This window comes from Callospermophilus lateralis, chromosome 8, assembly GCF_048772815.1.
Source record: "Callospermophilus lateralis isolate mCalLat2 chromosome 8, mCalLat2.hap1, whole genome shotgun sequence".
Classification (NCBI taxonomy): domain Eukaryota; kingdom Metazoa; phylum Chordata; class Mammalia; order Rodentia; family Sciuridae; genus Callospermophilus; species Callospermophilus lateralis.
In genome coordinates, this window is record NC_135312.1 from 6628577 (window position 1) to 6772755 (window position 144179).

General features: G+C 45.5%; 2 protein-coding genes across 3 annotated transcripts; both read right to left on the minus strand.

The window, feature by feature from the left end:
- Positions 1-12451: 12451 nt before the first annotated feature.
- Positions 12452-29837, minus strand: Znf518b (zinc finger protein 518B). Of its 2 annotated transcripts, none has more exons than XM_076864206.2 (2): positions 29728-29837; positions 12452-19115 (listed from the first exon to the last, which is right to left on the minus strand). In XM_076864206.2, the coding sequence occupies exon 2, from the start codon at positions 18930-18932 to the stop codon at positions 15690-15692; it is 3243 nt and encodes a 1080-aa protein (XP_076720321.2). In that variant the 5' UTR covers positions 18933-19115; positions 29728-29837; the 3' UTR covers positions 12452-15689. The 2 variants fall into 2 exon arrangements, with proteins under 2 accessions (XP_076720321.2, XP_076720322.2); XM_076864207.2 differs by having other exon boundaries at positions 29759-29806.
- A 15969-nt stretch (positions 29838-45806) lies between these two features.
- Positions 45807-106353, minus strand: Clnk (cytokine dependent hematopoietic cell linker). The gene is made up of 14 exons (XM_077110201.1): positions 106347-106353; positions 104043-104080; positions 99000-99141; positions 97159-97265; positions 78516-78541; positions 77590-77703; positions 72214-72241; positions 68557-68575; positions 66458-66539; positions 64178-64218; positions 57898-58031; positions 54514-54591; positions 50799-50954; positions 45807-45953 (listed from the first exon to the last, which is right to left on the minus strand). Exons 1-14 carry the CDS (start codon positions 106351-106353, stop codon positions 45807-45809), a joined length of 1119 nt encoding a protein of 372 aa, XP_076966316.1.
- Positions 106354-144179: the final 37826 nt, after the last annotated feature.

Genomic DNA, 144179 nt, shown 5'->3' on the forward strand with positions numbered 1-144179 from the left:
TGATATTTTGCTGGCATTCAGTCAAAACCATAACTTTTCAAAGCTGACCAAATTTAATTATTGTGTACATGTCTAAGTTATTGTTGATACGCTGGCAGTGTTTAGGTGAGTAATGAAATATATACATGACAGATTCTTAAGTAATATTTTATGCAGTCTATTTTTCTTGCCTTTGGCTTGACTAAATGCTATATGCTTTTACAATGAATTTTCAGTCTGTGTTCTGACAGATGACTGAAATGCATCAAAGAGATGTAAGATGTTTTAAAAATAATGTATTTTCAAATAGTTAAAATACTAACAATTATCTGAAAATAAAAATACGATGTTTGTAATTATAAAATTTTTAATTTAAAAATATTTAAAATGCATACAACTAGAAAAATTTTAATATTTAAATGACAGAAAAAAATTATAATTGAATCATATTGATTTTTCTAATTGAATTTAAGATTCGTAGTTATTTTAAATTTTCAATGTCCATCCAGTTGCCTATTGGTATCAGGCTTCATACACATTACATGTAGATCCACATGTATCACAAAAGTTCATGTTGGGAAACGCTTCTCAGTCACTACATGTAACTATAAAAGCCACGGTAACGTGTGAATACCTCTGGGACCATACGCACAATGAAAAGCAATAATTGCTCTGTGCTGCTGGGAAATGGCTGTTATGGGAAATATTGTTATGCAAAAATATATCGTATTCATGCTTTATGAACAGAAGGGTTTGACATACTATTCTTCCTCCTATCTAAGCACGCCACAGCTCAGCTCCTCTGCAGCCTCTGAAGTGGCCTGAGCAGTGCAGCCCACAAACTTTCCTTTGAATTGGGAGGCATATATTTTGTTTTGTCAAGTGGGCAATGTACAGAAGAGCTCCTGTACATCTGGGTGGCACTGGGGGTAAGAGTGTGCATTTGAGGTATGGATTTCATTTCACTGGCTTTGAGCCTCAGATCCCAAGGACTGATGTGCCAGGTGCTTATTAAATAAATGGACATGCATTTTGTTTGTGATATTTCAATCTTGCGTGGTTTTGAAGGTGGCCCTGGTGGGCTTGGAGGACATGTGAACTGGCAGGAGAGGAACCCGGTGAGTGGTTGTTGCTTGCAGTCACCCAGAGGGGAGACCCGAGGCCCTAACCAAGGATTATGAGAGAACAGGAAGAGTTCTCAAGGCACCAGTGAAAGGCCACTTGATCCATCGGAATTCATGTCTCTGTGGAACCTCAAGCAAGCCCATCTGCTGTGCTTGCACCTGGCTTTTCTCTGTCGTTCAGGACCCATTACAACGGAGGCCAGCTGCTACTTTCATCCGTGCTTGGAGGGTGAGGAGATAATTCTGTCTTTGTGGGCAACATCTTTGAGCCCTGCTCTTCCTCTAGAGCAGGACTTGGCATTTGGTATTCCTGTTCCTTATAGGTGCTGCCTCAGCTCCAGCCTGCATGACAAGAGCTGACAGCTATAGGTCATTTTTGTGGCAAGGGGTTTGTGTCCTGAACCACATTTGGATGTTTGTCCCTCCAGAGCTCATGTTGAAACCTAATCCCCACAGCAGCGGTGTTGAGGGGTGGGGCCTTCAGGAAGCAATTCTGCCTCAAGAGAGCTGTCTTTGAGATTGGGATTAAGGCTTCACAGAAGGGCTTTGGGGAGTTCACACCTTCTCTCTCTTCAGCTATGTGAGGACACAACTCTTGTCTCATCTGGAAGATGCAGCACAGGGGTGCCATTTTGGAAGCAGAGAGTAACCCTCATCAGAGGCTGCTGCAGCCTTGGACTTCTACCCTCAGAACTAAGAGAAATGAATTCCTGTTCTTCATAAATTACTCAGTCTCAGGTATATTTTGCTAAAGTAGCCGAAATGGATTAAGATAGTGATAAACTTTATACACAACGGACTTTCTATCCTTTCAAATTTTCTACCACTATCATCCATCTGATGTCATCTTGCTCCACATTGAATCTTCCACTCCCCAGCTTCACCGCACAAGCTAGCTCAGGCCCTGCCCCTCGTCTTCCCTGGGCTGCTACAGCCTCTTCTGTGTAGAGCAAGTTGTATTTCCTTGGTCTCCAGTTCGTACCCTCAGTTATCACCCTGCCCAGCAGACACAAGATTTGCCCTATGATGTACTGTCTTTAGAAGATAAGGTCTGGATAAACAAGGAGGGGTTCAGCTAAACTTTGCAAGATATTTGTATCATGGTTGAGGTGAATTCTCAATTCTGCCCTCTTCTGCCTGCTACAGACTGCAGGCAACAAAGCCAGAGCAGGAGACTTGGGAAACCTGATTTCCCAGCTTGGTTTTGGCTTCTTATGCACAGGAGGAGGATACTCGGTGAACAGAATATGTGTATCCAGTCTGCTTTGTCCAAGTCCTCCTCTTCCTGCCCACAAGTGTTCTGGAGTTTGTAATTCATGATGACGTCTAGACACCTTCAGGGGTCAGACCATGTGTGTTCAGAAAAAGCAACTGAGTAAGATCTCAACTTTTGCTTTCAAGCTAATTCTCTCCTGATCCTCAGTCCTGCATTCATGGAGAGGTACAGGCAAGGAAAAGCATTCTGCTGGCTAGAGATGAAGGCACAAGACTTTTATATGAGATGCTACCATCTCTCTAGCCAGTTAGTGACAGTAGCTAAATTCAATTCTTTAGCAACTGGTTTGAAATATACATCAATATCAATGTCATATCAGATTCTTAAATGATCTATAAATAAGTACATATACTCTAACATGATGCAGATCGGTAGGAAATCATCTTTGGCTGGTACAGGGCAGATTTTTTATCTCAATGTGCTCCAAATCTTCTGTCATTTTCTACCACTGGGCATTCTCCATTGCTGCTCCATCTACCTGGAATGTCCTCCGCAGAGAACATTCTGCCTTTTGCTAGTACCGTCTCGACTCTTCCTTCTCATTCCTAGTGAAATTCTTTGTTTATTCCTTCATTCAACCAAAGGTAAAATGAGGGTGGATTCTTTCGCAGTGCCCTTTGGTGAGTAGCTATCCCTGTACCTGGCCTGAATGTTAAAATTCCAGTCTCCAGTTGCCGTCTATAGAACCTTGCATAGGTGTTCTAGAATCCACAAAAATTAACTGTCAACAAAGGAGTCCCCAAAGGGGAAACAGTGGATTAATATTTGTAGAGTGAATAAATAAATCCTTACATTCTGCCACCAGTTTTGCATGGTCGTTGTCCCCCTTGTAGAGGACAGATCATTTGGCTCTCGGCCAACTGACTCAATTGGAGCCGCTCTGGTGCTAACTGACCAGGTGATGGTTCAGTTACTCAGTCCTTGAGTGGCCACAGAATTACAGCATAAACCCAAGTCTGGGTGATGAAGAAAAGTGAAAGAGGAACAAGTGTTAATGAGTTGGAAATGCTTAATGAGGTATCAGAGGAATAACACAGAGGATGGTTTTACTTAGCACTGCCCTCAACGCTTTGAGGATAATTACAAAGTACTTGGGTGCCTGTGAATTTGCTCATCACTGTAAATTTAAACATCAATTGGAACAAAATCATGATACCCAGAGAACTGGGAAGAGGCCGCCAACTTGCTCAATGCCACCACATTTGAAAAATGCAAGCTGATGAAATTATGAAGTATAAATAGAGATTAAGAGGGAGTAAGTCACAGTGAGGGCCTTGGAGATGAACTCACCTAGCCCCTCCTGGTCCAGATGTTACCTTGGAGGGTAAAGATGGAAAGGGTCTCGGAGTCATGCAGCTGGTGGCTTCAGAGATGGGATGAAGCTCAGCATGGTGGGTAAGCCAAGAAGACACAATTCTCTCAAGCTGAGCTCCCTGTGGGCACAAAGGCAGTCCAAGGAGCCCAAGTAATAATGACTCGTGCAATTAGCACAATATGGAGGGTGGAAGTGGAGATCCTCTAGTGGAACACTGAGCTTCCAGGCCTTGTTAGTTCACCTGACCCACAGGTAGTGAGACTGCAGCAGAGTGAGGACTGAGTGGCCCCTGGGGCAGGCCTGGCCCTCCAGCCTGGTCAAAAATCCAGAGGGGGAGGAAGAGGACAACTGGGGACTTTTGTAACAGTGCCAGAAAGGAGACAAGTAGCATCTTTTGCATCCTTAAGTTCCTTAATAAACAAGCCACTGATGTCTCTGAAAAATTTAGTGTCCCTGCTTATAGCCAGAGCAATGATGACTGAGTGCTGACAAGTGCCCAGGAAATGATGGAGTGGACAGAAGAAAACCTTCCGTTTCCATCGTCATTAGTGAAATCGGTCCACGTAGCTTCCTGTCTCCTGGTGCAGTTCCCACCCCTCTGGAAGGTGGTGTGCAGCAGTGACGAAGGTGCTTTGTGACAGGACCTCAAGGTTACTGGAACGGAGAGCCCAAGGCCAATCCTCTGTTAAATGTGTCTTCTTGCAGGGAGAATCACAGAACACAGAGGAGCCAGCTGTTCCCTGCTAGGGATGCTCTGACTCCAATACCTGCACACCTCATCCACTTGCTTTTCTTCAGCCGCCTGCTCAAAGGTCACCCCTGCCAACACCGTGTATGAAATCAGTCACCATTCCCTCTTGGTCACTCTGCAAACATTTCCTGGTTCTAATCTCATGCAAAAATCTGCTTTGAAAAAGGACTGATGCTGGGCTGGGGATGTGGCTCAAGCGGTAGCGCGCTCGTCTGGCTTGTGTGCAGCCTGGGTTCGATCCTCAGCACCACATACAAACAAACAAAGATGTTGTGTCTGCCGAAAACTAAAATAAATAAATAAATAAATATTAAAGATTCTCTTTCTCTTAAAAAAAAAAAGAAAAAGGACTAATGCTTTAAATTGGTATAAAATGCTTTGTTGTCTCTATTAATATTTGAGCTTCATGAAGGCAGAGCTCCTCTTTTTGTCTTGGCCACTGCATCCTTAATGCTCAGCAATGCTTGAGATGATGTAGGTATTCAAAAAACTTGAAGAAACATGAGAATGAACGAGTGAAAACGGATCTGTTTGTTGAACTTAGAGACAAATAGCTATCTTGAAGGTCATTTCTCAGTTCCCTACGTGCCTATTCTTGTCTTTGTTTCTAATTTCTCTGATACATTGGTCACTGTTCAAAATTTGGATAAACTTCTACTCTACAGAACTAGTTCTGCCCTGGTTGTGATATTGAAAGAAACATCGATAGTCCTAAGGGAGCCTTGTGATGAGGAGGTGGGACTAATGTATGCCCAACCTCTTTCTCTGCCATCCTCTGATCTCCAAACCAAATGGCAGCCAGCGTGGAAGGGGGATCCTAAGTATTTCAGTCCTTGGGGTGTCATGAAGCAGGGATATGCCCCCAAGGGCCCTCCCCAAGAACAGCACTGGACCACTACCTGAGCCCAGCGCCACTTGCTCCTCCCCACTGAAATGGATGGACTCATGCAGAGGGACTGAGCATAGAGGCATTGGTACCTTCCAGGTTCCCTGTGGAGAGGGTCCTCTGCGGCCGTGTATCCTGCAGTTATCCAGTTGTGCCAGTGGACTGACCATGTCTGCTTATCGGTAGCTGACATAGCAGAGAGCAGATTTGAGAATGAGAGGGACTGAAATAAGGTCCCTTCATGCTTGATGACGGTGATAGCAATAACAGCATTTCAATATAGTCCAATCCATACATTTTACAGGTTAAATTTTTACTTGCTTTTAAAATAATTGTTTCATTAAAATATTATGGTTAAGCTTTCCCAAATCTCATGATTAGCTTTCTCAAATATCAGCTCTTATTGTATCTGAACAGGTAGATAAATTCTTTGAATTACTGGCACATAGACCATTTTTTTTTATTTGAGAAATTTGATTTCTTAATCATTTCCTTTGAGGGATTTCTTTGTGAAGCTTCTACCAAAATGAATGAAGACTGAAAAGAACTCCCTTCTCCCACTAAATGAAACACACAGTCCTTTACAAGACCAGGATCTGTGTAATGTTGAGGCGGAAGAACTAAAGTAACTTGAGTGGCTCCATGATTTCTAAAGCAAAGAGTAAAGATTAAATTAGAAGTTTCCCAAAGGGGACAATTGCTTCTGCTCTTCAGAACTCTTGGAAACAAAAGTGACAGCAGCAGCTACCGGCTGCTGATCAGGACTCTTCTGGCTGTGGAATGGAGGACTCCAGGGCCACCTGCTGAGCCCTGAAGCACCTGCCCAGACTCCTTGGAGGTTTTCAGCGTCCTGGGACCATGTTAGAGACCTCGTGGGCCCAACAGTCTTAATGGCTGCTGCTAGGAGTTTGTTAGAAATCAGTGTTCGAAACCCCTAGTTGATGTACATCTAAGTTTCAAATTACCTTATTAGGAGCCTCAAGGACCAAAATCCTCAGGGGTGACCCTGGAGGAGGGGCTTGAGAGGTGTGAACTGAAGACATCTTGGGTGGGAGCAGCCCTGTCACCTCGTTGAGATGTCCTGCAGGCTGATCTGAAACCCAATCCACTACTCGCCCAGGACTGGAGAGTTTAGGGTTGGGTGGATTGTGTCCTAAAGGGTACATTGCAAAGTTGAGGATACGATTGACTTATGTTAGTTCATAGAAATAAGTGAATAGCTCAGCTCTAAACTCTTCTGTTTTTCTAGAAAAGGACTAAGATTTCGAAATGTCCCTGGAACAGCAGCGTGGGCATCATCAGACAGTGAATTGGAATCTGGAATCTGCGTTTTTGAAATCCTCAGTGATTTGTGTTCACAGCAAAGGGTGCTTCTCCACCTTCACTGAAGTCCTGGGCTTCCTGTGCTGCTGGCCCTGAGAAGGCTTGCTCCCAGTCCCAGTGACAAGCCAACTGGCAATGTAAGGACAAGCAGATGTCCAGCTCCGCTGTGATCAGGGCTGACAGACTTTTCACTGAGGTTGGTGGCAGTGGCATCTTGTCCTTCCGTTTCCACCTTCCCCTCCGGCCCCACACCTCTGGTTCATATTGCTATTAATCATTGCCTGTGGTTCTCATACACTGCTTACTTTAATAACAAAGTAGACCTCTTCCCCAGCTGGTTTGGGAGTGCATTTTCCCCTTTCATTTTCCAAGAGCAAGAGCAAGAGCAAGGCCATGGGAACACTTAATCCCTAACCTGGAGATGGGGGCTGGGGAGGGATCCCTGAGGCATCAGGAGCAGGTGTTCTTGAGAAAGAAAACAAAGAATTTACTAGATGAAGGGAGAGAAGAGGGAGCAGCCAGCACATCTCAAATTCTCATCTGCAATACACCTGGGAGCTGCAAATGGGGATCCAGGAGGTCAGGATGGAGCCAGAGAATCTAGTTCTTACAAGATACACCAGGTGATACTGACCTGATTGGCCCAAGGACCACACTTTGAGTAGCGAATCCTAGGCAACCCGAGGACCTGTTCTATTCAGTCCTATACCAAGATGGCATGCACCTGCCCCAGAGAAGATGTGAATAGGTTTGTAAATGTTCACTGAACTTAACACTATCTGATAGACTGTGGTGAGTGCTTGAATTCGTATCATAGTTCTGCAAGATAGAAAATGTTTTGACTGTAAAAGTGGGGTTAATGCTTTATGCACAGAGAGGCTAAGTTACTTGCTCAAGGCTATCCAGTTAATGTGGCAAGTTGCTGTTCTCTAAACATACCACGTGTTCCCCTACACCTCTCTAGCCTCCTCTGAAGTTACTTAAAGCTGTTGAACTCATTCCAGGCAATGGCCTGCTGGGGATATGGCATGTCCCTCTTCTGGCTGAGGCAATTAGGAGCCTCCAGCTCTCTTTGTATTCTGCCATCTGAAACACGTGGGCCCCAAGGTGAGGTTGGCAGGGATGCTGTTCTGCAGACTTTACATCTTGCTCTATTTAAACCACTTCAGGTTTTAGCTTTGTTGGATTATTTTGACTAGTCTAGGCTCATTATTGATATCAGAGTTCTTTGTGTAACTGGCTTTTTATCTGGGGCCCTCAGGCCCCTAAATGGGTGCATATGCCCAGTGCAGCCTAGATTAGTCAGGCTGCCAGTGGGCTGAGCCCAGATAATGCTGGGCCAGCGCTGAGAAACATCTCAACAGCTCACAGCTTTGACAAGAGAGCAGTGGCCAGCATTGCTTGCTTTCTAGCTCTGTTCTTTATCTCGAACAACTTTCAAGCATTGTTAGGTGAAGAAAACCATGTTTTAGAGATAACAAACTGAATATGTTTAGAACACTATTAATGAACATTTACTCAAATAACTTTTCTACCTTGATTGAGTCCACACCCACTGGCTGCTTAGATCTGAGTGGGCACCTGACACCTACTCCTAATGGCACTTCTGGAAGGTGATTAGATCCTGAGGTGATTAAGTGGAGTCCTCAAGAATGGGATGCCTTTGTAAAAGAGGCCCCAGACAACTAGCTTGCCCTTCCCACCTTGGGGACCTGGCGAGAAAGCATTTCCTGTGATCTGGGAATTGGACCCTCAATAAGCACCGAACTTTACGGCAGCTTGACCTTGACTTTCCAGCTTGCAGAACTGTGAGAATACCATGGACTGGGTGCTGATAAACAGCAGGAGTCTGTATGTGATAGCAGCCTGAGCTCGGGCACATGGATGTGTATCCCACAAAAGATTGCAGGTGCATTATCTCACTTGGTTTATGTCAAAAGAGTATAAACACGGTGTTTCTAGGTATATTGAACAAATAGAAAAACTGACTCCAGAAAAAAATAGAAAACTTTTTTAAAAGGCTCATTATAGAGACCAAATAAATATTTGAGACTTTCCGACATCAACCTCCCGTATGCCCCATCCATGTTTCTCGCTCTTGGCTAAAGACACCTCTCCAGTGTTTTAATGGTGAGATAAGTGACTTACTGATTCAATAGCTGATACCTATTCTCTGAAACAATTTGTATCAAACAGAAATAGGAAAAGTGACCTACTTTATTCTATGAGAGTAGTATAATCTCAATAATAAAACAGTATAAGGACAGCACTTAAAGAGGAGATTACAGACCAGTATCACTTACTTAAAAGATTCTTCGATCTGTAAACTCAGCAGTATATACATATAAATGGTTCATGACAAAGTAGGGTTCATGCCAGGAATAAACTCAACATGAGAAAAATCTATTTAAGTGATACACTACATTAGGATTTTTAAAGAAAGAAAAAGCAATTCTAAGTTATATAAACTGAATAAATGTAGCTATAAAGACTCAAAGAATTTATGAAAGAGCAGGAATTGCCTTAAGCCAGGTGTCTTCCAAAAACTTATGACAAAAATAGGTTTTTGAAATGGTGAAACTCAACTCTTTCCCCATGTTGATTTCTTTTAAATGCTAATCTTTTCTCTGCATAGAAAATAAAATGCACCCATTTTAATTTCAATTTCATATCACAGTGGTCAGGACTTTCCTGAAGCCCTTGAGCAGAAGAGGTGGTGGAGCGTTTCCCTGGAGCGCTCTCCGTCCTGCTGCCAGGGGAGTCACTCAATTGTCTAAAATACTGAATTTGTGTGTGAACCAAATTGTGCTGAACCCGCTTGCATACTGCAGATATGACCTTTCCCACCTTCTTCTGAGCTTTGATTATGAGACCTGTAGTTTTCATTATAGTTATTGCAAACCAAGTATTTTTCCCCAAATAAAGGGAACCAATTATAAAATATTACAGGTCTGGAACAACTTTACATCTTCAAACACATTAACAGAATGAACAGGAACACCATGCTTCCAGTAATGCCAGTTTTCTGCAAATGCATCCAGAATTTCAATTTCTTCCAATGAAAATCTCAATAGGGTTTGACCATCTGACTTGAAAATGCATATGAAAGAGCCAACAGCCAAGAATAGACAAGGCCGTGGATGTACCTTTATGAGACCTGCTGTGGAGATGTCTCCACTTTGTGTACATCTGTGTCAACAGTAAACTACCATCTGAATTAACTTGAAGCATCACAGCACAGTGAAATGTAGTGGCACAGAGACCCTGCCATAGGATCCCCAAAATATGAAACCTAGGTGTTTGGGGTCGAGTTAGGGCAGGGAGGAGCCTGGACACCCAGGCAATAGGTATTGGGCCAGCAAGGTGACGACCTGCCTGGAGCTTACTTGTGAGACTGTGGCTCCAATACAAAGAAGGCATTTTTTTTTTTCACATAGAGAAATATCTGGACCTAGAGCCTTTTGCAAAAGATTTCAACAGGTGTAGAGCTGATGGCTTATATGTTAATATGCCTACTGTCAAGTCAAAAAATTATGTTTTTAATATTGAATTTAATATGAAAGAGTTAGGGAAGGATTTCTGAAATAAAACACAAACACAAAACCAAAAGGAAATTTTCTTTATGGGTTCTTAAGAGTCTATATTTCTTTCCTAAAGTTTAAAAACAAATTTAATAGGAGACTAGATGAAGAATATCAGCAGGTTATTCACAGGAAATCCAAATATCCAATAAACACTTGTAAAGGTACACTACTTCATTAGTAATCCAGGAACTGCAAATGAGCATAATCAAGTACTTCTTCAAGTTTGGCACTTTCAAAGATGAAATTCCTCCTTCTCCATATCTTCAACAATGCTTCTCAGAATGTTCAGTTTCACAGCTCTCAGGTGGCAAGTTGCTTTCTGTGTGGACAACTACCATTTATACTTCTCCAACGTGTGTGCTGGGCATCATCCCTGCTGCTGCTCCTCTGTATACTCTTATGGGGGCGCCGAGTAGCCCCTTCCAGAGACTGTGATTGGGATTGGGCGTCTGTGCGTTGCTTCTTAGCTGTGCAGGGTCCTCTCCTCTTGCTCGTCTTAGTGACGGAGATGCTCAAGTGGTCCAGATGGTGCAGTTACAAGAAGGGACCCTCTATAAGCCCAGGTCCCTGACAGATGAGGGGAGCTGAGTCCCCTCATCCATCTGTGTTGGACATATAGTGTGAATGAGAAATAAGAATCTGTTTGACGAAGTAGGATTGGAAAATAAACAATACTCTTAAAGTCCGCTGAACAACATCAGTTCTCTAGGGCAAGGACCTAGAAATAGGGCTGCTGGGGCACTAATACAGAAAGCTGGCAGAGAACTGGCATTTCTTGCACGTTACTCAAACCCAGCCTAGCACACCCTAGCTTCAGATTTATAAATAAAGTCCAGTGTTTCCTGTCAAGATGCTCAGACAAGTGCCCTGGTATTTACAGTTTGCTTCCCCTTCTCCTGTGCGGTTTAGCATGGCAGCCATCAGGAATGTGGACACTCAAAATTGGCTGGGGTTACAGAGAAACTAGATCTTAGTTTTAAAATTAAAGCAATGTAAAATATCTTCCTATTAAACACTTGATTTAACCAAGGATTGTTGTAGGATTGCTTTTTATTGTAATTGAAAGATTTAACATTAAAACTGAAACACGTCAGGGTAAAATGCATGCCAGGTTTTATATTGCTAAAAAAAAAAGTGTATTGGGCCAAATCAGTCTTACTAAAGTGCACACCTGTTCTTTTTGGTGTATGGCAGGTGGCACAGACTGGCTTGCTCTGTGTACCTATTGGACAGGGCTGCTCTGCACCAAGTCTACATTCCTTGGCATGGAGTCTCATGCCAGTAAGGTTCCTGGGGCCGGCACCTTAAGGCAATGGTGGCAAGTGGAGCTGTGACCATAAAGAGCTCTGCACATAGCAAACAGGGCCTTGTGGATGTGAGAGGCAACACAGTGCTCTTGCCCAGCACTGCCCTAGGTGTCTCTTCCTCCATCCCCAAGGAAAGCTGATGAATTGGAGCTATTCTGAATCCTCCCGAGATGAGGCTTTCTTGGTCACTGCACTTCTTAGCTGTCCTGCCTCTCAGTCCTTTCTGCCCGTTCTCTGTTCTGTTCACCACAATGAGCCTGCCTGATAGTCCAAGCCTAAACAGACCCCTCTCTAGGCTGCCAAAGCCTCATGCGATCTCTACACTCTTCCCCAGAACCCTTGTCAAAGGCGACAACACCATGGCGGAGTCCTAGAGGACCCAGGATGACGACTCATTTCAACTCACACAGACACCACTGGACCAGATTGCTGAGGTGAAGCAAAGCAGCCCTCCTCTCCTCCTCAGGCTCTGCTGACATTTCCTGTCCCTTGACCGGGACCTGGGAGTAAGACAGGAACATTAAGAACACTCTTCAAATATCCTAATTGCCCTTCTTCCCAAGTATGTGTGGATTCAGGTTCAGGGGTCAGGTATGTCTGGACAGGTGACTCAACCGTGCAGACACTCCCAGGGCCAGTGGGCTCAGGGACCTTCCACCCGTGCCCCTTGACTTGAGAGGCCAGTCATGTGAGGGGGTGAAGTGTGCAGCTTCCTTCTCTGCCAATCCACTGGGCATGGTAGGAAAACTGCCTCTCCCCTCCCACCACCATCCAAACCACATCACTTGGAATTTAAGACAAAACACAACAAAGTCACCAGCTTCACCTCAGGGTATGCACGAATAACCAGCAGTGCCTGATTCCAAGCACTCGGGTGGAATTCAAAGCTCTTGGGCTGTACAGATTGATTCTTTCACCTCATGTAATCCAGACAGGCATCATAGACAGGCTGTGCAATGGCCGCCTTGCTTAACATGTGAAATCAAGGGCAGAGAAAACGGTACAGTTGCTTTATTTAACAAAACTTACTCCGACTTCTCTATCTATATACAAATGTGTTTCAAAACCACAGCAGCACACAAACTGTTAACCCAGGAATTATAATAATGCTTAACTTGTTATACAAAGTTTTGTTTTCCGATCAAATAGACATTCACGGATTCAAAAGGTGGAGCAGCATCACGTCTTTATTTTTTGGGATGGCTTAGAGAAGTCCTAAAGAAAGAGCGATGGGGCTTTCGAGGCTTAGTACCTTGTGTTCAGTTCAGCTCTGTGTAAGGGCTCACCAAATGTTTTAGACTGGGGATAAAAATTTGAATAAAATATAATCTGTTAGCATATTTAGTGTTTTTGTTTTGTTTTTTACATTTTTACTCTATTTGCCTATAACAAATATAATAAGTTTGCCTATTTCTGGTCCCCAAAAGTAAGAAAGCCTACTTTAAAAAATAAGTTTAAAATAATTTTATTAGTACTATTAATAAAATGTAGTGACTGGAGACCCTTCAAAATCAAGGGAAAGAGTATCCAACACTGTTCTGCCCACTCCCTCCAATTTTGTTAGAAACTTGTTTATCTCATGACATTTACCTACATGTTAATAAGCTATTTTCTAAAGCTATTTAGGGAAGACAGCCACTTTTGTTTCCCCTTTTCTATGAATTCTAGGAACACTTTGAACTCCTTAAGTATGTAGTTCCAAATGTCCCCAGAATGTCTGCTACATATTCTACTCACAAAATTCAACTCCACACAAGTACTCGACTTGTGGCTTAGATAATACTTGAACAACAGTCAGTGCTGTCAAAGGTCAATATTTCACATGGACACTTAACACTCTGAGCAGATAGATCCAGGGCTAGCTCTTAGATGGCCCTTTCAGGAAGAAGCTACTGAGTGGTGAGGTATCGAAGATAAAAGTAAAAGTCACAGCATTTTCTTCCCTTCTCTCCACATTTTAGGTTTCTTTTACGCTAGAGGGGTGTACGGTGTAACATGGATAAGGTTTTAGAATGCTCTTATGTGATGCTGGTTCACATAAGTCACTTACCACAAAGCACCAAATAAAAAAAGACTAAGAACTAAATGTCATAATAAAATGATTCACAGGGGTGTCTACTCCCGTTTGTTCATATAAATTAGATCCTATCACATACTGTGCTTTCATTCTCTAAAAATGAGATCAAACCATTATAAAAATGTACTTCCAAAATAAATTATTTCTAGAATATAAAAATGTTTTACATTTTCCCAGCCCACATATCATTATAAAATAGGAAATCAGAAAATTAGCTATTGCAACTTCCATGTGGTAAAAAATATTTATATGTGTACACACATATATACACATATATAAAAAATGCAAGTTTTAAATTCCAATAAAAATTAGCCAATTAATCAACTTAATGATCATGTATTGAATTATACCTAAGAAATGCTGATTATCTATGAGAACAAACTTCAGAGGAGCACAATCCCACATATGAGACTTTCCCAGGTGGGAAGTCTCCACTGACAACCTGGGAAGTCAGAAATCCCTGGTGTCCTTTCCAGATGTACTGCCCCAGTTCCACTCTGCACTGTTAACCCCCAGAGGCAGGCCCTTCCTGAAGGGGAAGGGTCATTACTGCACCATCTGTGTCCTGCCTGAAGGTTAGCTCTCCGCCTGGGCATGAGAGGACTAAAATCCAGCCATGGGGGATGTTTACAGCTGTCCATCTGCCTGGAAGCCAGGCTTATGCAAGGGCAGGGCTGCTCCTAATGTGTGCGAAGGTGCTTTGTAGCTCAGGCACAGTGCAGGCATCTGTGGGTAGAAGGACTGATCTCCCAGGAGAGGTGAGCAAGAGAACACGTGTGGAGAAGACAGATGGGGGCAGATTGTTGCAGTGAAAACCAGGGAGTGTCTGCTACCACCTTGACAAACACAGTGTGTAATGGGGGGGGGGGGTCTCTTCCATTTTGGTGATTCCTGACAGCTTCTACCAAGTTTCATGAGGAAAAATTGTGCCTCTTCAGAAAAAAATGGCCAAAGAGAGTAAGGTCTGACCTTGGAGAGGTGTCCCTGACTCCAGTGATCCAGGACAGCAGGCAGCATGCACCCTGTCTCAGGACGAGTTCCCAAGTGAACACTTGGCCCCTTCCCCAGGTACTTCCCCAGTCACCCTGAGCTGTCATCCCAGGGTCCACCTCTGCTTTAAGAAGCCACTCCCTTCACCTTTGAACTGGTCACTTAATTTATGCTTGTGGGAGTTTTAAGGGGACTGGACTTTAGATCTTTTCCTTCATAAAATTTTTCCGTCCCCCAGAGAAGGCACATTCCCTATCCAATTGTTACAATTCAGGATTTTTAAAAGAAAGCAAAAGCTAACACTTGGAAATATTTGCTTTTGTTTCGTAATGCCTGTTGTTGAAATAGTAAATGCAGGCAAACCCTTGGAACTATTCTTTAAAATAGACAACATGAGAACAACTCCACAATACATACACACTCGAGAGTACGACAGAGTGGGGAGGGGTTCAAAAGAATCCCATTCCCCCCATCCTTTTTTTTTTTTTTTTTCTGCAGTGCTGAGGATGGAAGCCAGGGTCTTGTGCACCACTGAGCTATACTCCCAGCCCCAATATGTCAATTTTTTAAAAAATAAATTTAAAACAACTAATACAGTAGAAAATATAATTCTCATTATGTACCAAATATTCAGGAGAGGAGTTAAAGCAGAAACAAAGTGGAAATGCACACCGAAACACAGATTTAATTCTTCAGTAGCATTTATATAAGGAGCAGGTGTAAATTATTCTAAACTTGCCTCTCCTAACTGGAATATGAAAGATTCGTATCTACTCAGAAAAATGAATACTAAATAAAGAGAGGTCTTAGATCCCACTGAAAATCTGTTGAGAACTTCACATCCTTTCTCCAGAAAAATGCATGTACATCCATTTGTGCGCACACAATTTCAGGGGCTTTAAATACCTCCCAGAGTCCAGACATGTCCTGGGGAAGAATCAACATTTCCACAGGGATCTGAAGAATCCACAACCCTCATCCCCCCCGTCTGCATTTCTCCTATTGAATCTGGGGGAATCATCCCCCAAACAGAAAAATTAAAAAGAGAAGCAAATCACTTCAAAGACCACTCTTTCCTCATTTGCCCTTGGAAGAAAGAACATCCCAGTCTCTAGTTGCCTCTATCAAATGCCGCTGGCCGTGACTCATCCACTCTTCCTGGTCCTCATACAGCCGCCCACAAAACCAGCACTTGAATATACACTGGGACGAATCATCGGGCAAGGAGTCCACCACCTGGTAGTTGTTTTTATGAACCTTTTTCAGTTTCATTTTCAACATCATTTGCCTTTTGAGCAGATTGGCATCCTCCACGTTCTGGTAGGTCAGTCGCATGTGCTGCCGTCGAATGCCAAGCTGACACCTTGTCCTTTCTGATAAAACCACCTTGAGGACGTTGCCCTTGTACTTATTGATCACCTTCATCACATTGGTCACTTCTGGTGAGTCCACATCGGGATGATTTAGCACAATGACTGGCTGGTTCCGACGGGGGCATTTAATCAACTGATCTGGTTTGGCGGCCATCAGTCGGAGCTGTCTGGCAACCTGAAAAACGGAAGGATCCTTGAGGCAGCGGTTGGCATTGGCCTGAAGTTTGCTTTTCTTCTTGGATGAATTCACTTGCCTGGTTTTATTCCTACTCATTGGAAGACTCCTGGACAGCAGTCTCCCTGGCCTCCTCAGGTCACTACAGCCATGCTGTCCAGGCCCAGGGCCAGTTTTCTTAGGGATGGTGCTACACATAGCATCCTCTTTTCTTGGTTTAGGCCGAAGAGCTGTCTCGAGACCTGGGGACATGTGGACTGGCCCACTGTCACTGGTCAAAGGCTGCAGGTCTGAGTCTCTCTGTTTCATGGGGCAGTAAGGAGCTGGTTTTGGTAACTGTGCTTTGCTGCAAGGTATGCCGACAGGTGCGTCGCAGGTAGCCTCTATGATGTGGGCATCCTCAGAGGAGTTGAGAACCCTCAACACGGCCCCTTTGGGGATCAGCACTGGAGTGGCAACATGAGCCTTCCTGGTCCCTCTGCTTTCAGGGTTCCCATCACTGTCATTAGCAAACTGTGGATAGACCTGCTGAGGAGCAAGCTGTCCACTGCCAGTAACATCATCTTCGTTCTGAGGTGTCTGGAGAGGACCTGTGGAAGTGCCTGGGCCAGGAAGTGACATGTTCATGTCCTGAATGCCTTCAGGTGTTGCTTTGGAGGTTCCCTTTGACGTGGACCGACCTCGTGCACTATTTGCAGACAGAGACGAAGGCTTGCCACAGGACTCAATCAGCTGGGCGATCTTTCTGCGCAAGAGTTCAATGGACTTTATTTTGGATGTTGAACTATTCCACTTAATGCCCTCTGGGACATTTTCAGACCCAGAGCTCAGAGAAAATACTGATGAGATGACAGGGCCCTCGGAAGTCTCACCGGTCCTTTCAGAATTCTTCAATTCCCCAGGGTGGCTTCCAGGCTCAGATCTAGTTCCGTCTTCCCCTCTGGTCATATCTGGGCATAAATACTCACTCTCCTGTGAAGGGGAAGTCTGGCTTAGATCTGAAGCTGCCTTGTCCTCTGCCTGGTCACCTTCCAGCTTCCCAGGAGAGGAAGCCATTTTGGCAGGAACACTGCTCTGACTTCCAGGTCCCAAGTCACTCTGACTGACTGTAGGCAGTAAGCCCTTTTCTCCAGAGAAGGAAGTGGCTGGAGGTGTCAGAGCCAGAGGAAATAACGGCTGAGAGTCACCATGCACATTCCTTCCATCTTTTGCGAAAGAATCAGCAGCTTTAGAAGGAAAAGGGTCTGAAGCAGCTCCGAGACCACACAGGGCACCACTTTTCATGACAGAGTCTGGAGAGTGACCTTTTAAGGAGGTAAAAGGAAGAGCGGTCCTATGTGAATACAAATCATTCCTTGGCTGCAAACCCTTGACCCCATCAGAACTGAGAAGGGGTTCCCTGTGATCGTGCACACGGGAGCCAGACACAAGATCACAAGACCTCACCCACTTCACATCTTTCAGCTGTCTCTGAACTGAAGACCGAAGGTCGTCTACACCTACAAGTCTTCCAGTGTTCCCTTCTATTGCTAGTGACTTTATATTTTCTGCAGAAAATACATTTTCTGGCTCCTTTGGACACTTCTCTTTAGTCACATGCCCTGGGTCGCCTCCATCGCCACTGCCAGCTTCCAGGTGACGCTTTTCCTCCAGTGGAAACAGTTTGAGAAGGAGCTGCTGTGTGCCGTTGACAACCTTCACGTCCATCAACTGGGCTAAACAGTTTGCAGGGACAACCAGCTCCGCCGGGGCCACGACCGTCAGAGGCACACCGGGCTGAACGGGCTCCTTTGAAGGAGACAACACTTCCACCTCGACGCTTTTGTTCTCAAACAGACCACCTTCATTTGGCTCGGGTAAGGCCATTTGATTGGGAATACACACAACATCTTTCTGATATTCCTTTGATTCAGGTAGCAATAGGATATTGTGAATCTTGTCTTTATCAGCATGAAGAGAGAACCTTGAGAGTTGATCCGACAACCTGTTCTGAAACGCGGTCCTTAGGCCAGGGGCCTTTAAGAGCTCTGTGTTCTGTCTGGAAATGCTAGTTCTTTTGGGGTCCAGTTTGGTGGCAGTTTTGAGAGGTTTCTTAGCACCAGGCCTCTCGTGGACTCTCTTCCTGTGCTTGACAATGTAGTCATTTCTAATAGCACCATAGTCACAGTACTCACACTGATAAGGGAATATGCCCGTGTGCTTCACCAGGTGCCTCTGAAACTCCCCCTTCGTGTAGGAGACGTAGCTGCAGTGGGAGCAGATGAATCTGATCTCCTCGTGCTGCAGCGTGTGCTTCCTGTGCTGCAGCGGGTCCTTGGTGGAAAACCGACACTTATCACAGTAGTATTTGCCTGGCTTAAAGTTCCTCACCTTGAATTTGTTATTGATGGGACTCGAGATGGCTTCGGTTTTGTTTCCGACATGAGTGGCCCTGGGATCCCCGTTCATGAAGTGAAAATGGGGAGGAGCCGTCTGAAGGCTGCATGGGAGGCAGACATATCCGTCTTCCGCTTGGCCTTGCCCGGGACCCTTCTTCAAATCTTGAAGAGGGACTTTGTGAACACTTCTGCACTTTGCACATGTTGCAATGGTCATCATGGCAGCCTCCGCCTCCGAGCCCTGATACAAAAGGGCCTGTGCTTCCTGTCTATCTGGCCGAGTTGCTCTGTTAGAATTAGGGTGTTTGGGTGACAGGGTCAAGGAGTTATGTGTGCCATTCATTGGGGTAGCGTACGAAGGCTCTCCAATATCCTTCATCTTCTTTATCTGCATTTCTAGAAAGAGCGGACTGAAATTCAGAAAGAGTTCACATGACAAAATCCTTCAGAGGCACCCTGCAGCACACTGTGCTTGGTGGCGGGTAGGTACTTCACAACCTTTCTTTGGTACACTGCCAACTGTAGGAGCATGCTCCAAAATATGACTGCAGTCAATCTTCTGACATTCCAGGCAACACTACAGGAAAACAAAAATCACAAAGCATGATCAATATAAGAATTCAAGGTTTGCCTAAGCCATTATCAAAGTTACTCTACATTTTAATGGCCTTGGGAATCTGATGGTAAATCTCAACATGTGATCTTACATGTGTGTTAAAGTAACACTCCACACAACAGAGCTGGCAGCCGAGTTGATATTGAACACATTTTCAAACTAGGCCCCCACAAATCACCACATTAGGCTATGAATGCAGGACACTTGCAGGAAGGACTTTATAGCAGCCATTAGAAGAGCCTTTGATCAGTGAAACTGATTTTTAAGTGTTATTAAGCACATCGAAGCAGTTTTTCAGGTTTAATGTCATATTAGCCTCCCCAAATCTTCATCCTGGACCTTTTCAGTTTGATTTTTGAATATATGAGTCATCCAGGTGGACCCAGGGCTCCTCTCAGTCCTCATCAGTTTGGACGCCAGCTCTCGCTCACACACCCAACCTGCCAGTGACACAGACAACATTGTGAAGACAAAAATTACTCCTTCAACATCTTACTGAGCATCTGTCAAGGGCCAGGCATTATTCTGAGTGCTGCAGGGCAGTGGACCGAGGCGGACTGGTCCCTATGCTCAGGTGTGCAACGACAGAGGACAAGCCAAGCCTGTACTCATTGTCAAGCAGAAGGGGAAGAACTGGGTAAGAAACACGGTAAGCCAAGGCGAGGAAAGACCTGGCCTTGGGATGAGTGACCTAGGTGTAGAGTAGAGACCTAGGTGACTGGGGTGTGACCCCTACGTGTGTCCTGGAAAAGTCTCCACAGAAAAGACAAAGGTCACTGGAAAGTGGGCATGGTGCACTTGCGGAAGGAGGGAGGAGTGGGCAGCTGCCAACATGGTCAGAGGGACAGGGAGACTGGCTGAGGAAAGCTGTATGACCGGTTTCACAAGACAGGGGCTTTTCCTCTGCCTGAGATGGAGGACCAGGTGAGGCCTGGAGCAGCGGCATGACATCTGATTTATGCTCCAACAGTCTCTAGCCGCCAGGAGGCCAAGAGTCTACAGGAGACAAGACGATGGCAGTGAGGAGACATGGACGGCTTGGGCTGGGCAGCAGGAGTGGCCGGTGTTTCCCAGAGCACCGATCCTTCGACACTCATATTCTACATGTTACTCAAAGGCTAATTTTCAACTCATCTTTAATGGCACTTATTTTTTTCAAAGTATACAGAGCCAGGAGCTTGATAGAAACCATTCTTGCCAGAAGCCTTTCTTTTATGATCTTAGAAAACCACTTAAATCTCTGGAGTTCAAATTGTCATCTGGTTATTAGAATTAAGAACACCGACCTAGTATCACCCACAGAGCTGCTGTGATATCTGAGACACTAAAGCCTTTCTCCAAGTGCCAGGAGGCACAGAGGCCCTCAGGTCTCTTCCATGGTGGGCAATAGGAGTGTCGGCCAGCAGCACAGGGCCATTAGGCCAAGATCCACACAAAGGTAGTGGGAAAGTGCTTTCTGTAGGGTGGGAAGAAGCAACTGCTACGCATTCAGACCTGGTATGAAACTTGCCTTTCGAAAACAGCTTTGAAAAGCAACAGAAGAACGTACAGTGTACAATAATAAGCCCTATTTTCTCCTGCAGTGTTCTCTCCCTGTTCTTCTGTGAAAGATAGTTACCTTCTTTCAAAAGCAATTTCCAGAGTGCAGTCAAACCCTGATGGCATCTAGAGACTCCAGCCCTGTCCAGCCTGCGTGCACATGGCATCCAGGCAGCTAGTGGACAGAGGCCTGGGGCTGTAAGATGCTGTCCCTCTTCTTCACCTACAGTAGGGCACCATTGCTTGGGAGGAGACACATGAATGCCCTGAGCTGGCAACACATGACACAGGGAGGGACACATACCTTCAAGTCTACTGCACTCTTGGTGCAGACCACAGGCTCCTCTTCAGGAGTCACTAGAGATGAGTGCACTTTATTTTCCCGATCTATAAACTAGGTTCAGTGAAGGGAGTTAGAAGGGACACAATAAACTTCTGCTAGGTGGCCTCAGGTGAATTACCCATCTGTAGCTGCTCGTTCATTTATACAACATAAGGCTGGGCCCCATGTGATTTCTAAGACCAGTCTGATATCGCTGACCCTTGAAATCTGACTTGACCACACAAGAACCCTACCTCTGTATGTTCATGCCGACATTCTTAGCCAGCTAAACCAAGCGCCACAGCTGCACTTAGAACCTCAGCGAACCACAGGCCCAAAGGATGCAGAGGCTGAAGTCAGGTGATAGAAGGATGAGGTCCCGAGGTTTCTGCATTCTGAAGGAGCCTTAGAATCACAGCAAAGACACTCTCCTGGGCTGCAACCGTTGGCTAGGGAATCCCAGGCTCTGGGGAGAGGGCAGGGGAAGAGGCACCTGGGTGTGGAAAGCCATTTCAGGTAAAGATGATGTGAAGCCCATATTGGAAATCACCAGCTAAAGTGTCCAGGGACACTTCACCTTAAAACTTCCCCACCACTGACCACGCGTCAAGCTCCTCCTTCGTTAGGCAGCGGATTTTGCTTTTCACCTAGTTTTCACTGTTAACAATTTACTCCTAAATGAAACAGGAACTGGCTTCCCTGTAACTTTCTTCCATCTTGACACTGGAGCTGCAAAAAAAACCAACTTAATCACTCTTACTAGACCAGCTAATAATCTGAACATCTCTTATCTAGTAGTCCTTGATTCTTAATTCTGTCCCAAAGGTTTGAATACCAATCAATACGTAAAATCTCTTCTGTCATCTACCAGCCTCATAATCCAGAGAGAGACTAAATTACTTCACCTAGCACAACTTGCTCATCAACTGTTTCAACATATAATTCTCAAAAGTCACATGCCAACATTCCTTTTTTTTTTTTTTGAAGAATTGTTCAACCCAGGATTACATTTATACATTTCCAGTTTTTCAGCGTCTTTCTCAGCCTCCACGATTTTTAAAAAATCAAGAAACGCTGTTTTGCCACTTTTCTCTCCAATCTTTTAAAAACTTAGAGGGTGTTAGTCTTCCTCAAACTTGAGATCAGAGTGGACTGCAAGATCATGACCATCAGCAAGAAGTGGACAATAACTGGAAAGAAGTCCCCAGAGAATCAGGCTGGTTCTGATGCCTGAGAAACACACACTTTTTTTGAGGCACCTCTGCAAAAATATCTAAGCAGCTGTGTGTGCGCCTCAACTTATGGTAGGGCTATATCCCAATAAACCCACTGTAAATCGAAAATATTCTAAATGAAAAATGCATTTAATCCGCCTAACCTACTGCATGTCAGAGCTTAGCCTAACCTGTCTTCAATGTGTTCAGAACCATTACCTAGGTCTACAGTTGGCAAACCATCCAGCACAAAGACTATCAGGTATTCGTGCATTGAACACCTCATGTTATTTATTGACTACAGTGGCTATCGAATATGGTGTTGATTATTACACTTGCGGCTACATGGCCTATAGGGAGTTCACTGCCTCTGCCCTGCATCATAATACTGTTGTATTGCACATCACTAGCCTGGGAAGAGAACAAAATTCAAAATTAGGAGCATAATTTCTACTGAGTGCATGTTGCTTTTATAACAAAATCATGAGTAGAACCATCATAGGTTAAACACCATCTGTACTCTGAACTGAGAATCCATAGGAGCAACTGATAATATGAAGCACGAATCTATGACCTGCAGTTTCATGGGGGAAGCAGGGAATCTGGCCATGAGTGCACTGCCAACTGTTTGACAGCATCTTTCTTGGCTTCTAAACTATTTTCAAAATAAATTAGTACTTTGCCATTTTCCTCATTCTTGGTGGAAAAGATGGGAGGTTCCTTCGATACAAAATTCCTTTTGGCCTTTGCAAATCTGTGGCTAGTTGCAGCAGGGTGTGGCCCATGGAATAGCTCAAATGTAATACTTCAAGATAAAGGTAAATGCACAGAGCAGCAGGGAACCACAAAGTGGCCAAAATATTGGTATTTGCATATGAATACTCCTGAGAGCTCCCAAGCCCCAGTTCTTTGCATACAAAGTCCTCTATCCAAATACAACCACCAGAGAGGCTGAGTCTTCTGGATAAGTAATTGCTCAGTGGGCTGATAACAGAGGATTATATAAACACAGTAGATAAAGATTTGTGCTTGGGTGCACTGGATGCTGAGGGCACTCAAGAAAACACCACACTAAATCAGTGTCGGAGTTCACAGATCTTCCCAACTCACCCAGCCTTACAGAAGCCCTGCACTTGACTTCCTGGGACTAGAAACATACTTTTATTTTTCTTTCATATAATTTAGAAGTGCTCTCAAAAACACAGAAATAATAGTCTTGTTATCATTATGGCACAAAATGTCCCTACCATTTAGATGCCTGTTTGGTATAAGCTATTCAAGCAGCAGACGTGAGCTTTTCAATATAGAATTACCTACAGCAAAACCCCGCATGACAGCCATGCAGGAGAAGCAGCCCTCTGCCTAAGAAGCCTGCTGTCCCCACTGTCTTGTCCTCCTCAAAGGAAAGGCCTGGGAGGAGGCCTAACACTCTCTTGCACTGTGTGTGTGTGTGTGTGTGTGTGTGTGTGTGTGTGTGTGTGTGTGGAGGAGGTTCCTCTTCTTCATTTTTGAGCTTACTCGTCCTGATTTCCAAAATACTTATTATGGGGACACGAGGGAAAAATTGCTGAGTTTGGAAGAAACCAGTTAAGTGATACTAAGGATTATAAAATGTGCAAGATTGTATAAGTTCTTACTAAAGATGAAGCATCTGACTTCTAAATGCTGGAAGTGACTCATGCTCAACAGAATTAGCAGAGAAATAAGTGGTAAAATCATGTTTAAAGCTATAGATTCTGGAAAGAGACTACAGGGTTTAAAATCATAGGCCAGGATTTCCTAGATGTGAGGCCTGGGCAAACTGATTCCTTACCAGGAGAGCAGACATCAGCAGGACCCCCACCCCCAGGGCTGTCATGAGGACCCAGGGTGAGGTGGTGAGGGAAAGTGCCTGGATAAGTTATGGGCACACTTTAAGTTGTTAAATCTATTACTTTCTATTGTTTTAATGAAGAAATTTTGCCAATCATAAGAGGGGCTAAATTACAGGCTTCTTAGCTGCCTAACAATTGCTCTTTCCAGAATATACACTGAATTTCATTTTATAATTTTAATCACAATTGTTTGGTTGTACAGATTAAAATAGGTTTACCTCTAGGGCAAGACCTCCTGTTAGTTTTAGTGGCAAAGGCTACCAGCTGCATACAATCTCTACAGAACTCGCACTCACAGAGCTTTGGGTGTGAGCTGGTTACTGACCTGCCTTCCCTAGCCTGCCCCTTGAAGTACAGCCACACCGTGAGAGCCCTGTAGCAGGAAGGTACCTCTGAGCTGGACGTTAGCGTGAAAAAGAAGAAGAGTGGCAGGCCTATTATATCACCTACATTTTCGTGTACGAAGGGTGTCCAACAAACTCAGAGCTAGTAGGCTGGCTGCTGGCATCCTCTGTGGATGAGAAGCCAATGGAAGCAACTCTTTTCAGGCATTCTGACTTAGAAACTCTGTCTCACTGTGGCTCCCACCACATCCCTCACTGGGGCAGGGGTACAGCTGATATGCCCATGAAAAGCACAGGAATGGGGCTGGAAGGTCTAGGGTTCAAACTCTGGTCCTGTCCTGTATTTGCTGGGTGTCTAGACAAGTGATTCCTCTATTTGTTGCAAGGAAACAGCTTTACCACCCTTAAACTTAAAGGGCTATTAGGAGTAGATACTGGTAAGGTATGTAAAGTCCCCAGCCCAATGGCACAGCCACTCAAAAACTGTACCTGTGTGTTCCTTTGTCTCTTTGGCTAATAAAAAGGCTCATCTTACTAGTTTTTCCCAGTGACCCAAATTTTAACACAATTTTACCCTAAGTGCCCAGAAGCATGTAGAAGAGCGACAGCGGATAAGGGTAAAAAAGAAAGAAATCCGACATTTGCCATGTTAACTGGACATACTTCCTCAGTAGGATATTTAGGAAGAAACTGTTGCCTCAGCAAGAGCTTTTTCTGACCATTACAACAAATCAGAATTGAATTGAATGGATAAATAGATCTCAACAGGAAAAAATAACAATTAAGCATTGCAATCTTTATGCCAAACTACCTCACACTTGGAAATGACTGAACTGCAAACTGGGTGCCATCCTGATGGCCAAAAATTACTTCTAGAGGTTACCAACAAACATGCCTCCCTCAGGACCTGACATTTCCTCCTGAAACTGTAGTGCATGGACAACAGACCGGGAGGAAGGCTGCAGGAGACGGTTCCTCTGTTCTCCAGATGAATGCAGCTTGGTGTAACCCCGGAAAGCGTAATGACCCCGGAGAGCAGGACAAAGTCCCAAACCTAGGTCTTGACACTAGTTGTGATTTCATACTGGTTAAGCTGGGCCTGGGTACTCTCACTTGTAAACTGGAAGGAAGAAATGCCTAACTGTCATGGTGCTGCCAGGTACATGCAGGTAGCTTTATGCTGGGCAGAGACATTTCATCAATAAAATAAGTCAACGTATATTTGTTAAGGTTCTTTCCACCATAGGAGAAGGCAGTAAGATACAGAGAAACAGAGATTAGGAAGCTTAACAAATGAGCCTAATGGAACAAAGGTCCACACCCACCCAAGGTAGGATCCTCAATCCTGTCTGCAGGAACTCTGTAGAGTTCTTTGGGGATGACTTGGCCCAGCTAGGTACATCAACTGAGTCAATATTAGGAAACAGAGGGATTTTAAGGCTTCTCCCCGCTCAACAATTTGAGAGAAAAACCTTTCAAAAGAAAGTGACCAATGCTAATGTCCATGAAGTTTAAGGCTTATTGTTTTATATATGAAAAAAAATGCTAAGGAGTAAATCTATATTAGCATTAAGTATATATAGAAGATAAGGAAAAGGAGTACTGCAAGCAATATCACAAGATTCCACATTAAAGAAGATTCCAAGTGACTCTGGATGCTCTTAATGATGCTAAAAATGTACACACAGATTTTTGGTTATTTCCATTTTTTTTTTTTTTTGCCTCTGGAAAAATACCAAAAATTTTGCAGAAAAAAATGAGTTAGGAGTTTAATTAAAAGTATAATCAAACAGAGACAAAATCTCCTCCTCCATTAGTGGTTCTTACCTTGGCTACGTAAAGGTGAACCTTGTCAGGACATGCCCAGGATGCTTAAGGAGGTCCCTGGAACAGTGGGTCACCTATTGCACACTGGAGTTACCTGGGGGCTTTAACAAGGATGCCTGGGCCCTAACCCCCCAAGACTCCAGTTTAATTGGAAGGGGCTGAGGGCAAGGGGCAGTTCAGACACTAAGGTCTGTAAAGCTTCCCAGATGATTCCAATATGCAGCTGAGGTTGAGAACCACCTGGCCCTCCAGGGGCAGGTGCACAGAGAAGTGCATGGAATAATGACACCCTGGATAGTACTTTATACTGGAGGCAAGGCTAAGCCATTGCCTTGGGACTGTAATGGAGTGACTAGACAGGAGGTCTCAGGGTTCTACCCCTGCCTCGCCATGTGACCTTGGTATGTCACTGATTTTAAGGTGGGTAATGCCAGAATCTACCTTGCAGGTTCTCAGAAACTTGAGTGTTTCTAGTAGTGCCTGGCATGGTATGACAATAATGAGCACAGAGCAGATGATCTGATCCCAACACCCACCATGGGCTGCTGTGCCTAAGGAATGTGACAGAAGATGGGAGAAGAAGATGGGTAGTTTCAGTGAGGATCCCTATATCAGGGATCTGAACAGGTGTGCTCAGTGGCTGGCTGCTTGTCAATCCTGGAGCACCATGACTCAGGTGAGGTAGAAGAGGTGCCTGCAGAAGCATGTTCATGTTACCTGGGTACTCTTCAAAGCAAGCCTTCACGTACCTGCTTCTTCCAAGAGCAAAGGTCTGCAGAGAGTATGTGGCTTTGCTAAGGCCACAGGGTTGAGATCAACTGCTGCCAAAGGGTGTCAAATCTAAACTGCTTTCCATTACCCTGCGTGTCAAGCTGTAAACTGAAGTCGCAGCCAGGATCTCCTGCCACTTGAGTACTGTTCTTACTTCCTGCCTGGAGCTACAGACAACAGTCAAAATGTTGCAAGACTCAAGGGCTCTTCCTTCCCTTTCAGGCGTCCTTCTCTTCTCAAGCACCGAGGGCCACTGGTCTCAAAGCTTCCGGCCCTGAGTAGGCGTCTACGCTTAGGCTCAGAACCCTGGGTTCCACAGCTGCCTGCAACAGAAGCCAGACACTTGGATTTATGTCCTGGAGCTGCAAATCCTTGGTTTCTTGGGCACTTTTCTCCTAGAAAATAGCAGGAATGAGCTCCAGAAGTGCCTCTCAGACACTGGTGTGTGTAGCAGTCACTTTGGGAGCTCAAATAAAGAGAGGAGTCCCAAGATTCATGTGACCTAATGAATCAGATGGCTCTTTTCCTAGGGTGGGGCCCAGGCATGGGGTTTAAAATTCTTCCCAGGTGATTTTTAAGCTACCCTACCCCCTTCCCATGATGGGAGAGTCTGAATTAAATGATCCAGCTGCTTTTACTTTAAGAATGAATCCTGGAAATTATAGTGGGTTGGGTTCACAAATGTGAACCAAAAATACAGTAGATGACAGGCAATGTGAGAACAATTGAAGACTGGGAAAATCCTCACTGGTGAGGCCCCTTTACCATAACCAACATCAGTGGGTCGGCCATAGAAGGCACTCAATACAACCGGATGAAAGAACGAGGGAATGAATGAAAGCAACTGAAAGCAACGCCTTCCTAGTGACAATCATAAAATGTTCTTTGTTCTTCCTCTCGCACAAACACTAGCCCAGATCCTCTTACTTAAAGGCAAATAGAGCAGGAGAGACAGAAGTGTGATTTTTTTTTTTTTTTTAATGGTTGTTACTGGGTTTTTAAAATCTACATTAGTTTAGGGTAACATGTTGGGGAGGAGTCCCAATAAAAGAATGCTCGCCTTTGTTATTTTCAAAGCACACTTGTAATGAATGTTACAGCATAATGAAACTGGATACATGCAAAAGTGTCATTTTTCAAGGTTACTATATTAGACTCAAAATAGAAAGTAAGCAAAAAATTCATCCTTGGTTAAAAATATCACAATTTAAAAATTGGAATGCTCTATTTGTATTCTACTTAAAGAAACCATATAACATTGGTTTCTAAACCATATTTTCTGACTTGCAATAATACCCTGGGCCTGTATCTGTCATGGTGTACAATCATGGGTTGGGTTGAACTTTGCACATGTGACTCAGAAGGACTGGGAGACATTCCCATGCTCCTTCATTGCTCTTCTATAGTCAGGTACTGCAAGTTTCTGGAGGCCACAATTTTCTTCCAAGGTGATTTCAATTCTAAACTTGCAGGACAATGTTCTAAGGACTCCAACACAATATTACAGTTTAACAGGTAGGCTTCTATTTTTAAAGAGAACAAAGTACTTGGTATTTCACTTTTTATTTTGTAATGTTACTCTGACAAATCATTCATTATCCTAGTTTTAAAAACCAGGGGCATTTTAAGGGGATATCTTAAATACCAGCCTACATGCAGGGGTTAAATGTCCTCTTCTAAGGCTTTCTTTTCTTGGTTACCAAATGTTCATTCTTTCGCATCCTTCTCTTGGCCTTTTTAAACTGACCCCAAACCCCAAGCCAACAAGGGGGGGAAAAAGGCGGGCTGGGATGCAGAGGGCCCACAGAATGACACCAGGTTTTGGGGACAATTCAAAGCTTCCTCCGGCGTAGACCCCTCAGCTCTGCTCCCCCACCTCATGCATGGGTCCTCCACCGACAGGGCCTTTCCGACAGGACACCCTCTCCGACCCTCCAAGGAAAGACAATGAGGTCTGGTTCTCAAGTTTATTGTTGGCACGCTCACACCGACGGCACCCTTATCCGAGGCCAGTCCACGTTGCACAGCGTGGCGCGAAGAAGGGAGGCGCGGGGACAGAGAGACTCCCTCGTCCTGTACCAGGGCCCTCCCGGGTCCCCTCGAGGGGTCACCGGGCGATCTTCTAGCTACTGAAGACCAAAGAACGTCAACGCCGGCCTCCGAGGCCCGCAGGAGGCTTTAAAAATGGCCTCTTACACACTTCCTGCTCGAGCGACCGGTAGGGATCCTCGCAGGCTGCATCATTTAAAACCTGGGGGCGGGGACCCGCGGCCCGGCGGCCACACCGCCGCCAGCTCCGTTCTCCGCGCGGGTCCCCACCCGCCGGCCCGCGGGCGGCGGCACAAAGGCGGGCGGAGGGCCAGGGAGGGGGCGCGACCCCCGGCGCGCTTTGACCCAGGTCCCCGCCGCCGTCCCCGCCCCGGTCGCGGCCTGTCACTCGCTGGCGGGAGCCCTGGCTGCGCCCCCTGACCCCGGCCCCCGCGGGGTGCATGCGGGGGTGGGGAGGGCGCTGGGCCACGGTGCAGGCCGGGGGTGGGGACTCCCTCCCCGGGGGCCGCGGGCCTCCACCCGCAGGCGCCCGCCGGGTCCTCGTCAGGCCCCCGCCCCGCGCTGCCCCGAGTCCGGGTCCGCGCCTGCCCCGCGTACCTGGCCGGCGCCCTTCCCTCCCGGTCAGCCACTCACCCGGCGGCCAGTCCAGGGTCCGGGTCCTTACCCAGGGGTGTCTACACCGCCAGCGTCCGGCGCTGCTGCTGCTGCCGCCGCACCCGCTGTAGGTTCCTACCCGGGGGGGCGGAGCCGGGACATCGCGCGTGCGCAGTGCGGTGGCTGCGGTGGCGAGGCCAGCACCAGAGGTCCCAAAGTCTGCGCCGCCCCTTGGCTTTGAGATGCCCAGGGCCTGAGCTCTCCACCCCGCCTCGGTGGCTTCTGGGCCCTGCTTTGGACTTAACACCGAACCCGGGGCATTGGCATCCACAGCGCGCAATGTCCACACTGAGGGCGCACATCAGCAGCTTCCTCTGCGAAAGGAGAACTCCTTTCACCTCCTCTGGTAGCCCAGCAGACAGACGTTGGTGAGGGCCTGCGGGTCCTGGGTCCTGAGGAGTGGAGCTGGGCCCCTGCCCGCACGGAGCGTTTAGTCCTGCCACAGGTGAGCAAAAGCGAGACACAGGAGCTCAGGTCCTCAGCCCCCAGCTTCTACCTCCCTGCAGAGAAGAGAAGATATGGAGGAGAATGTCACAGGCAGCAGTGAAGGGGATGGCCCTGGAGTCCTGGATTCGAATGCCACGCCTGTTATCCTAGCTATTGGACCTTGGACCTGGAGGTCCCATGACTTCTCTTAAGTCTCGTGGTTTTCGTTTCTGTTGCGAGGCTCAGAGTAGATCACGACTGTGGGAGAGACTGCAGATGGTGTGAGCTCATTTAGCGCCAACAATTTTTCCCTCTCCTCCTAGACTACAGTACGCTTTTCAGGGAACCAGCTACTCCTCACATAACGTATGCATCTAGGGTCTTCAGGAAGAAAGATGTATCCTCTCTGAGTAAAGAAAGGAACCATATGGACAGGGCACCCTAATCAGTGATCCCAATGGAGCTCCCCTCAAAATAAAACTGCTCTCCAGAAAATAAAACTGCCCCCCCTAGCAAGGGAAGATTGTGGCAGGGTGGCATCCTCACTGGGAAAGTGTGTTTCCAAGTCCTGGTAGGATGAAGGGCAAGGCCCGTGTCCAGCCCCTATCTATTGGCTGCGGAGGTCAGAGTGCCTGGACCTGGGCAGTATACTGCACAGAAGACTTGCAGGGTTGCAATATTTCCCAGGATTCCCAGCACACAGAAGTGGAGTTCAGGAAGAAAGCGCCAGCCAAGAGGCCAAGACCTTCTACCCTGAAACAACAGAAACCTGGCAGAAAGAATGTTGATCCTAGAGGTGGTGCTCCCCTCCCCTGAGAAGTATCCTCTTGAACTGCTCTGATCAGGGAGCTACTAGACTCCTGTGCTGTGTCTCCTAGGGCTTAAAGAAGCAAATGGACCCCTTCTTAGACAAATACATTGAGGTGTAGAGTTCAAAGTCTCCCCCAAGAGGAGGATAGGTTAAGAAGGACATTGAGAATAACAACTGTCCACTGTCTGAGAAGCTCAGCTGTCAGAAGGAGGCAAATTAGAAAAACTAGTTAGTTCTATGGATTGCAGAATCAATCAGAAGTCTTAAGATTTAGAGAAAAAATTCCTTAACTGTTAGCCCAAATTGTCTGTCCTTGTAACTTCCATTCTGTTTTCTTTAGTCACATGGAATTGATGAAAGGTCACCTGTGGTTTCTTCACATTTCTCTGGAGTCAGAGCTGTTATAAAGCCCAGCTTTGGTGGTTGGAAGCTGCAAGTCTGCTCCCTAACCTGGCTGAACCTCAGTTTCTCAGTCAACAGTAGACCTTTCTTATAGTAGGGTCGAACAGCTGGACCTTCCTCACACCAGGTTGCCAATGTTTAGTGAGAGAGAAGGCAGGTAAGGGCTCATCACAGTCTCCTGCAGATAAGATGTGACTAAAAACTAACATATTTTTCAGAAGCCCAGATATAGTGAGATAAAATGGTTTGCAAAGGGTCTGGGAACTGGATGTTCACAGCCTGTAAAACAAGCAGGGAAAGAAAACACTCCTGCAGAAACCTTTAAGGTTGACGTGTCGTGCCCCAAAAGTCTTTTGATGGAAAGGCAGTTCATCCAGAAATGTGAACCTCTGCACACTGCCCTCCTTCCCCATTCTCTAGTATAGTTTGCCTAAGTTCTTTTTCAGTGTTCTCTGGTCATTTCTGACATGGATTGAATAATGTTCCCCAGAAAGATATGTTAAAGTCCCGAGCCCATGAGTATGACCTGTTGTGGGGAGGGTGTTGGGGGAGAAAGAAAGAAAACAAATATATTTGCAGATGTAATCAAGTTAAGAGGCCATTAGGGTGGGGTCCTTACCCAATATAAACAGGGTCCTTATAAAAAGAGACGAGATGGAGGAGACTGCCACATGAAGACAGAGAGGAAGGGCAGCACTGAAGACAGAGGTGGACACTGGAGTTGCACAGCCACAGAGCAAGAAACACAGAGGTGATTAGAAGCTGGGCAACCAGTCTGGATTCGCCCATGACTTTTGGAGGGCGTATGACCATGATGACTCCTCAATTTCAGCTTTCTGGCCTTGGAAATGCAGGACAATAGATATCTGTTAATTATGACAAGACTAAGAATCCTCCTAGTTACAACTGCCTAAGATGCAGGAGAAAAGAGAGAAGATGTGAAAGCAACAGTCATGTAGTGGAAGGACTGGGAGCTGCCGTTCATTTTCTTGTGCATCTAAACTCATTGCTTTTGAGCACCTATGCAGTCAGGCACAGGCTGGGGATTAAGGGTGGAGTGAGGAACAGGATAATGCCAGCCCTCAGGGAGCATTCATTTTATTGGCGAGTGTTTAGATCACAGACCTGTGAGGGGATATTTGATCAATATTCAGGAGTGCTACATGCCAGGGAGAAGATAAAACGGGGTAGTGTGATGTGGAAGGGAGAGAAACACAGATGGTGGAAGGCTCCCTCAAGGGTTCTTGGAGATGAGATCACACAGATGGAAAGGAGCTTTCTGCAAGGGGTGGGGCAAGTCCACAGGCCTAGAGACCAGCAGAATTTGGCATGCTGGCAGAGGAGAAGGAAGGACTGGATTTAGGTCACCCTAGGCACTCAAGCACTGTGTGATCTTTAGGAGTCCTTTGTTGAATTCTGCTAGAAGAAACTTGTGGCTTGGAGGAAGGAAGGTCTCCATGAATCTTCTAAGATGGTCCTTTCTCTGCACCTCCCTCCACACCACACCACCCTGTTTTGTTTTTCCTATTGGCCTCAAGCACTGACCAACATTAATTATATTACTTGACCAGAACCCCACCGGCTCTTGGAAAAGGGTCAGGTCTCTTATACCAGGCCAGGATTCTTGCACTAGCATTGGGAGGTACAGACTGTAATTCTCAGACATTTTATTTATGAACAGAAGACCCGAGAAAGTAACATTTTTTCCTTTAAAGAATTTTTCAGAAATTTCCAGTAACTTCCTCGAGCCTGAATTTACTCATCTGTGTAAGAGGGATTACCGCCCCTTTGCCCAGGGTCCCCAAAGTGGTATACGACGGACGGTCTGGTTACTCAAACAGCCCTCCTTGAAGTACTAGGGCGCAGGGAGTGAAGGCTGTAGAGTCCGAATTTCCTTACTCATCTTGCCCAGCTGTGTGACCTTTAGCAAGTTACTGCCTTCTCTGAGATGCTTTTCTCAAGTGTAAAACAGGAGTAACCAGAGCAGCCTTTCGGGGAGGTCGCCAGGGCGCAGGTGCATGGACCATTCCCCAGGACACACGCTCCCCCGACTGCGCTGTCTCTTTGCTGGTGCCTTTCTGCGGGCGCCCTGCACCACGCCGCAAAGAGCTTGGTGGGTCTGGTTCCAAGCTACAAACCATTCACTGGGCATGCGCGGCTGGTAGAGCCTCGAATGCAAGAGCGCTGCGGTGCTCCGGGCGGCCGGTGGCGTCGCTGCGGGCGGGGCCTCTGCAGGGTGTGTAGATCTCTACCGGCTCCGACCGCGGGGCGCCGGCTCCTGGGGCGCCTGCTCGTCTGGCCGCTGGCCGCCACTGTCGCCGCCCCTAGCCACCCGCTTTCGTTTTGCTTATGCATGGGGAGCGAAGCATCAGTCGGGGACTAGACTCTGGGCTTGCAAAATAACCTAGGACTCCGCAGGGTGCTGTGCACGCCTGGTGAGCGCCCTGATGCTCTCCTGACCTAGGTTGCCCTGGGGCTGAAGGGCTCCAGGCGAGATCACGATCCCCCCACCCTCCAGTTTCTCAGACACAAATAAACACTCTTTGCCGCCTCTGGGGTGCAAGCTCCACCAAGGATCTGTTTTGTTCATCTTGGAGACCTTGGGGGTCTAGCGCAGTGCCTGGTACCGAAAGGGCCAGCTCCCAGCCCACTCTTGGGCCACCGCCCAGCCGCCAGCATCCCTGCCTAGACCGGGGCTGTGCAAAGTGTGGTGGGAACTGCAGCCATTCCCAGCTCGACTCAGGAGGGGAGGGGACACAAAGGCTGAGTGCGCATTTAGAAACTCACAGTAGAGGAATTCGGCGGGGCAGAGTCAAACTCGGGGTGGCAGCTTCTGGCTAGAGTCGCACAGATGCATGTAGGGCCAAAAATGACTGGAGTTGGGGAAAACCTGGTCCTTCCTTAGGTGGCTCTAGGATGCACCCCCGCCCCGGCAACCTGTGGTCTTCTCTTGCTGCACTATTCTCCTCTCACCTTCTCTTCTCCTCTCATCCATACTACTGAAGCCAGATTTAAAGATAGGTTGTTAGTGTAGTTAGGTAAATCGGGTCTAGTCTAGAGTAAGATAAGGGAAATGGAGGCCATTATAGAGAATGGAGTCCAGGAGACCCGAGCAGCACTTGGGGGAATTGGGCCGTTAATGTATGCCAGGCCAGGAACCAATCCTAAGAAACTGTTATAGAAGCAGCTCCCAGTAAACTGTGCTAATCAAAAAACCGCCCCAGGCCCTTCCTGCCCAGATTACTCCTCCAGCCCACCCGTCTCCCACCTTCTGGCCTTCCCACCTGTATTCTATCACTGCAAGATAAAAGGAAACAAAGAAAGAAGACTTTAGCTATAAAAAAAAAGGGAAGACCTCCCCTTTCCACGGATTCCGCCTTTCGGTCCCCTTCTTCCTCCTGGGAGAAGTCTTTTCTGCTGTCCTTTAATAAAGCTTCAACTTTCCACTCTACACTTGCGTGCTTCTCTGGTGCTATACTTCAGCATCAGGCAAGCAAGGACTAGTCCCCGGTAAATAGCAGTAACACTACAGCACCCAGGGCAGACCCTCCACAGAGCGAATGGGATGCCAGTCCCCTGCTCGCCAGTCCTCTAGGATCCTTCACTTCCACCAGCTAATATGTCACCAGCTGCCAAGGCAGAGGGGAGAAGAGCTTGGCTTTCAATTTGAAGCCATGGATAACTTCCGCTCACACTTAATTGGCCAAAGCCAGTCACATGATCCTGCCAAACTGAAAGAGGCAGAGTAGCACCATCTTACCCTTTCCCTGGAGAACTGGAACTGTTTCCTAGACTCTAACAGATATTGTTACTCATTTTCAGTTTCCTTTCTAGTATACTGTGAGGTCTCTCCTCCCACGAATGACAAAACTCCAGGAAGGCATAAACATTCAGCACGGATTTTTGTTCTTGCTCTTGGCTACATCCCAACACTTGCTGTATTTCTAAGGGATGCATTGGCAACTGTTCTCTTGGGGTTGACTTGTTCTCTCTTCACAAAATCTAGATGAAACTAGATAGTGCATGGTCATGAACTAGATGTTCCTGAGAACAAAAATTGTGTTCCTCTTGCTCAACTATTGTATTCTGAGCTCCTGATACAGTGGCTGACACGTTGCTTATAGAATCATTGATGATCTGGCAAATATATTTTATGGTATTAGTATAGGAACAATAGCCCTCAGAAACTCTTTCCTGTTTATTCAGGAACTCTGTAAAGACAAAATTGGAAAACTCATTTATTTAATCAAGAAAGTTAAGCAAGATGGGAACATTGTTACTTTAACAATGGTCAGGAAAATTATCCCCTCCCCCCAGAGAAAAACTGTCATTTTTAAGGAAAATGAAATTCCAGACTTTGACTTGGGGACCTCGCTTTACATACCTAAGCAGAGAGTCAACTCCTTGTGCAGAAGAGCTTAGTTCCCCAAAATGTGAGGTTTGGAAAACTTGAGAGAAAAGGTCAGAGGGAGGGGTGGAGCTTGGGGAATGCACCCTGAGGTGAAGGATGTTCTGGGATCCTTTGCCAGAGGTTGGGAGTTGTGGACTTTTAACTCAGCTATTCTTAAGGAAAAAGTCACAGGACTTAGTGTTTTATGTTAGAAGCTGCCAGGTCTCCCCCACTTCCTACTCTCCCCTTCTTCCTTAGTAGTACCCCCTCTCCCCACCCCTCTAGTAGTTGGCATTGAACCCAGGGCATCCCACATGCTAAACAAGTGCCCTAACTCTGAGCTGTGCCTCCAGCCCAACGGAATTCTCAGGTGAGTTCATTTTCTTACACAGTGCCAGAGTATGTTTTATTTGTGTGTGATCTTTTCCCTTTTTGTCTATCGCAAAACCATCCCTCCTTTCTCAAATGTGTTCCCATACCACCTCTAACAAATATTAACAAGCTAGTATATTATTTTTTAAAAAATTACATACATTTGAGGTTTACAACATGATGTTATTGGATATATATATAGGTAGTAAAATCGTCACTATAGTGAAACAGATTAGCATTTATCATTTTACATACTTTTTTGTTATAAGAGCAACTAAAATAATCTTATTTAACAAAAATTCCTAATACAATTTAACTGTGATCCTTACACTGTGTATTCAATCTCTAGATTTTTCCTTTGACCTACCTGCTACTTTGTATCATTTGACTTCTTTTATTTCTTCTACCATGATGTCCACAGTAACCATTATTTTGTTTTCTATCTCTTCTATATATTTGACTTTTAAAAATATTTATACATATGAGTGGGATTGTGCAATTGTATAGATTTTTCTTTCTATGTCTGGTTTATTGTACTTAGCATAATGTCCTCCAGCTCAGACATGTTGTGGCAAAAGGCAAAATCTGAATAATATTCTGGGGTGTGTGTGTGTGTGTCCACTGATGAGCAGTTGGGGATTTCCATATTTTGGCTATTGTAAGTAATGCTGTAATGAACGTTGATGGCACACATCTTTATGAAGTTACCCAAAAGAGGGATTGCTGGGCCATGTGGTAGTTCTATTTTTAATTTCTTTAAGAAACTCCACAGTGCTTTCCACATTGGTGGCCCCAGTCTGTGTTCTCATCATCCAAGTACTAGGCTTCCCTTTCCCACCCACCCATCACTGACATTTGCTATCTCTTATGTTTGTAATAATATCCATTCTAGGGAGTGTGAGGTTATATCTCAGTGTGGTTTGACTTTGCATTTCCCTGATGATGGGAAGTATTGGTACCTCTTCATGATTCCTGATGGAATCTTGGATGTCTTCTTTGGAGAAATGTGTTGGGTTATTTGTTGTTGTTATTGTTTGTTTGTTTTGTTACTGAACTGCATGAGTTCTTTATACCCTTTATTAGGTATATGTTTTTCAAATATATTTTTCCCAGTCCATCCATTTCCTGTTTGTTTTGCTAATTGTTTCCTTTTCTATGCAGAAGCTTGATATATCCCTGATTACTTATTTTTGCTTTGGTAGCATGAGCTTTTGGTATGGTATTAAAAAAATATATATTGTCAAGGCCAGTGTCAGGGAGCTTTTACCCTGTGTTGTCTTCTAAGAGTTTTGTGACTTCAGTTCTTACATTTGGTTGTCTTAACCATTTTGAGTTGACTTTTTTGTGACTGCTCATCTAGTATATTCTTATGTAACTCTGCTGTAAAAAAAAAAAAAAAAAATTAGCCAAACGCACATTCAGCTCTTTTTATATACAGAATAATTCTACACTCATTTGTCCTAAGGTGATTTTTTTCACTGAACATAATAATCCCAGTTGGAAAATTGGTGCAGTGCTGAAGCATCGCATAATATCATAAAACATGATATTCCACAGCAAGGATAGATATCCATCCTTTTATTAAAAATTTTCTTTTGAGTTTTTCTCTTTTCACTTGGAAGACAATGCTTCCATAAACATCCTTTATCTGTATACTTTCTCTTAGTAAATAGGTTTTAAATTTTATAGGAATTCATTCTTCAGGATAAATTGCAGAGCTAGAAATGATGAGTAAATGAAACATATATGCTAATGTTAACAGAGTTTGCCAGATTAATTTCATAACTATCGCAGTAATTCCAGTGTCTACTGTTGTGCAGACGCTATGGGGTCACCCATCCCACCTGCCCCTCACCCTCCTCTTGCATTGGGTGTGAGGACTGTGAACTTTCCTTCGCCTGTTGGGTGAACCACGGTACCTGTTGTCACTTTAGTTGGTGCTCCCCTGGTAATGGTGAGGTGGAGCTTCTCTCATGTTCTATGAGCATCAGGATTTCCTCTCATATAAAATGACTATTTTTATCCTTTAAGGATTTCTCACCTGGACTCTTTGTTCTTATTGTATCAGTTTACAGAAATCACTTTTGTGTCCTATAAAAGAGCCGTTTATCTGACATTCAAATTTCAAATACTTTCCGCAGCTCATTTTTTATCTTCCGACTTTGCTTATTGTGTTACATGTTGAATTTTCAGTGTTTACATAATCCAGTGTTCTTCACTTCCCTTGGTTTCTGAGTTTCCTGTCTGGTTCAGAAGTCTGCAGCACGCCCATCGCTGCTATGAGTGCCAGAGGCATCCAACATTTTCCTAGGTTTTCTTCTGTGTTGCTCATGTTGTATTTTACCTTTAAATGTGTAATTTTTCATGTAAATGACTTTTGTATGGGAGAAAGGAACACTCTCTTCCTTCTCACACCTTTGATACTCAGTTGTTCTGAAAATGTTTAGTTAAATAAACTACCCTTCTCTCGTTAACTTGTATCACTGCCTTTATTAGATCTTCAATTTTATATTTGTGGATTTTCTAGTATTTTTTAGTTACAATGGCTCCCCTGCTCACACATTTTTTAATTGGTGCAGTATAGTTGTACATTCTGATGGGAATTGTTGTTACATATTCTAACTGCGCACAATACACAATGTAACAAGTTGGTCTTATCACTCCCTGGACTTCCCTTCCTCCCACCTTCTGTCCCTTGGTCTCTCTGTGTTTCCTGGCTACACTTCGCTTGTTTGGTCTGACACTGACAGTTTTGAGGAAGAATGATCAGGCATTTTGGGGAACATCCCTGTCCCTCACGTTGCATCTGTCTGATGTCGTTCTCATGACCAGAGGGTGGTCGTGGGTGTTTGGGGGAGGCTGCGTGGAGGGTGTCCTGCTCACGTGTTGTATCAAGGGTGCATGCCCTCAACACGACTTGCTGCCAGGGATCTAAGCTCGATCACCTGGTTCAGGTGCTGTCTGCTGGGTGCTGTCTGGGGCATCATTGCTTCTAACCTCTCCAAATGCACAGAGCTTTGAAATGTGTGCCCACTAATGTGTATACACACTGCTGGGGTTAGGATGCTTCCTCCAAAATTCAGGGGTTGCCAATGAGATAGTATTAAGAGGAGTGGTGATTAGGCCTCTAGGACTCCTCCGTGAGAATGGGATTGTAGCTCTTATAAAAGAGGGATGCACACATTCTTCAGGCCTTCTGCCACTCTGCCTTCTACCAACTGAGTACACAGCATTCCACCCTTCAGAGGCCACAACAGTTAAGGAGAAAAGTTGGAAGCAGAACTGACCAGACAATAAAACTGCCAGTGCCTTGATCTTGGACTTCTTAGCCTCCAGAAAGGGAGAAATAAATTGCGTCATTTTTACATGACCCTATGTCTGGTGTTTTGTTATAGCATCACAAAGGTAAACGTGAATTCATCCTGATGTTTTCAACTCTAATGCAGTGTCACGTGGACCATTCTGGTCTCATCTCCTTTCTTATCTATACTCTCCTGTTCCAATAGCAAAAGCCAGCTCTTGCTACCAGCCATCCACCTACCCATTTGTTCAACCCAAGTGTACAGGTACACGGAAGCCCCCACGAAGGGTGGTTTCACCAATTGGAGTAGAATGCTTGGTTCCATTCTTTTTGTCTTTAATCTTATAGTCTATACTCAATTCCAAAGTTAGCATCTTTTATTCCCATGAATTCACTAATATTTTGTTAAGCATTTTGTATGTTTGTCAGTCATATTAATCTATAATTGTATTTTTTTTATATTTTATCATACTTGTTTATTTATTTATAATTGGTATTAAAACCAATCTTATAAGAAGAGTTGGGAAGTGTTCCCTCTTTCTCTAGTTTCTCCCTTTGAGTTCTTTTGCCTTTTTCTGGTTGTAGTTTTTATTTGATGCTGTTCATATTAGTAGTTTCCTCCAAGGTTTTGATTGTTCCTATTTAAGATTGAGGTACAATACAAAGATGTGGGATTAAATGTGTGTGTGTGTGTGTGTGTGTGTGTGTGTGTGTGTGTGTGTTGGGTGGGTGGGTGGGACTCTCCTGTGGCCTGATGAGGCGGGTCTGGCTCTTTTTTTTTTTTTTTTTTTTTTAGTTGTCAATGGACCTTTACTTTACTTATTTATATATGGTGCTGTGAATTGAACCCAGTGTCTCACACATGCTTGGCAAGTACTGAGCTACAACCCCAGCCCTCTGAAAAAGGTTTTTAAATTTAGTATTATTTTTAAAAAAATGTTGAGAGGATGCTTCTTGGTTTAGAGCTTTCCTTTTGTGGGAAAACTTCTAATTTCTTTCAAAGCTGAGGGGCTATTCGGATGTTCTATTTCTTCTTATATCTGTGAAGGTATGTTTTGACTCATTGGAATAAAGGTGCTTCCGATATTCCTTCAGTATCTCATCAGTGCCTGTGGGATCTGTTGTGTTGTCCCTTCTTTTACTCCATATTGGTAGTTTCTGTGTTGTTTGCTTATATTTTTATTGCTATAGCCAGTTTATTGATTTCTTAATCTTTTTCAAGTATTGGCTTTTGACTTTCTTGGTTTTCCTTATTGTTTATTTTTTATTTCTGCTCCCATTTTTATGATTTGCTTCTTTTTACTTCCTTTGAGCTTAATTTTTTCTTTCTTTATGGCTGTAGAAACTACGATACTTAATTTTAAGCCTTCCTTTCCCAATACCTGCATTTAAATCTATCGAACTATAAATGCTTACATTGAGTATTTATTATTTAAGATTACTGCATTCCTCAGATTTTGGAATGTGGCATTTAATTATCCATTGGGACATTTCTAAACTTCCCTTTTGCTTTCTTGACTGAGTCATTTAGAAATGTGTTGTTTAATTTCCAAATATTTGAAGATTTTTGTAGATATCTTGTTATTTATGATTTTAATTTTCTTTTTTGTTGTTGTTCAAAGAATGTAATCTACATTTTTTTTTCAGTTCTTTACAATTTACTAAGAGTTGTTTTAGGTCTTGGGAGATGGTGCTTCTTAGTGAATGTACTATGTGGACTAGGAAAAAAAATCTTTATTTTATATTTGTTTTGAAAACTGGCCTGTGAGTGAATGAGGTCTGGTAGGCTATTTGTTTTCTTCCCTTATCAGTTCCTGCCAGTGTGTGTTAAAATTTCCAACATTCATATGGTTCTGTCCTTTTTTTCCACTGGTGTTCTCACATTTTAAAAATTTTAAATATTGATTTAAATAGCATTCTATTCCCATTTCATGGATTCCACATCCCATGTCTCTGAGGATACTAAGTACACTTCTCAGTTCTCTTCATCCTATACTTTATCTCTCCCTTTGAATTCTTTTGCCTCTTTCTGGTTGTAGTTTTTATTTGATGCTATTCATATTAGTAGTTTCCTCCAAGGTTTTGACTGTTCCTATTTAAGATTGAGGTACAAAGATGTGGGATTAAATGTGTGTGTGTGTGGGTGGGACTCTCCTGTGGCCTGATGAGGTGGGTCTGGCTCTTGTGTTGGGGACCAGCGCAGTGTTAGCATCTGCAGCACAATTGCTCTATTCTCTTGGTTTATGGTGATCATTCTATTGCTCTTCCTGGAAGTCTTTTCTCTCAATGGCCTCAAAAGGTAGCCTGGTTGACTAAACCCCAGTTTCTGGAGGAGGGATGTGTTGATTGTAATGGGTTTTTATCATGACTGTCAATAAAAGCTCCTCTGTTTACTACAGTTCCTTTACCAGTCTTCGAGGGTAAATAGTGATGCTAAATCCCAATCCTTTCCAGATTTTTGTATTGAAATTCAGCTTGTTTCTTATCAAATTTCCTCCTACACAGCTGACATTGATAACTCCATCTGTCCAGTTTTGATAAATACATAGATACCAAGGCTGATGTCTTAACTTGAAGAGTTGGGACTTCTCTGACTCAGTTTGTGAATTACTTGTTAATACCTTTGCTCATAATGTTAGGTTAATTGCTTTTTGTTTTGGTCAGACTTTTGTAAACATTTACAATTTTAATGTAATTAATCTACCTTTCCCTTTGTGATGTATGTTTTCATCTTGTTTAAGAATTCTTTCCTTATCCCAAAGTCATAAAATTTATTAGATGAAAATACAAGACTCAGTTTCAACTTGGCTTTTGGCTTTTTGATTCACACAGAACATATTTTTGTTGGTGATTTGAAGTCGAGACGTGATTGTGGTTTATTCTGGATGGTGAGCCACTGAATGCATCATCCGTCTTTCCCCTAGGGTGCTGTCTACCGTCTTCACTAACCTCTTCAACAGGTGGTCGCAACTTGATTCCAAGGACCTGGAACCGTACCTCTAACACAAGAGTACTCAACATTAGCCTGACAAGGGACTTCTGAAGTCATGGTCTAGGGTACCCTCCAAGTCCCTTTGGGAACATTTCTGGGAGCCCTTCCCTGACCACATTCTCCATGAGTCATGTTCCTGCCGACCAATGCCCTGGTGGTGCAGGAGAGAGAACAGAGCTGCCACATCTGTGATTATGTACCAGATGATTTTTGTCTCTTTAAAAAACAGCTTTATTGAGGTATAATTGATATAGAGAAAACTGGTATCTTTTGTATTTTGATAATGGACAACAGGTATATAAAATGATGCTCAATGTTACTAATTATCAGGGAAATGCAAATCAGAGTCACAATGAGATATTATCTCACACCTGTTAAGATGTTCCTTACACATGAAGCTCCTGCCTGGCTGTGACTCTCAGAGGAATTGTCTCTTTTTTCATTTTTATCCCCCAAATCCAGCATAGTGCTCATATGTCAATAATTGTTCTAAAATTTTTATTTTTCTATATCTGTCTTAAATATGATTCCAAAAGGGCTCTAGGGGTAATGGGAAATGAAACAAAGAAAATTAAAGTACATTTTAAATTCCCTTTTTCCATACTCAGTTCCAGAGAATAATAGAATATTTAATTACATATTTGCTTTCATTTAAGTTAGCTCAGCTATATATCACAACTGCTCAAAAGAAGTAAATATGCTTAGCTAGAACAAATATTACCAAGGATAAAAAGAGATAAACAAATATAATGCTAATCATATACAATCTAGGCTATCATAAAATGTGTATTGCATGATACACATATGTATGATATGGGCTCTATTTGCCAATGGGGAAATTTGATTATTCTATAGTAATTAGCCCAGATTTAATTAATTACAACTATGATGCAGTTATTCTCTCTTTTACACCCACACCAAGAAGGGAAGTTTTCTATGAAATAAATTGAGGGAAATTTATAATGTCCTGGTTGAGGACTTTTCAAAGCCATTGGGAGGGAGATTCATTAAAATATTTAATGTTGGCCTCACCACACAAACTCTCAGTGGTAAGTGTTACAATGGAAACACACAGAGTCACGGGAAACCGGTTTAGATTTGACTTATTTATTTGCACACTTGTTGCCTGGAATCACTTATTCACACCTTTGTTTCCAACTCCACAGTAGTGCCTCCCAAAGAACACACATGTGGCATGCAAATCAGTGCTGCGACCCTTCTTCACCAAGGTGACAGAGAGAAAGGTTCAGAATGGGGATTATTTAGTCTGAAAGAAACAGCAACTGCACCGATGCTATACTCAGACACAGCCTCAGTCCTACTGCTCTACTGAGGCTGAGAATCAAGTGGCTCTTTACACTGAAAATGAGTCAGGGTTGAAAAGGGTTAAATACTGGAATGTGGACATGCCAAGCCCAGATATTGAATTTCCAATAACCCATAAAGCAAGCAAAATGAACAGAAACACCTAAAGATTTTGGCCAAGGAAGGACGATTTCCTCAATTATCAAACGTGTTAGGAATATCTGCCCTGTCCTCCTCAGAGAACTGTCTGTTGTCAGAATCAAATACAGTCACAATCTGACAGCCTCCCTGAGTGGCCCCTCTAGGTCTGCCACAGGACCTGGAGGTGTTTTCTTCCAGGGAACTGGGCAAAGACAGCACAGAGAGGCACCCAGCCCCGGCCACTTCTGCCATGTGATGCTCTACTTTATAGGTAGCCTTTGGCATGGCTGGCCAAGAGTTTCTGAGCTGCTGCTCAGTCTTGCTCTGCCTCTCCTGCTCTTGCTCTCTCCCTCTCTGCCTCCTCAGCAGCAGCCCCAGGGGTCTCCCTGTCTCTCTGGGCTGCCCTTCACGGACCTCCGCAAGGAGCTTCCTCATGACACCTTCCTGATGGAGCTTGGACACATCACTTCCAGGCCCTCCTAAGGGTGAGCACCTGAGTTAGTGTCTGGGTGGGTGCCGAGCTCTTCCCAGAGAGCTCTCTGCCTACAGGGAAGAGACTGCCCTGGACATTGCTTTCACCAGATTCTATTGCCTTTGAGTCCCATGTGGTTTTACTTCTGCATTAGAGCTCCCGTTCCATACACACCCCATGAAGTTTACATTTACACTTTGAGGTCATGGTGTTCCCTTGATTTCAAAGTACCTTTTTAAAAACTTACTTCAAGAATTTCTTTGTTCTAAGGTAACTCTGTATTTAAAAATTTTTCCCTTTTATGGACTAATTTTTTTTTTTTTTTTTTGTATCAGGGATTGAACCCTGAGCCACATCCCCAGGGTCTTTTTAAATTTTTGAGACAGGGTCTCACTAAGTTGCTTAGGACTTTGCTAAGTTGCTAAGGCTGGTTTTTGAACTTGTGATCCACCTGCCTCAGCCTCTGGAGCCACTGGGATTACAGGTGTGCTCCACTACACCCCACTGGGCTCATTCTTATATTGAGGGAGATCAATGACTTCTTTGAACCTTCACTCCCTCATCTGTATTGCAAAACAGGAATCACATTAAATCCTGTTTGTCTTGAGAGGAGACAATGTCTTGATATGCAATTACACTGCAAGAATCAGCACTAATTTGAGGACAGTGATTCCTATCTTTGAACCATTATTGGATTTGTTTAAAAACATTTTTTTTTTTTCACTCAGATATATGCTCACCTTAAGATTGGAATGGAATGCGGTCTGAGCTCCTTACTATGAATTCACTAGTTCTATTTGTCTCAGAGTTATGGTAAACAGAGCCTGCTAGGCACTGGCCCTGTGGACATTTCACACCATAGTCAAAATGTTTGCAGTTTCTGTCCTTCAGCTGATAATCACAAGTGCTCTTGTTTCTCATATCACATTTTATCCCTATAAAAGAATTTTCTGGATTAATAATAAAGTAGAACTAACATTCCCCAACGTTTTTAGCATAAAGAATTGTCTGAACATTGTAAATGTGCGAACCCCAAGCAATTCTGAGACAAAAGCCAGCTCAGCGCCCTGTGGAGAGGCAGGTTTGGGAACCTCATTTCATCTAGTCATGCTCTGGCCAGCTGCAAATCTTTAAGCAATATGTTCTTGCAACCTTTGCTGCAACATGAGCATAATACCCTGTTGATAGTTTTTTATTGTTGTTGTTGTTGTTTAGAAAATACTTGTAAGAGCCTGGTTTTTATCCTTGCATGTTATACATATTTCTGTTTCAACTTTCAAAATCATGTTTGATCTTTCCAGTTTCCATCCATCATAGAACATTTACTTTTTTTCTTTTACAGAGTCAAAAAAGTCATCTCTAAATACACAAAAAAATAATCTTTTGGGATAAATGCAAAACGACACACACGTTGACTTCAATGAACAAGGAGGAAGAAGCACCAGGCTAGCCAGGCGGGAAGTGTCCAGGGAGGGTTAGCGGCTGGGTGAGGTAGCATTGCTCCCTGTGGACTCCGGTTTTATCTTTGCCATCGATGAGTGTAATAGGAAAATACTGGTAGTATTCAATGATGTCTTCCACGGAATCAAACTTCTGCAACACACAAAGGAGAAGTAATGGTTTTTAACATTTTTGTGTCTGGTTACACTGTAGCTAAGGTGCTCTCTTTTATTCAGGGACAAGGGTACCTCGTCTCACAATTTTCATATATAAAGATAGGTTAGAGTGAATTTTTTTTTTTTTTAAAGGATTTGGCAAAGAAGGTCTTCTTGAAGGGTGATTGGAAAGGATGAGCAGGTGAGAGGAGGTGACAAAGGTGTTCGCAGGGACCCCAGTGAGCCCTAAGCAGCTCTTCATGTTTCCTCCCACAGAGCCTTTCCTGGACTCAGACCCGCTGACCAAGGACCACCCTCCTGTCGCAGCCTTCCCAGGCGGAAGGACTCAGGTGGGCTGATGATGTAGCAAGTATCATGGCGCCTCTGCTGCCTCCTAGCCTCACCCCTACCTGGGCCCAGCCAGAAGGGAGGACATGGCTGGAGCCCAGGAAAGGGTGGGAAGTGCTTCTGGTGCTTTCCTTCCTGTAGCCCTCTTGTCCTCAGGAGTTGCAGTTAGCACTGACGAGTGGTGGCAACTACGGGGCCACGGGTCCTTGGCCAGTCTGGCTGTCCTCCCTGGGCTTCAGTTTCTAGAGAGACAAAGTGCTATAGCAATGCAATGGGAAGTAAGGTTATTTCACGTTTTGGGGAACCAGGAGGGGTTGTGTCCAGAGTACAGACTTGAAAAGGGCTTTGTGTGATCAGTGATCCTAAATAAGTCACAGGGAGGGTTTTGAGACATGAAAAACAGGACCTACAGGGCACAGACAAGGACGGGTGCTGGGAAGACTTGTGCAGAACTATGCAGACATTCTGACAGGTGGGTTTGGATGAGTTCCTGAGGGCAACGTTTGAGGGTAGTGGGGAAGACTCGTTCTCTCTGCCTCCACCCAATCGTCCTCTGCAAGCCCCTGAGGTGAGCAGAGCAGGTGGAATGATCTTTCCTGAAGAGCTAAGGGGATTACAGCTCAGAGAATATATTGACTTCCTCAGAGTCACACAGCTGGGGGACCAGGGCAGGAATGGAGCTTCATTCTTCTGGGAACAGGACAGAAATCATATGTTGAAATCCTCACCCCCAACGTGATGGTATTAAGAAGTGAGGCTTTGGGGAAGTGATTAGGTCATGAGTATGGCACCCTCATGAATGGGGTTCATGTCCTTACTATAGAGATCCCAGAGAGACATTTCCATCGTGTGAGATCAGAGTGAAAAGGCACCATCTGTGAACTAGGAAGTAAGACCTCGGCAGACACTGAATCTACCTTGATCTTAGACTTCCCAGACTCTGGAACTGGGAGAAAGAAGTTTTTGTTGTTTATAAACTACCAGTTCTATAGGATTTTATTATAGCATCCCAAACAGACTGAGACAAGCTGAAAACCCTGCCACAGACACTGTCAAAGGCTGAGAGACTGCAAGACACTTAGACTTAATTTCTGTTTTCTCTTTTCCTTAGGCTTGCCCTCAAATAATGAACTGAATAATAATTGTTTTAATGATCTACTAAATGAATAATATTTTATATGGCATCATAATTATAATAAGAAGCAGGAAGCAACTGAAATGTTGCCCCCAAAGAGATTTTTAGAAAAGGTTATAATTATTACTTTTATATGAAATCATTATTTTTTCAGTGGGACAGTAAATGACATCTTAATATTAGATATTGTTTCTTTTTTACTACTGAGGATCAGGCTGATTTACCACTGAGCAACATCCCCAGCACTTTTTAGATTTAAATTTTTTTTTAATATTTGTTTTTTAATTTTAGGAGGACACAATATCTTTATTTTATTTTTATGTGGTGCTGAGACTGACCTCAATCTTGTGATCCTCCTGCCTCTGCCTCCTGAGTTGTTGGGATTACAGGCACATGCCTGTAATATTTAGTAAGCCAGGCATGGTTTAATATTGGACCTTAAAGTTTAGCTCTGTTGTGTTTATCTTTTGTATTGTGTTTATCATACGTGTTTCATTTTTTTCTTGCTAAAAAAATCAGGTACTCACATGGAAATAAAAGGAGGAGGGATGTCAGGTGGTGGGGGAAAGGCCAAGAGAGATGAGGTGAAATAAAATGATAGGAGTAGTGAGAAATAAACCCATGGTTCATTGTTCATCTTAGTCTTTAAAATTTAATTTATCAAGTAAACATTTAATTTTCAGAAACTTGTAATCACTTGCCGAGGGACCAGTGATTGAAATTGCTGTCTTCTTTCATCTTTCTCAGAATGCGACTAACAGGACGTTTAAATATTAGATAAGGGTTGACATTTAGCAGCAGGTAAAGTTCCACAGGTTGCTTAGGGCAGGTGCCTCCCTGGCTGGCTGGAACAGGTACTGAACCAGTCTCACTGTTGCTTAGGTGCCTGCATAGGTAGGCACAGGTGAACAGGGTGTCCCTGGGTGGCAGGGACTCTACCTTTCTCTAGTCTGTTCCCAGGATGGAGCACTGAGTCTAGCAAGGTGCAGGCATAACATTAATTTTGGCCAATAGATAAGAAAATGGGCAGAGTGGGCCAAGTGGCGCCCCCCTTCCCATGTCCATGTCCTTGTCCCAGAATCGATGGCTGTCACCTTTCATGTTCACAGGGCTAATCTAATTTTATTGGGTAAAACCAGTATTAAGGATCTTTTGAGGAGGAGCTCATCCTAGGTTGTCTGGGGCCCCGGATGCAAACTTGTGTTTCCTGAAGTGGTGGGAGACTTTAGCGGGAGCAGAGCCGGCAGTGTGAACACAGGCAGAGACTGTGAGGGTGGGGCCAGAAGCCACGGAAGCCGATGATGGCACAGTTACCAGCAGTTGCAGGGTTGAGGAAGGAGCCCACCCTGGAGCCTCTGGAGGGATCATCTCCCCATTGATGCCTTGATTTTCTCTAGCCTCCAGAATGGAGAGAGATTTCTCTTGTTTCAAACCACCGAGTTTAGTGGTAATTTACAATAGTACCCTTGGAAAACCAACAGCACAGATGATCACTAAATCTGAATTCAGGAATGAATTTATAGGCATCCGGGTAATTACATGACCCATGTTTCTTAATACATAGCAAAGTGGAGTGGCTCAGGCGTTTGATTTGGGGACCTATAGGATTTGCATGCCCTTCCTGCTGTTGAGGGGTGCCGATGGACAGAGCCTCTCAGGGGCCTGATCAGACTTCTCCTGCAGCCCTTTTGGTCCTTGCCTACGCCCGGGGCACACAGCCCTAAGGAAATGCTTTCAGGGGTCACACTAGGTGGACTGGACAGATGCTTATTAAGCACCTGCCTCTACATGCCTGACGTGAGTGAGTTTGGTGCTGCTGGAGCTTGGGGACAGCTACAAAGCATGTGAACCAGTAACTGTCTTGAGTACCCTTTTCTCATTATGCACTTCCTGCAGAGGTGGTGACAGTGCCATCTGAGCACAGATGCAAGAGCCTGCAGATGTCTTGCACTTAGCAGAGCCTTGCTACACCACATTCCTCCATCTACCTTTCCTTGAAGATGTGAGCTTCTTCCCCAGCAAGGCCAAGGCTCAGGTTGAAAGGGCCAGGGGACAGCTTGTCTCAAGGAGGATAATTGCAGTTTCTCAGTCCAGCAAACTGAGCGCCATTGTAAGTGTTAACTAACTATCGTTAACTTACTTGTTCTGGGCTGTTTTCCCATGGGTAGGTCTTGATGTTATCTATGACCTTATGAGGAAGCCATTTTTTTTTCAGATTATATTGACTCCCAGTGTTACTCTTTACTAGGCATGACCTTGAGCCAGCTACTTAACATTTCTGTGCTTTGGTTTCACCATCTGTTAAATGGAGGTGTCAGCTGCACCTGGCTCCAAGGGTGCTCTAATGACTCTGTGGATCAAGTTAGTTAATGGTTATTCACTGCTCAGAGGGGTGCCAATGCAGAGTAAATGCAAGGAGGAGGTCGATAAATACGTGAAAAGGAAACCCTTGTTTAGAGGACACAAAGGAGAGAAAATTATGGATTCATCAAAAAGGGTTTTTTTTTTTTTTTTTTTAAGTAGGCATTGGGTTCCTAAGGGTCCTTGGTGGCCATAATTGGAGTAGCTCATCTGGAAGCCGAGGGCTGGATCTATGGGCTGCCTTTGTTGGGAGCTCCTCTTTGCAAAGGCTGTTGGTGAACAGCTGACAGCCTAACTCCATGAGCATCTAACCACACAGCCGCTCGGCCTCATCTCTCCCACCAGCAGACCAAAGAGAGCCTGCCCACAGAACAGCTGCAATTTTGTTACAGACTCAGTTTCCTCACCAGCAAAGGGGACTGACCAATGTGTCCTTCCCACGGTTTTTCAAGGACCACACGAAAGATCAAATTAAATGGCCCCTGGCACGTGTAAGCCACATGACATCCATATCCTGTATTCTCTAAGGAAGAGGAGCCTTTTAGCCCAAGCATTTATAAATCATAGAATGCTTTTCTTAAAAATGAGAAATTTCTATGGGCTGGAAGAGGTGTAGAAGGATAAAGGGAATCTGAGCTGGCAAGTCCATGCACAATCGGTGTTCATCAGAGAGGGGTGATATTTCTAGTTATTAAAAGAACTCATTAAAAATAATGAAAATATAGTAACTAACATTTGTGGTGAGACTCGTGTGTCCCTGCACTGTTGGGTGTTTGGCCTTCATCCACTGGCCAGTCCTTACCACACGGTGAGAACTGGCCTCTCATCTCTTGGTTTTGAAGCAGGCGTTCTCGCCGTGGCTGGGTGTGGCGGGCATGTGCACTGGTCTGCTCACTCACCATGCGCTCATTCAGGGCACCAGGGATGCAGCATCCTCCAGACTCTACCTGTATTTGCTGCTGCCAGCCTGGGCAACGGCCCCAGGTCGGTTGCACGCACCTCATTTCCTCGGAGCCCGGTCCCCAGTGCGAACTGCTGACTCTGCTCCAGGAAGCGGATTTTCACATTGTAGACTTTGTTCCCATAAAACACCACCAGAACATAGGGCTCTGCCTTGGATTTTGTGGAATGGTCTCGGACCAAGAAAGTACCATCCTGAAGCAAAAGGAATAATAGTCATCTTTTCAGGTATACCAGTGTCCTGCCCATGTAATGACAGCAAGGAATGTTCCTGAGGGTTAGATTCCCATATGGGTTTAGTTTTGGGCAAAACAGTTGTTTATGGAATTTAATGAAGTATGTTTTTATTGAGCAGACAGCCCTCCTGCCCCTCCGACATGTGGTCCTTGCCTCTGTCACCAACCTCCTGTTTCCGGTTCTGCCTGGTGCTTGGGGCTTCTAGAGAGAGTCAAGCCAACATCAGCTGAGAAAGGAAGATTTTAACCTAAGTAATCGGCCTTGGAGATGGCAATGAGGACCAGGGTCCCCCATAGAAGCAGGGGGTTTTGAGCAGCTGAATACAAAATGAGTGGAGAGACCTGTGAGAGGATGGGATCCACCCGGAGTGAGGCGGAGGGAAAGTCAGGCAAGGAAGGAAATCTGCCCAGAGAAGAAGGAAAACCAGGAGCTTTGGGGTCCCACAAGCATGGTAGTAAGAGAGGGTTTCCAGAAGGTGAACAGGATCAAGGGTCCAAAGGCTGAGATCCGGCCACAGGTCACAGTGATCAGGCACACTGCAGGGACAAGCTCAGGAAGATGGTCCGGTAGTGAAAGGCTGAGGAACGGAGCCGTCCTCCTGGACCCAGGCCCCCTTGATGGTTATCTTGCATCATTTACATGGTGGGAAGGCTGCAGCTGATTGTACAGATTACTGTGTAGAGGGGTATAAATGACTGAAGATAAATATTTTAGATGTAGGTTTCTATATACAATAATTACTTTAGGTCTCTCTATAAGATGTATAGACATGGGTTATATATAGTATTGTGTCTTCATATAGGTTATATATAATATCTCTATAGGTATGGGTTGTATGTAGTATTTTGTCTGTATAGGCTGTATATGATATCTGTAATAGCTATATAATATCTGTTCATAGGCCTGGGTTGTATATAGTGTTTATATATAACTATAATTGAAATTCATAGTTATAGATGTTAATATATATAATAATGGTAAAAGTACTATACAGTGCTCTACATGCCACAAATGCATTAAATTTATAGAGACCTATTATGCTACACGGCAGGCACCTAAGGTTTACTGAGTTGCTCTTGAGGTGTCCAGCCCTTCACATACACTTCTTTATCTTTACATTAACTTTGAGGGACAGGTATTTTAACGTCACTTTAGAAGGTAAAGGGTATTGAGGCCTAAGAGCTTAAGTGAACTTCCTAAAGCATCAGTCAGTCAATAGAAAACCTAAAAGTCTAACCCAGATTCTTGCTCTTTAAATACTCCAGGCTCCAAGCACATAAAGTGTGATTGAGGAATTTTTCTGGAACTTGTTCTGCATAAAGCACTCATCCATAATTGAAACCTTAATACTCGAGCACAGAGCATTGCCAAAGATCAGACAGGGAGAGGGGGCCAAGGCTCCGGGCCAAGTTATGGGTTTATCATCTTAAACTCTACATTGAATTTGTCAAAAGAAATCTGGGCAATCTTGCAGCTTAAATTAAATTATCTTCCATAAATCGGAAACACATTTTGACACAACTGAAACAAACAGAAAAGGAGCTATGCTAAGGAAATCATGAAGTCATTCATCTCAGATTGTTTCTTCCCTCCATGCTTCTTGGGAAGAAGCAGAGGCAGGCGCAAAGGGGAGGGATGGACCGTTTACTGTGTGTCCAAGTGAAACATTGTCAGAGGGGCATCTGGTGATGTGCACGTTGCTTTTCTAGCATGGTCCACACCTGGGCTCCACGTGCAGGTCCTCCAAGGGTCCAGTGTGCATTTGGCACTGACCAGCCAAGGAGGGAGTCCACGCTGGAGTCTACCTTCCCTGTCCTTGCCCCTCTACCCAGCAGAGGCCAGCACAGCCTGTTTAGTGGAAGGGAAGGTCCTTGAGGTGGGCGTCACCCGGGCACTGTGGCTCCCCATCCAGCTGTGAAGACTGCAGTGCCTCCCAGAGGCATCTGAGGGTTAGTGAAAAGGACACTGATCTTGAATACAGGTTCTGCCACTTCTTCCTCTTTGTGACACAGCCCTTGGCTTAGCCTCTGTCTCCTCATCCAGGAAATGGGATAGTTCCATTTATTCCTGATATGCTCAGAATACTTTACTGGCTCCTGTGTTAAAACACAAATATGTTCTCTAATGGCTCTGGAAGTCTGGAGTCTAACGTGGATCTCCGTGGCTTGAAACAATAGGGAAAATCTGTTTCCACAACCTTTTCAGTTTCTAAAGGCAGCTAGAATTCCCAGCTCACGTCTCCCCATCAGTGTGACCTAGACTTCCATCACCAGATCTCCTCTCTGACTCCGACACCCTGCTCCCTCTTATAAAGACCCTTGTGATGATTCTGGGCCCAGTTAGTTAGCCCAGGATGACCTCCCCACATCAAGATCCTCAACTTAATCTCATCCACAAAGTCCTGTTTTCCATATAAAATGATATTCACAGGTTCTAGAGATTAGGAGGCGGACATCTTGGGGTGGGCCATGATTGTGTTTATCATAGAAATATATATATATAACTTACTGATTGATTTACTAATTCTGAGAATGATGTTTTATTAAAATTTACTGGAGACCCATCATATTTATTCAGTGATTAACTGACTCATATTTTTTTCCTTACTCAATAATGACCACTGAACCGGTTAGTTCAGGATAGGTTTTGATGTTGAATTAGTCTTGATAAACTTTATATCACTTTTAAGCCACCTAGCATGTTCTCTGCACATAGTAGTTGCATGATAACTATTTGCTTTGTGATGGTGGTTATGATAGTCATTTGATCTGATTGCAGATATTCTAGTTCTTTTCTTTTGGGCTACATGGTAGGTTTGTACTTCCCCATCCTCTTTGAGGTTAGGTTTGGTCATGTGAATTTGGTCAATCATATGTGAGCAGAGGTGAAGTCCTTACTTCGGAGAGGAAGTGCAAAGATCTAGAATGAAAGGTGGAGGCCATAGAGACGTCACCGCCAACAGCCAGAACTACCTGAACAGACCTGTCTTAAACGTGGAGTGCAAAGGAGAAATGATATTTGGTTATGCTAAATGACTGACTGAGACCCCCGGATAGTGTGTTACTGCAGCCTAACCTGTCACATGCTGACATGCAGCATTCATGGTCCCTGTTCCTTTCCTGAAGAAGTGAAACATAAAGACCCGGTGTGCCTTAGGCAGAACTTGAGCAAGGAGATGGGACTTGAGGAATCCAGTAGGAACCTTTCAGTGTTTCCACATTTGACCTCCAAACTTCCTTGGGGTTGATTTTAGTATTTTTCAGTTTATAAATAAATAAAAAAAATCTACAGGTAAGGCTATTTAGGAACGTGAGAAAGTCACATAGCTGGAAAGTGGCAAAACCAAGTTGTAGATCTGAAACTGTCCCCTTTTAAATCCCCTTTTCAATGGCAACCTCCCAACACTGAGACGTGCAGGGTGATGCAGGAACTGTGCTGCTTGTCGCAGCCTGTGACCTAGAGCAGAAAAGCATAAGGCCACTGTGTCACCAGTGATGGCCCCTGCAGAATGTGTTACCTTGTTCTCCTTCATTAACGCCTCTTCTACGGCCTGGCGACTGTACTGTCCAACGTACCACTCGTTGTGCCGGACTTCCTACAGGACAGGTTCCAAGAAGGACATGTTAGAGAGCACCAAAGGGGGGTGCTACCTACCAATGAGTTCACTCTGATTTTATTTTGTTCTACCCGTGCCCAGTTACAGGTGACTATGTAGTAGAAATCCAGCACATGAAATCCTGTCCTTGAACCTGGAGATGCCCACAGCTGCTTGGAGAAAAAAGATGCAGAAAAAATAACCTCAGCTGGGGATTCTGAGGTTGGGAGGAGGAGGGAGAGATGCTTGTCTTTGGGAGTCAGTGGAAAGAGTCTCTGGCTCTGCCCTCAGTGTGGATAATAGACCCTCCGTCTCTCAGGCTTCGAGACCCCGCTGAAGCTGATTGAGGGGGGACGGATATCGTTTGAGGAGCCCAGCTCTCCTGGCCATCATGAAGGCAGCAAGGCGGGAGAGGGGTGTGGATGGAGTGTCTTATGCCACTTGCCTGCAGCCATGTGGTGGGGCTGAGATTTTCTCCTTATCCCACACTGCTTTATTTACATCACTGATAAGTGGTTTTAGATTCTTTTGATGATGAAATCCCCCCACAACAAGGTGAAGGAAGGACAATGGGAAAGACATACCACGGACCTGCAATTCTGACAGAGAATGCCAAGGATCAAAAAATTGGGTGACCCCTCTACAAGGCCCTTCTTATTTAGTGTCCCAGGCCATCCCCACACTATTCCTGTGAAACAGGCATGACAGGTAGTGTTGACGTCAGTAGAGGGACAGTGGAGACTCAGGAAGTCAAAACCTGCCACGTGGCTGGGAAGACTTAAGGATACAACCCTGGGTCTTTGGTGACTTGGTTGGAGTCTGGCCCTCCCAGTAAACCCAATCCATCGACGGTGAGCACACCTGAAGGACACCAGCAGGCATGCACAAGTGCCCACCTGCCGCTTCCTTTCCTGCCACCATCTCAGGATGAGTCTGGCAGCCAGATGAGCTTGCTGTTCCTAGAAACTCAGCTTCAGACCTGCGCCCAGAACCCCTCCTGTTCTCACTTGCTGTTACCCAGCTTGTCCGTTCCCTTGCATCAAGATTGGGACCCACAGTCACCTCTTATTCGAGGTCTCCTTTGTATTACATGACTTCACCTCGTCCACAGCCCCAGGGAGAGTAGGTGCTGGGAGAGTCCAGAAGAGAACCCAGTATGCTACTCTCTCTCAAAACCATGTGATAGGATCCCGGCACGAGGCGGCTTGGGACCCTACCTCCTGCTGCAGTGTGAGCTGTCTGAAGTCTGGGGTGCTCTTGGCCAGCCTGGGGCTTGGCAGGGCTCCTTCATGGTGCACTTTTGTCTGTGCTGATTTATTTGTTCAAGTTGGAGGATGTGTAGAATTTTCTAGGCCTGTGTGTCTCCAGGTGTGGTCGGGAGGGGCCCGAGGTGCGGGCATTCTCCACTTGGCATTAGGTGGCTCTGCCTGGGGTAGGAGCAGTGTTGCCCTTCAGTTCTCTTTCTAGACTTCTGAGTAATTCAAGAGGAGCATTTCATTTTTGTGCATTTCTTTAATATCTCCGACATTTTTAATCTCTCCTTTAACACAAGAGAAACTCTTCTGCTGATAGCCATTGGCAGGCTGCGAGATCCTGCTATGATTTCATTGCCCGCTTTTGTTTCTGTTGCAATGATTTTAAAAATAATTTGTGATAAAATAATGTAAAAATTTGCCATTTAAGTGATGATTCAAAGGCATTAACTACACTTACTTCCAAACTGTTGTCACATTATGCATCTCCAAGACTCTCTCATTCTCTGCAAGTGAAACTGCACCCATTAACAACAATTATGACCCTTACCTCTCCAGTCCTTTGGCCTCTATGAGTTTGATTTCTCCAGGTCCCTCATATAGAGGAAGCACACATTGTCCTTCTGTGTCTGTCGAATTTCACTCACACACTGTTTTCAAAGGTGATTCATGTTGTACCATGTGTCAGAACTTCATTCCTTATTGGAGCTGAATAATTTGCGTGTGTGTGTGTGCGCGCACGCGCGCAACATTTTGCTTATCTGTCAATGGACATTTAGGTTCTTTACATCTGCTGGCTATTATCAATAGTTTCATTATGAACATAAGTATCCACGTATCTATATGACTGCTTTCAATCCTTTTGGGGGAAATACTGGGGAGTAGAATTAGTTTTAAGATTGCTTTCTATATCCATGGCATGGAATACAATTTTTAAAAAAAATTTATTTAGAGTAGTGATTCAAAAAGAAAACACTCTACTTAAAGTACATTATTAAGTAAATACCACGGTTGGCAGTAAATAATTGAAAGCAGGGAACATCCTGTTCTAGTCTGAGCCTCTCTTCTGCCCATAAGGAACCCCAGGCTCTGACAGGGGCCTGACCTTGGGTGAGATCCAGTTAGAACCCAGGATCCCATGCTTACAGGGATGGCAGAGTGAAAGGCGTCCAGGATCAGGGGAAGGGTCAGTAGAAGATGTGAGGGCAGTGATTTCCCCGAGTCTACATTAAGAGTAAAAGACAACTTTTAGAATTAGGTTGGAATTAATGTTAAGTATAAGGACAACAAAGGTCTTTGAGATGGTGCAAGGATTATGAAGAGTGGACCAGAGGTGCCCGCATGCTCTGCTTCTGCCTACCAACCTTGGCAAGTTGGTGAATGATACAGGAGCATGGGATGCACACCAGACAAAGTGCATCCATCCATGCTATGTGGACAGCCTGTGATGAGTGACATCACAGGTGAGGAGAGAAGGGCACACAGCTATAAAGCAAGTTCTTCCTCCACACAGCTGAGTGTAGAGTGGTCTGAGATGGAGTGGATCAAATGAGTGGAGCTGGTTTTACAGTCAGAATAGTAAAGAGATGAAAGACAGAACTTTGCCATCTCTCCCCTCTGTAGGTCTCTTCTGGGACAGGGACCATAGCCTCCAGCACATTGCTTGGCACATAAGTGCCCAGGAAGTGTTCATTGGACTGGTCAGTGAAGTGAGTGTGTGATATGTGAATATTTCGTTCGAGAAAGAATTGCCATACGCAAATTCTAGTTAATTCCCCACAAGATTATTCAACCTCCACGAGTCCAATCATCTCTATCTTATGGATTAATGAACAAAAATAGTTGAGAATCTGGAAACACACAGCTTGAAGAAACTGATGAAACAATAGTACAGAAAATACTTTTGGAAATATTATTGAACCAATAATATGTAGCCATAAAAGAAACAAATCAATGCTGATCACAATGACCCCCTTGTGGCCATTGCTCGCTAAAGCTCTCTTCAGATGCAACTTACACCCAGAAGGACGAGGTGAAGAAGGGTCTGGCTTACCTTTGCATCAGATGGGGCTGGAAAAGGTTCTGTCCAGCTTGTGTCTGGATGGGGCAGTGTGTTTCCAGGAGGGCCGTGGCTGGCAGGGGACTGGCACCTCTGGACACAGCAGGCCTGCATGCTGCCCTCATCATCTGGGAAGAGAGAAGTCAACACAGAGTGTGACGGCATTACCGGCTCAGCCTGCCTCCCCTGAACGAGGCAAGGACCTTCCCGCTGTCTGTGGCCACTGTCCTGGCTGCACCCACCTCCTCTCCTCGAGGAGAGGCGCACTTTCTCTTGCTTCAGCTTTCACCTCTTCCCCTCTCTCCACAGGGCACCCGGAGTGATCTTTTAAAAATGTCATTCTGACTTTGCCACTTCCTGTTCCAAAATCCTCCCATGATTCCCCTCCTCCCTGGAACAAGAGCAGAACTTCTTCCTTGTGTTCTAAAGCTCTCTCCATCCTCACCCTCCTCCACACCGCCCGCTCTGTTCTGGCCGTAATGAACTCTGTTCAGTTTCTAAAACATGCCAAGCTCATTCACAACTCAGGAAATACCATTTAAAAAAATTAAAATAATAACTTCAAGAAAATGAAACACCACTTTTTAAACTCGAACGAATGACTGATAGGCACACCTTGGCTATTCCAACTTAAGTAGTTGGCAAGTATTTTTTTTTTAAATGAAGAAAGTGAACTTATCACTTCATGGGAAGAAGGGGCAGCATTTGTTGCTAATCATAAATTTAGACTTTGCAAGTGCAGATTGGAATCAGGGAAAGCTTGCTTCTGCCTGTGTGATGTAAGAGCATCCCAACAGACTTTTCTGGTGAGATTGGTGGTGTCACTTGCAAAAGTGTAACTTTAAAAGTATTATCACATGTTGTTATGGTTTGGGTCTTAAATATCTTCCAAAGCCCGGGTGTTGAAGGCTTGGTCCCTAGGGCATGGGGCAATTGGGAGGTAGTTGAAACTTGGGGAGCTGCAGCCTAATTGGAGGAAGTTGGGTCATTGGAAGTGCCTTGTAGGAAATGTTGGGACCCAGATCCTTCCTCTCTCTCAGCTCCCTGACCATTGTGAGCTGAGAAGCCTGCTCTACCACACACACTCCTCATGACATTCTGCCTGACCACAGGCCCAAAGTGTTGGGGCCAAGTGACTGTGGACTGAGATCTCTGAAACCATAAGTCAAAACAAACATTTTCCATGTATGAAGTGTTTTATCTTGGGTATTTGTCATAGTCACAGAAATGAAACACACATATTGGAAGATTTCTTGTTATCTGCGATCTATTATTCTTCAAGTACCAATATATGGATGCTGTGAAATCACTCCTAGGTGAAGGTTAATTCAAACGCTCAATAGACAAGTGCATTTTAAAATAGTCAATGGAAAAAAGATCATTGATAGAGTAGGATATTCCCTGGAACTTAAATTTTAAGATACTACCACACTTGCCAAGTTTTGACATGCCATTTTCTCTAACCAAAATAATATTTCCATTGTACGTCCTTCCAGTAAACACAAATTAAAGATGAAAGTCCTTGAATTGAGATCACAAGGATGGAGTGAGGTACAAGGAGGAATAACCAGACATTTGTAACTGCTAGTAATTCTAAGTGAGGAATAACTGTTCAGAAATCACGAGACTTTGAAAGTTTTAAAAATATGTGAATAAAATATGTATGTAAAATCTGGACAAAATAACATAGGATGGAAGAAAGGTAATCAATGCAAGAACAATTACAAGTATTACAGTCTTAATACGGTCTAAAAATATAACCAAAATTACAGTCCTGGTCAATAGATTAACAAGAACTTTGAAAGAATGGGCTACTTTCAACCCAGTGAATTTTTTAGATGAAATACTAAATAAAACATGAGCAAATGTTTACATGCCAGTTACCATAACATTTAGAATGTATCTATATTAACTCTGCTTTTTGAGCCAACTGAGCATGTATTCGGCTACAAGTAAGCCAACTTTCCTTCCAAAATGTCTAAGAAGATTAAACAGTACTCCCGATACCTGGACAGTTCCATCTTGGTGGTACCATTGACTGTGGCTTTTAATGTTGAGCCTAGGAGTGTTTGTTATATGGAATTATATTATCAAAGTATTTGTAATAGACAACTAATCTAAATTAAATTCAATTAAATTTTTCATAGTAAATTATTTTCACCCACCAATTTTTGACCTTAAAAACAGGAATATGGCTACAGAAACCCTCTCCTTCTAAATTTTTATAGGTAGTAAGGCTTTTATAAAGAATAAAGCTTTCAAATGATACAGAATCCATATTCTTAAATGCTTTCAGTTATTTGTATTATTTGGGAAGAGAATACCAGCTTCAATTTTTAAAAATTCAAACATACTTTAACTTAAAATGTTAAAGGTAACCAATGGAAGAATAATTTGGAATATACAACTTTCAAAAAAGAGAAAGAAAAGGGGAAGTATAAAGAAGAGATGGGTCCAATATATCACCGGAAAAAAACAACAAACTAAAAAGTCAATAAAAAGTAGGCTAAATAGGCACAAAATGCTATAAAATAGATCCGGAATATTCACAATCAAAATAAATAGCAGAGATGCAAGCTTAGTCTTTAAAAATCAGATGCAAGTTGGTTTAAAAATTCCATGATGTGCTAACTGCACATGGAGTGTAATGAAACAGAGAAATCCTAAGTAAAATCATGGAGAACTAGACACCAGGCAAATCCCGACCAAGAGAATGCTAATAGCTATGCTGGCATAGAGTAGATCAGCTCCAAAACTTTATTTTAGATTGTAGTGCAGCAGTATGCAGAGACTGCTATTTAAATGACCATAACTGCTTTTGCAGCATGGGTTGAAGCAGTAAGAACATTCTCGAAAGTAAAACAGTCATTAACAGCATTTCCTGCCACATAGTTTTTTTATTCATAACAGTGTTCAGTAATTTTGAATTTTTCATGATTTTGTGGCAACTGATTTATTATTTTTCAACCCTGCAAGCCTTGCTTGAACATTTAAAGAGTCTTGCTTAACAAAGAGTGTTTGGAAACAGTTATGCACTTGTAGTCTGTTCAGAGAATGAGTTCAACAAAACAAGTTTGCTGCAGAATTTTCTCCAGAAACTCTGCTTGAGTCTTTGTTGAATGAATGAAATTCTGAGCATGTATTCAGCTACAAATAAGGAGTCAATTTTGTTATAAAATCAGGGAAGCAGTTAAGCTTTGGAAGATTCTTCTCACATACAGGGAACACTGCATTTGCATTTTACAACCCTATGACATAGGACTCTTCTTAGAAAAGGAGGGTCACAGTAATGAAGAGATTGACACAATGTAAATGCAAGAATGACTTCGCCAGGTGGTCAGTAACAGGCAAGGCAGGGTAGCCTATTGCAAAATCATACTGATATCAGTAATCACTAATGCATTCTTTCCTTTCTTTTTTTTGTTTCTTTTCTTTCATTCCTTTCTTCCCTCCCTCCCTCCCTCTTTCTTTTCTTTCTACTGGAGATGGAACCCAGGGGCGTTTAACTACTGAGCTACATCCTCAGCCTTGTTTTATATTTTATTTAGAGACAGGGTCTTGCTGAGTTGCTTAGGGTTTTGCTAAATTGCTGGGGTTGGCTTTGAACCTATGATCCTCATGCCTCAGCCTCAGATCCATCTAAACCACTGGGATTACAGGCATGCGCCACTGTGCTTGGCTTATTTTAAAATTCTTATGCCACTTAGTCTGTCAAAACTTATAAATCATTTTAATCAAGTACTTCACTGCTATTTACTAGAAGAATTTTTAATTTAATGTTGCACTTTAAATTGATTTTATATAAAAATAACCTATATATTTTTAAAAATTTTTAATTTGTTTTAATTAGTTACACATGACAGTAGAATGCATTTATGCACTTTGATATAACATACATAGATGGAATATAATTTCTCATTTTTCTGAGTGTACATGCTGCAGAATCATATTGGTCATGCAGTCACATATATACATACAGTAATAATGTCTGTTCCATTCCACTATCTTTCCTATTCCCAAATCTCTTCCCCTCCCCACAAAGTGATAAACAAAAGGGAAAACAAATCTTCCACAATTCCATCTTCAGAGAATAATACTGATACTATTTGGGGGTATACACAGGCATTCCTAGACCCTCATCCAACATGTCAGATCATGGTTTTTTTTGTTTTGTTTTTGTTTTTTTATTCTGCACCCTGTTGGATGGTGGGTGGATCACTCTCTATGAAGTTTGGCTTGAACTCATTGATGAGAACAAGCACGTTTACCAGTGACTGAACTAAACTTTCCCAAAATTCTTGTCCCGGGTGTAAGACAAGGACAACAACCTCACGTCCACAGAGATGTAGATTTCACTGGTGTCTGTGAATGTCTACCCTTGAGATGTGTAAGCTGAAGCCGTGTGCTCGAGAGGCTCTGCTAGGTGGGGTGGGGAGTGTTTTCTGCACATCCAACCTTGCCAAGGACCAGTGACCCAGGTGGGGATTTTCCTCAGCAGAATGAACACACAGCGAGTTGGTGGAGGAGTTTCACATGCACTTCAGCACAGGTCAGCGGGAGGGCCTCTGTTCTGCCTCCCTAGGACCTACCCCAACATTGGATATGAATCCAGGTCTGTTGACTGAAAGAGGAAACAGTGGAGGCTAAAGCATTTCCCCTGCTCAGTCCAGACTTCTTTAAAGAACCTTGCTTCCTCTGAGATGAGTTGAGAACTTTCTACAAGATCCCAGTCCAATGATCTACCCACAGCTGGAGAAGGCCAGTCCCCTCTCTAACACTACCTTTTCATTCTTGTATTGGTTCTTACGTTGTATTATGCATGATTTAATTAATTAATTGATTGATTTATTTATTATTTTGGTGCTGGGGTTGAACTCAGGGGTGCTGTATCACTGAGACACATCCTCAGCCCTTTCTGTATTTTCTTTTGAGACAGCTAAGTTGCTGAGGCTGGCTTTGAAATTGCAATCCTCCTGCCTCAGCATCCCAAGTTGTTGGGATTATCGGCGTGTGTCACCAAACCTGGCATGGTTTTTCAAGCTAAGACCTTGGATTCCTCTCTAAATCGTGGTTCTGCTTCATATCACTGCAACCCCCATTAGGGATGCCCTTCCTGGGCCGGCTCAGTCCCTGGACTTTCCCCCGAGATGTGCCAATCTATTCATCTTATACTGTTCCTGACAGTCAATCCCTGGGATTCCCAGGGACGACTCCATTGTGTTAATCACAGCTTTCTGTAGAGTAGGGGAAATGAGTTCATCTTGATCTTAGATTGGAAAAACGGAAGCCCAGATGGCGGAGAGCAGAAGTGAAAGGAGGAGACCAGAGAGGAAGCAGGAAGTCTATTGAGGTCAGTGGTAGAGAGAAAGAAGGGAATGCAGAAAAGCAGGCAGGATCTAGAACACATCCGCGGCCTGCTGTCTCAAGCAGAGAGCTGTGTGTGTGTGTGTGTGTGTGTGTGTACATCACATCCACAGGGATACGAATTGCTTGAACTTTATGGATGGGGAGGGTGAACTTGCTCAAAGGTGGCCCACTGTAGGGAGAGAGGCAGAACTGGTCAGCAGTGCCCCTCAGCTCTCTACTGTACCCTTGGGGTGAGCTTCCTGCAGCGTAACGCTGTTGTTGGAAGTGAAGAAAGAAAGGCAGAGGCACATGGAAGTTCTAGTTTGGGAAAAAGGATACTCATAATGTCAAAGCCCACCTCCAACTGTCACGGCTGCTGTGTCTGCGTGCTGTTCTGAACTTGTGCACAGGCCCTTGTGAGTTTTCTCTATACAACCGATCTGTAGGAGGGTCAGTTGCATTTTTTTTCCCATTTTCTAGGTTGCTTTTAGGTAAATGACTATCACACCCAAAGAACTGGGAAAATTATTCATCAAAATCAGCTGTTGGAGAGGATGGGGGACTGTTGCTTTGATCCATCTGCCATGGACAATACATTTGAGGAAATTAAAGAGACACATGTTTGAAGGTCCAGCAACTTCTCTTTAAAAAAAAAGAAATGATTCATCAATGAAGACATTTACAATAATGTTCATAACATAATGTTCATAAAAGGAAAACACTGGAAACGACTTCAGTGATTATACTTAATTATGAATTTAAATAGTTGTATTCACCCAATGAAATATTATCAGTCACTGAAAAGGAGCTGATCACATCTGTGCACGTGAGTTCAGTGACTGTGAGGTTCACAAAAGTTAATTCATGTGCAGGAATATCATAGTATGATACCTTACCTGCTTATTTCACAATCTTAAAGTGCGCTTACCTCTGTCTTGCAGATTGTCATGGCTTCGCACAAATGAAGAGCTGGAGAAAATGATAGCATGTTAGACTTTCCTGTGGTATTCACACTCCATCCAGGGGCAAGGTCAATGGTAATGGCTGAAACTGCATTGAAGCACTTCATATTTTACTGAATAGGCTAGAAGAATTGTTGGTTTTCTATGGCAACCAGAGGCTGGCTCTTCCCCTCCTCATCCAAGGCCAGCAAATATTAGATATGAAATGTAAACACTGATCCGCAGAAGTTCTTCCCAGGTCACTGCAGTGAGCACACATCAGATTTTTTTTTTTTTTTTTACTTTTTAAAGTCGTGAGTTTGACTTGCCTTGTACTTAGTCATAGAAATTAATACTCGGCTGGTTGGGCTCCTATTCTATAGAAACTGCTCACCCACTGAGAGTCAGCTCTAGCTGGGAAGAGGAGTACAGAGGTCTCATTCCATCTTGAAATGTGAGCTGGGTGAGAAAATGATATTGACTATTATCAGGAGTCCCATAAAGAAAAAGGGATTAGAAGGCTGTGAGACCATCACAATAGCAATATGCATTTCTAAACACAAGACAGAGGCTCTAAGGCAGCAGTTAGCGGCTTCCCTTAGCACCTTGCTCGAATTTTCTGGTTCATTTTGTATTGTGGTCAGCATCTATAGACAGGAGCTCCAGGTGCTAAGACAGTTAAATCTGATTTCATGGTATACGCTCTGTTCCAAGGAGTGTGCTATTGACTGAAAGAGCCTCTGGGTTAATTATCTGGAACTTGACCCTTTCCTGGCACTGACTGAAATCACCTGGGTATGGATCTGGGTTTTGTTACCCCCAGGGAAGCCCTCGGGGCCTCCCAGCTTGCTTTGTACAAGAAAATGCCAGCAGACCCTTCGGCCACCACAGTGTGCTGTACCAAGGGTCAGACTTCTGCCATCCAGGCTCTCCACTGTCGAAACCAGGGTCCCTCTATTGGGAGCCAGTGGACACTTCCGTTAAATGTCTGGGGAAATAACAAGCAGCCAGATTGTTCTAATTTTCCAGAATTTTTAGGAATTATTGAAAGAGGAGGAATATTCTCTGAGGATATTCTAGGTCTTAAGTACAGACTTTATAAGGACAGAAGAAAAAAATCCCAAAATAACATAAAAACTAAAATAAAAGTCACGATTCTTTCATTTAACAAACACACGTTGAGCACTTTCTAGATGTGTGATGTCTTTGGTGACAATAACATGAATGGACATGCTCTCTGCCCTGGAGGAGCTTGCCTCCTGCATCGTGATCAGAGCACACCTGGTGCACACTGTGGAGAAGGTGTGCCCAGCACACGCCCCTGAGCAGTGAAAAGTCACTAACAGACAGCATTGCCCTGGAAGAGGGCCTGGGGACTCTCGGAGCCATCAGAAGCCTATCACAACAATACAGAGGGGAGCTGATGGCCCTGGTTTGCCTTCGAGAGCTGGGGAGGAAGGGGAGACATAGGGAGACTCAAGACATATGGTGGAGTAGGATTTTGGGAGTTAGGATGGATTGGATGGGAAGAGAGACAATGGGAAGAAAGTTCACCAGGACTGAGGCGAGAAAGTCTGCAGGAAGACATTGTTGGTTGGGACTGGGAGTAGAAATGAAGAGTTCCAACAGAATCAGCTGTGATGCTTGCGAACTATGTGCAGGCATCCCGGAGCTGTGAGCAGCATGTGCAGGGAGTGGCGGGAACCGAGGTCGGTCCCTGGCCAGGGTGGGATGGGGAAGTGGGCTCGCAGCAGCGACTTTGTGGAGGTCTTGGTTTTTGAACAAGCCACTATTAAGTTAAGGTGACTTGTAATGAGTCATTCGCCAGAGGCTGTGTGTCTTCAGCTCTTCAGTGGAATTGACAGCTATCACAATAACCTGATCAGGCGATCGTCTAATTGGAAATGCATTTTTAACACTATGAAGTTCTGTTCCCAAGAGACTATTATTAGCTCCGATGTGAACGCCAACTGAGAATAACTAGAAATGAACAACGTTTCCTCCAAGAGTGATTAGCATCCATTCCAGGTAATCTGATCTAGTTAGTATTCAATTTTTTCCCCTGCTCTTCACTAACACATGGGTCAGTCATAAATTAGAGAAAGAACAACATCATTAGATTCAATGATAGTTGGAGTTCACAGGTTCCCCTCATGCCTCAACCCTGCCGTCAAAATCGAAAGCCAAGCAGCCTTGGTAGTCATTGTCCAAGAGAGCACCTTGCTACTCCCAAGCTGCAACCTGAGGGGGACTTTGTGACTCCTCACCTGGTCAGGGCAAGAGGAATCTTCCGCGTGTTTCGGCTTTTCGATGGCTGGGATGATGCTGGCCTCATCTTGTCATGGGCAACTGTAAAGGTGTGACATAATTTGGTCAGCTTGCATGTTGAAAGTGATCAAGGACTGTTAGAAGCCAACTTGAATGTCCATAATTTCATGCAAATAATTTCTGATTATTATTACTGGGATTAGATGTCATTGGAAACTCTACAACCCTCCCAGATCCTGGGGGTATCTTTTCTCTGAGACTATAAAATTTACATTGAGCATTTACAATTGGGAACACATATTACCAAACTTCCTAGAAACACAGAGTACTGCCTTGGGAGATATTTCAGGGATTATGTTACACCAGTTAGTTTAGAAGACTTCTAACTTGATTCTCATTCATTCACATCACTCTGCAAATATTTACTGAACAGCTTCTATAAGATGGGTCTTCTTCCAGAATCTGGGGTCACAGTGAGAAGGGAGAAGTGGTTATTACATTCCAAGGAAAGGAGACAGGAACTAGGCATGCAATGCCTCAATGCTCGATTTCACACAGTGTGAGTGACAGGAAGTAAGTAAAGCTCTACTTTGGATCCAGAGTGATTATGGGGCCCAAGCAGATCTTCTGAGCGATGAGCTCTGAGCTGAGCTCTTAGTGAGAAGAAAGTTAAACCAGAGGACTGCTCTGGATAATCCAGGGGAGAGGCAGCCCAGTGCCAGCACAAGACACCTGTATTCTCCTGCAAAAGGGAGGGGAGCTTCCAGGACTTTGGTGTCGACTGGCAGTTCCCAGGTGGTCACCACCAGGGCTCTATTTTCTCATTATTTTCTCCTTGATCATCAACTTTTGAAAAGCTCTACAAACATACTCATTGGAGTTAGTTAGTAATTACATATGCCATTGGTGTTGCTGCTAATGATTTCCTTTTTATCATGGATGGAGTTAACTAGCCATCCAGAATTACCAGGAGCACAGACTACTCCTGAATATGGAATTCTGTGAACCCTGTCCCAGTTGTGACTGTAGGAAATGAAGCCAGGGAAGCACGCAGACACTGATGGCACTGTTTTAGAATGTTACTCTGTTCTGTGTCCAAGGTTGGTCACAAACTAAAAGTCTTTGATTGAACGACTGTGATTACTTGAAATGTGATTGGAGCTACTGACTGGTCCATTAATAACACATCCCAGAAATTCATTCTGTGCCATCAACAGCCACCCAGAGCTTCTGGCCCTCTTGAGCTGAACCATGTCACGTTTTGTGCTGATGACCACTGGAGCCTGTGCAACGACACCTGAGTTTGCATGTTGAAATTTACTGTGGGGAAGAACACGTTTCCATTAAGTTTTAAAATCATTTGAAATTGTCCATGAAATCCCCATTGCTCCATTGGGGATCTGTGGGATGTCACAAAATCAGGTAGCCCCTCTTTGGGTTTAACTTCCTCCATACATACAGAAGAGCAGACTTGAGACCCCCAGAGGATGGGCACTTGCTTCTGGTTCCCTCTTTGGGCCAGAACATATTTTGCCTCTGAACATATTTTATCAATCAAAATGGATGGCATTTCAAACAAAGGTGGACATCAGGCACTGCTTGCTCCATATCGTGCCACTTAGTGAGTGTCAGATTGCATGCTTCTCTGAAAGTGTTGAAAGTGATCAAGGACTGTTAGAAGCTAACTCAAATGACCATAATTTCATGCAAATAATTTCTGATTATTATTACTGAGATGTCATTGGAAACTCTAGTGTGTGTGTGTGTGTGTGTGTGTGTGTGTGTGTGTGTGTATGTGGTGTGATGTGGCACGGACACCAAGGTCTCTTTGCCCAGTGGCAGGGGTGACAGTGTGACTCCTTTTGGTAATACCTGGGCTGAAAAAAGACCTCTGATTTAACCCAGATATAAATTTCCTTGCTTAGACCAGAGGACGCTGAGTGGACCGTGAGGTCCTAGACCCCTCTGATCCCCTCACCATATGCACATATCCTTACATCCTGGGCTTCAGTTATAATGCTTGTAAATTATGACTAGAGATCTAGAAACAGCACATCCTAATGGCAGTATGGAAAGAAAGTTAAGGTAAAGAATTTACCTTCTTCTGCTTCAAGAGCCTGTATTAAAAAAAAAAAAAAATTAAGTGACTTTTTGTGTTACAGAATTTAATATAATACTATATGTGCTTTTAAAATGTTTGGTTATAGTAGAATTTCAGGAAGAATTTTGTTAGCATAGTTTTTTTAAAAAATAGTAGAATTTTGAAAAAAATTTGTTAGTATAGAGTTTTAAAAAATCCATAGTTCTCCAAAAGACTGAATAAAAAACAATTGGAAAGTAATTTAACTGAACAAAAACTAATTTAATTTCAAGGGTCTTAGAAATGCTTTATTCCTATTGCAACAATGGCCTCAATGAGACTATTTCCAAGAAACAACCTGAATTCTGGACCAAGCTCAGGTACAAGGTGTTCAGCCTCATGACTCACAGTGTCATACAACTGGGCAGCATCACCCGTTCAGGTAAATAAAAATGGTTAATATTGGTGTGTTCCTTGCTTATTGAACTCTGATGAAGGCATTTGAAGTAGGGATGTAGGCTGGACTGGGCAGGCACTGGGAGCACGCCTCGGTGGAGCACTGGAGTTCAGGATAAAAGCTAGGCCCCTCATGCATTTACATGCTAGTATGTCTTCAATGTACGTGTGTGTGTAGGCAAAAAACAGTTCGAAGAGATATAAAATACCAATAGAGATTGTGTTTCAGTGATGAGGCTTTGAGTAATCTTTTCTGTATACTTCTGTTCTGAAATGTTTTTTTAAAAATGAGCAGAAGATAGTTGCATTATTCTTTTTAAACACAGCCATTTATCTTCCCAAACATTTCCTTTCTCTTTCTTTCCTTAAAAGTGGCAGAGTTTCTGACTGTCCTTTGTTATGAAAATGTCCACATTTATTGGACTGGTATCCTTCGCCACAGTGAGCTCTTGAAGAAGCAAGAATCTTTACAGTAGAATCTGTGTGATATTTGCTGAAGGGCATGTTTGACCACGAATAATTATGGGAAGTTTGGTTCATGAATTGAGTCACCTGGAGACGACCTCGGGTGTCAGTTTCATAGGAACTTGTTTAACCTATGGGTTGAGAAGCCCATTGGTGCTCTAAGGAGGTTTGTGAACCTTTTGAAATAAAAGTGGTTTTTCTCTATAAATATGTGCACACATTTTTGGTGGAATGAGGAAGGTATATAACTCAGCATCAAATTATTAAAGGAATAATTTCATGTCCTTGAAGTAGAAAAAATGTAAAATGTCCTTGGCTTACAGCGAGATCCAAAGAGGTGATGCCATCTGCCTGTGTTCCCACAGCCATCCTGCAGCTCAGCTGGCCAGAGCCCCGCTCTGCCAACTCACATTTGCTCCACAGATAGATAAGAAACCTGCAGCAACAGTTTCCTCACAGGGGCATCCCATGTCTTGTCTGAAGCCAGCAAACAGAACTTTTGTTTTAAAGACCATGGTACCCCTAGGGTTCTGGAAGGAGGACAAACTGTTCATTAGGAGAGCAAATCAAAGCAAATCCATGGCCAAGTACAAAGGGCCAGGAGTGCATTCTAACCAGTGGTTTAGAAGGCTCCCGGTGAGGCCTCCCCAGGACTTTGAACCTGGCAGCTCTCAGTGCTCTCTCAGAGGCAGGAGCTCTCCGCTGTCAAAGGAGAGGGAGGCAGAAGGTAAGAGCCAAGGAGGAGCTCCTCTGGGGGAGCAGTTGTTTTATCTCATTGAGACCCAGCTAACTTTTTGCTTGAGGGCTCTGAATTTCAAATCAACACAGTTAGTTAGAAAAGTGCAGTATCTCTTGTTTTTCTACTTTAACTTTTTTGTTGTTAGAAAATCAACATATTCAAGTGAGAGAGAAATGTCACCTCCTGCTGTCCATCCTCCTTCCCTCTTGCTCCCTCCTCTCCTTTCCCTCCCTCCCTCCCTCCCTCCCTTCCTTCCTTCCTTCCTTTCTTTTCTTTTCACTTTAGCTCAGGCTATCCCTCTAATTTTTAAGGCAGAGAGTCAGGGCGCTGGGGAGCAGACCTGGGCTTGACGATTTCAGGGACTGGCCTGTCTTCTGCCATCTGTGGACACTGGCAGTTTGTCACCCCTCTGTCTTCATGTTTTCTTTCAGGGCTTTGTAGGGATGAGGTGAGACCATGAGTCTATTCACTTTGAAAACTACAGAGGGGCCGTGTGCATCTGAGTCAGCACATCATTTCTGCTGAAATATATTTTACTTTGCAAGACACAATTAAGCAATCACTCCATGTGCACACACACGTGGCATTTGCCTCCTGGATGGGCTTTGGCAATGGAGAAATGACCTTGAATCTCAGCCTAGACAAACAATGCAGAAGCAGGTTGGCAAAACTTATGCAAGAATGAGTATTTCTATTAGATCCTGTTCTTCAGAGGACACCGTCTTCCAACAGAAGCCAGCCAAAGAGGCAAGGAGAACCAACAGCTCTGCACACTTCCTGCTGCCTCCCCATTTCCTTCTTGCTCGCTGGTGACTGGAGGGGGGCACATGTCCTGTCAGACTGATCTTTGCGTTATAGACTTTGAAGTCATCTCGAGTGGCAGCCAGCCTCTACTTGAGGCAAAGAAACCCCATCTAGAGACAGAGTTCTGGGTTCAGGTACCTTAGATGTGCAGGGTCCCCTAGCAAGAGCACTGTGACCTGCAGCTCCTTCTCAGGGTGCTCAGGAACTCCCGTGACTCACAGAAGAGCAGAGCATGGAGAAGTCCTGCATGGTACTGCACTCATCTCATCCAGCACTGATACAGGTGACCCTTCTTGACATGGTTCCTTTGTAGATTTCAGGGACTAAAGGTACTAAATGTCTTGCTCGAGTGACAAACTAGACGTGTGACTACTGATGTTTGCATTCTCAAAAAAGCAACAAATGCAAAGAAAAGAAGGAATCTAGCGGACCTCTATGGTCTAGCGGAGGTGTAGGGCAAATACCAGACAAGAACTCAGCCCCTTAGGAGTCAGTGTGAGCGAGGCGAGGCCATTCCTGCCGGTGGATGGAAGTTTTTCATTAGTCACAGGGCCCATCACCTTCTTAAGGAACTTCCTCTTTGGGAACTTAAGGACGTGAAGCCTTGGAGGGCTCTGTGACTGTGCCATCCTGCCTCATGTCCTTGCTACTTGTTGAGCCTCTACTGGCCCCTTGGCCGTTTGTGTATTTACTTTGACTTTATCACAACTTTGCACAGAAATGTGTCCCTCTCTTCCTGGTGTGTGGGGCACTTGCCAAACCCTAGTAGGGAGCAGAGCAGGGTTCACACCTAGATTGGTGAGGCTCTGAATCTCATCTGTCTTCCACTCTGCAGTCCTGTTTTCCCTGTGACGATCAAGCAGCATAGAGCCTACAGCTGCCAACACCTCATTTCTGTGCAGTGGAGGTTGGAAGCCAGGAGGGAGGTTTTGTGTTTTCCCTGTGGGAAGGGGGCATGTTCCCACTGCATCCGTCAACACTGAATGACCATAGGGTAGAGGAGGGTCTGCGTCTACCCTCTGGATCATAACCTGTTTAACTTAGGTTTCTCATCTTTAAAGCGGAGCTGGGGGTGGGGGTGGATCATTCATTCTGAGTGTGGCTACCACAAGAACAAAGTATGATAAGGTACCCAGAGAGATCTTGCTCATTGTAGACACCTCATGCACACAAATTCCCTTTTTGTTTCCCAGGACAAAATTGCTACTTACCCCAGTTAAGTCCTTTAAGCTTATCTGTCTGTATGAAAAAGAAAAATGGTGTTAATAAAAAACAATTCATAATGGCCAAGATAGAGTCATCCTGAGCCCTTATAAAACTCTGTCATTGACAAATTAACGGCCTGTAGTCCAGTGTGATATTTATCACTCTTCTATAAATCTAAAGCAGGTTATTTTTTTCTCATAATTTTCTGAGGAATAAAAAGAAGCCAATATAAAAGGTGGTGACTGCAAGGACACAAATATACTTGCTTCTCATTTTAGGAGAATTTAAATAACGTTGTCATTTCTCCTGACATTTGATTCCCATGTCAGATTTCATTAGCACAGTCAGACCTATTGTTAGGTAGATTTTTAAAGCTCTCAGTTTTTTTCTCCTCTGAGAAAATGTAAAAGGGTTTAAATATGAAGCTGTCAGGTAGAGTGGCAGCCCAGGAAGGTGTGTGTAAAAGAAAGATTACTGACAATGAAAGGGAGCCTGAGACAAGAAAAGAATCATGAGACTGAGAGGAAAAGGGAAAGAATCCAATGAAGAGTTCTTCTCTGTGGACACTGGCCGAGTCTCAGCATCATCTCCCAGATGTTCATTATATTGGAAAGTCAACTTCTCCAAACCTCATTTTCTCGTGTGCAAAATGTCAACAAGTGTCCTCATCTTGGAGGGTTATTGTGAGAACTTCTAGAGATAATAAGAAAAATGGGGCATTCAGTGGGCAAGGTGTTAGAATGTGGCCAAACTCCCCATGGGAACTAAGGATGTGGGCTGCGGGTGCCCGTCCCAGCTACCATGTCCATCAGTGAAAGGCCAGGAACTGAAGGATGCTGGGAGTTAAAGACTGCCGCGCCAACCTCATAGGCGCTGTGGATCCAAAGCTTTCCAGGTCTCTCTGTCTTGGACAAAATGGCCCCAGAGCACATGGATCTCAGATACTTTCTGGTCTCGAATTTCCAAGCTAGGGCAACTGTCCTTGTGTTCCACAGCTTTTAATGATCATCTCAGCCCATTGGAGACAGATAGCACCTCTGCACCTCCCTTGCCTTTTAGTTAGGAGGTAAGAAATAAAAGATATAGTCAGAAGCAACCAAGTAGAACAAACACCTGTACTATTAATTATTTTGCAGTTAAATTGAGACTAATCTCAGTATTCTTAATGTTTAAGAGACTCTGGCATAGTAGGGGTGTTGATGGACTGACTATGTGGCTTCAATTTAAACATGTGTAATTGATTTTGGACTTTCAATTTTAAGTTACAATAGTCAAGACACATTTTGACTCCATTTGAAAAGCTTTTGACTCAACTCCATTTGTAAAGCATTTAAACTGTGCATGAGAAATTGATTTTTTCTGTATTTATCTCTCTACATTTACTTTATGTGAGTTACAAAAATTGTTAAAGTTTGGTTGCTAGAATTTAAAACTACCTTGTCAGTAATATAAATACTTAAAAATCAGGTACGCGCAATTTATAAAGACATTGCAAATATTTAAGTAGATTTAACTGAGTTTGTAAGTACTTACTATCCAAGATGCCTTAAACTATCTTGCTTGAGTTATTTCACATTTGTAGAACAAGCAGAGTGACTGTGTTTCTCTTCTCATAAAATAACTCAATTTATAAATAGAGCAATGAATCTTACAGATTGAAACTTGAGGCTTCAGGAAACGTAGGTTTTAGAATGTGTCATTTTAATAAGCTGAATTTTAAGACAATGTGGGGACTCTAAGAAGCCTCTTCTTTGAATAGCAGGGTGAGGCTCTCTGGCCTCTGCACATTTGATCCTTCCCAGGCCCACGTGGAGTCAGAGGGAGCCTCTTTGACCTCCTTGGTTTGTCCATGGAGATGGCCAAGGACACACGGCCATTAACTACTTGGAAAAAGAGTTTTCACATTATTTCCTTTGCATGATGTGTGCTTAGTATAAATTTAAGGATGTTATCATTTACTACAATTGTGGACCTTCTTGAACATCTTTTAGTTTAAAATCAATTGGATTTGAATCCTTTCTTTGTCATCTATGGGTTCTGTCACCCCTGATAAGTTCAGTTCCCTCTCTGAAACTTAGTTTTCCCATCTACGAAATGGACAAATCCAGCTAGTCATGGAACAGCCGGGCTGATACAGACAAAAGACTCCTGTTGGGCCGGTAGATACAGGAAATGTTGTTGGTTGCTTTCATTATCACTCCAGATGAGTTTATGCGGTGCATGGCCATGGTGTTAAAATTACGGTGGATCCATAGTTGTGAAGTCCCTCCCTTTTTAATTCCCTTTCAGAGTACTTCAGGGAATTCTGAAATTCCCTTTCAGAAGGACTTCTCCTTCCAGGAGAGGACTTCCACTGGAATCTTACCCAGTGGTAAGATTTCCTAAGCACCAATCTAACATTTGCGTCTCATTTCTTGTAATAGAAATTTCCCCAGGCTGGGCTGCAATTATGTATGGTCAAAAGTCTCTGTTTGAATTAAATTTACTTAAGTGAAGAAAAAATGAACTAGGGAAAGAAATATTAAATAGGTAGATATTGTAACAATAATAATTGTGGTGCAGAAATGGTTGAGGACATCCCACCCGTGTTCTCCAAACTTCAAAGACCTCAGGTTAGTTGCCAATGAATGATCTAAATGACATTTCTGTGAACTGAAGTGCTTCCATTCAGCAATTGTTTTGTGAAGCCAAGACTTAGCTTTAAAAAAGAGAATGGCAGAGCTGGTAGGGACAAACAGGGGCTGAAAGACAATAGCTGGAACCACAGCCGCCATTCAGGACAGCGTGGCAATCATGGGCTTCAGCTGCCACAGCCAGGCTGTCCACAATCCATGCCGCTGAGGGCCAGCTGCACATCACAGTCCCTGCCTGGGGGGGGGCGACACATCCCCAGTGCCTGACAGAGCAGCTGCTGGGAAGGGGAGGGGTGCATTTTCCCAACCTCACTGGGTTGTTTACATGTGACCTGGGTCACCACTAAGGCTGCCTGACCACCCAGGTGGACCCTGCTGGAATGCAGTGGAAATCCCAGCTCTCCTCCTCAGCAAATGCTCCTCTGCCGTGGCATTCCCAGGGCCCCCCAAGACGCTGCATGCCTCTGTCCCTCAGAAGCCACTTGCCAGCCTGTGGCTTTGACTGAGTTACCTCACCTCTCTGACACCGGGTGACATGATGGGCACCGTTACTGAGCACCTACGTACCATCGTAGCCTTGGAATACCGTGCTTTACAGGGCGGCTGGAGGAGGGGACAGGACAAAATGCCATCCCTCCCTGGAGCCCTTTGTAGCAGAGAGATCCAGCCCAGTTCTCAACACACCCAAAAGTGATGGAATGCATGTGAACTGCAACTACCCAGAGACACAGTGCCAACCTCCCGAGAGACCAACACCACTTCAATGGTGGCATTGTGGACTGGTGTGGTTGCAGGGGGACACTTCAGTGAGGGAGGGAGCCTGATGTCAGATATTGGAAACTTGGGCATAGACAAGCCTCAGAGGTCTTAAAGAACGTTCCGGAATTATGCAGCCAGAAGTGGCTCAGGTGAAATCCAACCCCAGTTCTTCTGGGGCCCAAGATCCTGTTCTTTCCAGCACAAAGAAGCAGAAAAAAGATCCAAGCCCCTTCTTTACCTCATCTAACCTCAGCACATAGGGTATTTATCAGTCTCATTTCCTGTGTCCTGACTTCTCTGTGGTCTGACCAGTTCTTAACATTTTGACCAAGAGTTTTGGGACGGTTCATTTTGTATTTCCAATTCTGATGACACCATGCATAGGTCTGAGGGTCTACTGCCTCTCTGTCGCTGCCTCTCTGCCTCTCACTCTGAAAATGAAAATCCAAATGGAGCAACTTTGCCAACTCCTGCTCTGGTTAGGTGCCCTTGGGAGCTGCAGCAGGAGATACATGTTTGTCAGACACCCACGGCAATGTGTCAGTCACTGCCAGGAAGCGTGGATACCTAAATGAGCTAGCCTTTCCCTTTGGAGTGGAGGGCTAGGTTAGAATCTCAGGGCATTACAAGGGGTGAGAAGGGCATGCACAGAAAGGGGCCCAAGGTCATAAGCGTGCAGTAACTGTCACAGATATGTGCTGTTGATGGGATCATCCCATTGGATCCTCACGTGAGCCCACAAAGCAGGTGGTGGACGTTGATACTTTTCTTTCTTCCTGAGAAAAGCCTTGGCTTAAAAAAGTCTGTACCTTATTTTTCAGGTTTTCAGGGTGTCCTGAGGCAGGGTCTCTTCGGCAGTGCACAGAACTTCCCTAGCCTCATGCTCCTGTGCAGGGCTCCCTGGCATACAGTGGGGTGCTCAGCAGCCACACGCTCTTCTCACTGCATGCCAGCACCATCCCTCCACCCACCCACCCACCAACCAAACAACCAACCAACCAAACAACCAAACAACAAAGTCTTCACAGCCCTACATTCTCCAGACTGTCCACTGGGGGGAGGAGGGACAAAGCTTCCCCCAGCTGAGATCCGCTCCCCACAGGCGCCAGTGCAGAAACAGCACAACCTCAATGTCAACGCGGCAGATGTGAGACCCCAAGCCATTTCCCACAGACCAGAAGGACATGCCTTGGAACAGAGGGTGCTTCTTGGAAGAAGTCTGTTACGTGGGACTGTAAAGGATGCAAAGACGAGACCTTCACCAGACAGTTGGGGGGCAATGGCATTGGCCATTTGTGTCCCATCAGAACCCGCGCTGCATGGGATCCCCACAGAATGGGCCTGATGTCCTCAATTCCTGGGACAATTCCTGAGATATGTTTCCTGGAGAAGTCATCTAGAGAAGTCATGCCCTGGGCCTCAACCCGCTACTGTAATCTGCAGTCACAAAGCAGAGAGAAGGGAGGAAGGGGCGCAGCCTCAGCGCTAACTTACCAAAGCAGGCAATTTTGGCCTTCTTTGTTTGTTGTGTTTAGCCACATTTTATGATCAGCATCAGCTGCCGAGTGCCCGCATGTTTGGGACTGTAGATCATCATTAGCCCTTAATTCCAGAGGTTTGGCTCTTATATATTTGTCAAAAATGGCAGGAGCGTTTTTTGACAGGAGGGGTTTAAACCATGGTGCTATTTCCCCAGCCTGAGTGTTTGGTCCTGGAGAGTCAGAACCCCCTTTTGATTTTTATATACAGTGCCCTGAATTCCTCCTGGCGGGTAACATTTTCTTTAACAAATTCAGGCCTCAAGGGAGCAATTCTTTCAATAGCTGATTTGATTACAGACAGGCTGTGCTTTCTGTGAACAATCAAACCACAGGCTTCTAAAACCCTTCCCTCTGGGTGTCCTTGGCCCCTTCGCCCTGGGGCAGTGCCTTTGGAGCAGACCCCTCCCCTGCCCACCACTCTTCCTGGTCATCCACTTAAGGCTCTCACCTGGGCCCTCCCTGGGCTGCTGGAGAGGTGTGTCTCTGAGGGAGAAGTGCACTGCTCTCAGGTGCCGGGGCCGGGGGCAGGGGCTGGTGCTGCTTCGGGAGAGTGGCGGGAGGCCTGGGTGAAGATCACAGGGTGAAGACCACAGGGGGGCCTGAGCCGGCCTGCAGCTGGGGAAGCTCCTCCCCCTGCCTCCTGCATCCTCAGCTCTCCACAGCAGCCCGACCCATTCCACATTCCATGCAGCTCCAAATGTTGGGGCAATCATTCTTCTAAGGAGTCTAAATCTACTTCCCCTAACCTGCCCTTTGATCTGTTGCTGTTTCCTACAGCATGTGATGTGATTTTCTCCAGGGCATCAAGTACTTTTCAAAATGAAATGCTGCCTGTTTAGTGTTAGGAATCCTGGGGAAAGAAGAACAAAGGCCTCCATCCCTCCCAGACTGGAAGACCTGAGTTAACAGGGAAGGGTTTTAAGGTCAACGAATGCCCCTCTCACCCAGTTTATGTACTCATTGATTCATTGATTCATAAAGTGTGTCAGGCCCTTTGGTAGATGCTGGAGATGCAGAGAGGAAAAGACACAGCGTTGACTGCAAGATGCTTCCCTCTGGGAGGGAGGAGAGGGAGGTGGAGAAACCATGGCCAGAGACGGCCACCAATGCTGCAGAGCCGCACAGGCCCAGGGAGGCAACACAAGTGGCCGACATCCTCCGCGCCTCAGCAGCCAGGGCTCCAGCTCTTGCCTCTGTGTACATGGAGAAACATACTAGCGTCTGTGTTTCTCTGGAGAATGCTCTTCCTTAAACATATGTTTCCACATTGTAAACCTTCGCCCAAATTCCAAGTCTGTCCACATATCGACTTAGATTGAGGTGCGTGGAGTGGGCATGGGCCGTCTCCTGTGCACCTGGGCATGAGATGCATACCCCGATTTGATCTGGTGATTTCTGTACTAAGAGAAGGGAGGGAAAGAGGAAGGGATAGGCAGAAAGACACTCATGGAGAAACAGTAAGGGAAGGACACTGGGTAGATAACTGTGAATGAAGGCGGGACTGAATGGACCACTGGAGACTGGGTCAGTCCTGTCCATTGTGTCAGTTTCCTGGGTCAATTGTCTCTCCCTTCAGGCACCAGCACAAACCGTTTAAGTATTAAAGCAAAACAAAAAGCGATTTTCAATGTCTTACCGAGGAGGCGGCAAAGGAGTCTGTGAAATGAAGGAGAATTGGAAATTACATTTGTTGTTCTTTGCGAAGCTCCAAGGGGTGAATTTATTTTTTTTGTTTGTGATTAGAAATTACAAATAATGACCAAACTCCTAGAACATATTTTTCAAGTAATATCTTAAGCTTCTATATGGTCCATATTTCTATACTTAAAAAAAAAAAGAGAAACGAATACATTTTAATGACTTGACTTACCTTGTTTCCCTTTATGGATTTGTTCTCTAAAACACAAGAAGAAAATGCAGTGAATTTATAGAAAACATTGTCAAGTGCTAGTCTTACATAGGCTTAAGTGGAAATCATTCCCATTTTAAATATTGTTGATAGCATTGATTAATAGTTGCTGAGATCTTAGTAGGTGCCTGGCATGATGCTAAGCACGATACTTTTGTGGTCTTATTAAATCTCACCTTCACTGAAGAAAATTTAAATCTCACCTTCACTGAAGAAAATAAGGTGTTGGGAAGTTAACTATCCCATCCACAGTCACCCAGTCACCCAGTCACCCAGCTAATATATGGCAGAATGGTCGTGGGGTGACTCAGAACCTCCTGTTCCTGGTTGGAATTACCATTCCTTACATTTACATCTATATTGTGTGTGTGTGTGAGTGTGTGTGTGTGTGTAGTTTTACACATATGTGTGTATAATTAATTTGAGTTTCTTTCTTGTAACTTCATGGAGCTATTTCCAAGCAGAAGAAAAATAGAAGGGTTTTGAAGTCCCCAGAATCTAACTCCCTTATTTAATGGATAACAAAAGTAGGAACCAATTAGGCAGGAAAATTTCTCAAGATCAACTAACTACAGAAACAGCCTGACCGGGGCCTGGAACAGATTTTTCTGACTTCTCTGCAGTTTTATTTCCACGACTCAATTGAATTCAAAGGAAATTATTGAGCTGCTACTCTGAGCTAAGCCTAGCACGAGGCAGAGGTGGGGGGAGAGGATCAGAAGCAATCTTTGGAAACTCCAGGAGCTGGGGCTGGGGACAGGTTTGAACTCCCCACCCCATGTCCCTGGGGGCTTTACTTCACTTCGCTTTCTAACAACTTTGTCTTCACATTTTTTTTTTTTCTTAATTTTGTAAAAGGTCCAGCTGGCCCTAAACAACCCAATACAAACTGCTCTGGAAGACTTTAATACATCTTCCAGGTCAAAAGTAATTACTTCATTGAATAAAATTGCCCTTCTCTCTATTTCATTTCCATTTTTGGAAGACATTTTTAAAATGAGTGGAATCGACCTCTTCATCTAATTCCAAATGCTCACCGAGTACAAACAAGTAAGAGGTTCCCGGTGTCGTAAAAATGCAAACCATGACCTGGGATGCACCTCGCCAGCAGCCGCTGTCCAGGTGGTGCCGCATCTTTGACTATTAAAGAAAAACCAGGCCACACAACAATTGCTCCAGCCACCAAATTATCAAACCTGAACTTAATTTCCCTTCACGCCATTTCTTATTGGTGTCCCTGAGGAGCTTCGTGGGCCACTTGCTCTAACTCGCCCTGTGGAAGCAGGAGTCGGCTCTCCAACAGGTCTTATTCCAGAGCCACCACTGCTTCTGTTGGGGACCAATTCAATTCACTGGAAAGAAAATTCAATGAGATTCAGGTTCCAATGCAGCAGGAACAGTCCACTCATCGTTTTAGAGACGTCTATTCATTTTGCTTCAGTGTCCGAGAGTTTAGAAAAGGACGGGAGTGTTTCTTTTATTCATTAACTTATTGATCACCTAGATCGGGTGTTGATTTCTTTTTAATGTATTTATTGATGTAGGTGTGAGGGAATATAATACCCCAAAAACCAGAGTTACCATTCCCTTGCTACTTACATTCCCATGGCAGGGCCTGGAAATTCATAAACAAAAGTATAAATAAGTAATGACAGGCAAAGACAAAGAAGCAGGTGACGGGGACAGCAGGGACATGGAGAGAAGTCGAGGGGCTGGGGCTGTTTTTCAAACAGGTCTGAGGAGGCATCTCTGCTTGGAAGAGGAACCAGAGGCCTGAAGAGGGTGATGGAGCATGTCCTGTAGGTGTCTGGGGAAGAAGATTCCAGGCAGAGGGGACAGTGAGTGCAAAGGATTCAAGGTGGGAAAGAGCGGGTAGAGAGGTCGGAGAGGAGATGGTGGCGCTGGAGGAACTCGGGGATCACACAGGGTCTTGCACACTGTGGTAAGAAGGTTGCCTTAACCACAGTCAATCTTTTTACCACTTTGCTGACGTCCAAGGACATCTCAGTGAGTTTGGGGATAAACATACACTAGTGGGTCACTGCCACCACCAGCATGATAAACACATCCATCACCTCCCGAAGGTTCCTCCTGCTCCATTTATTACTGTTTTTGAATTGGCATTTTTGGTTGAGAACATTTAACAAAAGATTTACCCTTTTGGCAAATTTAAAGCAGTTTTGTTAGTAACAGGCATTATGCTACATAGGTCTGTAGAACTTTTTCGTTTTGTGTCATTCAGGTTTGGTACCGTTTAAGCCCCACCTTTTATCACCTGCTCCTCGTTGCTCCAGGTGACCACCATTCTGCTCGTAGTTTCTATGAGTTTGACCACTTTAGATTCCACAGAAGTGACATCAAACAGTATTTCATCAATGTCTGGCTTGTTTCTCCTAACAGAACACTGCCCTCCAGGTCCGACCACGCCGTCACAAATGGATTGAGAGGATCCGCTTCCTTTTAAGGAGGAAAAACACTCCATTCTTTATTCATTCATCTGTCTGTGACACCCAGGTTGCTTCCACATCTTTGCTATGGTGAATTATGCTGCAAGGGACATGGGTGGACCTGTCTTCAAAATCCCAATTTCAGTTCTTCTGATGCAAATCAGAAGTGGAATTCCTGAATCACATGCTGATTCTAATTTTTAATTGTTGGAGGAACCCCCACGCTGATTTCCATGATGACAAACTGATTCATATTCTCATCCACGGTGTGCAAGGGCTCCCCTTTCTCCACATCATGGCGGACACTTGCCATCTTGTTTTTTTAAATGATAGTTATCTTAGCAGGTGTGAGGTGCACTGTGGCTCTGGTTTGCATTTCACTAATGCCCAGAGATTCTGAGCTTTCCCTTGTAAATGCCTATTGGCTAACCCTCTGTTCCCCTGGGAGAAGAAAAGTCCACCCTTGCCCATCTTCAATCAGGTCACTCTTCTTTCCCCCTGCTATTGTGTGAGTTCTTGTGTATTTTGGATATTAACCCTTTATCAGATGCATGTTTTGCAAATATTTGCTCCCATTTTATAGTTTGCTTTTCATCCATTGATTGCTTGCAGTACAGAAGCATTTTCTTTGGATGAAATCTTGCTTATTTTTGCTTTTGTTGCCTGTGCTTTTGGTGTCATATCCAAAAGTTATTGTCATGGCCAATGTCACGAGGCATTTCCCTGGGTTTTCTTATGGAAATCCCATGGTTTTGGGTCCTGAAGTTTAACCTTTATTCCATCCCAAGTTGGATTCCTTGCATGATGTGTCACGAAGATCCAACTCTTCACTCTTCTGCATAATGTGGATATCAGTCCTCCCAACAGCTTTTATCGAAGAGGCCAAATCTTCCCACCCCAAATATTGTGTATTCTTGAGGCTTTCATAGAAAATCAGGACTGTGTGTCTGTAGGTTTATCTCTGGACTACTCATTCTGCTCCGTTGGTCTACAAGTGCATTTTATGCTACGCTGCACTGACCACTACACCCAGTAAGAAAACTTGAAATCAGGTAGCGCAATGCCTCTAGCCTTGTTCCTCTTACTCAAGGTTGCTGCTCAGTCTTTCCAGGTGAACATGGTGAATCTTTCTGGTGCCCTGTCCATGTGTCCTCTGTCTTTACTATGTTGTTTTTCTAGCCAACTGGTATTTCTCTGTCACTTTTGAAATTTTGTGTATAATACTATCAACAGCAGCACCAAGGCCTCGAGGAGGATTGAAGCCATATCAAATATGCCCACTGACAAGCACTGAGGCTGGGAGCTTCACTTACTCCTTGCTTAGATTATCAGTATTCTATAAAGTGGAAGGGCCAGGTGACCTTGAGGGGATTCACAGGTGAGAAAACTAGATCAGACATGAAAGTAGCTTGCAAATAGCTGTCCTACAGTTTTGGTAGCAATTCAGACAAATTTGACAAATTTTTTAAACTTGGAGGTCTTGTTTAATAAAGTAATAGCAAGTTAGGCATTTTCAATAATGAAAAGGTAAGATTTGGAGTTGAATTTCTTGAGATTGGATCTTGATTTTGCTACTACCTTGGGCAGGATGGTGGCAAGTACTTGATAAATTTTTATGAAACAAATGCATTGATAAATTAATGAGCATTCTCATCCAGGAAAGTGGAGGGTGATACTTATACTTCATGGGAATTTATATGTGAAATAAATGAGTTAATGTTCTTCAAGCTGTTGTTCTTATTGTATACCTGTGTTACTATAATAATCATGTAATGGAAAATTAGAGGGGAAATGGGAATTTGTTTCTCGAATAAGTACACAGATATTCTCAAATGCTAAGTTTCTTGTCAAACAAAAGGAGCCAACTGGTTGTTCTTCAAGGTCCTTCCTGTCTCAAAACATGAACAGTTTTCACTTAAGAAGGCTGTCGCGCAGGACGCCATCTGGTGGCCACAGGTGTTACTAGCATCGTCTGCCCAGAGTGCTTTTCATTCTTGAAAGAGGTGTCAAGTCAGCCGCCCCAGGTTCCTCTGGGGAGTAAGGCAGGATGTTGGTCTATTTCCTCTGCAACCCGCTAGGGAGAAACCATGAAGAAGTGAATTGCACGGTGTTCCTGGAGGTGAAAGCCAGGCTTCCTGGCAAGGGAAGAAGTCCTAAGAGACCTGTTCATGATGTGTTGTTGTTAAAGTTTCAAGACTTTTGTAACCTGGTGTTAAATACTGCCATTATTAAACGATTGATCAAAACAAAAGTAATCACTGTGGCAGGACATCCCCGCTGGCGGACCAACAAAGCAGCTTATGAGCCAAGCGGCTAGTCACGTCGGGGTTATTGACCTCCTTCGCAGCTATGGTTGGAAGCCAGAATCTCATCTCTTCTGCGCCCTCCCCCACCCCAGGTTCACAGTCACATCTGCAGCCTGAAACCTGGCCTGCAGGAGAATTTACACCAGGAGAACCAAGGACTACAGATCAGGATCTGACTTCCTGTTTGCTTCCTTGTCAAGATTTAAGAAAGCGATAGAGAAGATGTTAATAAGGCAGACTCATTTCAAAAGTGTGGTGTCTGCAGCTGTTACTTAGTGAAGAGTGAAAACTGAAGAAATACAACTTGACTCTTTCACCAAGAGATTCAGGTTAGAAAGTGTCCAAGTCCTTATATGAATTGCAGCCTCGGGTTGGCTGCGGATTCAATAGCTTGGAAAATCTTCAAAAGTCTTCTGTAAGGACCGACTGACTATGGAATTGTGATAAAAGTGTTGTGTCATTTACTGTTATTTCAAAATAGTGTATAATACACATCCTTTTATCAGTAAAATGTAAAGTGACTTCAAATACATATGCACTTTTCTTTTTTCCCTCTAGAGATCTAGTTTGGGTGGATGATTTAATACAAATTACTTGGCCTGAGTTTTATATCCTTATTTGTGATTTTAAAGGGCTGGCAAAGAAGATGTGGAGGAGCCAAGATTCTGCCTCCTGGTGCAAGAGACAATGATGCAATCGAGTGGTCACTAATGACATCTGTGAAGCCTTCAAGCTGGGTCCAAAGCCCACATTAGTTACTTACTGACCTTGGACAAGTTATTTCAATGTTCTGGGTTTCAATGCCCATGTTTTTACTGTAGAATGCAGATAATGACATCTAGTTCCCTACATTGTGATGATTCAATATAATAATATTTGGCTTTCACTAAGCTTTTCATCCAATTTGTGTTGAATACATGCAGTTCCCTTCCTTTATCTACAGAATACAATTGTACAAACCCACACTTTCAGAAATAGACCATCAGTGTGATATTCTGTAGTTAGAGAAATGGACTTGGGGGAAAATTGCATAGAACTTGGCCTCACTCAGAACATTTAATATGTCTAAAAGTCTTATGAAGAAGTGAACTGTCAGGATACTGTCCTGGGGATTAACTTCGTGAGCGTCCAAAAAAAGCAGCTTATGAGCCAAGTGGCTAGTCATGTACGTTTGGCAAGGCCTGTTTGAGAAGCATCTCCAAGGCTCTCCACACTTTCTGAAGTTAATGGCAGCAATAAATGACTGAACCTGGTCTTTGGGCTGCGGTGGGGAGTGGTCAAGTTAGGCAAAGCCAGAGATGTGGGGGATCTCTGCTCTAAAGGCCCTTCACACAAGGTCAGCTGGTGCCAGTTTTAGGCACAGGTGCTTGAACAGTCTTTAAGCTGGGCTTGGTGAGGGTGATTTACCTCTATTGTACCTGTGACGAGAACGTTAGGAAAGGCATCTAGAATGAGCCTGGGGAGCCCTCTATTCTGCTGACCCAGGAGGGCCAGGGAACGGGAAGGGCACAGGTGGGAGAAGTGATGGTTTGAGGCTGGAGGAGCAAGGACCAGAGGAGTGCAGTGGATGCATCTGTCCATATGAACCCTACGCGTGGATTCACAAAACGCTGGTGACCACGGAGTTCTGCTGTTCCCACAGATGGGCTAGTAAGGCCCAGGGAAGGAAAATGGCTAATTTAGAAGGTTGAAATGCAGATGGGGCCAGAAGCAACCCAGGCCTCTTCTCTCGCCCCTCCAGAAGCCCCACCTAGAAGGAATGTGGGACTGAGGCCCGGGTGCATTCCTAGGTGCCCTGTGACAGGGGACAGGGATGCAGTGATCCCCTGATACACTGTTAAAATGGGCTCCATTATGGAAGTAATGTAACCGCCATTTATCAATTGAGTCTGCTGTGGGGGAATGAAGGTTCTCAAACGTGGCCTCTGAGATTGAGGCATCTAGATGATTTTTTAAATAAATGTGTCTATAACAGATTTATTTTCTAGGCTAAACTGCAAACTAGGTAGAGCGTGAGATGCATCAGCCTGCAGAGAGGGTGAGGAGGATGTGATGGTGCCGGAGAAGGGAAGGAGGTGAACCAGGGGGTCTTTAGTTCAGTGCTACACGCCTCCGTTGAGGTCCCTCCATGGTGGTGTGGTTTTGTGCCTTGAAAGCAGAGAAATACCTTATGAGGTCTGCTCTCTCCTCCAGCTGATAGAGGTGCCTCTCAATTGAGAGAGGTTCACCATGTGGTAGGTCACACTAAAGCTGGGATTGAGCCAGGTGACTAGTCCCTGAGCCTGGCACTCAACCACATTTTAACTACTCTGGGTAGTGAAAGTGCAATAGGACATCCCCTGAGGTCCTTGTCTCACTCTTCGGTTCAGTGTCCCTGGCTGGATGAGGCCCTCTGGGGAGACACAGGCCTCCCCAGCTGTCATTCTGCATGCACTTGACAGAGTCCCCTGTACTTAATGGAGAACTCCGCACACTGAGCTCCAACTTGCCAGAGGTGTGACCCCATGACCCCACCTGTGACCCCATGCGGCTCAGGATGCTGGGGCAAATCAATTGCAGACCAGGGGACCTGTGGTGAGGCAAGCATGTCGTGCCCCCCGCCTTACAGGAGCCCACTCTCTGGTAGGGGATGGATACAGAAGCAGTGCCTGCCACGGGGCCTGGAACAGGCAAGAAGCTGGCCTGCGTGGAGCATACAGATGGTGTCAAATACTACTGTCTGCATTATGTCGAAATCAGATATATTTCACCTTTTGAGCTTCCTATATTTCTCTGGCTTTAAAATCCTCTTCCCCACCATTCCTTAGAATCCTTGGGTGGGGGGGTCCACCTATGACCCCATGGATCCGATATCTGAGGATGCACAAGTCCCTTAGGTTAAATGGCACAGGAGTTTCAGATAACTACTGCACACCCTCCTATAGACTCTAAGTGCCTAAGCCAACTGAGCCCTGTGGATAGTGGCTACACTGGATTGTTTAGGTAATAATGATAATGAAAAATATTTTCTACATATTCAGTACGGACACAAATTTTTGGAATATTTTCAATCATTGGCTGGTTGGCTCCTAGCAACTCTGGAGGCTGACGGTTTGAGGAATTTTTCCTTTACCAATTTAATGTTTACCTTTTATGGTCTTTTCTTCAAGGTGTGATGGACAATATGGAATTAGGAAATAATACTAGGAAGGAGAGAGGGCGAGCTTGCCTTTCTCCACTAATTCCTGAGGGCTGCCAGAGAGAGGAAGGATGGACAGGGTTTGTGTCCACAAGGCTTCTGTGCATGGGGCTTTCATGGATCAAGGAATGTCTGTGTGCTGACATCATTCCCAGAGGCAAGGTACGGAATCACCCTAGGGGCCCATCTTTGGAGGAATAAAGAAAAATATGGTATATCCGCATAGTGAATATTATTTAGCCACAAAAGAAGAATGGAATTCTATGATACATAGCGAAATGGATGGAGCTGGGGGACCTGATGTTAACTGAAATAAGCAGATCCAGAAAGACAGCTACTGCATGTTCTCTCTCATGTGTAGAAACTAAGAGAGAAAGAGAGAGAGAGAGAGAGAGAGAGAGAGAGAGAGAGAGAGAGAGAGAAGCTGACCTGATGTTGAATACTTATTAGAGTTTGAGAAGCAGATGGATAAAGGGAGGTTGATTTGCTCAGTGCACGCTGGATACATGTACCATAAATCACACTGAGCCCCATTAATATGTGTAATTAACACATTAATCAAAAATATATGTAACCCCCAAGGAATCATTCCAAATGGGGGATGTACAGTGAGCCTCAGCAGGAAGGAACATCTGGCTAGTGTCACCTGTTTGAAGTGCCTCCTAAGGAGCCTGTGCTCAGGAATCTGACCCGGGGAACAAGCCCAGGAATGCTGAAGTTGGCGGCTCTCCATGCTGAATCCCCTCCTGGAGATCCACAGTGCTCTGGAGAGCGGGGCACTAGAGAGCTCTGCTGGTTCCTGCTTCTCCCAGTGTTTCCCAGGACAATGCATGCAGAGGCCCTTTTATATAACGTGACTCTTAGCCTCTCATGACTTCTAGCATCTGTGTGGAACGAGCTCCAACAGGAGGAGGCTGTAGGAAGACAGAGCTGTCCCTTATGCTGGGCTGAAAGTAAACAGTTGGTGCTGTTAAAGGAGGAGTCTCCTGGGAAGGTGGAGGCCCTCTTTTTTGTGCAGGAGTCTGTGAGGGACTCTGCGCCTCACTTCCAAGAGGGGCTGGGTGATGGAGGTTCTGCCATTATAAACCCAATGGCCCTTCCTTACACTGGAGCTGACGCGTCAGACAAGCAGATTTAGAGGCCACACCCGGGGTGAGCGGCTGGGCCCAGGTGGCCTGGGACTCCTCTGGTTTAGTCCTGAAGTCCTGCTTCTCAGGATCCCCTCAGCCCAGAGCAGACAGGGTGGGGTTACTCTTAGGTCGCGACCCAAATTTGCAAAGAAAAAAAAAAGAGTGTTTTTCACTCTTCATAAATATTAAGTGATGTTGAAATGGTTTTGAGTGGAGGAGCATATTTCATCTTTGTAAAGATAGTTATTGAACATTGAAATTCTACTAGGAAATGGAGTTTTCATCAGGGAATTGTTACTGGGAGATACAGATTTTCTTGAGCTTCTTTTATTGAGAAGCTTGTTTTCCAGTTCTGTTCATGATGGCTTGTCTACTGGGAAATGCATCTGCTGCATCAAGCAGTTATTGGATGCCTTTCCTTTAGTCTAAGCCTCATTATTTTCCCTGTGTGGTGATGAGACAAGATACTGCTCTGTATTCCTATTAATGAGCGACCTCACAAAGTTTGTAACGTTAACTTTGATCCAAGTATTTGTAACAGTGCCTACGTTGCTTTTGAGCTGTGGCTTGTGGCTGAAATAACTTAAACATAAAATGATAGGGGAATAATCTTAAATTTATTTCTGATCAACTCTGCAACTTAAGCCTTGTTATTTCAGTAAAGGTGAGGTGTACAGGATACTAAACTCCACTCTTACTCTGTGTGTGTGTGTGTGTGTGTGTGTGTGTGTGTGTGAGAGAGAGAGAGAGAGAGAGAGAGAGAGAGAGAGAGAGAGAGAGAACACATCCTGCCACTAGGGGGCAGTATCCCCAAGACCAATGCACGTCTTTGCAGCTGTGTGGTTAGGATGGGTGGGACTTGGAGATCCAGGAGTTTGCAAAGTATTATGCCCTGAAGTTTTGGAAGCTTCCCTGCGCGGAGTGAGCCTGCCTCTAGACTGCTTGTTGGCCTTAAGGGAGCCCCTTTCCTGGCTAAGCCTCTTCATGTGAAACCAGGGAGTTGAACAAGATTAACTCCAAACTCATTTCTGATTCTAATTTCTGCAGAACCCAACCTTGTCTAAAAGCAGCTTGGGATAAAGGTCTTTTGAGGGCGTGATGTAGAATCCTATTTTGCTTCTTTCCAGCCAAGCTCATGTTTCAGTTGCCTCCGCATAATTCTCTTTCCTTGCTTGGGTGGTTGATTGTGTTTCCTACAAACTCATTCCTGAGTTAGAAGCTTGTTACTTCCGAGGGCATGGTCTAGAGTCCTGCCTGGTTCACACCTAGGGCCCAGGGGAATGCCTGTTAGCTGCTTTCATTCTCTGCTGTTGGTTTTTCTAAGAAGCTCAGCCGTATCATATTTAAAAATCACAGCTGTTCTCTGGAAGTGAAGGGCTTTTCTCTGGGTGCTAGTGGTTCATCACGACAACTCACACTCTAAGCACTCTGTCTCCAAATAAACTTTCACCCGTTTTTAGGAATGGAAAAAAAAAAAAAAAAGTCAAGCGTCAGAGAAGATAAGTTCTTGAAATCTGATGGCTTCCAGATAATGTCAGATGTGATTGCAAGAAAAATGGTATAAAATGTAGATTAACATAAATCTATAACTGCTCAACTTGATGAAAAATATCACCACAAAATCCTTCCATTACTGAACCAACTGATATGGCTTTTCCCCACTATGACATTTTGTGAGAATGAATAAATTATCTGAGAATGTGTTTGCATCAGAAATATAGAATTTTTTAATAAACACATAAATCATCCAAGCATTTTTCCAGCAAGATGCCGGATCCTAAAAATGGGAAGTACCCTGTTAACTTCCCCCCTTCCAGCTTCCTCCTTGTGTAGCAGCTTAGAGCTCCAGGCAGGAGTGCAGAACCATCCACTAAGTAAAGACTAGGACTCCCTGTGAAGGAGGCTGCTGGTGGCCTCCTCTTAGGCCCAGCAAGCCCCGGCTGTGTGAGCCTGGTTTGTGCTGAGGTCCTCTCTGTAGTTATGACCTCATGTTACACAGGGGTTTACTTTAATAAACAATTTTTTTTGTAGCTGTGATCTACACCAGCACGCTGTACACAGCATTAATATAATCCTGAGAGATACGTCCTGTTGCTTTCCCTAAGGAACTGGTTTGCTTTTTGTTACAGGAAATTAATAACACATAAAGGAGCTTGATTTCCTTTTTGCTCATGCTACCAGGAAGCTTACAAGCCAACTAGCAATTTGATTTTAATGGAATTTAGCAGTGTGTATCTGACAATCCTACGTTTTATGTTAATCATATCATCTAAGTAGATTTCCCCTAAGATTCTAATGTTCCTCTCTCTTATTGTTCAAATTTTTATTAACTACTCCAATACTTTTGTGAACTCAAGTGAAGTGTAGATAAGCACCCAGATGGAGAAATAAGGAGTCATGTGGATATGTGAATAATGGCTGAATAAACTTTTGAGCTGAAGAAGCAAGGACATCGTCCTCAGGGAATTATCAGAGGATAGCACAATCATGCAGTCCTTTCTCATTGGTTTCTCCCAAGATCCTTTCCTCAATGAAAGCCTACAGGCATACTGTTATGACCCAGGACATTATTGTGACCCTCTGGGCTCCTGGTCCCTTTCTCTGACAAGAGGAGTGACACTATCTTTTCTGAGAAGGAAAACGCATCCGTCAATGGAGCTGAGTCCTAAATCTGTGTGCATGGAAGCTAAAGCTGTGTGCATGGAAGTCCTTTTCAGGGGGATCCCACCTGCCTCAGGGAGGTCCCTGCAGCGAGCTGTCAGCAGGCCCTGCCCAAGGCACAGATGGAGAGGAGGAAAGCCTGGCTCAGAGAGGCTGGTGTCTAATTAGGGTCCCACAGTGGGGAGCAGCAGAGCCTGGGTTCTTTCCTTGCTTGTGCACCCTGCTCCCTGCTGTGAGCATCTCCCACTTCCCCTTGCAGGACCCCTCTGCCTCCACCCTGCTCTCTGCCCGGACACTGACCATCAGGGACACACAGGCTGTGCCACACTCTCATTCTGGTTGAGTTCAGCCATTGGGAAGCTCCCACAGGAGCCATCCCTTCATTCCTTTGGGTCTGGGTGGTGACAGGAAGTAGCTTCTTTGTACTCTGACCTGACTGAGTGTGCTGTCTCTTGCTGGGACCCTAACTGTGACACTGTCTCATTAAAGAAATGGTGGCACCAGCAAGACACCACAGAATACAGGATCAGACACAAGAGGAGAGTGATAGGTTTTCAGTATTGGGAAGTGCGTGGGGAAGGTGAGAGAGGCTCTGGGATGGACCAGGTCCCAGCAACCCTACCCAGCCAGACTTCATTGGTGCTTCTGGCACGGGTGAAATGGATTATTTCCTTTCAGGCTGGGACCTGCATTTTCATCTTCAAATTGAATTGTTTGTCCTGAATATTTAAAATCTGCTTTCATGTTAATTTATCAACATTTTACATAGATTTCTATTTTGTGATTTTGCTGGGTATGTGGCTATAGAAACCACAGAGTTATGTATTCAAATGTAATCCATGTGTTTGAAAACAATCCGTCTCTCATTATGCAGCAAAATATGAATTTCGTCAATTTCTCTGTCCATAGGCAACACAAAGAAAAGGCACACGCCTGCCTGACTCTGAATGAGATATTTCCTGAAGGGTAATTCGGTAGATCACCTTGTGAAAGGTCCCCACTGTCACCACCAACAACACAAGATTTTAGAAATAAAGTAGACGTTCTCACACTTGGGACTTCTGTGCCATGACTTTACCTCTGGTGTGGTGTCTTCTCATATCCTTGGAAACGGCTTTGTCTACCTGTAGAAGACAATATGACACCGTTATCACTCTGATGTCATCTAGCATCCCCTGCTCTGTGTGAGTGGAACCCAGAGACAATGCACAAGTCCCGATGCACTGGGTGCAGGACGCCTGTGGCAGCCAGGGAGGGATATGCAGAATGTGCACTGCCACAGGGAAGGGTGCAGTGGCTCCAGTGGTATTTGTCATTAACTCTTGGGTTTGGATTCCTTGGAAAATTGGGAATGGAACCACCATTTGACCCAGATATCCCACTCCTTGGTCTATACCCAAAGAGCTTAAAAAGAGGTTAGAAATAGTGGTGGAATGATGTTAGAGTCTGTAAACAAGTCAGGATGGCGCCTGGCATTTTGCCAGAAAAATGTTAGAGTCTGTGAACAAGTCTGGATGGCGCCTGGCAAAATGCCAGAGGGAATGGTTTGTGAGGTGGAGCCAGCGAGCTATTAAGTGTGGAGATTCCTTATTGGTTGACTCCTGTATCTATTTTATGCTAATTAAGATAAGCTGTGTGGAATGTATAAATACTGCTCCTGACCTACAATAAAAGGCTTCCACTCCTGCTGTATCAATCTACACGTCACCCCCCCCCCCCCCCCCCCCCCCCCCCCCGCCTCCCCGTTATTTTGCTGCAGCCAGCCGGCCTGCGGCAAAATGAGATGATCATTACTATCTAAAGTACATGTATGAAGACACGAATTGGTGTGAATATACTATGTATACAACTGGAGATATGAAAAGTTGTGCTGTATATGTGTAATAAGAATTGTGATGCATTTTGCTGTCATATATAAATAAAAATAAAATAAAAGGAAAAAAAAAAGACTCTGAGGCCGGTTTGCACCACGGCGTTAATATGAAGATCTGGCCACCTATCAGCATGGGGAAGCCATGGAGCAGGGGATAAAAACAGGGCCCTGTGTAAGCTCCGGCTCGGATGCTGCCTCCACCATGTGCTGGCTGTGACAACACAGGTCACTCCCCCTGCCGAGCCTGTTTCCTCAACTGTGAAATGGAGCTAAGAGGAGGACAGCGTCCTTGTGAGGACGGGAGGGGATGTGGCACCGCGTGCAGTGTGCCTGGAGGGTGAGGTGTCGCCCTCACACTGAACTCCACCAGCGTCCTTATTGACATATCACAGACTCTGTGCAACGCTGATTGTCACGCAGGAACCCTGGCAGCAGGGAGGGGCAGGTGAGGACGCTGTCCTTAGGCGCCAGCTCTCTGCCTGCCTTGGCCCAGACCAGCAGTGGGCCTAGTGCTTCTCTTGAGGGCACCGAGTCGAGGTGGTCACAGTGGATGCTGTGCTGCTGGTCAGTCTGACCCGGCTGAGCGCTGGCTGGAAGTTCTTATGACTCGGCCTCCTATGCCACGCCAGCAGCCTCAGCTCCGCCAGAGTCACCTGTGGGGGCCCGCCTGCTGGAGGGTCAGTAGTGTTCTTGGTGCACCTCACTCCTGTGCGCCTGCCCCACGGGGAGGGTCTGCCCAGTGTCCTCAGCCCACCCCTTCCAAGCCTGTTGTGGACACAGGAAGGTCCATTGCAGACCGGGCTCAGGATGCCAGGGGTTCAGCAGGGGCTTCCTCGGGGGCCCCCAGGGCTCCTGCTCTTTCGCCTCAGAGCTGAATTCTGCTTGGTATCTTCGGTGGACCTTCTGCAGGAGTTTCTCGTGTCTCCCCCGGGACAGGTGCCTCTGGTGGCATCAGCACAGAACCCCGGGCCCAGGAAGGCTTCCCGTTGGACTTCTGGCATTTTCCATCAACTCCGGGTTTCTTGGTGCCTGCTGTGTGCCTGCAACAGTGCTGGGTCTTGAGGGCGCCAAGCAGGGCCAGAGCTTGGACTCTAAAGCTGTCACCACCGGCTTACAGGTTCTTCAGCCTCAGCTCTGTTGAGATTTGGGGCTTGGTAACTCTTTGCTCTCTCTTTCTCTCTCTCTCTCTCTGTGTGTGTGTCTCCTGTGTCCTGGACAAGGCTTAGCAGCCCCTCATCCTCACCCACTAGACGTCAGAACAACACTGGAACAACCCAGAAGTCTCTGTTCTTTGCCAAAGGCCCTGGAAGGCAGCGCCTCCAGCCAGAGGTACTGATGACCTTGCCTTAGAGGGTGTGTGGGACTGCTCTGCTGGCCAGGGCCTACGCAGAGGCCACTGTGAGCAGCTCAGCCAGGCAGCTGGGTGCTCTCTGCCTCCGGTGCTGGCCTCCATCCTAGCCCTTCTGATGGCATGGAGGCTGGCTGCCTCCTTTGCTAGATGGAGGGCACTAGCTCATCTTTATCCTCCCTCCCACCACCAAGCATAGTGCTTGGTTTACTGTAAGTGCCCCCCAAACAGCAGCAGTCTGGGACAAGGCTGCTGTAGCCACCCCAGGAGTGGAGATAAGAACTGGCCTCTGTAAGAGTTATTGATGATCCGTTTCACAGATAGTTTAATCTCAACATGAAAGTACAAAAGAAGACTCAGCCCCTGGAAATGAGGTGGTAATGAAAAGATAATCTGCTTATCATAAAAGCTTTGATGAGTCAAATAGTAATTATAAAAGTAAAACTCTCTTTATCTGAATGGAGGCTAAGACCTTGTTTAACTTAGAAGACAACCTCCCTCCTGGCCACATTTTCCCTCCTTCCTCTCCGGCCTTTTCTCTTTCTTCCACGATCTCCCTTGACTTCATGGAGTGAGACTGTGGTTCCACCTGCAAAGTGACCTAGCTAGAGAAAGAGGTTTGTTGGAATTGGAAGCTACGAAGATGACAGGAAGGAACGTAAAGTACTGAGAACAGAGTCTTAAATTTTGACAGTTGTTTTAGAAAAGTCAAATGAGGATTATTCTTCCTAAGCAGCAACAACAAAAATTCCACCCACCGAGGGCTCATCTTTGTGTACACGGGATGGTCAAGGGCTTAGGGAAGGAAACTGAGCGTGTCCACTCCTGCACAGCGGGGCCAGGACTGTCGTCAGCCATGGGTCCCACCACTGTGGAGGGCTGTGCTTTACCAGAGTGTCCTGACTCCCTCCTGCCTGTCAAACCGCCCCCAGTGGACCTGCCCCAGGTTCAGATCCTGCTGCTGGTCGAGAACAGTGGTAGAAAAGTGAGGAAACTTGAAGACCAGACTGAGAAAATGTTCTTGGGAACAGACAGCAATATGGGCAGAGACTGGACTCTCCTTCCGTGGAACAGCCTCCATTCTCCAAGACTCGGTTCAGACGAGGACTGCTCATTTTCATCCACTTAGCCAGGATCTATGGAGAACCACTCACAGTATGGCAACCTGCCAGGTGCTGGGCCAAAAGAGGCCCTGGCCGTGACACCTCAGAGAAGGTGAGTAGCTGTCCAGAAGGCATGCCTCTTGCAAAATCGCCACTGTTCAATGATAATGTTCGTCTTGCAAGGTTATTTTAAGGATTATGCATCATTCATTCATTTAGTCTGACCTCTATTGAGGAAGGCTCTCCTTGAGGTCCTTTATCCTGCCTCAGTGATGTTTCTCAAAGCATCTTGCTCTTGCCACAGAGCCTATCCATCACTCATTTCTTATGACGCCCCCTCCCCCTGGCATGTAAGTTTCATGAGTGCAGGGGATCCGGTGTTCACTGTCCCTGGTCTGTGATCACAGGTGCCCCTGGCAGGCTGAAGAGCTCTGGAGTGGACATGTCCAGGGAAGGCGTGTCTTTGCTGCTGCTGTGCAGAACGGGGAGCAGGCCCCTCACGTCTCTTGCTGTCTCATTGGATAGGTCTTGTGAAAGTGGCATGGTTTGGCACAATGTGTACCTTCCTTTTCTTCTCTGTCGAGATTTGAATGTGTGTCCCTCTGAAGCTTGGGGTGGAATTGAATTGCCATGGGAGTAGTCTTGAGAGGACATTAGGAGGTGATTGAGCTGTGTGGGCTCCGCCCTCCTGGGTGGTCTCAGGCCCTGTCTTGGGAGTGGGTTTGTCATCATGGGGTGAGGTCATTACAGAAAGGCGACTGTGGCCCCCTTCTCTTTCTTCCTCCATTGCACGCCCCCCCTTTGCCCTTCCACCATGGCCTGATACAGAAGGAAAGCCCCTGCCAGATGCTGGCACCTTGACTTCCACTTCCCAGCTCCCAGACGGTGAGAAACAAATTCTGTTCATTATCAATATCCAGTCTCAGATATTTTGCTAAGGTACACAAACAGATGGAGACATTGTTGGTATTAACAGAAGTCCCCCAAATCATAAACAATGTGAACATACAAAGTAAGAAAAAGTTATCAGTTAAATCCTTTCTTTTATAAAAAAAAAAGATGATTAAAAAAGTAATATCCAATTTTGTTGTGAGGTCTAGAAATTGGACATTCCTGTACAGGGCTTCTAGGGAAGTAAATTGAAACAAATTTTCAGGAAGGAAATTTAAAAAATTATGTCACAGAAATGGTTAAAATATTTTCACTCAATGGTTAAGAAGAAAAATTAAAAATTTTATAATGGGTATGACAGATCTATAGAAATTCTACTTCTGAGTCCTTGTTTATCAAATGGAAATTTTTCTCAATGTGAAAATAAGAGAAAACCAGGTATATATCATATACAACAAGCATTCTTTTGCATGAAATATAGCTGCATAGAAAATACTGACATGATATGCATCAAAATATTGTGGTCAATAACGCTGCAGCCCCAGGGATGTGGGCGATGAGTAATCTATTTTATGCCTTTCTTCATTAAGAAAATTAAATGTTAGCAAGCTTCTTATTAGAAATAAAAATCCATATACATTTCCATTTACAAAATACTTCCATAAAGTTGTCTGTTGTAGTTTTCCAAATGGCCCTTGGAAGCAAGCTTGGCAGGGATGTTCATTCCTGTTTTGCACATGAGGTCAGAGAGGCTTTGAGAGGTGGTTGGACCACCCAGTGAGCAGTTCAGGATACTGGGTGGAGACTCTGGGGAAAATGATGCTGTGATTGGAAAGATTTGATTGTGAAGTCCTGGCTCCAAAGAATGCAGGAGGATCAGATGAGATGTACGGGTATGATCAGATGAGATGAGATCAGATGAGATGTCGTGGCCTGAAGCCTGGCTCACAGCAAACCTTCAACAAAAGCTAGTTCTTCCTTCCAGATGCTTCCATAGCACCAGGACCCTACCAGTCATGTGTCAGCTCCTTAACCCCTTGAACCTGTCCTGCTTGTTACCTAGAGAGATGCCTTGGGAACTTGGCTGGGCCACTCTTCCCCTGGGCTCCCACCAGTTAGGAGGGACCCCCCCTTCTTGGGTTGGGGGTCCCATGGTCCAGCCTGTACTCACTTCTTCCAGCCTCGTCCACATGTTCCAGGATCGCCCCTGAGAGGGCAGAGAGGCCTTGGTGTGAAGCAGAGGAGAAGTGTCCATCATACGCTTGAAGCAGCGCGTATCTGTGCAAAGAGGAAAAACGGCAAAGTCAGACCCTCCAGCTTACAGAATCTGTACACCTCTACAAACTCAGAATCATCACAACACAGGGGTGAAGCATACCACCCGCCTTGACTTATCCCTTGAGGAGAGAGGTGCCAACAGGAGAAATTGCTCCTGGGGTTCTCACAAATCCACGCAGAAGTCTGGGCTGGCTGTCCTTCATATTCCTATCCACCTGAGACAGGCTGCTGATCCTTCAGTGGAACCACCATTTGACCCAGCTATCTCATTCCTCAGCATCTATGCAGAGGACTTAAAATCAGCATACTACAGTGACTTGGCCACATCAATGTTTATAGCAGCCAAATTCACAATAGCTAAGCTATGGAACCAACCTAGGTGCCCTTCAACAGATGAATGGATAAAAAAATGTGGCACACATACACAATGAAATATTACTCAGCCTTAAAGAAGAATGAAATTAAGATATTTGCCAGTAAATGAATGGAACTGAAACTATCATGCTAAGGGAAATAACCAATCTGCCCAAAACCAAAGTCTGAATGTTCTCTCTGATATCCAGATGCTGACACACAAGGAGTGGGAGCAGGGAAGAACAGAAATTCACTGGATTAGACAAAGGGGAATGAGGGGAAGGAAGGGGGGATGGGAATAAGAAAGAAAGTAGAATGAATCCGATATAACTTGCCTACGATCATATTTGAATACATGACCAGTGAAACTCCGCATGAAGTACAACCACAAGAACAGGAAGTTGTACCCCATAAATGTATAATATGTCAAAATGCATTCTACTGTCATGTATTTAAAAAAACAAAACAAAAACAAAAACCTGCGCTCTGCCGCCCCTCTCCCTAGGTCCTCCCCACCCCCAGCCCGGACCCTCATTTGACAGGGTGTCCCCATATTCCTCTGTTCATCGTTTCTGCCACTAGATGGAGACCTTCAGGAGGGAATGGGCTACCCTTTCTTTGCACTTGTGACCAGATCAAATCTAAAAAGGTAGCAGGAGCAATGCAGTTACTCAGTGAATGACTTTTCAGTAAGTGAACAAAAGGTTATCATCATCATTATCTGCAAGATGATCCTTTCCTAAAAACGGCCATAGATTCATTTCTGGGAGCCAGGCCCTCAGGAACCCCATGGCCCCCCTTTGCTTTCCCAGGTGTGTTTTGCTAAGGTTGGAGAACCCTGGATGCTGCCCTGCGTGCCCCAGGGGGAGGAGGCCAAGGCAAGGTGAAGCTGGGTCCTCCTCCTAGCGGGTGTGAATTCACGGCCATGCCCTGGGGGTCCTCCGAGGCTGCTCAGTCAAGCTAAAATCCCAGCTTGGACTCCTCTCCTTCGCCATGCCACCTCCATCTTAACTTCCCCACGTGGCCACGGCCCTGCCTGTCCACCTTCTGCCATGCTCCCAGGACTCAGGAAGGGCCTCATGGTGAGAATGACAGCAGACAGTTTGGGGCTTTGTCTCGGTGCCAGGTCCTCTAGTGAAAGCTCAGTGTCTCATGTGATCTTCTACAAAACTGTTCTATTGTTGCAAAACCCGTGTTGGATAGAGAAAGGGACTTCCAGGTACGAGCTCAAGGTCACACAGCCCTCAAGGTCACACAGCCGGGAAGCCGGGGAGGCAGGATCTCAGCTGAGGGCTGTCTACTTCAGAATCTGCCCCCTTATCCCTGCGGGGCACAGCAGCACAGAGGAGCACCTTCAGGCTCGAGGCAGCCCCGCGTTACCTGCGTACTCGGACTCCTGGATAGGCCTGGCTGGCAGAATTCTCAGTGATGGCCACACGTCCACCATCTGGAGCTCGGGGTCCTCATACTCATCCTCGCTGTGGTACTCTGTCACATCCGGGGCTGCAGCGGATTTCCTTTCCTAGGTGGGCAGCAACATTCCAGGGAGTCAGAGGAAGGGACAAGGCTGGAAGGGGGCAGAGGCCGCCGAGCTGGCTGGGAGGGACAGGGTTCCTTAGCTGCGACTTCACTGATACAAAGGCCTGGGGTCTTAGGTAGGAATTTAATTCTTGTGACAGGCAGAATTCTAAAGACATCCCTCAACTATTCTGATCTCTGACTATTCAGTCACATACCTACCTAGGTACTATGTGAAGGGGCAGAGCAGATGTAATTAAGGTTGTTAGTCAGCTGACTTTAAAACCGGGAGTTGATCCTGGGTTACTTGGGTGAGCCCCACGTTATTATTTGAGCACTTAAATGCAATGAGGACTCCGTTCCCTGATGTGATGATTTTCTAAATATTAAAAGATCCTAAAGGATTTACTAAAAATTATTGGAATTAATAAAGCATTCAGAAAGTTATCAGACTAAATGACCAATTGGATATAAAATCCCATGTATGTGTATAAATTAACAATTTTTATCTCTATAATCGAGCAATAATTTAAAAGTTAAAATTAATAATGACATTAATGATGCCATCAAAAGAATAAAATGCTTAAGAATAAATTTAGCAAAGTATAAAATGTGTGCACTAAAATTTGCAAAAATGTTGTTGGAAGTTGGAAAGACACAGGACTAAGTATTGCTAAGATAGGAAGACTGACATACGGATTCGGCAAAGTTCCCACTAAAACCTCAGTGGCTTTCTCATGCACCAAGGGCCGGGCACGTGAGCCCACAGCAAGAGGGCAGCCATCTGCGACCCATGGGAGAGCACACCAGCCTTTGGCACTTTGATTTTGGACTTCTGTTTTCCAGGACTGTGTGAAAATAACTTGTTCAAGCCACCAGTCTATAGCATTTTGTTATGGAGGTCCAAGCAGACTAACGTAGGCACATATCAAGGGCTCTGGGGCTGACACCTGGCAATGGCAGGAATGGGTACCAGTCCTCAGTAGATGTCCTCATGTGTAACGATCATCATAGTAGCTATGCACTGGGGTCGGGAGCCAGCATGGTACCCTGTGTGAGCAGGGTCATGACTGAATTCTTGATTTCTTCCACCACCACAGAGTGACCCAGTGATCATTCATCCTCCCTGGATCTCAGAATGATCAACATTTCCCTAAAACCAATTTCAGTCTTTATTTGTGCCTTAGAGAAGTTCAAGTGCCAAAGATGGGATTGAGCCCATCAATGCTAAAGTTTTGAAAGATCTAAACAGCATCACACAAAGTCAAAAACACAGGGAGACAGAAACATCTTTTCATGCACATCCCCCAATTTGGTCCTCAGAATAAAGAAATTTTATCTTTCTTTTAAAACTATGGAACCTGGCGTCAGTGACTTGCTAAAGCTGTATAGGTCACAGGTGCCATTGCTGGGCAGAAACAGAAACAGAACTTTTTTTTTTTTTTTTAACCATATCCACACTGGAACCAAGCACCAGAAATTTAAAATTTTTCTCTACCCCAAAAATGAAGAGCAGAGCACCCAGGACATTCCTTGGGTGGACTGCTACCCAGATAGGGCAGTGGGGACAGTGTAAGCCCAGGATGAGACTGATGGTTCTGCAGGGAGAGTCATTTCTTCCCAGTCCCAGCCTCGCACCTCCACGTGGGCCACTGATCTCTCTGGACTCGGTGTTTTTACTCTCAAGGGCTGAAAATGTAAAGCTAAGTTGTTGCTTTATACCCTTAACTGTATTTGGGTTATTTATTTTTTTTCTTTCACACACAGTAGATTCTTAATATAAGATTGTTAAATAAGTGCCTAAAGTAATAGATTTTAACAAGGCTTAGGGTATAATTATTCTTATGTGTGTGATTTCAAAATTTTATTTATGCTATAATGTGTCGAGTTATAAAGGTATTTTTACTGGGATCCACTTCAAACCTATTTTTGAATCAGATGGCCACACTCACACACACACACACACACACACACACACAATTAAGTCACACAACATTGTAGAATAACTTTGCAATCAGAAGTGCCTTAAGAACCCTTGAGACTGACAATAGATAAAAATGGATAGATATGACTCATCCCAAATAAATCTCTCCTCTCTCTCTCTCTTTCTACAAAGAAACAGAACAAAATATTATATCCACCACTGGGGACAAAAGTCTGGAAAGTCTGGTACATACTCTCTCAGTTGTGGTTCTTGATGGCTTCCTGCCACCTCCTGCCCCATGGTGTCTAGCCAAAGGGTCGGATGAAAAGTAGGTTCTTCTAACGGGTCCCAGATTTCCCCAAAGAGGCCACACCCATGGCCCTAACAGTGCACCTAGTGTCCTTCCAACAAAGTCCATCTGTGGGCTCCTGAAGGGGTCCCCTGCGTGCTCCAGTGCAGAGCTCAGTTCTATGTGCAGTTCCAGAACCAAGGCAAAGTCGTGAACAGAGTGCGTGATGGTGGACGCCCAGTGGGGTCCCCAGGCCCTTGTGCTGTGAGAGCAGGGAGGAGCCAGCCTGCCAACCACCTCCCTCTCTCCTCTTGGAGCCTCTAGCCCTTGCTAACTACTACGTGCTTAGGGTTTCGTCTAACACGGTGTAAACAGGGAAATCCAGGGGGGAGCTTATTGCAGGGAGGGACCTGGGATGAGACAGACTAGTGGAAGTTCCAGCTCTGCCTCCTTCCAGGGAGTTCTCTAAGCTCCTCAGGTGGGTTACTAAAGAGTCTCAGGGCTCAATGTCTAAGCCTTTCCTGTCATCCCCATCACAGAAGTTTGGTAAAGATGAGTTACGGAAGAGTCCCGTCTCCAGGTGAGCTGTGCTGCAGGAGGGACTCCCCAGGTCCCCACGTGGGAGGTCCCCCGGGCTGCCTTGGCTCTGAGCATTTTTGAGGTAAGGATGCAGAGGGCAGCCTGAGCTCATGCTCTCCATGGGACACCCTAAGAAGTGGGCTGAGGGGTCTGTGGACCACCATCTTGACTTCCAGTTGCTGGCCCTTGTCTCCCACCACCTGCTCCCAGCGGAAGGCTGGCCTCGAGTCTCCCCTGAAGACAGGACTCGGTCAACTTGTCAAGTTTAACAGAGCAAAGCACCCAGTGACAGGGGCCCTGCAGTGACCTCCCAGCAGGAACGGGGTAGAAGAGAAGAGTCTGGCACCTGAAGGACAGAGGGTAAGCCGCGGGACACAGAGATGGAGCGGGACCATTTTCACGGCAGCCTTGGGGCTGTGCCTCAGAGACTGGGCGTTGTCCCTCCTCAGTCTGTCTCCTGGCCTGGCATAGGAGGGAAGGCGGGCTAGGACTAGGAAGTTCCTGGATGTGAAACCAAGTAAGAAGCTGGGTGACAGCATGGCTTTGTGGTCGCTCTGTCGTAGATCTAAACTGTAGTTTGCTTTCTGACTGTGGAGGCTACTTGACCTCCCCCACTCAGATGCCCAGTTGGTAAACTGGAGAAGACGAAGCCTACTTTACTTGGTCCTTAACTGAGGAGATGCCTATGAAGGCTCCACTTGGCATCTGCCCTATAAGGAGAGCTCAGTATATGTTAGGAGGCTTCCCTCTCACTGATGTCTGGACTGGGCAGAGTCAGGGCCCAGGGCTGGGCAAGGCTTCTGGAAAGTGAAGTCCTGCAGACACGGTGGAGGGGCACAGAGCTGGGCTCTGGAACTGCATGGAAGCTGAGTTCTTTGCTGGAGCATGGCAGGGGACCCCTTCGGAAGCCCACAGATGGACTTTATTGGAAGGACAACAGGTGCACTGTTAGGGCCATGGGTATGGCCTCTTTGGAGGAAATCTGGGGCCTATTAGAAGAACCTGCTTTTCACCTAACCCTTTGGCTAGACTCCATAGGGGCAGGTGGTAGCCGGAAGTCACCAAGAACTACAACTTTGTAGGTGTCAAAGGCTGACCAGACTTTCTTCCCTAGCGGTGGATATTTATATTTATTTTGATCTGTTTCTTTCTAGAACGAGAGAGACACAGAAAGAGTGAAAGATTTGTTTGGGATGAGTCATATCTATCATTTTTTATCTATTATCTGTAAGTCTCAAGGGTTCTTAATTGCATGTCCAATATTCACTGTCCATGAGCCTCCTTTTTAAAAGAATATTGTGTGCTTGTGTGCTTGTGTGTGTGTGTGTGTGTCCTGGGTAGGGGTCCATTAGCCTGAATAAAAATTCTAAATAAGTACTTCAGAGTAACAAGTCAATGATTTTAGATGTAGATTTCACCTATATCTAAACATGTGTGAATATATAACTATTTAAATTATATGCATATATAATTTAACAATACAATTACTTATAATAGTAGATATTTGAGTTAATGTTCTAAATTTTAATCTTTTTTTAGTTTTTAAAATTATTTGTAAATATTTCAAATGGCTTCATAAGTGGATATAAGACATTCCACTATTTCTGTGTTACTGAATATTTAGCTTGGTTCCAATGTGTTACCATTTAAAATATATTATTACAAAATATCAGTGATTGTGTTTCAATAGTAATCTGAAATTTAGGTTAGTTCTTTAGTTTATACTGATAATCACAGAATTATTGGGTCAAAAATTGTGTGTTTTATATCATTTAGTTAATATTGTGAAATTGCTTCTAGAAAGTTTTTCAATTTAAAATTTCACAATGAACAAAGCGCCTTTTCCACCACACTCATCAGTACAGTGTGTTGGTATCTTCACCTTTTTCAACCTTCACAATGATGTGAATTAATTTCTAATCTTTATGTTCTGACTGGGGAATTAGAACATAGTTTTATACCCAAGGATTGAAGCGCACTTTTCCTTGCCAGGGAAGTTAGCCATTTGGAAAGTCTTCTTTCTCTTGTAAATTCATCAAATGACTTGAAACCAGCCCCTGGCTTCGCAGGCGTCAAAGGCTCACCCAACATTTAGGGCAAGCAGTGGACTTACCCAGCGGGGAAGAGGCTCGCGGATAGCCTGGTCCTGGGCTGTGAGAAAACACAGCAGACGTTAGTCACGGCCACCCTGGTGAGAGCTCAGAACACGCAGAGGACGGGACCCTGTTCCCCAGAAATCTCCTGTTCCTCTCAGTGCACCTTGCTTCACGACATGCCCACATTTCCCTGGTTTCCTGCTGCTCTTGGAACAGGGGGATGGACAAGGGGAAAGAGGAAACTCAGAGGGGACTGTGGAGGCAGGAAGGCCCGCTGGGCTCTTTCCACAGCAGGTGGAAATGCTCCCTGAAAGAGGCGGGAAGCCAGAGGAACCCCACCCCATGCCCCGCGAGCCCTGACTGAGTAGATGGGAATGAGGTCAGCTCCTCTCCCCTCTCCTCTGTGGTGCAGCACGTTGTATTTACCAGGCTGCCCTCCTCCTCGGCCTCCTCCAAGGCACCCAGAGTATTTCGAGGGCAGGGTTCGCAGTTATGCATTCATCTATCCCTAGCTCCGAGCACAAGTCCCCAGAGAAGCCTTGTGTTTTTGATAGGTGTTTGTTGAATAAATATTATTCCATTGAGGTTTCTCAAATCTCACCTCCCTAATTTGGGCTCCTGTTATAAAAGATTGCCCGAGGTCCTGCAGCCCACTCAATATTCTGTTTTAAACTTGACCTTCAGATTATGTAAACCTCCAAGGAACTGCTCAGGTGAATGCAGATTCTTTTGGTTCCTCGTAGACCTACTTTCTCAATTGTATCGTAGTTTAGTACTGTATTAGTCTGGGATGAGCATGAAAGCAAGAGACGTTCTTAATCACATTCTCTTCATTAGCACACACATGAGATATTTCTTGAAGACCTCAGGACCAGAAACTATGAGATTTGTAGCAACTGGCTTGCTTTGATTTAATGGAAAACATTATTTCTGTAAGAAATTACTTTTCCCTCCTTCCTTTGGCTGCAAAGGTCTTCAGGGCAAACTCCTGCCCTTCATCGGGCGTTATAGAAGACCATGGTGTGGCCCCCTCGACATCTTGCTTCCGCTTCATTATTTTCTTAAACTCTTGTCCTTTTACCCCAAATGCCCTTACCATGCCAAAAGGTGAAGCACACAGCTGTGAGTTGTGTCGGAATGCCCACATCTTTTGTAGCCTCACTCAGGAGAGTGTGCTCAAGTGGAAGCACTGTTCCTTGGTGTCTGCCCAGGACTCATGCAGAGGGGAAGTGCTAACCAGCCCAGGACAGTCTCCCTGGGATAAAGAGCCAGAGGAGCAGGGTCCTATCTGCACCTGACCCCTGTCCTAGCCTATGGGGGTGGTAAGAAGAGCAGCTGAGACTACCCTGGGCCATGACTGGCAGCTTCCTGACCCAGCACAATTACGCCCCCACTGAGATCCCTGGCAGAGAAGTCACAAGTTTCCCAGCTCTTCAGAGTAGCAATTTGTACTTTCTCGTGAATTGAATTAAATTAATCAGGACAGTCATTAAGGGCCAGCTGGCCCGGAAGGAGCAAATGAGCAGAGAATTACTAGGGATCTGCTCTGGCCCTCCTCATCCAGGAAAGCAGCTCCTCGGTCTAATTCAGGGTTCAGTCTGATTTCATGTTGGGACATTGGCTTGAAGAGGGTGGTCATTTGCTGACATCCCCAGGGGGCTCCGTGGGGTCTCTTTTCTCACCCAAGGCCAGCGTTTCGGTCTCTTGGATTCCCCAAATATGCTTCATACCCCTTGGGTCATCCTGTACCCACCCACCTGGTGTCCTCAACCCTTCCGCCTCCCCGTTGCTTCCCAAATGCTGTGTCCTTTGAGATCTGCTGTCCCTGACTCTCGGGCATCCCTCAGGCCACCTTAACCTCCCTGAATTGTTAAAGCACTTATTTTCTGTCCCTCTCACCAGGACACTTAAATAAAAATAGGCAGCCTTTGAAGACTTGTTTGGTGCATGTATACACTTTCTTTAGAGAAGGGCTTGTCTTTTATCTTTCTTTCCCAGAATACATCTCTATGTTCCCCATCAGTACAGAGTTTTGATATACGATTCTAAGAGGCGTTCCAGAACTTTGAATTCATTCATCTCACCCATCACCACAGCATACAGTCCAGATTCCACGTGTGGTCCAAGAGCCTTGGTCTCCCCATGATACCTGCTGGTCTCTTTGACAAAGCTTCTCTGCTGAACCAAGCTCCAGGCTAGCTCCTCTAGACTCAGCTGGGTCCTGGCCCCTGGACTTCTGTGTTTGCTTTAGTATTGTCCAATTTCAGCAAAATCTTCCTAAGTCAGTGTAGCCAGGACCCACCCCCTCCATGTCTACTCACCTTCCATATCTCACTGGGCTCCCCATCCTCCACCACTACCCTCTGGGGATGCCTGCTCCCCCTGGCCTGCCTCCAGCATGATCCTGTGGGGTCAGGTTAGCCCAAAGTCTCCTCATCTCTGATGTTTCCTTTCAGTAATTTTGCATCCTGTGACTCCACCCTGCTCCTAGGCCATATATCCCCACTTTTCCTTGTGTTCCGAGTTGAGCCCATCTTTTTCCTCCACTGCAGTAGACCCTGTGCCCTTCCCCACCATCTGGATAAGCCCAGTCTCACTCTTCTTTAAGGAAATTGTGAAATTATTTCTTCAATGCTTTCTCCCCTTTGAACTCTAGTGAGCTCACCAGACCCGTTTCCTTTTCCCGTGGGCACCAGGCTCCTGAGTACTTCCCAGTGCCTTCTGTGTTGGGTGGGCATGGCAACCAGGATGTGCTGGGTGTGAATGGCTCCATCCAGGCTGGCCCTCTGGACCTGCATACTCTTGCTTTTCCTTAGCCAGTGGCTGCCCATGGCCCCTGGGGATAATAGAAGCCACTGAGTAAAAGTGAGTGAATGTTTGGAAAAATACTTTCTTCAGTCCATCCTCCCAGGGTTGTGATGTGAATGAGAAGTAAACCTCTGTTCTATTTCACCACTAAAAATTTTATGGTTTATTCATTATAGATATTAGTCCTGCCCAATTAAAACCTCCTTTTTAGTTTCTATATACCATCTAGGAACAAAGCCAATCAACAAATTATATACTTAGACTGTGGTTCCTGTTTTCCCCAAGGCTGTGGCAAGATTTTAGACTCTTGATTAGTCCTGTCACCCAGCATATTGCAGAGACCAGCATATGGTATGTGCTCAGTGGGTTAACAGCTGTATCAGAGCCAGCACAGGTACAGGGGAAGCCCCAGGACCAGAATCCATAGTAGGATCTCAAGTAGATGCTGGTATTAGCTTTTAGTTGCTGTGACAAAATATCAGAGAAAATAAAGGAGTAAAGGTGTCTTTTGGCTCACATTCTCAGAGGTTTCAGTTCATGGTTGGTTAGCTCCATTGTTTCTGGGCCTAGACTTAGGTGGAACATCATGGCAGAAGATATGGAGGACCAAAGCTGCCTCCTCACAGCTGGGAACGAGAGAGAGAGAGAGAGAGAGAGAGAGAGAGAGAGAGAGAGAGAGAGAGAGAGAGAGAGACACTCCAGGGAGAAGATATATCCTGATGTGCCCTCCAGGGAGAAGATATATCCTGATATACCCTTCCAGGGCACATGGCACATAGCCAGTGACTTACTTCCTCCAACTGACCCTACATCCTACGGTTTCCATTGCCTTCCAATAATATCATCAAATTATGAATCTATCAGTAGATTAATTCATTGATAAGGTCAGAGCTCTCATGATCCAACCACTTTTCAGGAGTCCCACCTCTGAACACGGCTGCATTGGGGACCAGGCTTTTAATACGGCCAACATTTCAGATCCAAACCATAACAACCTTGGTCTCCTTCACTGCTAAGTGAACTTGAACCTGACCCTTCCTCTGCTGGACCTCAGATTCCCACCAAAGTGGCCCACTCCAAACTCATTCGGGTCTTTGCATCTTCCTGCACCTGAAGGATAAGTTGGTGCTATAGTTTGGATCTTGACTGTCCCTCAAAGGCTTGGTTACCAAACTGGGGTACTGTTGGAGGTGGTGGAATCTTTAAGAAGTGGGCCCTAGTGGAGGGAAGTTATGTCATTCGGGGTGCGCCCTTGAAGGGGACATTGGGACCCTGGCCCCTTCCTGTCTCTGATGAGGTGAGCATCTTTACTCCACTGTGGGCTTCGTCACGAGGTGCTGCCTCACCGTGGGCTGGGAAGCAACGAGCCGTCTGACTGTGGACTGAGACCTCTGAAACTATAAGCCTAAGTAAACCTTTCTCCCCTGTAAGTTGGTTATCTCAGGTATTTTAATCATGGTGATGGCAGGCTGACTAATACAGTTTTCTTAATGAGAGTCACTTTCTAAAAAGCAAAAGGAAACTGCTCAGGAGCTTTTAACATCAGCCCCGGAAGAGTTATGGTTCTGTTGTGTGGGTCTGCGGAGAGCCATCCATCACCCACAGGCACCAAACAGCTCCGCAGAACAACTGACTGCTGCGCGCCCCTCAAGGAAACATCTTTCTACAAATAACAACATTCCTTTGAAAGTTATTTCCCAGAGGGAAGTGAAGATGAATATGTGTGGTCTAAAGCCCAGGGGGTACGCAGACAGGCAGAAGGCAATCCCCCCAGCCCTGTAGCCATCCACCTGGACACGGTTCCCATGCCTTCAGGAGAGCTGCACTTGAGCTGCACTCCCCCACCGTGGGCCCTGGACTCTCCTTGGTAAAGAAGAAAGCCAGAAAACCTGGATCCAGGCCAAACCCAGGGAAGCAGAGCAGGTTTCACACAAGCTCCCACAATGCCGTTCATTCACCCCAAAGTCAGAACCAGTCACCTCAGAGTGCCACCCTTTTTCAGTGACACTTTGGCCACCTAAGTTAGAAATGGAGCCTCAAGACTGGAGCGCAAGGCTGGTGCCATGGCCCACACCTTGCTTGGTGGCTTCACAGGGACACCTGTCCAGCTGAGCCCTAGGTGCAGCTGCCATGGGCCATTCCCATTCCAAAGGTACCACAGGCTCCGAATTCCCAGCAGGCCCAGGATGAGAGCAGGCTCCCTGTGTGAGAAGGGAAGTCAAGGCAGGACCTTCAGGGTTCTGACCATCCTGTCTCTTTAGGAGGTGAACTTGGCAGATTTCTCAGATCTTTTCTAGCTGGACAGGTTTCCCAAGCAAAACCGGCTTCTATTTTCATTTCATTTATGAGAGAGAGCTCGGGAGAGCAGAGAGGAGGGACAGGGACGGGGCACTGAGAGCTGGCTCCAACTCCACAGGCATCCATCAGGACATACTCCCAAATGTGTGGTCAGCAAATCTTCCCACCCATCTCTAAGGAGTCCATGCAGGACAGCTGTCTCTCCCTGTGTCTCTGCTCCTTGTCTTCTCAGGTGCTGGGCAGCTGGCCATGCCAAGTCCGTATGGCATGTCTGCCATATAGCTCCATGAGGCCCTGAGTCTGGACATGGAATCTAGGCACAGAATCAATTCACAATTTCCAAGAAACTTTCTAAAGTTGCTATTCACTTTCTATTTCTTCTTTCTCTTTTCTTCCTCCATCCTGCTTCATGGAGCATAGAACTTACTATTTTAGTCTGTAGGATTGAGGCCAATACAGAGGGAGGAGGAAGATGGGAGGAGCCCAGTCTCTGAAGACATCCAGAGGCAGAGCTGCCCACTGGCCTTGGACTGCTAACTTGGAATACAATAAACACCTCCTGAGGTTAAGCCCTGAGGACATTTTTTCTATGTCTTTTAGTCTTTAATGCTTTATCTCCTCATGGGGGCCAGCTTTGGAGTTTCCCAGTAGTGGAGTGGAGTCTCTGATCAAAGGCAAGAGGAAAGCAAGGTGTGTTTCATGACAGCGGAATGACAAGTTCTAGCTTCAAACCCTGACCAAGTGGCCCCACGCACACCCCACCCCTGGTGAGCCTTGTTAACTACTGTTACCCTGTGGAATGGGTATAATAGTGTCTACCCCAAAGAGCTGCTGGAAAGTTTCGGCCCATGGCAAGGAGGTAGAAAATCGGCTCACGGTTTCTGGAGGGTATTCCCCGGCTCAGTGCCCACAAACAAGATGCTGTGTTCTGGGTTTGTCTTTTCAAGTTCAATTTCATGACCATATTTTTCTCACTCAGTTTAAGTTGTTAACACTGGTTTTTTTTTTCTATTGTAGGAACTTGTTCACTACCTTTTGCTCGTTTTTAAGTAAAACTTGACTTTTTCAGCATCGGGCTCTCCTGACATCCACCTGGCTCTCCTTCACAAGGGTTCTCCAAGCCTTGCTCCCTTTTGGCTGTGGGGCTCAGGTCAATGAGAGGCGAAAGCCTGATTTCTCTAACAACACCCAGGTGCATCCCAATGGCTCAAAGTTCTACTTCACTGATTTCTTTCCGACCTATCTGACATTTCTGGGGCTCAGTTTACCTTATCTACAGTGGGAATAAATGTACCTCACTGGTAAGCGAGGCAAGGTCACGAAATGCCTGGCGAGTACCAGGGACTTGGTGTATGTTAATGGCTTTCATTTCCTTCACCCTGGGTCTTAGGACTTGCTGGTGGTATGGGAGAACCAGCGTTCAAGTTTTGGGCTGTGGTCTCACAACCCTGGTCTCCTATTGGTACCACTGCCAGTTTGCTTTTGTCTTGGAGAAGCTGGCAGGTACTTCAGATGCTATAAGACAGAGGGCAGCAAGGTGACTTCTTGTGTGGCAGAAATGGGAGAGTCCACAACCCTTCCCTGGCAGGAACTGAGAGAATCCTCAGGTCAGCCTCTCTCCATGCTTGACAGAGAGGCAGGAGCAACCTTCTTTACATTCCTTTCCATTTCCTCTGAGTAAAGGGTGAGGAGGTGAGTGGGCTTGACTCCATGGCTCATGCTGGCCAAGAAGGTAGAAAAGAAGGGAGGGTAGAAGGAAGGGAAGAGAGAGAAACAGAGACAAAAGAGATGTAAGTTATGCATTACTTGATGGTAGCTATGTTCTGGGACATGCATCATTAGGCGACTTTGTTATGTGGATGTCACCAAGTGCACTTACACAGGCCTGAATGGCCGAGGTGAATCACTCCACGGGGTCCTTGATGCCCGCAAGAGCCCCAGTGAGCATGAGATGTGAGACTGCTGCCAGCAAACACGCATCCTGTTTTACAGAGCACCTTTTTATAAGCAGGAGTACTCCAGAATGTTGATACAAAGTATGGTAGGATAAACCCATAAATAAGCAACATAGTTTATCATCACTATCAAGTATTATGTGCTGTACCGAATTGTATGTGCTGTGTTTGCAGGACTGGCAGTTGGGGGTAGGTTTGTTCAAACCAGCTTCAGCACAAATATGTAATACTTGATGCACAACATCACAGTGGCACCAGGTGCTAGGCATTTTTCAGCTCTGTTGAAGTCTTATGGGGTGACCATCACGTATGTGGTCTTTATGTGGTGCAGGACTGTATATGAGAGTCTGTATGTTTCCTGTCTCTCTGAAGACAGAAACTCAGTCATTTAGCTTTCTTGGCATTTCCATTTTATTCACTGAACCACAAGTCCCTGATCTGAGATTGTGAGTTGATAATTCCAAGTCACAGATAGCTACAGGGGAAACAGTAACTGGGAGTTTGAAGAAGAGGCCCATCGTTCTCATTGGGTGGCCCTTGGAAGTTCACTTGCCTTTTCTAGAGCTTGATTTCCTCATTTGCAAAGCACTCACTACAACCCAAGCATAGCTGAGTCCTTGGGGTCTTACCTTTTCATTTTTATTAAACAAAAAGTCTGCCCAATGCTGGCTTTTGTGTCTGTCACACTATGGACCTACTGCCACCTGGCTGAATGGAGGGTTGATAGTGAACGGGACAAGACAAACCTTACATGCTCTTACTCAGCTTTAATGAACAGGAGGAGCCTCCCTCCCACTCCTTGGTGACTTCAGAAACCCAGATGGGACATGAGACGGTCCTTGGCTAGCTGACTGACAGCAGCTTTCTGGTGGGGACAGTCTTGATATCTTTCTGGTTGGTCCCACCCTGCCTTTTGTTCCTTCTGGGGCCTCAGACAGTGATTCTCAGTAGAACATCCTGGAACTGCCTGAACTGGCATCATCTTGGTGACACGAGGCTGCCCTGGCCTCGCTCAAGGCCCGGGATTGACAGTTGGCATTTTCATTCTGTGACTCCAACATTCACTGGCTTTGGAGGTGGTCGCAGCCCTTGGGTTTGCCAGTCTTGGGCTGATTTGAAACTCTGTCTTGTGCTGAAAAGAACATGGTGACTCCTTAGCCCTTCAATTCGGCTGTCCACTTCTGGATTTGTTTCTGTCCACCCATGGTCCTCACGTCCTGGACAGGACCAGGCGGACTGTCCTCTGCTCCCTCACTCCAGATGCTGAAGGATCTGCAAGGCGCCAGCAGGGGGCACTGGACGCTCACTATTCTGTACCTGCCTTTCCTCCTCCAATCCTAAAATCCTTACTAATTTTTCTTTAAAAAGTGGGAAAAAATCAGCCTTGAGGACTTCTTTCCTTAGAAAACTAGAAAAAAATCAAATGTCCCTGGACAAAATGAAATTTCTTGTCTTTTTAATCAAATCAGCCAAAGTCTATCTTTTTCATGGTTTTTATTGCATAGGGTGACCTACGACGGAAGGACCCACTTTCTAAATAAGGCTATCTTTTCCAATTTTATTCTTCACTCAGTGGGAGGAGAAAAACTCATGAGTTTATTTTATGGAAAAATATAGCTCTTTTCTCTCTGTATAAGCCTCTGAGAAGGTATTGACATTGACAGATTGCCCAAGTCTGAATATGTGTCTGTCTTTTACAGGCCCGGAGAATTCTTTTTTTCCTAAGAATTTATATCTTGATAGATTGTTTCTAGTATACAAAATATATGTGACTGTAGAAAAATTATAAGGCACATATATGCAAAAAAGGAGAGAATAAAAATCACTACCGTGTCCATACCAAGACAGCCACTATAAATATTTGATTGTAGCCATGTCTGTCCCCTAGCTCTAGTGTGTGCATACAAGATCACATGGTTTATGTTTTTTTTCTACAAAATAACATGCTATCAACATCAGCATATCCATGCCAATGGGCTTGCTTCAACATCATCATCTTTTTTTTTTTTTTTTTTTTTCATTGCTGGGGATTAAGTCCAGGGCCTGGTGAATGCTAGGCAAGCTCTCTACCACTGAGCAACACCCTGCAGCCCAACACCATCATTTTAAATGCCTACAAAGCAATTTCTTGTATGGATTTCCAGCCAGATTTTTAACTAATCCTATGATTAAAAAATTGAGAACGACTTTAAGTATCTGAGATGGTTATAAATGTCCCTGAGATGGACAGCCTCTTCTTGAACTTTTTGAGGCTTTGATTTGTTCTTTCCCTTGCTTGTGTTTCTAGATTATTGTCAGTGAAATGCAGCCTCCACCTGGCAGCGTTTCTCTACCTGGAGGCGGGTGGGGAGCAAGCGGGAGCTTGAGAGGTAGGTAGGTACAGCTGGCTGCTCTACTCTACCTGCCTGGGCTCTGAGATGCCCGCTCATGTATCAGAAAAGCCGCTGAATTCGCTGGGCCCCTTAGGATCTTCTCCAGTTCCCTCCCAGGTCTCCAGTGGATGGTGGAAAGGATGAGAGGTGGCAAGAAGGTGGTCTATTTGAGACCAAAAGGGGTAGGGTGCTCATGCGCTGAACAAACCCACACTCTGATTTAGCTCTTGTTTTTGCCAGATTCTCCTTGAACACACGTTGAGGGCCGGACTCAGACCTCAACGTGCTCCCTAAGGAAATGTTCCGATATGCCGCCCTGATGCTATCACCTCTCTGCACGCTCCCTCTAGACCCTCACTGACTCCTTCTGTCTCCTTCTGGTCACCATGTCTAGCCACCTGCTCTCTAGAGAAGTTCAATGGGACTTTCCCTGAGATAATCACCCTCCAAGACCAACCTCACATGCTGTTACTCACACTTCAATGGCTTCCACTAAGGGCCTAATGCCAGGAAATTGGCTCTGAAGAGAGATCTAGGAGAAACATAAAATGTGGTTTCTAAATCACTTCAACCCTCGTTTCTGGGGAAACCCATGATATAGTGCTGAGTTGAATGAACACCACTGAGCACCCACAATCCTGGTGCTTAGGCAGATTTAGACCCACTTCACAGATGAAGGAGTTCAGCCTCAGAGCTATATGCACTCCATCCAAGGCTGACAGCTAATTAGTGGAGAGCCAGGATCTGGCAGCACCCCCCATCTGCCAGCTTCCAGGGCTTGTACCAGCTGTACCCTGGAGGGAAAGGCTTCAAGCAGCTAAGAGCATGTAAAACAGGCCAATAGTTTTATTGAAATAAAAACAGTTATCAAGAGGCAGAGTCCAACTTCCCTTCCTGGAAGTGCGGCTGACTTTAATGACTTGCTTGTAAGCAACAGAGTGTGTTGGAAATGATGCTATGTGACTTCTGAGGCCAGGTCAGAAGCCACTTGCAGCTTCAGCCTTGTCACTTGGGATGCTTGCTGTCTGGCTTTTCGTCTTGGGATACTCCCTCTCAACACTGCTCACTGTTCTGGGATAAGGTCCACCCAAGCCCTGCAGCCTCCGTCAACTAGATCCATGCACCAGCCCACTGAAGAAGCCGCAGCAGACTGAGCCTTCCCACTGGAGGCGCAAACGTTAAGGAGTCTGCAGAGAGAGCCTTTGCCCCTGTTCACTGTCCAGAGTCCTGAACTGCAAAGCCCATGAGCACAATAAAGGGTTGTTAGTTTCTCTGCCACATAAAGAATGAAAAACAGAGAGGAGTGGAAAAGCAGCCTGACAGACAGATCTAGGCTGACCTTCCCAGAGCTTAGGAGGAAGAGGCCCTGACTCACCTGTGGTCCTGTGGAGGTGAGGCCATGACCTAGGGCAGAAAAGAGAACCAATGTCAGTGTCTGGCACCAAGCTCCCTGGCCTCTCCCAAAGAGCTGTCATCAGAGGCCATCTGACAAGTCATCCCATGAAAAGGCTTTATGTTTGTGTGACTATAGGCTGGAAGAGACACTAGGGAAAATGTGGAAAATAGAAAAAGGCATATAGGAAAAAACCCACATTTTTGTTGATTCTCATGTACATATGTGTATGTGTATGTGAAGATGCTTGCACACATCTAAACATAAACATATACGTATATATGTATATAAAATAATATAAAAGAATGTATAGGATCTTAGCCAGGTGCAGTGGCACACACCTGTAACCTCAATTTCTTGGGAAGCTGAGGCAGGAGGATCAAAAGATTGAGGCCAGCCTCAGTAACTTAGACCGTGCCTCAAAAAAAAAGAAACAGAAAGAAGTGGAGATGTGGCTCAGTGGTAAGGCGCCCTTGAGTTCAAGCCCAGGTCCATTTTTTTTTTTTTTTTAAGAATGCAGGGTCTTGATGTTACAGATACATTCTCTTTCACTGTTATTCAAAACCATGATATTTATCAGTTCTATGATATTTTGGAAGAGGATTTAGTTCTCACTGATTTTGACTATTGCAAATACCATTGCCATGTGTGCTCATTCTTGCATTTTCAATCTCATCTCTGAATATTCCCAGGGGCAGACTTCAATCTAGTGCAGTGAACGGGCCACGTAGCGTGGATATTTGAGGCTCCTTGTTGCAAGATACTCGTCTGCTTCTGAATGGGTTTTGTCAGTTCCTATTCTTATCCACAGAATATTAAATGACCATTTCACTATGTCTCACCACCATTAAATCCATATTTTAAAACCATTTCCTTCCTTGGCCCTTGGGTGCTTATTTTAATTCCTTGAATACTAGTGAGATTGAATTACTTTTTCAAATGTTTTGGGCCACATGTGTGTCCTCCTTGGTAAATTCTCTGTCAGGCCTTGGACTTTCCAGCAAGGGCTCTGCAGATCACCATGCTCTCCCCTGGACAGTGTGTCTTTGGAAGCAGCCTCATCCAGATTTCACAGATTCGAAAAGCCCAGAGGCAGTGGAAAGCTCCAGAGGACATGGCTTCCGTGGTCCAACTTGTTTGTGCCTTTGGTAATCCCTGGTCCTTGCAGTGCACATTTCCTCTGAGGCTCACTAAGTGCGTCACAGGAACAATTAATTGAGCATCGCAACACACATTGAGTGTAAATATTTATGAGGCCTGTTTGGTGGTTAGGATGTTGGGCACAGAATAGTTAAGTGGTGAGGTGCCCGTCACCAGGCCACGGTCCATGAATCCAGCTCATAGCCTACCCTGATGCTTTCTCTTCACCAGTTTCATTCTCAAAATAACCTTGTGGGTTACTTGTGACTGCTCCACTTTACAGAATGGGAAATAGGACATTCATAGGGCTTCACATTGCCTCATCCAGGGAGCCCTAAGAGCTAGGGATTGGCCGCCAGCCTGTCTGTTCTCCTGCCTCACTGTCCCCTCACCCCCAGCCTGTGGGAAGTGGCAGTCATGCTCTGGAGGCCCCGTGCATCTGCGTCCTCAGAGCCCTTGTGGTTAGCAGCTGGCACCCTTTCAAGTTGCGTGAGATCCTGCAGAAATTAACAGTAAATCAGCCAGGGAGGAGTAAATCATTTACTTGGGGCCTGTGAGCTCTCTCTCGACACCTCAGACATATGGCCTCTTCTCTGACATCCTGGTCTTTGATTAAGGCCTCAAAAAGGCTCTTAGACTTGAAACTCAGAACACGCGATCAGAAAGGACATGCTTTTGTGATGTGTACTGTGAGCTCACTGTAAGTGTGGCTTGACATTCCATTGATGGAAGGCAGTGATTCCAGCTCAGGCCGCTTGTGAGGCTGAGCCCCGGGACTCGGAATACAAGGCAAGCTCCTCCAGAGAGTCTAGAATGAACTTGGGCTTTGACATTGACCTTCTTCTGACCTGGCTTACCTGGGTTTCCGAAGCAAAAGCATGTTGGAGATAATGCGATCTAATCTGTTGGTTTTACAGGGGGGAGAACTGGGTCCAGTATTGCTGGCAGGTCCCCCCACCAGAGTCTGGGAGGTGGAGCTGAGGTCCTCTGACATCCAAACACAGCAGAATAGAGGGAAGAGAAAAGAACATGGCTACAACATGGATCTCTGCATTTCTGTCTGGACACGGATCTAGGCTCATCTAGGCTCAACTGCAGCTAGTAGGCTTTTTTTTTTTTTTTTAAATAAGCCAGTTTGACCTATTTATATTGATTTTCACAACCCCCCCCCCATTCGATATTCTTTAAAAAAATTTTTGACATATGAAAATCTGTAATTAGTTAATATGTACAATTTGATGAGTTTGGAGATATAACTGTGAATGGATAAATACTATAGAATATCATTTTTTAAAAAAAATCTAAAATCAACTCATAGAAGCAGAGGGGAAGGGTGGTGGCCCAGGGAGAGGGGAAGAGTCAAAGGCACCAAATTTTGATTATGAGAGACCAACAGGTCGTGGGCAGCGTTCTGGGCAGCACAGTGCACAGCTGACAAGAGTGTGCTGTATATTTAAAATTCTGCGCCTAAAGTAGATTATGTGCAATAATAATAATAATAATAATAAATTGATAGGGAAAGAAAGTTTCAGAGGTTATAGATAGGTTTATGGCACAGATTTCATCTGATAGACACTTCTAGTTCTACTTTGGCAGATGCAATCAGACTTTACAGATTTGAGTAACAGGTAAAAAGGCGCAGTGAACAGTTTGGTCCCCTCCATGATGCTTAGTGTCTGCAAGTCTATAGCAGCAGCTTAGACTGCAGAGTTGATGTCTAGAGCTTCCTCCCATTTGCTGAAGCCATCTGAAAGTGGCTCATCTGATCTGCTCTGCCTCTCTGCGGGGCCCCCAAAGTGGTGGTGCTCATTCATATGTCATATCCTCTGGGATTATGCACCCCAGGGCTTTCCGTGCGTCAGTACAAGCCAAGTGAATTAGCAGAGGAAGCATCAGCAAAACAGGGAACAGAGTTGTTATTCCAGCTGAGCCCGCTGCTGTGAGCCAGAGAGCTGGAGAAACAAGTGGGGAGGGAGAGGAGCAAGACTGGAACCATAGCCTGGGGCCTGGGGAAGAGGGCGTCTGGATGTCATGGTGCTGTCTGGCTGGCGAGTGGACATCATCTTGACACTGCAGCTGACAAGCTATCTGTAAAGGCTCTTTGCAGCTTGACAGCCCAGAGTGATGATGGAACGGTGCTGCTAGCGAACTTCATGGGGATTTGATGGGTCCTCTCCATGCTCCAGCAAGGCCCTCGTGGTAGCAAGCTGCCTCTTGCAGGAAATTATAAGATGGCCCAGCTCCCTTTTGTCAACAACATCAATAACAGCCATGTGCAAATGGGCCACAGCTGGATGGTGTCCTATCACCCTGCTTCCTTTGGCACCTGGGTCAGAGTGAGCAGGTCTTCCTTCCTCTGCATTTCTGGTGTGTACAGACAGGTGTCAATGTCGTGCCAGGGGAGTTCAGTGCATTTGAAATGAACAAAGCTGACCTCTCTGCCCAGGTCTGTGGTTTTAAATTTTTAAGGCTCATTACAAAGACAGATTTTTAATTCTGAATTATTTTAAAATTTTAATACTTTTAAATAATTTAATATATTTAATGATTTTTAATTTTTAAAGACTAGTAAAGTAAACATGGCTCTCCCCCATCTCTCTCGCCTTGGCCAGGAAGAATTGCACCGGATGACGCAGGCAGGGTGTACTTGCCTTCTCCTTATCCATGGGAACAGAGTTTGGGTGGTGTGTTATTCCTGTCCCATAGAGACAGCACTGGGTCCCGTCTCCAGGGTCAAGCTCCTGGCATGGAGACTAATAACTCATTGCCCCCTCGAGTACGGTGTGTAGAGTCCCCTCTGGGTCTCTCCAGGCACCAACTGCTAGTCCAGAATCCAGCAGCAAACCCTTGGGAATCATCCAGGTGATTCACCCTGCCAGGCTTCCCGGCTCCCAACCCTCCAAGATGAACTGCTTAGTTCCACATCTCGTTTTAAGCTCTACCTCTGAAATTAAAAGGCTACTCCAGAATAAAGACAATTGATATTTCTCAGGGTCATTTTAAATTCAGAGGGAAATGAAGAAGGATCTAAAATTTCCCTCTTCCCTTTGTTTGATTGTCCTCACTGCATCGGGAACTGAGTGCTCTCTAAAAGGCCTTTCACACAAGCCTCATGGCAGTTCTTGGTGGGCAGCATCTTTATCTTCATTTTAGGGCTCTTGTAGAGTTCTGGTGCCAAATGGAGCATTGAAGACATCAACTCAGCCTTCTGTTTTGCAGATGGACTGACTGTGGTCAGCCCCCTGAGGAGCCACGGGTGCTGTGTGGTCATAGCCCTCCTGCCTGATGATAGGACCCACTGGCCACGGTCTCCATGCTCAGAGGGGGAAATTCGCAGGGGAAACTCAGGACTCAGATCTGGACATGCAGTGTGCCCTGAGAACAGGTCATGTGGAGGGCCACATTAGCAGGCCAGTGTCATCAGGGGCCATGTGAAGCTTTGCAAGGCATGTGAATAAAGGGCGCTCAAGCTGCAGTTCAGAAAGGTCGTGTGGGATCACACAGGATTGATTGGAGAGGGAAGAACGGGGCTTATGGTTGTCCAGAGAAAAGGGCAAGATGGAGGGCTTTCCTTGCTTCCCACGTGGCACCAAAGCCACCTCTCGCCCCTGGGCAAGTCCCTGGAACTCACAGTCTACAACTACAAGAGCACAGCTTGAATTCTGATTTCCTACACTGGTTTTCCTACTCCTAACAGGGAGAACAGAGGCATGCGTGCCTGGGATGTGGCCCGTGTGCACAAGCATGTTGTCGAATGAGCACTGGTGAGCTGGTGCTGGGTGAGGGGTGAAAACCACAAGCACGTGCCCAGGGAAGCATGGACCAGCCACCCGAGTGCAAGATGGCCTAGAGAAGCACTGCTGACCTAGTCTGGGTCTGCACTCGGACCTGTCCTATCCCAACTGAGCATCCACTGAGCATCCACGTGTGTGGTAGGACTCCTCATGAATGCACAATTACTCTGAAATTCCCCTGGAGCAGCTTCTACATGTTTGTTCCATGTTGGAGACTGGACAGCATCTCCGACCCCATGTTACTTTGGAGCAGATGAAACTCACCCCCAGGTGGAATAGAGCCAAGTCTCGTATTTAATAAGTGGATAAATGGGTCCATTTCTTCTTAAGGGCATCCCTGATTAGTTTCAAGAATTTTTAAAATAGACACATAAAAATTGTACACACTATGGATGTTTTAATATATGTGTACATTGTTTAGTGTTCAAGACAAGAATTCTTTTATCTATTTTATGTTTATAAATATATTTAGGGTATGCAAACACCTGTAGGGGCCATGGAGAGAACACTGAAAGTATTTGGTGTCCGTCATGACTGTGGTGGCTCACACCCTGGGCCCTCTTGGCTGGAGGAGGCCCAGCCTGTTCCCATCTCCTGGGAACCTGCCCTACCAGAGCCTATCCAGACTCCTCTCTCTTCTGAGCTCCTGTTGAATTTCTTGCTCTAGTAATATACTTAGTAAAGCTAGAAAGTCACATATGATTTAATTTATTATTGATCTCATATGCATACATTTTCGTTTTTTTCTAAGTTGCATTTTAAGTTGAAGATAGCAAGTTTTTATGAGTTATAATCTTTTCTAGATAAGCTATCAATGTCCCTGACAGATACTTAAAAATGAAAACAAAATTCATCATTTTGATGGGTTCTGCTGTAGACAAATAAGAGTAGCAGGATGATTCGCCATGCCTAGTTTGACAGGCAGGTTCCTGCAGGAGGTGGTCAAAACCTGAGTCCTGTGCCCCTACTTGATCTCTGTCTAGTCTCTTTGTCCCTCCAACCCTCTCCTGTTAAAGTGCCTTTTGTTACCTGTTTAGGTGTCTGGTATACAGCAGGCACAGGAGGAGGCTCTGGGTATTGTAGGCAGTGGGCACCTTAAAGCCCGTGTGGGTCCTGATTTTTATTCTCCTTCCTCCACCTCCCGAAAATGGAGCATTTACGACCTAGGATCCCCATGGGCAGAGTCTGAAGAAAGTTGGTGGCCGCTCCTTTGGATCGGGCATCCTCTGTAAAGGCACACTGGACCCGAGGGGAGCTCTTCTGGGCCAGGTCTTTCAGGAGGACACCCCGCCTTCCACCAGTGGTGGGGGAAGAGCTAGAAGTTGTTGTTGTGGGTGTCTCTGTGCTAGAGAGGCCCAGAGCAGCCGCGCACAGGAGCAGCATGGGGAGAGCAGCGGCAGCTGTGCCCTCAGGCTCCTGGGTGTGCTGACTGGAGGGGCCCAGGAGGGGCCTCCGAGTGCACAGAATGGAAGAGAGCGCCTGTGTCCTCAGTGAGAGGACTGGCCCCGGGGACCCTGAGAAATGACAGCCACCTGCACATTCTTGCCCTGGAATGAACCACGTGAGCTCGTGGCAGAGGGGAAAACCGATCATGAATGAGGAATGAATTGGGAAGGTCTGAGGGGACAGCACACAGTTAGTACTGAGCTATCCAGAGGGGGCAGCAGGGCACAGGCATGTGGCAAGTGGAGGAAGTGGTTGGAACCCTGGCTCTGGAGAGAGGACTTGGTCAACCTTCACCTTCTGATCCCGCTGGGTCCCTCGGCTCCACGGGGCTTGTGTTCTGCTGTGCACACGATGCCCTGCCTCACAATGTACCTTGGTCTATCGTCCCTTTACGTTTCCACACCCCTCCACCCCACAGATGAACACCCTGATGGCAGGGGGTGTCTGGTTCACCTTTGCTTTTCCCAAGGCTCACCCCAGTGGCCTCCCGGAGGCTCCTCTAAGGGGAGAGGCACTCGGGCACTCACGGTTCTCTCCCCCGCCCCGTCCTGAAGATCTTCTCTCTGTCCTGCTTTCATTCAGTGGGAAGGGAAAGAACAGGAGTCAGGCCCAGGGAAATTTATACCTTCTCTTCCAGCCTGTGCTCTTGGGAGTGATGCTTCTTGCCAAGGTTTCTGAACAGGCTTCCGTGTTGCAGGGCAGCCGATTTACACACCGCTGCCTGACGTTGCTGGCAGTAGTCAGGAGTCTGAGAATCTGTATTTCTAAGTTCCCAGGTGATGCTGATGGTGCTGGTCCCTGCTCCACACTCTGAGAACGACTGCTGAGAGGCAGCACCTTTATGCAGCTGTTGACAGATGTGCGTCTCAGGAAGGGGAAGCACATGGCTCTCCTTCAAATGGGGAGTTTCAGCAGGGGCAGACTAAACCCATGCATAAACAGATGTCCTTTGGTGTGTGCAGGATGTTGGCTCCAGCTCCACCATACCAAAATCCATAGGTGCTCACATCTCCTGTATAAAACGGTGTCGGATTTGCGTATAACTTACACACATCCCCTGTCTACTTTAAATCATCTTTGATTTATCTAGAATAACAAATACAATGCAAATGCTATGTGAACAGTTGTTATACCATATTGTTTAAAAATAATGACAGGTCAAATGTTTGCACATGCTCAGTACAGAGCTAAGTTTTTCAACGTTTTTGATCTGTGGTTGGTTGAATCCAGGGGTGCAGATCCCACCGCTGAGGGGGCCGACTGTGCACTGATGGATAAGAAGGTTTTGATCATTAAAATGCAGAAGTGGCGCTGGATTTGAAGTCAGCTCAGTAGCTCTGTGACCACAGCCATAACATGCAACCTCTTTCAGGCTACTTTTCCCCAGCACTGAATGGGAATAAAGAGACCTATGGAGTGTGATTGTGAGGGTTCATTGCCGAAGTTCCTTTTGACTTCTGGTGCCCATTAGGTATTCACTTGCTGAGCATGGACTCAAATTGGCAACACCAATTGGAATGTTTCTGTCACTATATAATGGGGACATAGCACCAAGGAAAAGAGGGTACTGGGATTCAGTCAGGCAAACATCGTGAGCTGTTGGGATATTCTCCTCTTGCTATCAGAGATGGGTCATGGTTCTGGATATGGGAATAATCTGTACTGTTCTTGGAATGTCTCTTGGGCTGTATCTTCTGAGTGGACCTGACACTCAGCTTAGTGTTTTACTCTGTCAGTTACCGGGAGGCTACATGTGTATGTTTGAGCCCTCTGCCTGGGTCTGGAGAGTCAGCACCCACACCTAACAGCATGAGGGCAATGGTGTGAGATGACCAGAGACAGATTCCATATTAGTAATGATCATGATGTCTACCACTTACCACTCTGCAACTCGTTATCCTCTGTGTTTTCTTTCCTGTGGAAGGGAGACTAGTGAAGTGTGACTGCTAGGATCCTGCGAGAGCTGCCCTAAGCTCTTGGATAACGTCTAGCACAGGGTGGGCACTCAGAGACCGTTAGCCTTCATTATGCATCAAGAACCTGCTACCTTTCAGGTATGCCACAGTGGCCATTGATTTATTCCCCAGACACAGGCACTGCTAGGTTCAGGTATTTGATGAAGAACAAGAGACACTGCTTTTTCAAATGCCATTTTAAAAGTACATGAGGCCTGTCCCAGGCCACACAGTAAGAAAGTCAGCTGAGATTTCCATGGGCTGGTTCTGTACTGTAAGCTGCCCACCTCTAGCTCCCCTTCTCCTGCATTATCCAGTGCTGGTCACTGTTGCCTCTATGGGGAATGGATAGTAGACCTCACATGCAGTTTCTGGGCATTTTGATTTGATTTATATATTTCAAATGCTAATTTATATTCATATAATACTTCCATTATAAAATATGCAGTGGTACAGAAATTTGTATGTATATGGGGTTTGTTTTTTTAAATTTGGGTTTATAAATGGTTTGGAACAGGTTGCAGAAACATCATCTGTTGCTCTTTTTAATATATCTTGAGCATGCTATGACACATTCTGAAATAATTTGCTTTGGAAAAAAAGCATTGCTCTCCTCTCTGTCTTATTTTTTCCCCCTCAAATGTAACTGTAAATATTACTTTGATGTATGTAATTGCTTCAACCCTCTCCATTCGAAGGAAGGCTTCTAACCCTTCCATTCCCCATCTCTTGCTTTTGTCAGAAAATAAGAAAAATGAACTTAAAATGCATTATTCAAATGTTTTCAATGTAAACATTAAAGAAGTCTGAGAACAGCCACAAATTTTCCTTTGCTTAAAGTGGTTTTGAAAAACAATGCCAGTATTTTGTCTTACGGGCATTCATTTACTCTGCTTAGGGAAAATATTTATTCTAGCAGGACTTACGATCTCAAAACTGCTTGCAGCCTGTGCACACAGTAGGCCCTGCAGAGACTTTGCTGGACAGGCTTGGGTTGAACTGAGCTGGGATGGGAGGATGGTCATACTCATGCAGACCCCTGGACCACGCTGGGAAGACTGACCACCCAGTAGGGCGTGGAGAGGGAGTGCTGGCTGCAAGCAGGGCCCTCATATGTTCTGAGCCTCAGGATGTTGCCAGGGAGTCTGCAGGTCAGTGCAGAGCTGGACTTGACTGGGTTTGGTCTCTTGTCAGTAATTTAATTGACACTTGAAGCTGGACTATCTGTGGGCTCTTGTGAGCAGGACTGGGTCTTTTGTCTCTGCTTTTTCAATAGTCTGTGAAAATCCTGATGGCATAACTGCTCAGTACACATTTTTCTCAGTTGAGGGACAAAGAATCTTGATGATACAGGCAGGCAGCTCTCTGTTGCCTGCTGGCTTGTGAGACCCTGAGGTGAACTGTGGTCGGATGCATGCTCCGTCATCTAATCACTCACTGCAGAGGGACAGATGTCCCCCTCAGTGGCTCTCTCTCGGGCTCCAGCCCTGCTGGCTGTGCAGACCAGTCAAACTCCTTCTTTTGGTCTCTGGGTAGCCTCTGAGCTCATTACCAGAGCTGTACCTCGGTCACATGGACATTTTCCGTGTGAATGGGTGCATATGATGGCCAGTTTATTTGCCACAGAATAAAAATTTTCATTTCTCTTTCAATAAACAAGTAAAGATTCTGACCTGTTTTTTGGCAGAGTGGAGTTCTGGAATTTCAAATCACTGGATTTTTCTTTTGTTGTCCTTTTATTGCCCCTGGGATGAAAGAAAATAGATTACAGCCCGGAGATAGCAAGAAGCTAAGGGAAAAATTAATTAAATGCATTCATTCATAGAAAAAAAACCCCACCAGTCAGATGTAAGTAATTAACGCCTCACACACAATTCTGAATCCCTCTTTGCATTTCCACTGGGGTTAAAAAAGTTCATGTTTAAAGTAATTTAATTACTTAAAAACACTTTTATAAAAATGTAAGAGCATCATCATACAGGGGTAGTATTATGGGGCGGGGACCTGCGGCCTCTCCCACATCAGCAGAGCCACCTTGAATTGTTCCAAGCTCCAAGACCCTCCAACAGACTCATTCCCCAAACACCAAGCGCATTGTTTCTACCACATGGTTCACCAGAGGCTGCTGAGATACTGCGAGGATGTCAACTGTGAGCCAGTGGCCAGCACATTCTAGATGGTTCCCTATATTTGTTGAATTGGACAAAACTCTAGTAAACATCATCTCACAGGAAGGCAGACTCAAAGCAAGAGCAGCTCTGATCCGAGTAATCTTTATGAAACTCCCATGTAATTTAGGCACTTTGCTAAGGCACTTTCCATGAAGAAATTAAATCATATCAAATTGAAGTAATTTGTTAAAATTCATTAAATACATTCACTATCATAAACCCTCATTGTTATGCATCCCTAGTTCATTTAATTAGGCCAGTTCAACAAACTTTCTTTCTCTTTGCACACATTTCATCAGCTTTATCAAACACTTACTGGTGACTTTTTCCTCCATAAACAGAATTTCCTTGAACTTCAGCCCATAAGGTGGTCTTACCTCGTCTCTCCTGCTCTCCTTCATTTGGGCTAGCCTTGCCTCTTGGGCCTGGACTGTCCCTGGCTTCATCCCACAGGGCTCTCTCAGGTCCAGTGTCCCCTTTCTGGGACACCGATTGTCTTCCTTTTTCTGATTACCTCGGCTCAGGGGTACTTCCCTAGAGAAACTTCCTGGCTTGCAGACTGGCTCCTCTGCAGTCCATGGCTGAGTTTTAATTTCACTTTTGTTTTAGCTCACAGTTTGCCTTTGATCTGACTGCCAGCCAAGGGAGCCTCCTGGGTGCCTGGAAGTGTGCCTGGTTACAGGGAGCCTCCAGGGACACGCAGAATGCACTCGGGGACTGTGGGACAAATCTTATGATAACTTGAGGGCCCCTCTCCAACTGGCTTTCATGTGTGGCCCATGGAATGTAATATGGTAAGTAAAAAATACAGTGAGTTGTCTCTCTGCAAATTGACCTTTTAGAAAATAATGGCATTATTTTGTGATTTCATTGTTGCTTTTCATTGTTTTTGTTTTTTAATTGTGCAAAACGATTTCATTGTTCTATCATTTCTGTATTTCTTTTCTTTTTTTTACTGTTTTTTTTTTTTTTCCCATCTGGGCAAATTGATTCATCGGTCTATATGTGCCCCTTGACTTCATGTCTATCTTCGGACGTGAACATCCAACTGCTGTCTGGGTCTTTCTTACTGATATCCTGCAGGCCTGACTGTCTCCCTGGGGCGAAGCTCCACTGCTCATTGTTTCATTTCCAAATCAGCAGCCTGGGCCTTAATCTAAGGCCTCCCCTTTCCTCCTCCTCCATCATTGCCATCCTGCAGACCCTAACACTTGGATTTGTAAACGCCTCTTGATAGCATCCTGTCCTCTTCACCTCATAAGCCAGCCTCAGTCTTTCTTCTGCTTTCAGTGTCTCCCTCCTGGCCTCGAACTCACCCCCCAACCCCCGGCCCCCCGCCTGCTTTCCTGGACTCCTAGGCTCCAGTTCACTCACCAAACTGCTTCAAGAACAACTTTTCTAAGTAGCAGGATTCCAATAATGTCACCTCCCTGCTTGAAAGTCCTGCCTGGTTCACAGCATAAAATCCTGTAGCATAAAATCCATTTTTTTCTTTTCTTCTTCTTTTTTTTTAACCATAATAGCCAAAATTGCTTCTCTATGACCTTGAATTCTATTTCCATTACCACGTTCTCATTTCTGGTTGCCCTTCCTGCCAGGCCCCCATGCGGTAACTTCTGAGCCATATTTGATTTATGTGTATTTTTTTTTGATGCTCCTATATCATCCATCAGATTATTCTTTATGCTCCTCTGGATCTGTCAAAATACTTTCCATTCTTCAGGGTCAAGTTCAAGGGTGTCTTCCCTATGACTTCTCCCCGCCTGCTGCTGCTTCTGTGAGTGCCTGTAGTACTTTTGCAAGCTACTGCCTTTCCATTCATCCATTTGTTCAAGAATCCATTTGTTCATTGACTCAACCAATAGCAACTGGTCCCATTCTGTCCCAGGCAGGTTGCTTAGCAATGGGATACAGTGATTATAATTATGGAAGACAGAGGAAGCCTGCTGCATAAGGCCGATGTTATACAGAGTGAGGACAGGCAGTAAATGAAACAATCTCATTTTATCATATTGCCCTGTATGTGCCTGTGTGTTCCTCTCCCCTCCTGTTGGTCCTCTTGCCAGGTGGCATATCTTGGGCATCCTTTTCTTTCCCAGAACACTGGCTAACCCACCCAACATGCTGTTGGGACACTTTGTAAGATAATTAAGAGTTACACTGATAGGTAAGTACAAAACTGACCTGCCAGGCTGGGTTCATGTGCAATAGTGAACCATGTACTTACTTAAGTGTGTAAAGTCCTTGCATAGAGAACTCTGCACACTCCAGGATAGCTGGAATTGCCACAGGCTTGTGGGGAAACTGAGACCCAGAGTCCCTGGCTCAGCCAAAGGATCATCCTGTACTCCCTCCACATTCTGTTAAAACAGAGCACATGGCCAGCAAGGTCCAGCTTCTCATCCTGACTCCCCTCACAGCACTGAAGTCCATGCTTTTCAGCCACCTCTGACTCCTTTTGTACTTTACTTCTTCATGGTCAGTCAATAAGATCCACCTAGTCCTCCGTCACCCCTCTTCCTGTTTCCTCCCTTCCCTGCATTCCTTCTGGAACTGACCTCTGCAGACCTGCATCACCTGCCAGATGGACCCAACACAAGCCAGTTCTGGGTCATAGAATCAAAATATATCTACTGTGGTGGGTTGAGTGGTGGGCACCACAGTATGTGTCCACCTGGGGCCTGTGCCTGTGACCTTACTTGGAAAAAGAGTCTTTGAAGACATAGTTAAGCAAATAATATTGAGATGAGACCATCCTGGTACCAAGTGGGTCTAAATTCCTGGCATGTCTAAATTCCTTGGAGAAGAAAGAAGGAGGAAACCTGAGGAAGAAGGTCGTGTGAGGATCCATGTGAAGAAGGAGGCAGAGATCGGGCAATGCTTCCACAAGCCAGGGGACCCTGGGAGCCACCCAGAGCTAGAGGAGGCCAGGGAAGATCCATCCCTAGAGCTTTTGGAGGGAGCATGACTGAGCTGATTCTTTCCTTTCAGACTTCTGGTCTCTGGAAGGTGTTTAAAGTCACCCAGTTTGTGGCGGCATTTTAGGGCAGGACTGGGGAAATAATATGCTGACCACCTACCCTGTCCCCGGGGAAGAGAATGAGTCAGAGTCCCATGGAAGCCTGAGCTGGGCGACGCACGCCATGGTGAACACACACGTGCTCGAAGAAGAAAGGGAGAAGATGGTCAGATCATTAGGTGGAGGGAGAGGCCAAGGGGGGCCTCCGGGTGGTGACGCGGGTTTGGGATTGAAGGACACGTACCTATTTGCAGACAGATGACTTGGTGAGATGGGGTGACCCATAAGGAGGGGAGTCTATCCAGCAAACGAGAGATACCGTCTGCAGTCCAGCCTGGCCACTTCTCTCATGTCTCACCTGTGTAGTGGGATGCCCTCAGCTACAGCCTTGGCAGATGCACAGGAATGAAAACCAGTGAGAAGTCGCACACGTTGCCCTGAAGGTGTGATTCTCTTTCAAGGACTAGTCCAGATAGATTTTTTTTTAAAACTCTTAAGATCATGAATAGTAATGACATATGACATTCTAATTGGAGTGATAATCAGAACAGCCAAACACTTCTGTAAGACTTAGCGCTCCCTGGTCACTATTGGCTTTCACACCTGTTAACCCATCTCACCCTCCCAGCCACCTGGTGGGGCCGGTTCCCCACCCTCTAGAGCTTCCTCTCCTGTTCAGCTCCTGCCCTGTCTCTTCAGAAACTGTCTCAGGTTGGGCTCCCGAGAAACAGGCGCTGAGGCAGAGATGGTGCAGCACTGTATTAGGGGCTTCCCAGGATCAACCCTGTGCAGGGAGGAGCAGGGCAGCACTGGCAGGGGAGAAGCTGGGCTTCTGGTTGATAGTCTCAACCATGGCATCTCAGTGACTGAAAATGATGGCCTTGGAGAGCTCTCCTGAGCTGGGGTGGGAGGACTGGGCGGTGGACCGTGGTGGGCCAGTCAGTGGCTGCGAGTGCTCCAGGTGGGGCAACTCCACTCAAACAAGGCTGAGGACAAGACCTGGGCAGCATCTAGCACAAGACCAGGTTGGATTCTGACCCTGTATTTAGTGAGCCTGGGGACCCTCCAGAGAGAGGAGCTGGGCTCTAATTTTTAGTAAAAGAGAAGAAGAAAGAACCCAAAGAAGAAGGAAGAATATGGCCAAGGGCAGGAGTTATCCTGAGAGCAGATGACCCCTGGCAAGGAGTGGACAAGCAGGTGACGTGGGAAGGGACACGGGGTGTGTGCACTCTGGTGCCTGGTTTCCATTTGAACGCAGTCCTGACAGCTGAGCCAGTCACTCTGTTTATCTTGCTCCCAGGACACACACAGGGAAAGGTGGATTATTGCACTTTCCTCACATGTCCATCGCTTATTAGTGATCACATATATTATCTAGGGCCCAATTCTTTCCCCCAATCCCTAATTTACATCACAGGAAGGCAACCAGCTGCATCAAGGACAGTTGACATTGTATTTCTACCAGGTCAAAGTGCACGTTACTCAGTTTCAGGGAAGCCAATCTACCTCCTGGAGCTATTACCTAATTTGACCACAAAGTTGTTTCTTTATTTTGGGGGGGGGGTGTGGTTGGTGCATAGCATGCCCTTATTATTCCATACAGCAGGGGATACCTAATTTGACCACAAAGTTGTTTCTTTATTTTGGGGGGGTGTGGGTGGTGCATAGCAGGGGATACCAACACAAAGTGCCTTTTAACTTGAGACCAAGCAACATCCAAGAAGCTCAAGACCTACTGCCAATGTAGACTTCCTACTTCAAATGCAGATCATTCCAATCTTCCTTCCACCTTCCTCCCTCTGGGGCCCTTGGGCGCTCTGGATGGTCATTCTATGTAGATTTGACTTTCTCCAAATGCAGTGGCTGTATCACTGTTAGCCAGTGCGTGGCTCAATGTTTTCTTAGAATATTGCATTCCAGCATGTCCTTTACAGCAGGAACTCCAGCCTCATTATCTAATCTCATACTACAAAACTTCAAAAGCTGTTTCATTGCATAACCTTAGAATTCCTTCCAGTCCTTGCCAAAGGCTTTGAGTGCTCCAGCCAGCTTCTGCACAGCATATGGTCTAGAGCAGGACACATCTTTCCATGTAATGAGATCCCTTTGGCCAGGTCAAGTTTTGTCTCTTCATTTCCTGGTATAGGAAGCTCATCCCTAGTGACATCTTTGAAACATTGACACTGTCTTTGTTCCGCTGTCTCCTCTAAGTCATCATCAGGCCCACTGTGAAGCCCTAAAGTCCTTCTGTACTAGTTGTGCCTCCTCCTTCTCATGCTCACAGCATCTGCTCGTCCCCACCCTTGGAGAGAGGGAAGCCAGGACAATGGCCCACATTGTCAAGCACAGAGGATCTTTCTTCTCAGTGGGCAGCAGACCTGTGATCACAGACCTGTGATCCCAGCGTGGGCCCAGCTGTGCCAACAGGACACGATGTGCTTTTGCATGGTCCTCCAGGAGCCACAGCCTCCCCGTGGCCACCTGTTGCCCTTCCTTTGCTCTAGCATGACCTTGAACTCACCCTGGGCTTCTGTGAGACTTCCTTCTCCTTCATACAATGATGAAAATTTCTACTGCCTTGTGAAGTCTGTGTGATTGGGTTTGTTCTTTCTCCCTTACACAATTCACCAATTCTCCCTTGGTGGAAATCACCATGTCTGGATACCTGTGGTCATAAATCCCTTAAACAACAGAGTGCTTAGTTGTCTTTCAAAAAATGCCTCCAGAGACCACTCAAGGACAGTTTGAAATTGTCTTTTTGAGAATGAACATGTGTAGAAGCCAGCTCATGCAGCCAATGAACTTTCGATGTCACAAGCTCAAAATTCCCCTCTCAGAACATGAAAAACATTTCCTCCCACCTTGCCAAAGGGAATACGTTGTCCTTGAAGAGGCATAATGACCAGTTAAGGAACCCTAGGGTTCCCCCTTCTCACCATCCAATCAGCAAGCAGCTTCTCCTCTTTCCCTTCCTATAAATCCCCATGCTGCCCCAACCCTCCATGCTGGTGGACTTTGCAATAAAGCTTTTCCTTTTTGCAAAACCCTGGTGCTATTGCACTGCCTTCTACATGTGTCAGGGAGTCAGTCTTTGTGTCACTGTTATCAATTCTTTCCCCTTACTTTTTTTTTTTTTCAATTAAAAAAAATTTTTTTAAAGTTGTTGATAGACCTTTATTTTACTTATTTATATGTGGTGCTGAGAACTGAACCCAGTAGGTCACACATGCCAGGCAAGTGTGTTACCACTGAGCCCAAGCCCCAGCCCCAGCCTGGTGTCCCCTTACTTTCTGTATTGTGTCTTCAGAAGGAAGGAACACACGCTTGATTAGCATCTTACAGATGTTACAGTATCTTTTGTCTGATTCTTAGAAACTGTGCATACTGTATCAGTCATTGCTACCTAACAATGTTACCCAAAATGTAGAGCTTAAAAAACCTGCAGTTTTGATCTTGTTTTTTTTTTCTGGTCGGTTGGGGACTCCAGCTCAGCTTGATGGGCTTCTCTGCTTCAGGTCTCCTGAGAGGCTGCCGTCAGGGTGACTGCTAGTTTTGGATTCTCATCTCAGAGCTCCAGTGGGAGGGGTCTGTCTCTGAGTGTGGCACTTGATGACAGGATAGACTTTCTTTTGGCCAGTTGGGCTGGAAGGCTCATTTCCTCGCTGGACGCCCATTGGAGTCTGCCCTCTGTTCCTGGCCAGGTGAGCCTCCCTGACATAGTGGCTTCCCCTATCAACTCCTGTCAATCAAGAAGACAAGAAAAGAAGCCAATCTTATGTGCTGTAGTCATGGAAGTGACTTCCCATCAATGTCCCATTATTTGGGACCCTGTGAAGTACATATTTGGTTTTGTCCACAGTTCCCGGCTCAGAGCTATGCTCCTTTGTAATTTCCTGAGAGACTGGAGCAATACAAGGGTCTTTTGTGAAAGTATTTGGCTTTTTGTCCTCTGGTTTCTGACACAGCTCAGAGCAGCTCAGAGTGATAAAGGTAGAAGGCAAGGTGTCCTTTGTTATTCATAATGAACCCCTTTTGGAGTGTGTGTTAATGAAGTGGTGTTTGAAAAGTTCCTAGATAACCACTGGGTGGGTGGGGCTGGTTGCCAAGGAAACTAGCCACATGATTAGGGGGTTGGAACTCACAGCCTCAACCCCCATCTGAGGAGAATAGGGACTGAAAGTTGAGTTGACTACCAATGGCCAATGATTCAGGCAATCCTGCCTATGTGAGGAAGCTTCAATAAACCCCCAAAGAACTGAGTTCAGGAGTTTCCTGTTGGTGAACAAGAACGCATCCCTGTGTTTTGAGGGTGGCCAACCCCAGCTCCTAGGGGACCCTAGCTCCTGAGCTCTCAGCCCTTCCAGACCCCTCCCCGTTCGTCTCCTCATCTGGCTGATCTTTCCTACCTTTAAAGAGATTCCTTGTAGCAGAGTGTAACTAAATGTAAGATGTTTCCCTGAGTCCTGTGAGCTGCTCTAGCAAATCCGTGGAACCCAGGTAGGGGTCATGGAAACCCTGATGTGCAGACTGTAAGTCATAAGCACAGAGCTTACGGCCTCTGAAGTGGGGGCAGTCTTGAGGGACTGAGCCCTCAACCTGTGGGGTCTGATGCCAACTGCATGTAGACAAGGTCAAAATAAGGACAAGCAGCTGGAGTCCGCTGGAGCCTCTGCAGAAATGACTGCATGGCGTGCGGAGGCAGCCCTGCACATGGGTGCCAGGTGTGCTGTGGGGAGCACAGTGTGTGAGTAGAAAGAATAGCCGCAGGAGCCCCTCACACTTAGGGGCATTGCCCAGGGAGGGCGATGGATACCAGAGCGTGTGGGGGGTGCAGGCTTTACAGTCCGTCCTCCACACACGCGGCTTCCTCTGCAGGGGTATATGAATGGGGATGATGCTTTAGCAACTCCTGGAGGGTTTCTTGTAAGCCTCCAAGCCAAAGCAGCTAGGATCTTTCTGCCTGCTGTGTAGCCATCTATTCCTCTAAAACTATCAAGTCAGTCCTTATGAGCTTTTCAGCAAACTCCACAGGCTCTAGCAAATACCAGAACAGACTGGGCCCCCTCCCCCAACACCTGTCTCCTCCTGTGAGAGGCCAGTGCAGTCACTGTAGCAGGATGCAATGCTCCCGACTCCCCCAGAATGGTCACCAAGTCAGTGTCATGCCTTTGTGACACTTGGTGACACTTGGTGACACTTCCCCAGGTGATTGGTACCCAATTTGCTGGCTCATCCCTTTGGGTCCCTGAGTGAGATTGGCAGAGGTGGTATGTGTAAGCTTCCTTCAAGTCACATTCCAGTACACGGCTTCTTCTAAACCCAGAGGATGGCCAGCGCTCTCCTTGTGCATCCAAGTCAGTCCCAGGCTCTTGGGCGTGTGACGTACCCAGACCGGAGCCTGACTCCACCTAGGTGCTGGCACCATTCCACTCTGAAAAAGTGAAGAGCCCCCAGAGCCGTCTAGCTACAGCTATCTATAGAGTATGAATTAAAATATATTTACACAGAACCTGTTTTCTCAAGTTCATGAAGCCCACCTCCATTTCCTATTCTCTCATATTTTTAAGTTAACTATCTGGCCCCTGACAGTTTGAGCTTGTGACCCTTCCCAGGGAGCTGGAGAGGAGAGTCCACTCAGTACTGAACTGACCACAGGAAGAGCCTGCCCTTCCTGCCCCCACCTACTTGGCGCCTTTCCTCTTCTGTGTCCTGCTGGTGAATTTTAAGGGTCGACTTGGCTAGCTCATGCTGTCCAGATGTACTCTACATGTTGCTGTGAAGGTATTTCTTAAATGTGATTAATATTTATGTTCCCCAGGCTTTGAGTAAAGTGGATGACCCTTCATGATGTCGGTTGGCCTCCTCTAATCACTTGAAGGCCGTGAGAGTAAAGGTAGAGGTTTCCTGAAGAAGAAATTCTGCTTCAAGATGGCAACATAGAGGACAGCCTGAGTTTCTAGACTGTTGCCCTGAGGAATTGGGATTCTGGGCTGTAATAATCTCTTACATGCATCTTCAGGTTTCAGGCCTCCCCTACCGATTTCAGACCCACTAAGCTCCACAGTCCAGGAGCCAATTCCTTATAGACTCTCTCGTCTCAAATGCCATCATACATGTCTATCTATCAATCTGTCTGTCTGTCTATCTATCTATCTATCTATCTACCTACCTACCTACCTACCTAGCTGGATGATTTGTTTTTTTCCTCTAAGGAGCTCTGACTAATAGACGTGGTAAAGATTCAGTTATTGGAAATTACCTTCCAACAGAGAAGAGTTGGGAAACATCATTAACAGGTAGTAAATGCCTGCAATATTGTAGGTGTGGCCCTGGGTGAGCTGAAAGAATCTTCACAATTCCTCAAATAAAAGACTCACATTGTCCTCATTTTACAGATGAACAAACCAAGATTCAGGGATCCAGTCACTGAAGGTCTATAGTTCCATGTATCCCAGTTTAAAACCTGTTACTTCACAGAACAGACCCCAGAGTTCATAGGCAGTCCACCCTGCACTGGCTGAAGAATAGCAGGGGGCCTCTCAGGACTGTGTCTGGTGCCCAAGGGTCCTTTGAGAGCCAAGCAGGAGTTTTAGGAGGCTGAAAAGAACAGTGACATGTAAACTGGTCCTATCCCATTACCATGGCCTCAATGTGGGACATCACCCTACCATCTTCCCGCCAGAGTCAGGCTGGAGTTTGAGCTATGGTGGGGACATAGCGGTACTGTTATCTACAGTGTGTGGTCCAATCTCCTGATGGGGATCACCCTGAACCCTTGCCTCACTATCTCACGTGGATCTGCAGAGAGGCAGATGGTGATGGGCATCATACCCTGCTCAGAGACTGGAAAAAGCAGAGAGGTACTGGATCTCATCGTGTCTCTGCACTCTATGACTCACTATCCACCAAATGTGGAGGCCATGCCTGCCCTGCCTGGTGACATATTTATAGCAGAAAGTAAGGAAAATGATTTGGAAAAAAAAGAAGACAGACTTTGAAGCAGCTTCCAGTTTCGAGGCATTGCTCCCAGGGCCTGCCTGTCTTGCCCAGTGTCTCTGCTTGTTGCATTCATAGTCACGAGCCTGGATCACAGTTCCAAGGACAGCCTGCTGTGGGAGAATGACAGCTTGGTTGGGCCACTCAGGTTGGAGCCTCAACTGTTCTACTGACTCATTGTATTGGCCCAGCTAAATTGCTTAACCATTCTAGGTCCTGGCCACGTCACTTGTGAGACCAGAGGGTGGGACTCCTTGTGCCGACCATGATGGACAGTGACCACATAGGTCCTGGGTGTTTTGTGCTTTCTGCCTTAAAAGGAGAGCCATGAGAGTCCTGATTCCTAAGCAGCTGCACATGGAGCAGAAAAGCCCCAAAACCCATGCCCCAAGAGGGCTGTAACATGCTTAGTGAAGCCCCTTGATCTTTTACCTGGACCCCAACAAGGCTCTTTTGATGACCTCCTGGGCACCAATCCCTTTCCACTTGAGGACCCCTGCAATTTTGCCTCAGTTGTCCTTTCAGGTCTTGCGTTGTTTTTTTTTTTTTTTTTGGCCACCTGCAGGCAGGCCATCTGCTCTTCTTGTGGGATGAAACCTGCAAGCTGATCACTCTGTGGGACATCTCTTCTGCATGTGATCCCATTTCTCTCTCTCCTCCTCCCTCTCCATCTCTTCATCCCCAAACTCTCCTTGGTCTTCTAGTCCCTGCTCAGACATCATCTTTCTGAATGATCTTTCTCAAATGTACCTAGGAGATGGACCCTGTGCCCTTGTGGGCCAGGAAGCTGACTCATCAGCTGCTTGGTTCCAGGATGGTCTATCTGGTTCTGATCTGGTTTCCTGTGTCCACAGGGCCACACTGCCTGTTGGATTCTACCTGCTCTCCTCCATGAACGACAACCCTATCTCCACGTCCCCACCTGGACCTTGCCTGGCTCCTCCTGCCTCCTCTGTGCTCCTGAAAGGCTGTCTCAGGAGCATGGGAACAGAGTCCTCTCAGACTCAGGTCCTTCCCCAGACTGAAATGGAGTTGGCCGGCACATCCTGGCACTGTCTTTGATCAGGTATTTACCCAATAGCCGGTGGCTGAGTGTTGTATTAGGCTCTGTCTGAGTCCGTGCAGGCTGCTGGAACAAATACTGTAGTCTGGGGGCTTAAGCAACCAATTTTTATTTCTCACAGTTCTGTAGACTGGGAAGGGCAAGATCAAGATGCAGGCAGAACTAGCACCTGCTGAGGGCCTGTCTCCTGGTTTGTAGGTGGCCATCTTCTTATTGTACCCTCTTGTGGCCAAGAAAAATACTTGAGGCATCTTTCTGTGTTTCTTCTTATAAAGGCACTACTCTCATCCACAAATGCTCTACCTTCACAACCTAATTACCTCCCCAAAGTCCCAAATACCATTATTAGGGGGTTAGGATTTCAACCTATGCATTCCAGAGGATGCAAATGTTAATTGGACTGGGATACAGGTGGACAAGGCAGGACAGGGTCTGCCTTCAGGAAACCAATGGCCACACCAGCAAATGGGGGGCTCTCACCCCCTCTGCCTTTGTCCCTTCTATAGTTTCCTAATCTGAATGGTCACCTGGTGTCTCCTAATTTACTCCTGACTCATCAGCTGCTTGGTTCCAGGATGGCCTACCTGGTTCTGATCTGGTTTCCTGTGTCCACAGGGCCACTCTGCCTGTTGGATTCTACCTGCTCAGATGGCAGCCCCTCCCACATGGGACCTCCTTCAGCTCCTGGGGTCCCTGGGATGTTACTCATCCCTACCTTCCCCTGGCTCAGCAGAAGCCCCAGGTTCTCTGTTGAAGCGGATCAGGCCTCACTTCTCAGGGGTCACCACCAGCAGAGCCATCCTCTGTTAGGTACACTTCCACTGAGACCCTGAGCTTCCTGACATCAGGGCGACCTTTCCGTACCTCCCACAGAGCATCAGCAGAAGACAAGCCTTGCAGGGGGGCAAGCATCTCTCAAGGGAATAACCAACTCTGGTTTCCTAAGGTAGAAACTGTGTCCAGAATGTTCTAGACCAGCTCTGCCTGTGGGCTACAGGTGCAGAGTGGAAGGTGGCATCTGATTTTAGCTCTTCCTTTTCCCGGAGCTATGACCTTAAAGAATCTCAGAGCATGGAGCTGGGAGATAAAAACAGAATCATCTGTTTGAATCTGTTAATTTAAAGATGAGGAAAATTAGGTCTCGAGAAATGAAAGAAGCTGTCCCAGCTGCCAGATGCTGACCGAGAACAGTCCTTCCACACCCCAGGCCAGGAGCGCTGTTCATGGTCCCTGTCATCAGCTCTGAGCTCCTTAGAACTCGTCTTCTCATTAAGCCTCCTTGTGTGCCTTTGAAATTTATGCTCCTCTTTTTCTTTGTAATTTTCTTGAGGAGAGCAAGAAAGACTAAAAAAGAAAATCTAATTTAGAAAACAAGTAATCCTGAATCCTTATGTCCAGGTTTCAAGAAACCCCAGAAAACCCTTTTCTCCTTTATTTTTTTTCCTTGCTTAAATTTGGACTCAGCAGAAGGAAATAAATGAACCAAGACAAAGAGCAGCCTTACAGCTCATCTTCTCAAATGCTTTCTCCTTTCTTTTCCTTCCCTTGACTGGCAGGGAATGCAGCTTCTAATAGACCATCAATGTTCACGATGAGCAAATACAATAACAACAGCGAATTACCCTTTCTACAGGTCTATGGATGTGTTCATAGTGGAATTTAATTTATAGATGGTCATGGCTGAAAGATTCTGGATGCGTGATAGAAAACAACATGAAAAACCAATAAGTGCATTTTTAAAAAAACTCTCAGAAAATTTGATTTGTGCCTGGTCAGTGCACACCAGTAAAACCCCCAAGGAACAGAAGCCTAAGTGACCTTTGCCTGTGGTCTGTGGAAATGCCAGAGGGGGCTTGTGCTTTGAATGCAGGAGGGACTGCTATAGAGGGGGCCCCTCCAGGAGAACAGGCTTCCCTCCATCCCTTCCTTCAATATTGTCTGACTCCAGAGAGTCCAAGAAAAGAAGGGAAATCAAGGCCCGGAGGAAATGAGAAGGCCCAAGGCCAGCTGGTAGGTGTGGCTTCTGCCTCCTCTCCTCTGGGGGTCCCCAGGGCCTTTTAAGGTCTCCGTTTCTGTCCACACCTCTTATCACTTCTGGCCACCCACCCAGCATGCTGCAGAGTCTGGCTAAAATCTGGAGCTTCCACTACCCACTGTTACAGCCCACCCATCTCCTGAGCATGGCACATGGGCCTTCCTCCGTCTGGTCTGGGGAAACTCTCCACTGTTCTCTCCCTTCAGCACCAGCTTTGTACCTGAAGGCAGTGCCATGAGACCCGGCCTCCCTGAGTGGGTCTGACCCTGCAGTATAAATTCACCCATTCTTTCTACAGTTTCTAGGGTGAAAGGCCCACAGACTAACAGTCAAGGCCAGCTTTGTGGTTCTAGGCCGCCTGGATTTGTCCTGTAGCCAACCGAGGGTTGAGACAGATTAAGAGATTTGCCTTCATCTCTCAGTGCAAAGATGACATTGGTGCATTTACATATTCCCAGCCCTCGGAGTGGGGTTCTGCCCACAGGAAGTGTTCAACACGATTGGCCCAAAGTGATACAGCCGAGCTTTATTAGAAGATCTGTCCAGCATCACAGTCCTCAGAGGAAGGGAAAGTTTGAAATAAGTCCCTAAAACACAGGGGAATGGATCAATTGCCTTGTGAAAGAATCTACATAAATATGTGTCAACCACGTTCCTCTAGTCCTATTGATGGCTTATGGTGAAGCTTCATTCCTATTTTACAGATGGAGAAGAAGATGCACAGAGAGGCAAAGCATATTACCTGCGGCTGTACAGCTCTAAGTGCTGGAGTGGGATGCAGTAAAAGGCCTGTCTTTCTCTAAGACCATTTCTTTCTATTGCATCATACTTGGGTTCATGGAAATGGAGAGTGGCCAGGATCCCAGAGTCATCCCAGGATTTGTACGTTATTGAGTCAACCTAGTTCCTTTCCCCCACTGCTGAGCTCTGAGCTGCAGCAGGTCTAGCTTATCATATGAGTTGGCAACACCAGTTTTTACAGCCCCCTATCAAAAGATAGCCAAACCTGGAAAAGCGGGGTTGGAGCCAATCATTGTAATACATCCTGTCTTCTGTGTTCCCCAGGGACTCTTTAAGAGCATCATTTGGCACTGGGAGTGTTTAGGTTTTGCTGTATTTTGAGAATATTGTAAGAAATAAATGAGATAGTGCTTGAAAAATACTTAGAAGAGTATTTGGCATAGAGTAAGTCCTCAATAAACATGTAGGCTGGAAATCTTTTCCAAATTAATTCCATGATACATTTTTCCCCCTTAGTGTGCAATATGAGCTCAGAGTGAACCAGTGAACCAAGCAGAGCTCCTGCCTCTCGTGGAATAAAGAACAAAGGACCCTGTTCATGGAATAAAGGAGGCCAACCATAACATTCAACAGAATGAATCAGGAATGGATGTGGCACGTGGCAGGTGGAAGGTGCTCTGGGAGGACGGGAGTGCCAGGTGGCTGGGGTGGGCAGGCAGGCGGGGTATTCCACGGGCTGGTCAAGGTGAGAAGGAGAGAACGAGAGAAGACACTGTGGCTTCAGCTATGAGTCTCTGAAAGAAGAACCTCAGGTCCAGGGAATGAATGGAGCAAAGGTCCCGAGGCAGGAGTGCAGCTTTTGGTGGAGTCACGGCAAGGAGGTTGTGTGGCTGACCTGGGGTGAGTGCAGGGTGGACGACAGAGACAGTGCCAGAGATCTGGGGACTCAGGGCAGGGGCAGTGAGGCCCTGTAGTCACTGGGAGGCCTCAGACCCAGGCTCCAAATACACGAGAAGCCAATGTAGGGTCCAGACGGAGGAGCATGGTGCTCCCAGTGATGTGTCCAAGCATCTCCCTGCCTGTGGCCTGCAGAGTACATGGATTGGTGGGGGATGCTATGGTTGAAATACGTCCTGCAGAAATTCAAGTGTAGGAAACAAACATAATCCCCCAATTTGTATGTTAATTGCATTTAGAGGTGGGGTCTTTGGGAGATAATTAGGATTCATTGAGGGCATGAGGGTGGGGCCCCATCATGGCTTCATTAGGAGAAGAAGCAGCCCCGTCGATCACACTGGCTCTGACTTGTCACACAATGCCCTGTGCCCCATTATGGTTCAGCAAATAGGCCCTCACCAGATGTGGTGCCACACTCTGGACTGCACAGCCTTCAGAAGGTGAGCTAATCAGACTTTTTTTTCTTTATAAATTACCTAGTTTCAGGTATTTTGTTATGGGAACTAAGACAGAGATAACATAGAAGGAGAGAGATGGTTTTGGAAGCTGTTTCAATAACCCAAGCAAGAGATGGTGTGCTAGGACTAGGGTCAAGGTGTGGAGGCATTATTCTACTATTAACAAAGAATCTGTGGCTGTCTCTTGTCACCTCTCCCAACTTGGCTTACAGAATTATTCTCCTCTTCATAACTGTTTCCCTAGAAACCACTACACAACCAAGTTTCCCAGTGTCTCATATTTTCCTCTGTTCTGTTCTGTATAGTTTTTCTAGCTTCTTGTCTTTGTCTTCGGCAGCCTGCTGGAGATGTTCTGTCCCACCCGGAGTACTGATCACATTGTGCTTAGGATTCCAGAGGAAGCAGAGAGCCGGGGCTGGCCTTGTGCCCTGAAAGCTCAGGTCGCCTGCCATGGTGACACCAGGCCAGCTGGAGAATGGGTGAGCAGCCCTTGATATCTGGGCTGGCCTCTCCAGATCCTGCTTTCTCCAGCCATGAGATAAGATTTCAGACCGCTTGAGCACTGAGATTGCTGGCTCCAACTTCAGAGCAGTAAATGGCAGTTCTCAGGTAAAGCCCCAAGTCTGTCATCAGGAAGTTGGTAATAAAGGAAGCACTCAACATGGGACCCGCACGGTGGGAGGAAGATGAGCAGGGACCCTGTGTGGTACCCAGTATGTGTGGGAGTTGCTCACGTCGGCACTGCAGGGCTGAGTTCTGCAATAACATTTTAAGAGGTTTCTATGCTAGATGTTAAAAACAGCCATTATTAAAACTTAAATTATGTAAAATTACAAGTGAATAAGTTATATTAAAAGAAAACATAATAAAAACACCAAGTGCACCACTTTCTAGTTATTTTGCTGAATTTTTCTATTGTTTGTGGTCTTAGTTTTATGTACATCTGTTACCTCTGTATGTGGGAAATGGGCTCTATGCTCTCCTCCCCACTCTGCAGTAGTGACTTCATACAGACAACCTGACATTGGCCATGGGGGGGATATTTACACCACAGAAATTGGCACAGGTGACAAATCAGGGGTTGGTTCTTATTAAGAAAACGACTTGAGAAACTTAACTTAAAAGTGTACCATGTCTACAGTTGTAGCACTGTGCATATTATAAAAATTGAAGAGGTAATCTTGCAATATTTGAAATTATTATTTGATTCAGCAAAGAATTTGCTTCTATCTCTGATGAACAAGTTCTGACATATGTCCCTGTTGTTTTGCTTATTAACATAAGGAAAAAATATCCTTTTCCTTTACATTAGTGAGGAAATATTGCTGTCAGAACTGCCTCATCCGTCAACTGCAACACAGATTTGCCAAGATATAAGAGTTCAGCAAAAAAAAATCAATGAAACCATTCTGTGAGAATCGATCGACTATGTGGAATTGATGATAAAGAATACTGTGTATTTCACTATTATTTGTAAATGGCATGCTACAGATCTCTTATTTCAGTAAAACGTACAATAAACTTGTGCATGTATATATGCATATCCCTGCCATGAGTGTTGTTTGCCACTGGCTACTGCACCTTGAACCTCTGCCACTCGTAGTGTCCTATGGTAAAGTGAGCTGCCATGGTTTAGATATGAGGTGCCCCCCTGATTCTCATGCAAGAGAGTTGAGAAGTGAAATCACTGGGCTATGAGAGCCTTCACCTGAGCAGTGCATGAATCGGCTGATATGGATTAAATGGGTGCTAACCTTAGGCACATGGGGAGTGGCTGGAGGAGGTGGTCCCATGGGTGGTGTGCCTTTGGGGTTTATATTTTGTCCTTGGAGAGTGGAGAGTTCCCTCTCTCATTCTCTTTTTCTGCTTTCTATTTCCACGTCCTGAGCAGTTTTGCTCTACCATGCCTTTCCGCCATGAGGTTCTGCTCACCTTGGGTCCAGAGCTCTCAAGTTGGCCAACTGTGGGCCTCTGAAACTATGAGTGTCAAGTAAACTTTTCCTCCATATGTTCTCGTCACATCTTTGGTCACAGTGACAAAAATTATGACCAAAACATGAGTTTAGCTTGGCGGCCAGTTACAGCTGGCACAGGGCACATCTGGCATTAGAGCCCCGGTTTCTGGCCTGATGCAATAACTCCTCCGCTCTCAGCCACACGCGCTTCATCTCTAGAGCGAGATCAACAAAATGCCTTAGTGGATGCACGATGGGGCTGGGAGCACAGTGAAAGTTAATTCTATTCTCCTTTCAAGTACAGGAGCAAGGAGAACGAATCCCTTAGAATTTCCCTTTTGTCCCAAAGTGAGTGTAAATTAGGGTCCTCCTCCTCCCTTCCCTAATGTGCTAACTCCTCAATATTCGTTTTGCTATTCTCCGAGTTCAAATCCCCTGCGTCTGCAGTTGTAACTGGAGGAGCTCTGAACCCAGGGCAGAGCCAAGTCCAAATGTCCTATTTCCTCCTATAAAAATCTTGGTCGATAGCACTAATGTGAAAAAAGGGGAAGAAAAGATCCAGAATTCTTCTGAGAACTGCAGGGTGACCTGTAGCTGTGAGGTGCAGACTTGGGGACTAATGCTGGTCATTGAATTGCTTTCTTGCTTCCGTCTTTTTCTGTGCTAGGCACTTAGTAGGTACCAACCCTGCCTGCTGTAGTAAACTGTAATGAGATGGCATTCACCTTTGCTCAGAGCACTAAAATAAAGGCTGTAATGGGTGATTCATGACCTGAGGCCACCTTCTGAACTTGTGGCTTGACTTCCGAGGAACTCTCACTATTATTCTGTTCTCCCTGAACCATGAACTGAAAAGAAGGAGAGAAAGGAGGTGAAAATATTATTATTATTATTATTTCTGGCAGGTTCACTCTGTAGCTCAAGCCCTTGTCTTCTGTCCAGGATGAGCGGGAGCGGGTGAGAAGGAACAGCTTTTGTGTTTGTTTTTCATCCAGGGCTGGAGGGAGAGGGTGAGCAGGGCGTGTGTCTCCTGTCAGAATCACTAGCGTGTCCATTGAGAAGCAAAGAGGAAATGGGCTTCTGCCAAAGTGTCAAGATCTGGGGACAGTTGCTTAAAAAAGATAAACACGAATTCACCATACAACCCAGAAATCCACTTCTAGGTCCACGTCAGAGAAACACAAATATGTTTCTATCCACAGACCTGTGCACAGGTGCGTGCAGCAGTTTCATTCATGATGGTCCCCAAAGGAAAACAACCTAACTGTCCACTGATGGGTGAGAGACCACATGGACAGGCTTGTGCAGCAGAACAATCTAAAGGAATGAACAGCACACACACTACACCATCCTTAATTGTAATGCCGAGAGAAAGAAGCAGGAGACCCAAGAGTTAGACTGTAGGGTCCACTTATCTGACCGTCCAGAGAAAGCCAGTCTATGGAGATGGAAAGTAGGTTAGCGGTTGGTTGCCTGGGGCAGGGCGGCAGTTGAAAGACTGGAATTAACTTTCAGTGGGTGTGAGGCACCTTTTGGGGGCGAGGCAAAGGTTCTGAACAGATTTATGGTGATGGTTACACAATTTGGCAAATTTACTA

What these genes read in the sequence shown, in the direction of transcription:
- Znf518b (XM_076864206.2), bottom strand. Translation starts at nt 18,932, where the DNA reads ATGCAGATAAAGAAGATGAAGGATATTGGAGAGCCTTCGTACGCTACC.
- Clnk (XM_077110201.1), bottom strand. An exon ending in ATTCCTCTTGCCCTGACCAG is followed by an intron (nt 64,219 to 66,457) that starts GTGAGGAGTCAC and finishes CATTTTCTCCAG; the next exon opens with CTCTTCATTTGTGCGAAGCC. An exon ending in TGACAATCTGCAAGACAGAG is followed by an intron (nt 58,032 to 64,177) that starts GTAAGCGCACTT and finishes CTCTCTTCCCAG; the next exon opens with ATGATGAGGGCAGCATGCAG.